The sequence below is a fragment of the Cryptomeria japonica genome, chromosome 2 (assembly GCF_030272615.1).
Source record: "Cryptomeria japonica chromosome 2, Sugi_1.0, whole genome shotgun sequence".
NCBI classification, from domain to species: domain Eukaryota; kingdom Viridiplantae; phylum Streptophyta; class Pinopsida; order Cupressales; family Cupressaceae; genus Cryptomeria; species Cryptomeria japonica.
Genome location: NC_081406.1, coordinates 554,621,326 through 554,765,504, shown reverse-complemented (window position 1 = coordinate 554,765,504; position 144,179 = coordinate 554,621,326). Strand labels below are relative to the sequence as shown.

The following is a 144,179-nucleotide window of genomic DNA, read 5'->3' as shown; positions in this document are numbered from 1 at the left end:
TTTAAAATAACTCATGATGGCCAAATAAGAGCATTTGATCACCTAGGTGCTCCTACACCAGAAGACCTCCCCTTCTCCTTGCAATGAAGCACAATCCAGGCCATACAATCGTTTGGACCATCAAGAGAGAGATAAAGCAAGAGTGACTCTACAGGGTTGTAATCAGGAGCAATGGCATAGTGTTGTTGTAGAACTGTAGTAAGTTGTTGTGGGATAGCGACAAATTTCTATAGAGGAACAACATCAGGAGAAGAGATGGTAGAAGTAGCTGCATCATGAATAGGTTCAGTAGAGTGGAACAACGTTGCAAATCATGAGTAACATCAACATTATCAACAATGGGCGACATCATTTGATTCAGTAGCATAGACAGTTAGGTGATCCAAAGTAGTATCCTTCCACCAAGTAGTTGTACCCTTGTGACGTGTGAGGGAGCAATCTGATGCTAAATTATCTGTAGTAAAGAATTTTTTGCAGCAGAAGGGGAGGCCCTCAATATCCAACAGTTGAGTCCAAGGCCAATTCCCGACCATAAGGACCACATACCTAGGGAGGGGCGAGGAGATGTTAATCTCCACCAGGATGTGAGAAAAGGTGGAGTGTCCCATGGAAGACGTGGCATCATCAACCATTAAGAATCAGCCAAAAGAGTTGGTGATGGCCTCATAACAAGAGTGCTCCCAAAAATAAAGAGGAAGATTCAGAAGACAAACCCAAACCATTTGCACATTGAGTGATTTAGTAAGGGGATTGAAAAAAGTTGTCCAGGGTTTAACAAAGAGAGAGTGAACTCCCCAAGCCCACATCTTGCCCAAGATCAGGTCACAATTAGATGAAGAAGTAAAAGAAGAAATGAAAAATCCTTTAGCATAGGGAAAGAGATCAATATTATGAGAAACCAAATTCTTTCATGAGTTACTCACCCAATAGTGAAGATCAGGTAAAGAAGGCCAAAGGTTAGAGAATCTGCACACTAGAGAACAACATTGGTAGAACTCAATGTTGTCCAAAACGTCCTATCCACAGACCACCATAAGGGAAGACTTGGCATAGGGAAGAGGACAAACTCCCTTAGAAGGTTGGGCAGTAGAACTTGCCACACAAGCAAAGCTATGCTTCCCAACAAAGGAAGGTCTAGGAAAAAGAATTAGCACCTGTAGGAGGGTCACCAACAACATCACCAATCCAAGGGGAGTCCCCATTAACCCGATCATCCCCATCAACAACAACCCTAGGAAGGGAATCCACACCCAAAATCAGAGCAGAGACACCTGCCATAGGGGAACCAACTGAGAAACGATCACCCAGCGCAAAGGATATGGGTACAGAAGGGACATTCGCATCCACGCAAATAATAGGGCATCTGAAAACCTGCAAAATAATGCACATAAGGAGGAGGAACAACGATGTGAGAGCCATTAGCACTAGAAAGGGGGTGTGGGGGGGGCATGACCCAGCAATGTCCACACCCAAAACAGCACCAGTGGCAGACGGAGACCCATTCAGAGCCCCAGAAACTGCCCAAGCCTAGATGTAGAAGATGTATGAGCAAGAGTAGGAGCCGTTAGAGCCATTTTGAACTAGAAGCCATATACCTGGGCATGTTATGTTCTTGTATATGTTGATTACTACCAATTTCACATCATTTATCCCTAGTCCTAGCATTCAAAACTTTTAAATGCATTTTCAACTCAATCAGAAAGAATTAGAATCCAATTAGTATTCACCCCTCTTCCTAATAGAATTATGGTTGAATCTATTGAGTTCATTCTCCTTTTAATATGATGTTTGTGAAATAGGTTATTTATATAAGCTAAACTCATGAACCCTATTTCCATCCATTATAGATAGACTTCCTTTGGTTACACGAACTTCTCACAAAAGCTCAAAACAAACAAATTTATAGGTAATCTTCTAAAGCTACTTTTTTTTATAACTAGTCGAAGACTTGAATTTTTAAAATTTAATTCATAGTTACAATTAAAAATAAAATAAAATTATAATGTATTTCTACAACATTCATCAAATGTATGTAGTTATCTTGAGACTTTGGTTTCAAATTCATAGTCAATGTCTAATTCATAAAGTATAATGTTATAATTTAAATTCACCACATAATAGTTGTTAGGTAACACTTATAGGAATTTTTTTACCTCTTCAAAGGAATGTATTCCTTATTGATTGAAAGTTCAATCAAAATGATCAACAATGAAAACCTACACTTACAAACACATTTCCAAGTATTGGGTACTACCAAGTTTGGGAATCGAACCAAGACAATAATTTGATACAAAATAAATCTCTACCCAAAGAATATTTAGAGATAGCTTTAGTATAGAGTTGAAGAAAGTCATCAAAAATCCAATTGACGCTTCATTTATAAAACTGTAGAGGTAACCCATCCACATCATATGCCTTATCATTCTTGAGGGTTCTAGTGGACTTTACAATTTCCTCCTTAGAGATAGTCTCATCAATCCACTCATAGTCTTCCCTCTTCATCTTCCTTGAAATAATTTTCTTACTAACATCTCTAGCTTTAATACACTCATCATTGATCCTTAGAAGAGTAGAGGTTCTAATAGAATGCAAAAAAATCCCTTAATTTGGTTAGGATCATTTAAAACACCTCATTAGCCCAAACAACGTCAACATTTTTCTTAATTCTTTTTTCTTTTATCAAAATGAAGAAATACTAGAATCTTTATCTCCATTATTGAGCCAATTCATCTTAGCCCTCATCTTTAACCTCATAACTTTCTTAGTTTGCAACTTTCCCAAGCTATTTTAACAAACACCATCTCTTCGTATTAATAATAATTGTATGAGATATATATTTACAAATGACATTTGCAAATAACTTATTTGATCCTCTAAAAGGTGAAGAATTTGTTTTTTTTAATCATTTCAATACGTACAAAGGAGAATCCATTGAAGGTTTGATTTAATCCTAGGGGTGTTTTATCCAAGAGGGTTTGATCTAGTCCTCATCAATTAGACCCTCTTTGATGGAACCTCACTAGGCTTAAAGGAATCATTCACCATAGTAATTCATTTTCTTAGCTAGTATTAGCTAGGATTCACTAGGATTTTTTAAAACTTTCTACTAATGTGCATAAATTCACTAGAAACTTTTTTTACAAAGAAAAGATTAGCCTTAAAATTAATGCACTTAGCTAGAATTTTCAAAAACAATAGGCGTCTTTTCTTAAAATTGGCATTGCTAGAATCAAATGTTACTATAGTTATTTTAGAATACAAGAAAGGTATGAAATTTATAGACAACCATTTGTGTTTAAGGATTCCTCCACCTTCGAAGCTTTAGTAAATCCATTTGAATATTGCCTCAAAATTTTGCAAAATATGTGTGACTCATGATAACATTGAAAAATCAAATAACAAATGGGGATACGTGTGACTTCCTTTTGTATTTAAGAGAGGTAACTTTCACATGTGATTGAATTTTTATAATTTTTATGCGTTTTTAGAAATCGTTAAATGAATAGAAAAATAAAAAACAAAATAATAATTTAAAAACAAAAGACAAACACCAGTGAAATATCTAGAGGAATAATTGAATATCTCAAACAAAACAAAAAACAAAAAAAAGAGCAAATTTAAAGCTCATTTATAACAATAATTAAAACATTTTTTTTACATAATAAATCAGCTATAATTTCAAAAAATACAAAATTTTCCCAAATAAAAAACTCCAATATTCAATTCCTACCATCACAAAATATTAAAAAATTACTAAATATTATTTACAATATACGATTAAATTTTATTCCACAAATTAAAAACCAAATTAAACTTCAGAAATAAATTAATAAAATTATTCATAAACAACATATTCCATCTTATTAAGAAATTATATTCCATCAATATTAATGAGAATTAAACAAAATTACATTACAATTTTTGGACACTAACTTCCAAAATCTAAATCTTCTTAAATAGACTCTTTAATCCCTAAGGAGTAATGAGTTGAATAAGCACTCTCTTGGAATTATTTTGAAACTTAAAAATCTTTTCAGTTTGTTAAATTGATTAATTAGCAGCGTTAACTAGGGTGCCAACCCTTTAACATAGTCAAAGACTATCAACAACACATTAACAACAAAAACATGTCTAACCATCAACAACCCAAACCCAACTCAAGGAAGGGTAGGGACACCCAAACCTTGACAAGGAGAGGTTTGGGAGGGTGGGGAGGACTTCCCCTTTCAGATTGTTATTCAAAGCTTCTTTTGAACTTAACCTAATTTTTCTAGCTTCTACTCTAAATTGTTCAGTGGTGAATATTGTATAAATTTTTTTTTTATTTTTTTCTCTCAACACAAACTTAATTACGAGTCACAATTTTTGTATGCTTTGGATTAGTCTAACGCAAAATTTATATGTACAATTTGAGAACTTATACATTTGAAAAAAAAAATTAGTATTGCTTCTACCAATGATAATTGACTCCTATCCTACTAGAAACCTTAATTGTCTTTGGCAAGTTTGGTTAATTTTGGCCTAGCTTGCCTGATGTTCATGCTTGGGTCTCTAAAAATTGAATCCCTACCTCTCAAAAGTTCTTGGGTCTCTAAAAATTGAATTTATGTCTCTCAAAAGTTATAGTTTCTATCCATGTGCTAAGTTATTTATCTCAAAAAAACAGATGATATGGAACTTATCATCTTTGGTTTGGGGGAGGGTGTGTTTTTGTGAAGCCTTACTATTTGGTTTTTATTCTTTTCATCAAATTTATTTAGATAATGTTACTTTCAATTAGGTTGTTGAACCTTCTACAATCTTGTTTTTTTATTTTATTTTGAGAGCATTACAAATGTTTTTGGCAATTTTATTCGTGTAGAAATGAAATGTGTCTTATTGTTTAATTATCATCTTCTCTATTGAATTATAAATGATAAATGATATTGAATTAGAGACAACATGATAAATAATATTCAATTATTATTGTAGTCTTTATTATCATTTATCAAGGTTCAAATCTTCATGAAAACCCTCAATTATTATATCACAAAATAAGTATAAATTTTAAAAATAGCTAAATAAAATCCATTATGTTTTAAGAAAAATATAACATAAAATGAATCATTTTAATAATGCAAAATATATAATAAGACTTTCCTAGACACACTTTATCAATTTAACATGACAATAGGATCATTGGACCATTTAACTATACATGAACACTTAGTAAATAGAATAGAATTTAATGGCATATTCACTAGAGGGGATTAATGAATGTTATATTAGATGATTTCTAGCTATTATGATATCAAATATAAGAACCACAACTAATATACAATGGAGTTTAATGTCTTATTCATTATGGGGATAAATAGAAATTATATACCATAAATTCTCACTATTGTGATATCAAATATAAGAACCACAACTAATATTGCATACCCTCCTCTCAAACAAGATCTCGTGAAGATGACTTAACCATCACAATGGATGAAGAGATTTTTTTCCTTTCAAAGCATATATACAATTAAACCATATACCCATCTATCTCTAAGTGCTTGATTTCAAAAAAATTAGACTCCAAATTCATTAAAAAAAACCTCTCATTAATATTAATCCCACTTATAGAAAATTTAGATAACAATGGACTCTATCTTGAAATTGGGTCACATAATTAGATTGCAAAGCAACCTTAGCAATCTCTTCAAATAACAAACATACCACAAGCTTTGTCTATTATTTGTGCCACAAAGTAAATCCAAAACGATTTCATCATAGAGATTGTAAATAGATATTTACAGTACTTCAAATGGGATGTAGAATGGAGCCAAGATGCAAAAGTAATAGAAAAAGGGGCACAAGAGGCTAACATGGAAAAGCTTGCTTGCCATAGAAAAGCAGGAGTATTCATTACATTGGTAAGGAAGTGTACAAAGTTTAGAGAAAAAACACATACACTATGTTCTTTAAGCCTTTTGGAAGGTGAAGGAATTGGACAAAAGGGCAAGCAAGTTGCCCCTGGTGTACTTTTCCTTATAAGCTCACAATTTTAGAGGGCTAGACAGTGTGTAGGGCACATAGAAACACTCAGTTTGTGCTCTTTTCTTTCAACATGGACACTGGTAAAAGGGTCAAATAGATAAACCTCGTATGCTTTAGCACCTTTTGAAATAGCACAAAGGAATATTAGAAAGGCACACATAGAGAATAAATGTAGTCTGGTTGCACATGAGGTATGCCAAATGTACTGAAAATGTGGGGACAAGTCACATAATACATACACAAGTGGGAAATTAGCAGATCTCCATTTGAAGAAACTTTTTATCTGTGAATATTTTATCTTTTAGGTCAAAGGATACCACTTGTTCTAAGATCCTTAGTGTTTGTTTCTCACTTATTCAGCATCATAAGCACAACATAGGTTGATTTCACTCTTACATTTGTAGATATGATCATTACATTATGTCTTGGATAGTAAGCATGAAGATTTGAATTTGTAATGGCATCAATGTCAGGTACGTTTGATATGCTTAATTCCTGCAATCTTTGTATCTTAGTCAATCTTACTCACTATTCATGATTCCAATGCAACTTTGTGCATCCTCTTTAGCAACATCATAATGCACTCAGTTTAACTCTCACATGTAATATGGTACTTGTGCATCCATGTGCAATATTATTCATAAATGTGTACAAATGTCACATAACTCCTTGTAGCATTATTTAGCAATTGTTCATCTAGCCTTCAAAATGCACATTTTATGTATTTGTTAATTAATTGAAGATGAAAGATCTGTTGTTTTCTGATTTTCAAATAATTATCAAATACTGTCAAATGTGCATTATGAGGGCTACATAGACATTTTCCACTATTCATATGCATCTTGTGACCTAACACATGGCCACACTTAATGTCTAGCCAAACCACACATATGTGACACATGGAACATCGACATTCATATGCTATACTTCCATATGCACACCCCACTTAGTGACCAATATGCCAAAAATATGATCATCCATTTGGCATCATACACATCTAACCCATGTCCCTAAGGAAAGTGCATGCTCACAAAGACTATCAAATATATCACCAAATTATTTCAAGATTCAGATATCATCACATCCTTCCACTTCCACCCATCCCTTAGACTTGGATCAACAAGTGTCACCTATTATTGATACATCTCAAAACAATAAGGCTATTGCTAAAAGAACAAAATTCCAAAATCCTTCTCCCATGAGAGATCAAAATTAAGTAAAAATGTGAAAAACAACAAAAAAATCCTCTAATCAATATCCAAATCAAACGCTATTGGAGTCTACAAAAAATAAAGTAAAAAATCAAAAGCTTATGAAGCGTAAAATGCATCAAAAGCATATCAATTCAATCTCAAATAATTCTCCAGTTTCTATAGTAACTAGGGGCATCTACATAAATCTTATATGTAGTATGTCAAACTACAAACTTGTTGGTCCTAAGTCTCCATCATCTATATCACTTCACAATCTCACAACCTTGCATGCATTACTCTATTAACAAATCATCATTTATTCATCTTTCCAATCCATTCCCATTGGCAATATATCATCTTGATAGACCTTTAAGAGAATTATCCCAAAGCACTTTAATACAATGATAGCCCAAACTACCTTACATGCAACACATGATAGTATCGACAATTCAAATATTAGGGGTTCTACCTTAGCTTACTTACATAATTCGGTCCAGCATCATCAACAATGTCCACATCAAGTTGCATCAATCTCAGCATCATTATATCCCAAAGTTTAAAATAAATAAAAAATTTAAAAAATCAATAAAAAATCCAAAAAATAGAAAAAAGGAAAAAAATATAGAAAAACATTAAAGAGAAATATCCATCCTATGGTGAAAACCACATCGGTGATGCCTTGGAAAAGTACCATGGTGAAAAAACAAGCTTCAAGTGTTATGTGTAGTAGCCTCTTTTCCATCATCTATTAGGATATTATCATCTTCCCTTCCTCCATCACCACTATTTGTTGGATTGTTGGGGAGATTGTTGATTTTGGTTTATCATTGTTGTTGCTAGGATATGTTGTTGTCATTGATGTCAACACATTCCTGTAGTTTATTCCAGTAAGTTTGGGAAGAGTTTCTGATCCGGTTTTGTAGTTTGGTCTTGATGATCACTATTTTGCAGAATCCAGTATTTCCTCCGGTATATTTCGATGTGATCAGATCTTGTGCTGAGACTTTGGATTATTGTTTGGGATGATCTTGTGTATCTTCATTTCAGATGGCTCGTGATTTGGTTCTCTGCAATTTATCTTTCCTCGTGACATTTGTTGATTGGTTGTGTTCTTAAGCTTTGAGATGTTGATCGATGAAGATTTGAAAAGAGGTGTTGGTGCAATTGTTCTGAATGATTCTAACTCACTTGTTGGTGTTTCCTAGTCATGTCCTATTTGTTTTGGTGATCCACATTGATCATTGTGCAATTTTTTGGTGATTTTCTATGAACCGGTGATGATTTTCGTGTTATGCGGTATTTCCGGTGGTGTATCGTGTTGCGGTTGATCTTGGCGTGATTTTCGGTGAATGTGATCATTTGGGAATTTGAATTAGGTCCATGCTATGTAATGTAAATCATAATACTGGTCTAGTGGTCGATCTTTGTATCGTGCAATGTATTTTTTGTAATTGTAAGATGAGGGTTGAGGGTTTAGCCGACCTTGTTATCAAGGTTGATGAATTGTATATATAGGTGAGATGCTTATGTAATTTAGGTGTCAGTATTGTGTTTGCATTATCAGACATAGGTTTTTGTGTGAACAAGAGACTTATCATTCGGTGAAGTGTTGAGGTGAGATTGGTGTAGTAGAGAAGACAATTATGCTTAATTGTAACTGTCATCAGGGATTTGTAGATGCTACCATTGCAGTTCATTTCTTCCGGATTGTAGTCCGAATCATATTGTAAGTTAGTGAGACTTCCCTGAGGGTTGTAGCCTTCTAGGAATACATCTTTTGAGCAGTGAGCTCTAGGAAGTGTGTTTGAATGCATGTGCATTCCCCATTGTAATATTCTCATATACTATTGCAGTGTATCATCTTACTGTGGGTAGGTTCCCATCGTGTTTTTTCCCTTAACTGGGTTTTCCATGTCAAAAATCTTGGTGTTGTGTGTTGTGCTATTAATTTGCTTATCTGTTATTGCTATAGTCTATCAGTTTATGTTTTGAAGTTTGATTTACCATGATCCGGTGAAGACTGATTCACCCCCCCGCCCTTTCAGTCTTCCTTCTTGATTGTTGCTAACACTATCTTCCCTCCCATAATAAAATCAAACAACCCTCCACCCATCCATAATAAACTTATCACGACTTGTATTGCTCACTAAATAATGTCACACATCACCCATCCATCATTATCCCAACCTTATCCACTTTCTTCCTTGGTCAAATACGGAAGTTGCACCTAAATATTATCATGGCTAGGTTCTTGTACATTTGTAGTATTTAATGCATTGGTGTTCAACCTCCCATTGATCTAATGCATATCACTTCCATATCCATTCCATCTTCATTCCATAATAGACAAACCCATCACTCCATCCCTATCATTACATTCCATCCCAACTATCATCCATAATAAACTTTTAAGCTTCTTAAACTTACACTTCAAGCAAATACAAGAATTGTGTGCAAAAACCACACCTTATCACAAAATCACACGTGAGGCTAGCTAGTGAACACTAAACAAATGTCATATCCTTTTTTCCATCACCTTTATCCAAATAGTAAATGATCCCTACATATAGGGATGCCTTAGTCCCGAGTTTGGCATAGTCATCATCATCACCACATTATCCTATCTTTGGTAAGCAATATTTTGGTTTCATGACATGTTTATTGGTAAATATTTTAATTTGATTTATATTTTTACCCACGTGTACACCTACTAGAGGCCACCTTGATCTTTCTATATCTTGGTATTTTCTTAGTCTAGCATATAGTGAGGCATCATTTTTTCTTGTCTTTTGTGTTTTCGGTATGTTCTTGTAATTAGCATATGTCATTATTTACCTTGTGTATGTTGAAATAGCTTCTAGCATGGATATTCATCCTTTTCATACTAGTTCATTCAGTACATTTTTGTGCACTAGAACTATCATGCTCTAAGCTTAATTTACTCACATATTCTAACATGGTTTCGTGGTCTCTTGTATGAACAAGGAAAACCTTTTTGTTTGAGTATCAAGTCCACTCAAAGGTTACCTTTTCACCCTAGTTCCTCATACCTTGGCACATAATTTCCTTTGCTATATCAAATCTTAGGATTTCTCACCACATACTAGCATAACCAGTATGTTGTTTCTTACATCATCTCTCAATCATTCATCTCACATTTCACCCCCTCTTCCATCCCATTCATCTTATATTTCATTTCCTTCTATCATTTTCCTCCATCTTTCCTTTTCATTTTAAGAGCACACCCATGTTAGACTCTTAACCTGCATGTCCTCTCGAGGAGGCATCATCTTGCTAACTCATTAGTAGCCTTCCTAATCTATTCTTGTAAGTGGGGCATAATTCTACTAGCCCTCATCCATTCCTACCACTATAATTTATTTTTCTTAGATACAATGCTAGTTCTCTTAGTCGCAACATCATTCAAAGAGTGGAAAAATGTAGACAACTAAAATTATCCCTATGTAGCCACATTCAATTTAACCTATCATAAGTTATTGGTTAAAAAAATATTTATTACTTATTTGAATAAATCCACCATTTACCCAATTCTATACTAATACCTAATTACATTAAAAAAAAAAATTATTTATTTAATTAATTCCATTACTTATCTTTATTCCTTTATCCTTGTCCATTTATTCATAGCTCTTCGACTTATCCATATGGATTATAATCTAAAATCGCCATCATGTGACAAGTGTCACCTTCACATGTCCAGCTAATACTTGTCTCTATCCATTGAACCTAGACACCTTCTCAAAAGTCAAACCAACTTTATATATCCTATCCATCCATCTTAAACTAAACCTCTCAATGCTAGCTATTCACATAAGGATGTTCCTCTAAACCTAATCTTAAACCTATATCATATCCCTCATGTGGCACTTGCAACATGACTACAAATTTGATCTAAACCCTAAACCTCAGTCAATCTTGGTTATCCATTCCTCAGCCTTTCCTATCCCTTGATTTTTCCTCTTGAGAATTCTATAACTAGAGGCCTCCAACCTAATCAAGCTATCTAAATCATCAATCAAGCTTATGTTATCATTTTCTCCTCATATTATCATTTCTATACCAAGGTTACGTTGGTTTTTTTATTGAAAAATCCACACCACCATCAAGAGCAAATCAAATAGAACTAGGGTGCATTCTATTTCAAACTCATCTAATAGGATGGAGATAGTTGAGCTATACATTTGATTTCTTGCATTTCTTATGTTATTTTTCTTTAATCTAATTTTCACATCTTCACTTCTAGAACAACGGTGTGGATAAATCCATTTCTAGTGGATTGTATATAGTTAACAACTTCAAGAAGATCCCTCTACATATTATTGGTGTAGAAGAACACCATGCGAAGATAGGTTTACTTTACATGTTCCATCATTTTTGGCCTAGATTTCTTGTGATTCATACTTGAGTGTCTAAAAATTGGAATTCCTACCTCTTAAAAGTTTTAGTTACTACCCATGTGCTATGTTATTATATGTGAAATAATAGAGGATATGGAGCTTATCCTTAAGGAAGGGCCCTATTTTTGGGAGAAGGTTTCTCTCTTTGTGAAGCCTTCTTATTAGGCTTTTAATCCTATCACCATATTTTTTTAGATGATGTCAATTTGATTTAGGTTGTTACATATCCTTTTTTATTTTTGACAATTATATTTTTGTTTTAGAAATAAAAAGCTTTGATATTAACGTCTTATTGTTTGATTATCATCTTATTATCTACCTTTTTCGTGCTACCTTGCATAAATGGATTGATTGGTCGGACAAATTATAGAGGTAGGGCTACTTGAAATCTATATTATGAAAATTTATTGTTATCTTGTTAGGTGTTAAGGAATTTTTCATTATTATTTGTGAAATGAAGGTATGGAGCTTATTTTTAAGGAGGAGCCTTGGTTTTTGGAGAAGGTTGTTCTTTTTGCAAAGCCTTACTATCTAAGTTTTAATCATTTTATTGAATCCCTCCCATTTATGTTAGCTTGGATTAGATTGGTAAACCTTCTTTGAATTTTCAAAAAAAAAATTCAAGATCATTAGAAATACTTTTGGTAATTTTATAGTTGGGATTGATGATCTAGTAATTGACCATAACTATTTTAGAAAAGTAATTGCCATGGACAGAAGTTCTTAGATTTATGATGAAAGAATAAATTAACCTTAAGAGGAAATTTTGGAATATGCTCTATTTAATGTCTAAAGTATAATATTTTTGCTAGAAGAATGTTTTAATTCAATGTGCGTCAATGCTCTATCTAGCATCAATTATAATGATTTGGAATAGAAATGCGATTGTGGACTCATCCTATGTCTCTAGATATGACCTTATGTAATTTGTACTACTTTTTTCACTCACTCAATAGGTATATGTCTGTAATGCCCCACCAGGAACCCTAAAGGAAAACAACACAACTAGGCAACTAAAGGGTGAAATAATTTATTTTTTTAAAGACTAAGTGCATTCATTATAACAATTGCATGTTTAATAACACAGCAGAAGTCTAACACATGATTTCCTAAGGGTTACCAACGATGATCAATTCACAAATTATATTAACACCATGGTTAATCCAATTGTCCATTTAATTAGATAAATTAAATGCTTAAGATTAAAACGACACATACATCTAAATACCATAATGAAAGAATCAAAGTATTCCAATGCATTTATTTATCCATAGATCATATATACAAAAAGATCAAAGCAACTGAATTAGCATACATTCCACTGACATAGTATTACAATATTTATAAATACATGGCTTCCAAAAATACCACAGAATCCAAAAGTTACAATATCAAGGTTACATAAAAGTTTGATTCAATGACCACAAGGTCTCAACTGAACAATGATCACGAACATGAGCTGGTACATGAACCATGAACCAAGAAACATCAACGAAGCCTTTCCTCGCCGGAAGATACAATCCAGAACATCTGATGGGAAGTGGCACTACCACCCGACCATGTGATCCCAAAATGGAACCACCCCACCATGCTAGGAGATAGAAGAAGACCCTCAAGCAAGCAAAATAAGACAGGTACAAAAGAACTACATGACTCCGCAAATATCCATGTGACTCAACTCACAAACACTAGTGACTCTAAGGAGAGAGTGTCATCGCATGTCTTATAGTGGTTACCATGGTAGGCCTCCATAGGTCCCGGCCCCCATCCTAGGTTATCCTGGTAACCTCTCCCAAACCTCCGGCTCCATCTAAGTCTCATGTGGACCCTACCAATCCTTTTGTGAAGACAAGGTGGTAAGTTTGCCATTCCAGGCCTTCTCGCAACATTATGAGCCCTGTACTAGCACTCACCTAAGCACGAGGTACATTATCTTAATTAATATTTATTCTACCCACCCCCTAGTCAATTATTAGGTTATCACTTTTTAACTTGCTTTCGAGGGGTTATCCTGTCATCCACTTCGGGTGTGGCCCCCACTCGAAAGTCACTCTCTCATAGGACACTAACAGGAAAGATCTCTCTATGAGAACTCTATGGCAAAACAGATAGCCATATCTAATCCTGACAAACTACAGGTGAAGGATACACAATCACTCACCCAAGATTGACCATTTGGACAAAACACACAATGGCTCACATCAACAGGGTTATACAACAACACCTGACTAAGGAGATATAATAACATATGACATAATGACAACTCAACCAGAATTGCAATGAAATTAAGCTTGACTGCAAATACCATTTACACAAGATCCTAATACAGGCAATCTTTTCTTAAAACAGCCAAAAGCATAAAAACTTGCAATTAAAGATTTTCCAGACAATAAGAAAATACAACTATTTTAATACAAAGAAATCAATCCGTCATTTGTCCAACAAGGTTAAATCAATCACATAAAAATTAACCCCCTAATTATATGCTCATGATTAATTTACAAATAAATCCGATTAGCTTATACCAATAATCTAAATTAAATTCCAAATTAAAAATATATATAATAATATAATAAAATTACATAAATATATATATACTCATCGAATATAATATCATATAATTATATCACATTAAAAATATATAATAAAATGAAGATTTAATTTTACAATAACTTTTATTTCTAAAATAACATAATAAAACCACAATACTACACACACACACACACACACACACACAAAATGGCTCACATCAACGGGGTTATACAACAACACCTGACTAAGGAGATATAATAACATATGACATAATGACAACTCAACCAAAATTGCAATGAAATTAAGCTGGACTGCAAATACCATTTACACAAGATCCTAATATAGGCAATCTTTTCCTTAAAACAGCCAAAAGCATAAAAACTTGCAATTAAAGATTTTCCAGACAATAAGAAAATACAACTATTTTAATACAAATAAATCAATCCGTCATTTGTCCAATAAGGTTAAATCAATCACATAAAAATTAACCCCCTAATTATATGCTCATGATTAATTTACAAATAAATCCGATTAGCTTATACCAATAATCTAAATTAAATTCCAAACTAAATATATATATAATAATATAATAAAATTACATAAATATATATACTCATCGAATATAATATCATATAATTATATCACATTAAAAATATATAATAAAATGAAGATTTAATTTTACAATAACTTTTATTTCCAAAATAACATAATAAAACCACAATACTATATATATTATTTTTAAAACATATAAAAATAAATAAAAGAAAAAAAAACCGAAACTATAATTTTCGGTGAGAAAATTTTAATGAGGACGGCGATGTTTGTTTTATGGCAGCCCCCCTTGCTACCTCACGGTGCAGGTTGCCACCTCCCCCAACACTCAAAACGAAAAACATTAAAAAGTTTCCCCCAGTTTAATTTTTTTTAAAACAATTTCCCAATAATAATTAACACATTAAGATTTTAATCCCCATAATTTAATTAATACAAGTTTCCCATAATATTTAATAAAAACAATAAATTTATCTCTATGGAAATTTCCATAAATTAACAGCTAAAACAGGGATACATAAAACTTAATTAACATCTAGAATAAATAACAAAGATACTTAAATCTCTGGCTAAATCTCAGTGATAGTATAGGGAATTCAATCACAGTCCAAAATTATCGAAACAAATACCAAATCAGAGGGAATGATTTCTCTAGTAAATCTCATACCTCCCAAATCTTGCAATTTCCATGCACAATAAAAAATCTTGGCAAAATTTGCCACATTAACTTTTCCCAATCTTCTCAAAATTTTAATCTAAAAACACCCAAGAAATAACTTCTTTCCATAAACTAGAAATTAAATTCAGTAATGGACTTTAGCCAAGATTCAGACAGGATTTTTAGATTTGACAAACATCTTAACACACACATCATTCAGAAAGAAAAAAGAAATAAAAGATTTTCTTTAAAACAAACAATCAAATGAAGCCACCCAACCAATCCTTCAACAAGCTTCCAAATAAATTTCTCTTCACCTAAATCCCTGACCTATTTCCTGTGTTCCCTAAAATAAAGACCTATTCCCCTTTTAAACTAAAATTCTAGGTTGAATATATTTTTTCCAAAAACCTAAATTTAGTAATAAAAGCAATTTTCTTTTCTTTTCTAATTTCCTAACAAAGGGATAAGTTAACATGCAATAATTAAAAATTCATTTTTCTTTCTTTTCTTTTCTCATGCAAATTAATTAATTTTCTAAATAAAGAACTTAAAGCAATACTTTAATTCAAATTAATTCTTTTATTCATTTATTTATTTATTTGTTATTTTATTCATTTATTTATTTAAAATTCTAGGAAACAATAAATGAAATTAATCCAATTTATTTTCCACTAAAATTTAAATAAAATATATTTCTAAAATCATGCAGCTTGCAACTTAATTTAATAATTTATTTTAATTAACTAAATTTATAATCTCAATGCATACATAATTCAACTATGAGATAACTCCATAAACTTAACTAATCAATTAAATCCACTAAAACACACAAACTGAACAAACCTCAAGCAAATACTCATAAAAAGATCAAACGACAAAACACGAAGGCCGAACAAACTGACAGGACGACCAACTGACGACACTCACACAAGTGTAACTGAGTAAAAATAGGGTCAACTACTATCTCATCCACTTCCATCGGAAAATATAAGGCACGCTCAAACCTGTGAAGCCAGGTGGAGACGATACCTCGTGCCTACCCGGTACTTATACCTGCAATATCTTGCATCACCGAACCACACATGCATATATACAATATAAAAAACACGGTATACACATCGATGAAAGAGAATCGCGACATTCCCTGTCTCACCGGAGTGAGTGAAGGAAAACCGTCTCCTTGCATCCAATACACTCGCAGACACGCAACATATAATTTCACATTACATAGATAAAGTAAAGTGTCAGTACATAGCAATAATCCATAAAATGCCATAAATCACAAGTACTGAAATACTGCAAATAAATTATGCATCTCATATCTAGATAAAGCATGAAATAATGTCATATAAGTCTGAATAACACATCATGGTAATGTATCCATTGAAAGTAAACAATAATAAAATATGAGTCTAATGAGTTCAAATGAGGAAGGGTACTACAATGTCTACTTTTCTCTTTTGGTTAGTATAAAGACTAGTAGTGTTCAAAATACCTTGGAAGGGTTGTTGATTTGTCACAATCAGACAAGTTCTCCTAAGTCAAGCCCTAGAAACATGTATAGATATTCAAGGACAACAAACAAATGCATAAGAGTAATGTATGTAGAGTCCTTACTATTTTTAAATCACCAAATCAAATGGTTCACTATTGATTGTTGCTTTAATGTTCTAAACTAAGAGAACGTGTATTTTATATATGATGTTATAATGAAAGTAATGGGCGCCTTTAAATACTAGCACATAACATCAAATTTCACAAAATGTGTGTTTAGTTGGTTTGAGAGAAGAAAATGAATGGACTAGTTGGCCAAATTTAAATTTATAAATTTAGAAGCTAAAGGGTTGAGCTTGCACTTGTATGGTCAACTCTACTATCATAAAAATGAACCTAATTAATAAAATGATTAGATTGAAATGGCTATTGACTATATGAAGATAGATGCATAGGTGAATGTAATAAAATGCAAACATAAGGTAAATGCAATAGAGTATCTATGTATGGGGATGAGGTGAAGGCTCAATGCATAGGGCTATATGTATATATAGATGAAATAAAGATTAAAAAAATAAACTCAAATCCATATAAAATCACAATATTAATCATACTTACATATATCAAAATGTTTCCTCAAAATAAATACAAAACTAAATAAAAAATACTATAAATATATAAATTTCACCTTACAAAGAAATTATTTATCGCACATTTGAACAATAATAAAAAAAATTTAAATTTTAAAAATAAAATACAAATAGCTTCAAATGTAATGCTATAAGAGTAGGGGGGAGCACCAATAGCCGTCATAGCTAACTTCGTGCACCCACAAATCTTAAATGGTACATTGAATTTTGACCAAAAAATTTGTTGTCTTCATATGCGAATTAGCTGCTTATAGCTATTGTTTTGGCTTCTGGGTAGTAACAAGGCATGCTAAAAGATCCATTATGCACGCAAGGGTCAAAAAGTACACATTTCAAAGTGTTACCTGATACCTATACTTAAAGATGCTCCAATAACCATGCACTTAAAATTGTCAATACTTATGCACAAATGATCTAGTAGTCGTGCACAAATACCTCAATAATCATGCACAAAAGAACCAATTATGCAAAAGTTATACATCAACGTGAAAAAGCTTGCTTTGACATAGAAAAGCAGAAGTATTCATTGCATTGGTAAGAAAGTGTGCACTATTCGGAGAAAAAGCACATACACTGTGTGTTTTAAGCCATTTGGAAGGTGAAGCAAATTGCACCTGGTCCTCTTTTCCTTATAACCTTACAGTTTTAGACGATTAGACATTGTGCAGAGCACACAAAAACCTCTTTTCTTTCAACTTGGGCACTGGCAAAAGGCTCAGATACATATACCTAGTATGGTTTGACACCTTTTGAAATAGTACAAAGGAATATTAGAAAGGCACGCACAGAGAATAAATGCATATGGGGCATCCCAAATGTTCAGAGAATTCATACACAAGTGGGCAATTAGCTGATCTCCATTTGAAGACACTTTTATATGTGAATATTCTGTCTTATAGGTCAAAAAACTGTGTGTCTTGTGAATGCTTCGAAGGATACCACTTGTTCTAAGACCCTTATTATTGTTTGTTCCGTGCTCCTAAAGGAGCATCACTTTCCCATTAACATGAGTTTTGGTGATCTTCCTTTGTTTGTCACTTGTTCAGCATCATAAGCACAACATGGGGGGGTTTCTCTCTCTCTCTTAGATTTCTAGACATGATCATTGCATTATACCTTCAATAGTAAACATAAAGATTTCAATTTGTAATATCCCCAATGTCAGGTACGTTTGATATGCTTTATTCCTGCAATCTTTGTATCTTAGTCAATCTTGCTATTCATGATTCCAGTGCTCAGATTCACTCTAACTCATGCAACATAGTACTTGTGCATCCATGTGCAATATTGTCCATAAATGTGTACAAATGTCACATATCATTCCGGAGCATTGTTTAATTAATTGAAGATGAAAGATCTGTTGTATTCTGATTTTCAATTAATTATTCAATGCAGTCAAATGTGTAATATGGGGGCTACATAAGCATAACCCATTATTCATGTGCATCTTGTGGTCAAGCATATGGCTATAAAAAGTGTCTATCCGAACCACAAATATGTGACACATGGAACATACACTTTCATATGTTATACGTTCATACGCAAACACCATTTGATGACCTTTATGTCACAAAATATGATCATCCAATTGACATCATACACATCTAACACATGACAACATCTTTACCACGTCCTTATAATACAACTAGCACCTATGGATTTGATATTTGTCATCACTCCTTCGACATAATAATTGTACCATACACATATGGGTGGAAGAAAAAAGCCACATCTCACTTGCATGCAATTTGAAAAGAATGAGTTTCACAAGGTTAAAAGATGGAACACTTTTAGATGACAGATTTTTGTTCATTAGGATGACCTTCATTCGATGGTTTTGATTGTGCCATGTGACAATAAATAATGTTTGATCAATAATGTTGCTTTTTAAAATTTAAAAAAAAAACTAATTAAGTGGGTGGGCCAACCTTATTTAGCATTTTGTGGATCTCTAAATAGAAAGCAATAGCATCTATGACCAAATGAGGGGAAATCATTTAATATTACCAAGCAAGTGATTTCAAACCCCCATTGTGCCCTATTTTAGTTCATTTCCCTTATTTTTACATTATTTTTTCAAGTTCATTGACTAACATGGGCATGCATATACATTTCTAAATTTGAATACAAAGCTTAGAAACCTACAAATTAAATCTATTTTTTAATTTTTATTGTATATACAAACCTTAGAAACTTAAAATCTAAATCTAGCTTTTAAGTTTTTCATTGTATATACAAATCTTCGAAATCTAAAATCTAAATCTAGTTTATAATTTTCTATATGTATTTCTACACTGAATACAAACCCTGGAAACCTAAAATCTAAATCTATTTCTTATTTTAATTTATTTTAATTTATTTGATATGAAATCTAAAATCTAAATCTAGTTTATAATTTTCTATATGTATTTCTATACTGAATACAAACCCTAGAAACCTAAAATCTAAATCTATTTCTTATTTTAATTTATTTTAATTTATTTAATATATATCTAAATTTAAATACAAACCTTAGAAACCATAATAACTTTCAAGCTCAAATAGACAAAAAACCAAATAGGTATTAACATGGGTATCTAAATTTCAATCTTTGTCTCCAAGTAGGAAAAAAACTAAATACAAATTGATATTGGTATGTGAATTTCATGCATTGGAGCTCAATATCAATTCCATGCAAAGGTTACCTTGTTACCCTGGTTCATCATACCTTAGTCCATAATTTCCTTTGCTATATCAAATCTTAGGATTACTCACCACATACTAGCATAATTGGTCTCACAATTATTACATCATCTCTCATCTTATACATCTCACATTGTACCCCCCTTCCATCCCATTAATCTTCCATTTCATTTCCTTCTATCCTTATGCCTCATCTTTTCTTTTCATTTCAATAGAAGATGTTCTCTTAACCCTCTTGTCCTCTTGAGGGGGCACCATCCCGCTAACTCGTCATCATCCTTCCTAATCAATTCTTGTAGCTTAGGAATCATAATACTACTCCTCATCCATTCCTACCAACTATATTTTATTCTTCTTTGAGGCAATGTTACTGAACTCTTAGTCACAACATCATCTCAAAGAGGGACAATGTAGAAACCTAAAATTGTTTTTGTCTACCCACATTCAACTTTAACATATCCTATGTTATTGTTTTAATAAATATTTATTATTTATTTAATTATTTTACCCTTATCCTATATCATTAATTAATTAAATATTTATTACTTAATTAATTAATACCACAGGTTATCTTTATTTTGTTATCCATGTTCATTTATTCCTAGCCCTTCAGCTTGTTCAAATGGATTATAGTCTAAAATTGTCATCATGTGACAAGTGTTACCTTCACATGTCTAACTAATCCTTGTCGTTGTTCATTGAACCAAGACAGCTTCCCAAAAGTCAAAGCAACTTTATATCCTATCCATCCATCTTAAACTAAACCTCTTAATCCTAGCCATTCACATAAGGATGTTGTCGTAAACCTCGATCCTATCTCTTGGGTGGCACTTGTTACATGAATACAACTTTGAGCTAAGCCCTAATCCTCAATCAATCTTAGCCATATATCCTCAACCTATCATATCCCATATTTTTTCCTCTTGAGAATTCTATAACTAGAAGCCTCTAGCCTAATCAATCTATCTAGCTCACTAATCAAACTTATGCTATCATTTTGTTATCATATTAGCATTGTTATACCAAGGTTTAGTTGTGAGAAATCCACATTAGTATCAAGAGAAATCTTATAGAACTAGGTTGAATTCTATTTCAAGCTCATTTAAGAGGATGGAGATAGTTGTGGTATACATTTGATTTCTTACATTTCTTATGTTGTTTGTCTTCAATCTATCTTTCATGTCTTCACTTCTGGAACAATAGTGTGGATAAATCTATTTCTAATGGGTTTATATGGTAAAAAAATTTGAGAAGAACCCTTTACATATTATGGGTGAACACCATACCAAGATAGGTTTATTTTACGAGTTCCATCATTTTTGTCCTAGCTTGCTTGATGTTCATGCTTGGGTGTCTAAAAAGTAAAATCGCTACCTCTCAAAAGTTTTAGTTACTACACGTGCTAAGTTATTATGTGTGAAATAACAGAGGATATGGAACTTATCCTTAAGGAGGAGTCCTAGTTTTAGGGGAAGGTTGCTCTCTTTTTGAAGCCTTCTTATTAGGCTTTTAATCCTCTCACCATAGTTTTTTAGATGATGTCAGTTTGGGTTAGGTTGTTACATCTCCTTTTTTATTTTTTACCTTACTTATCTTGAGAACATTGGAAATATTTTTGACAATTATATTTTTGTTTTAGAAATAAAAGGCTCTGATATAAATGTTTTATTGTTTGATTGTCATCTTATTATCTTGTTTGTTTGTGCTACCTTGCATTAGTGGAACGACTCAACTTAGACAAAATATATAGGTAGGAATACTTGAAATCTATATTTATGAAAAATTATAGCTATCTAGCTATGTGTTAAGGGTTTTTTCATTATCATATTTGAAATGAAAATATTGGGCTTATTTTTAAGGAGGGGCCTTGGTTTGTGGAGAAGGTGATTCTTTTTGTAAAGCCTTACTATATAAGCTTTAATCCTCTTATTGCATCCCTCTCAATGATGTTAGTTTGGATTAGGTTGGTAAACCTTCTTTAAATTTCTGGTTTTCTTTTTGTTTCAAGATCATTAGAAATACTTTTGTCAACTTTATTTATATGTTATTGACTAATCAATTTTCCCACCTTTATTTGGCTTCATTTTATAATGGTTTTTTCAAAGGGTCTCCTAGAAGACATTTAATTCAAACTGGAAAATCGAATTTGAAAATAACAATACGACTATGAGAAGATAACTTTTAATTGTCAAAGTCATTTTTGCCTTAATCATGTGGCATGTGTTTGTACAATATTTAAGCATAAGGTTATTGGATCATTGTATGGTAGACAGTTTTCTTTAAATGGTTTGTGGGGTTGCATTAAGACAACATGAAAAATGTTATTGAGTTAGTATAATAGATTTTATTATTAATTATCAAGGGTCAAATCTCCCATTGAACCCCTCAATTATTTGATCACACATAATAAGATTTTCCTAGACACACTTCATCAATTTAACATTAACATGACAGTAGGACCATTAGACCATTCAACAATACATGAAGAAATTTTGAAAAAATAAAATAAAATTTATTATCTTATTTATTTCATGAGAACTAATAAATATTATATACCATGAAGTCTCACTATTGTCATATCAAATATAAGAACCGCAACTAACGTCACATGCCCTCTCATAAAACAAGATCCCATAAAGATTACCTAACCATCACAATGAATATTAAGATATTTTTTTCTTAAGAACCACATATATTATTAAGCCATATACCCATGTGTCTCTAGATGTTTGATTTTAAAAAATAGACTCTAAAATTAGAAATGGCCTCTTATCAATGTTAATCCTACTTATAAAACTTGCCCCTGGTGCAATTTTCCTTTAAATTCATAGTTTTAGTGCATTTTTCTTTCAGCTTAGACACTGTTAAAAGGGTCAGAAGGGTACTCCTTGTATGCTTTGGCACTTTTTGAAATGGTACAAGGAATATTTAAAGGCACAGACAGAGAATAAATGCAGTCTGGTTTCACATGGGGCATGCCAAATGTACTATACACAGTCATAGGATTCATACCCAAGTGGGCATTTATTAGATCTCCATTTGAACACACTTTTATCTGAGAGTGTTCAACGTTACAAGTCAAAAAGAAATAGTGTCTTGTGAATGTTTCAAAGGATACCACTTGTTCTATGATCTTTAGTCTTTTTCTCTGTGTTCCTGAATGACAATCATTTTCCCATTAATGTGGTTCTTGGTACTCTTCCTTAATTCCTCACTTGTTCAGCGCCATGGTGATTTCTCTCTTATATTAATAGGCATATGATCATTATATATTGTCTTGGATGGTAAGCATGTAGATTCCAATGTCCTAGATGTCGAGTATGTTTGATATGTTTAATTCCTGAAATCCTTGTATCTTTCTCAATCTTCCTCATTCGCTAATCATCATTTGAGTGCAGCTTCGTGCATCCTCTTTAGGAACACATCTATGCACTTAGTTTCATTCAACATGGTACATGGATCTATGTGCAACACTTTCCTCACACAACTATGTATGTAGGTTTCACACATCACTATGCAGCATTATTCATTATTCATGTCCATCTAGTGGCTTAGCACATGGCTATACATGCTAGTGTCTAGCCAAACCACACATTTGTGACATATGGAGCACTTCCATCCATACACCATTTGGTGGCCTCTATGTCACAAAACATGATTGTTTAATTAACATCGCATACATTTAACATGTGGCCTTAGTTAACGCTACTTTATTAATCAAAAACATGTGGCAACATTTATGTTATATTCTTATACTACAACTAGGACCATATGGATTTGGCATCTCTTATCACTTTGTCCACATGATTAATGTATCATACATGTGTTGTTGGAAGAATAAAAGTCATATCTCACTTGTGCAATTTGGAAAGAATGAGTTTAAATATGTGTATGCTTCTGGATTCAATTCTGTGAGTTTTTTTGCATCAACGTTTCAGATCACACTCTGTGATCCATCATCGGGGTGATAGTAGAGAGTACAAGGAGAAAATGATGGAACACCTTTGAATGAAGGTTTTTGTTCATTTGAATCTTTTGATCATGTCACATGTCGACAACGTTTTAAAATTTAATCAATTTTTCCTTCCCTTCCAAAAAAAGTTAATAAACTCCTCATACATGATATGCCCTAACGATTTGACTTTTTTGCCTCCACAATTAGTGTTTGTAGCTTGTCATATCATTTCTTTAGTGATAATAGACCTAATTCCACCTACAACTACATTTCACTCCCTCTAAGGCTTGGCAAATTGGTGAGATAATACCAAGTCATATCTATTCATAGCGTAAAAATAAGGATAAATTCGTCCTCTTTGAAAAATGTTCCAAATATTATTCCCTTCATGTAACTCCACATAGGAGGGCTCTCCATGGACTCTATCACCACCCATAATTGCCGACTCTAGACACCAAATGTAATCAACCTTTGTTTCAAAATAATAGGGACAATTTGATGAGTTATGCCTCTAAAAGGGTAAATAACTATATGATAAGCATCATAAATGATAGAATTATAAATAAATCATTCATAACATCGATGCCCTATGCCATCAATCTTAAAGTAATCATTATTTGTACTCCCCAAATCACATCTCTCACTTAAAATGAATGGTGACATTATTACTCTTATTAAAATTTATATTCAGGAGAAGGATATTCTCATCCCCCCTTAAAGTTTTGATGCTTCGAAAATCCAATATTTATAGAGCAATGTTGAAAATCCCTTAACAAAAGTATGAATTTTCAATGTAAAATCATTGATCCTCTAGGGCAGAACTGACTTACGCAGAATCAAGTTCAATACAATTTTAAACTCTCCTATTTGAATTTTTGGGATTTTCTCTTGAATTTGTAAAATTATCTTCGTGTCAGGGCACCATGACCTCTACCTCATTATTAGGTTTAACATCAATACTAGAAGCATAAGCCTTAATCAATTCATGTTTATCATTTCTCAAGTTTTCTTTCACACCTAATAATACTGGATTTTCTTTTGAAATGCCATGAAATTTAAATTTGATCCAACCTTTTAAAGGACATCAAAATAGCATTTTTTAAGTTTGAGCCTTTCTCAAATCCATATTGAAAAGATCTCTTTTAACACCCCATCCTTTAACAATTCTAACTTTGTGTACTAAAAAAAGGTCCTTTAATTTTTTAATAGAACTACCAATAGAATGATACAACTCATTTACAATCCTCTTCTTGTGCCTAAATATTTGATTATTCCTCTCTTTTTAAATACCCCAATCCAAATTTCATTCATAATGTACTGAAAAAGCGGAACCCAACTATCAACAAAATTGTTCATAGTCTAGGATACAATCCAATTTACTGTAAATTTCTCATACAAATACTTTCCAAATGAGTGAAGAATACTCACAATGGAATAAAATATGATCCACATTTTCCTCCCAAGAATAACAAAGAAAACATACATCTGTTTGGGATCTGAAAGCATCTCTCCATTAGATTATTGTTAGTGAGTATTAGATTATGCATACCTGTCCACTAAGAGATGACTAAACCTATATTCCCATGTTAGTTTGTCCTACCAGTATTCAACCCATTCTGCATGTTTTATTTTGCTCAAAATATGAACTCTTTTTCAAGAATCAAAAGAACTTCCTTAGTATTTGAAAAACTTATCTGACGAAAAATACCACATTACCTACATTTGATGAAAATCAGATATTATTGATGCATGGCGTAGACACCTAAAATTGTCCTGTCTAATTAAATAAATATTTTTTATTTATTTTATTATTTTATCCTAATTCTTCTATTAATTAAATAAATCTTTATTTATTTAATTAATTCATTTATCCTCTTCTAGCCTTCTTTCTCATTTAAATAAATACTTTTATTTATTTAAATTATCCTTTTCTAAATTAAATAAATATCTTATTTATTTAATTGATCAAAACTTCTTCTATTAATTAAATAAATCTTTATTTATTTAATTAATTCATTAGCCTTTTCTACCCATGACACATGTCATTCATCTCTTAATTCCTACACTACCTACCCTCTCATTATTTTCTTATTTCCTCTACCTACCCTCTAATCTTAGCCAACCATTTATCTTTTACACTTCTTAATCTTATCCCTCCATTTCTTATAATGTCTTGTATATAAGAGGATGCTTCTCTCATTATCAATCTCCTAAGCATTCTAGCATTCGAACTTTCATATGTGATCAAGCTATCAACCACATTTTCGTTCTTTGTTGAGCTCTTGTTCACACATAAAATCTGAGAGTAAATATATCAAGCAAGATCAATGGAGATAGGAAGAATGAAGATTCAAACCCTATTGGACATGTGATGGTATAATCTTTGTGATTTCATTCGATTTGCATTGTCTTAGGTAATCTTCATATGTTATGGTGAATCTTTGTTGTTGTTAGGCTAGGGTTTTGTGGTTGAATCTATTCAGTCTTTCAATATTGTTGTTTCCATTTTTACCATAAACACATGGCATACACACATTACAAAGAAACAAAGGATGTTTCTTTTGTGTAACAAAGATCTAGCATAGTTGCAAGGAGGTAGTTTTCATGCAATAAAGACGTAAATAGGAGTAAAAGTAAAAGTAAAATGTATGTTTTGTGGCCTCGAGTGAAACTTTGATATTAGATGTGGCTTACTAATGGTATGGTAAATAGGGAAATGAACTTTCATCAGATATAGGGTAAAATGGAGGTACTAAATTGATTTAAAAAAATCATTTGGTTGCCATTTAAAACATGGTTCACCAATTTTCGAGTATTTGGAAATGTAGTAAAGAATTGACAATGTCTATAAACACATTTTAGGAACTTGCTAAGTGGAGTTCATGTTATTCTCATTCGAGTCTCATGGTAAACCACTTTAATGACTTGCAAACAAAAGATTGAAGACAACATCCAACCATGCAATATGCCTATGTCACTACAATAGACATTGATGTAATTCTTTTCAAATGATCTATCTTGAAGTATGCAATAACTGTCCAATGTTTCCTCAATCCTAAGAATATAAAAATAAATTAGTTTATTTCTTTTTATACACCACCCTATTGTTGAAGCCACGACAGGACTAAGAGGGGGGGTGAATCAGTTCGGAACTCTACACAAAATTGATCTAATAGATATTGAATAATTAACAACAATACTAAAAAACATCAATCATCAACACATGAACACCAAATTTACGTGGAAAACTCAACAACAAAATACCACAATGAGAATCATACTCACAATATAAATAAAATTGATTACAATGTTTTAGGCTCACTGCCAAGGAGCATTATGCACCTAATGGACTCGTAGGACTAAAACACATTACCTTAGGGCAAGATACATGGACTTGCACAATTGAGTCTCATTGTTTAAGGGAAAGGTACAAAGAGAGTTTCCAAGAGACCAACTATCTTTCGACAACAGTTTGAATAAAAGAATTGATATGAGAAGAATCTCCTAATCATGAAATTGTCCTTGAACCTCTGTGTCAAGCGACCAATATCATGGCAAACACATCTGACAACAACAATTGTCTTAGAACATTGTCACATTGAATATATCACCATCAAAGCTCTTCACAAACCGACTTTCGCACATCCACAATATCAAATCTACTTACACATTATTCACATTCACTTCACATCAATTCACGCTCTATCCCATGCACAACTCATGCAACTGCACTTCTTAAATACAAGTTAGATCATCAAAAAACCTAGTTGAGGGTAGGCCACAGACAAAGTAAACAATATTGCACAAAATAGGCCACCTAAACCAAAAATAACCAATGTGTTCCACTCTAGGAGAAAGAAAGGACCTAAAACCTTCACAATACACCCTTCCAAGTTGAATACAATGTGTCACACGCACTAACACCTTCTCCAAAGTCAGCACCAGAATGTAACATGTAGATACAGAATAAAACTAACTAGTCAGTCAAAACATCTTCTAATGAAAATTACTTCTGCAGATCTCCACACACCGTTGAGACCCATAACAATATTCTAACTCAACCTCACATGCATATCCAAACCAAAAAGTATGATCCAATCAAGTAATCCAATAGGGCACACTAAAAGGCATAACACAACTGAACATACCATGCACAAACCAACATAACTCACTTGTGGAACAGAAACACAACTAGAGAATTAAATTGAAATATTGCACGAACCAACTAAACATGTCCACCAAACTACATCACAAGATTTAACATATTCAGAGGCCACCAAGAACTTTTTGAACCAGTCTAACAGATGCTCTCACTATCAAAAAACAGCAATAACAAACTTCTACAATCCACGAACCAGAAAAACCAGATGGTGCAACATCCACAAAACACAAAATATATTTAGAAACATAAAACATAATCTTCACCATATGGAGAAATGCAAAACAATCTACCACTAGGGCATAGGTACTATTTATTGCATATTGAACTTGCCACAATTGTAGTTTTCCAAAGATACTTCACCAACGTAAACTCAACAACAACACCAAATAGATATGCATCAAACTCAACAGCAACACCAGACATATAAGCCTACAACAGTACAAGATCATATCCAGACCAAACTTCATCTAGAACAACAAGTTTGACATCAATGACAGCAAAACTTAGATTTTCTAACAATCTCTCCCTTTGTCATTGATGACAACACTAAAATAAGTATAATAACACTTCCATATGCATAATAAAATACTTCTCTCCCTTTGACATCAAAGACAAAGGGCACAACTCAACATGACATACTGATCTCTACAACAATCCTTCTGATACAACTCTCCAACAACCAAAATAAATTATGTTCTCCACTGCTCCCCCTGAGAGCGGCAACAACATCAATCTAGGAGACAAAGAATAAGCCTTGAATCTCCCCCTAGAAAGATGCACCACATTTATGCCTCTAGTTAGAGAAAGGAGGACCAATGACCCCTAGTTTCAACCTAAGATACTCAAGGTATCCTTCGCCCAATGCTTTAATAAAGATGTTTGCAACATGTTCTGTTGTAAAAATACATTTCAATATGACTTCCCTTTTTGCGACCATCTCTCTTAAGAAATGATATTGGACAGAGATATGTTTAGTTCTTGAATGAATTATCGAATTCTTTGACATATTTATAGCACTAGTATTATCACACATGATGGGAATAGATTCATCATACACCACTCTGATATCTTAAAGAGTTTGTTTCATCCACATAACTTGAGTATAGCAAGATCCTACTGCAACATATTTTGCTTCTGTAGTAGATAGAGATACCAAATCCTGCTTCTTACTTAACCAAGAGACTAGCCTGTCTCCCAAGAAGAATGCACCTCCACTTGTTATTTTCCTATCATTAGCACATCCAGCTCAATTATCATTTGTGTATGCTTTTAGCATGAAATCTCCATTCCTCTTATGCAAAAGACCAAAATTTGGGGTTCCCTTCAAGTACCTAAAAATTCTCTTTACTGGTTGATCATGTGATTGCTTCAAATTAGCCTTTAAATCTTGCAACTAAACAAAAATCCTGCATGATATATAGTCTAGAGATGGTTGAATATAACAATCCTCCAATTGTTGATATGTACTTCTTTTGATCAACTTCTGAAGATTTATCATCTTTGCGTAACTTACAACCAACAACCAAGAGGGTTGCAACCAGTTTACAGTTCTCAAATTCAAACATCTTTAGCACCTCTTTGACATACTTGGTTTGAGAAATGAAAATTTCATCTTCTAACTGTGTAACTTGCAAACCAATAAAGAATCGTAACTCACCAATCATTGATATTTCAAATTCCTTTTGCATCTCTTCTACAAACTCCTTGCATACATCATCATTTCCTCCAAATATAATATCATCAACATAAACAACAACAATCAGTAGCTCGTTACCTTCAACCTTAAAGTAAAGATTGTTGTCAGTGGTACCTTTTTTGAAGTTTTGCTATAACAAATATCTATCCAATCTAGCATACCAAGCCCTAGGTTCTTGTTTGAGTCGATATAATGTCTTCTTCGGATCTCCTGACAACTTGAACCCATTTGGCTATTCAACATATACCTCTTCTTCAAGTTCTCCATTTAAAAAGGTTGACTTAACATCCATTTGATAAACATTAAGCTCGTATAAGCAGAAAAGGTAGGAAACATTCTTATAGCTTCCATCCTAGCTAGTGGAGCAAAAGTTTCCTCAAAATCAATTCCTTCAACTTGTGAATAACCTTTACATACCAAATTTGCCTTGTTTCTTGTGACTTGTCCTTGTTCATTTATCTTATTCTAGAACACCCACTTAGTTCCTATCACATTTTTGTCCATCGGTCTGGGTACCAGTTCTCATGATTGATTTTTTTATATATGATTCAGTTCTTCTTCCATTGTCTTTATCAAACTATCTTCTTTGCTTGCTTCCTCGTAAGACTTTGGTTCTACCTATGAAAGAAAATAAAAATTTGCTTGCTCATTGGCTTTCTCAACTCTTCTTCTTGTCTGAACACATTTACTTTTATCTCCAATAATCTAATCTTCTGAGTGGTCCTTTCACACATATCTCATTGAGGTCTTAGATACTTGCTCAAGTTCTTCTTCTTCATTTGTCTCTTTTTCACTTTTTTCTTCCAAAGCAACCTTCTCTTCTATAGTAACAGGAATAATCTAAAATTCAATCTCTAGTTCAGGTTCAAAGGCAGTCGGACCCCATTCTTCATAGGCTTTTACATTTGTACTTTCTACTATCTTGTTTAGTCTCTTGTTGTAAATCGGTAGGCCTTGTTGTTTGTAGCATGTCCCAAAAATATCCCTTCATCTATTCAGGTATCAAACTTTCATAGATCATCTTCAGCTCTTCTAATGTAGCACTTACTTCCAAAGATTTTGAAATACTTCACAGTAGGAGATCTTCCATTGCAAAGCTCAGAAGGTGTCTTAGTATCATTTACTCTTATTTGTACATTGTTAAGAATATAGACAGCAGTACGCACAGCTTCTTTCCAATACACAGTAGCCAAGTTAGCATCTTTCAACATAGTTCTAGTCTTCTCAATAACAATCATATTCTTTCTTTCTACAACTCCATTCTGTTGAGGGGTTCTTGGGGCAGAAAAATATCTTCTAATTCCATGTTTTTCACAAAAACTATCAAATCCATTTGAAGTAAACTCTCCTTCTATATCAGATCTCAAACACTTGATTTAAGTATCTACTTTATTTTCAACCATTGACTTGGATACTTTAAATTTTTTAAAAGCTTCAGATTTTTCTTTTAGGAATGTGACCCATGTCATCGTAGTGTAATCATCAATAAGCAACATAAAGTATCTTTCTTCATCAAGTCCTTTTGTCCTAGTAGGTCCACAAAGATCTGTGTGAATCAACTCCAAAGGTTTTGAAGTAGAATGTCCCTTGTTCTTCAATATTCTCTTCGTCTATTTTCTTAGTTGGTATTCCTTACACACAACATCAGTAGGTTTGATAATTCTTGGTAAATCTCTCATAGCTTTAGTAGTGTTGATCTTGACAATGTTATCAAAATTGGCATGTCTCACCCTTTTATGCCATAACCAACATTCATTGCTCTGTGCCAACAAGCATCTGCTCCCACTCTTCTCCTTTATATAGTAGACATTTCCACTTGTTCTAACACCTTTTGCAACCAATTTCCCATATTTTTATTTTCTAATCATACATTTAGACTTATTGAATGTGGTTGCATAACCTTAATTGCACATTTGAGTAACACTTAATAAATTGTCTCTCAGATCTTCAACATAATAAACATCCTCATTTTTAAACTTACCATCAATTGTAATGCTTCCTATCCCACAAATAGGTGTAGCTTCCTCTCCTACAAATGTTATTTATCCTCCATCATACTTTTCAAGATTAATGAACTTTTCTTTATCACCGATCATATGATTTAAGCATTCAGAGTCAATGATCCAAGCCTTCGATTACACTTTGGCATGCAATGCAATCTTTCCACTTACTAATTTTCTATCGTTCTTCACTCCTTCGGGTCTTCTAGAAACTTCCTTATTCTTTTTTTCTATAGCTAGAAATAGATATTCTTCATTCAATTCATCGCCATCTTCATCCTCAGATGAATGTGTCTCCATAGAACATAGGCTTCTTTTTCCTTTATCTCTTTCATCTGTCATTTTCTTTGAGTCATATTTTTTTTGTCTACCCTTCTTCTCATCATCATCAGATCTCTTATAGTCTTCCTGCTACATACTTTTAGAAGTATAATGACAAATTCTTCCACAATTAAAGCATTTCAGAGGTAACTTACCTTTGTATTTTTCAGTTCCTCTCTTCAATCTTCTCACAAAGTTTGTTTCGATCTCATCCATATTTTCATTTCCTTTCAATTCATCTTTAGCTATCTTTGAAAGATTGAATGCGGCCTCTTTTCTTTCTCTTTTTGTATTCAGTATCATAGAAACACAAAGTTCATTTTTTTGCTCATTCAAGCATCCATGTTACAAACTTATTACAAATACCAGCTCCTTTCGAGCAAACTTATTACAAATACTAGCTCCTTTCGAGCACCAAACTAGAAACAACAATTGGAAGACCAAGGGTCACAACTTAGAAATCCACTTTAAACAACCAATGGAAGAACAAGAGTCACAACTTAGAATTCTACACAAAGGTGTCCCTCATGGGAGTTGAACTTGGGTCTCCACATTGAGAACTCAATGCTTTAACCAACTAAGCTCAACCCCTTGGACCTCTTTTCTTTCTCTTTTGATATATTCCATTTCAAATATTTCATAGGCAAATAGTGACCCAAAGAGTTGATCAATTGTATACTTATCTAAAGCATGACATTCTTCAATAGCACACTTCTTAGGCTTTTAGGGTTTAGGCAAAGTAAGCAAAATCTTTCTCACAACATCACCTTCTTCTATCTTTCCACCAACACCTCTGATAGTTCACAATCTCATTTATTCTGTGCATGTAACTTTCAACACCTTCATCATTGATCATCTTTAGACATTCATATTTTTGTTTTAGATTTATTAACTTAGCCTACTTCATCTTAGGATCTCCTTCATATGCTTGACTTAACTTGCTCTAGATTTCTTTGGCTTCCTTTAATCTGGTAACCTTGCCAAATATTATATCACTTAAACAACTGATAATTATAGTCCTAGCCTTTACATTATTATCATGATTCTTGATTTCATACGGAGTCTAAGGTCCATTCAATGAAGGCGTATAGCCAGATATGATAATTTTCCATATTCCACTTGGCAAAGTTTCCAAATAAGATTCCATCCTCTCCTTCCAATAAGAAAAAATTGTGTCATCAAGCCTCAGTACTTAAAAATTAAGTTCTTGTGTCGTTCTGGATCTACCTCAAGCGATTAAACTCTTCTAAGAGGAACCTTGCTTTGATACCAATTGTTGAACCCACAACACAACTGAGAAGGGGGAGTGAATCAGTCCAGGTTTCTACAAAATTGACTTGCACAATTGAAATTCACTGCTTTATGGCAAGATACAAAGAGAGCTACCAAGAGACCTATTGTTTTATGACAACAAAAAGAATAGAAAAACTAATCTGAGAAGAATCTCCTGGTCATGAAATTGTCCTTGAGCCTCTGTGTCAAGCGACCAATATCATGGCAAACACATCTAAAAACAACCACTATCTCATAACACTATCACATTGAATATATCACTAAAAGTGACTTCTGCACATCCGCAATATTAAATATGCTTGCATATTATTCACATTCACTTCACATCAATTCATGCTCTATCCCATGCACAACTCATGCATCTGCACTTCTTAAATACAAGTTATATCATCAAAAACCTAGTTGAGGGTCGACCATAGACAAAGTAAATAATTTTGCACAAAATAGGCCACCCAGACCAAAAATACCCAATGTGGTCCACTCCAGAAGAAAGAGGAGAGCTGAAACCTTCACAATACACCCTTCTAAGTTGAATCCAATGTTTCGCATGCACAAACACCTTCTCCAAATTTGACACCAAAACATAATGTGTAGATAAGCAATAAAACTCAATAACTAGTCGGCTAAAACATCTTCCAATGCAAATTACTTAACACAGATCTCCACACACCATAGTGAGACCCATACCAATATTCTAACTCAACCTCCAATGCATATCGGGACCAAAAAGTATGATCCAATCAAGATAATCCAATCAAACACACTGATAGAAATAACACAACTAAACATACCATGCACAAACCAACATAACTCAACACGGGGACTTCACTTAGTGAATCTAGGTTATATTGCATGCATTCATGGCATGCTAAAGAATCCCCCTATTTTCAAAAAATACTACCCTAAACTCCTTTTTTGTCACCCCCTCCTAATACACAACTCGAATTAAAAACCCCCCTATTTTCACCAAATATTGTATTTTGTCATAGCCCGAATTAAAGACCTCGTATTTTCACCAGATAGGCAATATATTGTTTTCGATTTTTGGGATATTGAACCCCCTAATATGAATGCATGTGATATAATATTATCTAGCCAGTGAAGCCCCCGTGTAACTCGCTTGCAGAATAAAAACACCACCAAAGAATTAAACTAAAATACTGAACAAACCAACTAAACATGTCCACCAAACCGCAACACAAAATTCAACATATTTGGAGGCCACCAAGCACTTTTCGGACCATTCTAACAAATGCTCTCACTATCATAAAATAGTAACAACAAACTTCTACAATCCGCGAACCAAAAAAAATAAATGATGCAACATCCACATAACACATAAAATATATTTAGAAACATAAAACATAATCTTCACCATCTAGATGAATGCAAAGCATTCTACCACTGGGGCATTATGTACTCTTTCCTGCATATTGAACTTGTCACAATTGTAACTTTCTAGAGATACTTCACCTACACAAATTCAACAACAATACCAAATACATCCGCATCAAATTCAACAGGAACACCAGACAAAATAACCTGAAATAGTACAAGATCATATATGGACCAGACTTCATCCAATTCATCAACCTTGACAACAAGGTTGGCTAAACCCTCAACTCACAATTACAAAATTATATCACATGATACAAACATTGACCACCAGACTAATATAATAATTTGCAATGGCTCATAGTTTTGCTCTTTGTTTTCAATGCACTTTGATTGGATTAGCCTTTAGACAATGAATAACACATAAGTGACATCAATGACAACAAAACTCAAATTTCCAAAACCTATAACACTTTTTGAAATATTTTGAACACTCAATTCAAGGAGTGACAGCTAGTAAGAAGATAAGAGAACATGCCCAATTTAAATGTGTAAGGAAGATTTTGCATAATGATTTTAAACCAAGGTGGAGCACGGGTAATCTGTAAGTTGCATCCAACTTCCTGGGGTTTGGAAAATTGGGACAGTCGAGTCTCATGTTTTTTATCAGCTTTTATGTAGAAACATGTCACTTATGTGTTATTCATTGTCTAAAGGCTAATCCAATCAAAGTGCATTGAAAACAAAGAGCAAAACTATGAGGCATGCAATTTTCAACATTACAATGTTTCATGAGAAAATAATCGAAGTTATAGCTCACTAAAAGTTGTACAATCCCTATAAAATGCCCTTTATGTAACCATAGTAAGTTCTAATGGCTTGAGATGAGCAAAGGCAATATCAAAATCCAAACAAATCCTAACAAAGAAATAATGTATATCATGTTTTGGAAGCAAAAGCATAACCAAGAATAATTAAATATTGCAACACAAACTAGTTAAAAAGAAGTAACAAAGAAATTAAAATGGAATAACAAAATAACAAAGTTTGCTTCGGACTACTCCATTTTGCGCCACAAAGGTGTTTCTACTTGGTGGAGGAATGCTACTGCTGATCACTTAACAGTCAATGCTCTGGACTCTACTCCTACTGACTCCTCCCATGAGGATGATATCCCCTCTCGGGATGAGGTCGTGCCCCTCACGGCTATTGTTGCTCGTGTGGCTCCTTTTGTGGCCTCATTTCTTGAGGTCCCCACTACAACTTCTCCTATTCTGTAGTCATCTCCTGCTATTGAACCTACTTCTGGAGTTGTTTCGTCGATGCCTGTTGTTGCTCTTCAGCAGCCTCCTGTTGTTCTGTTGTAGCACCTTGTTGACTCTTCTGATTGTAACCTTGCAGCGTCCCTTCCGATGGATCTCTCTTTTGATGGTCTCAGTGATAGCATCGCCTAGACTGTGGTTGCTCGCAGGCAAAAGGGGAAGTCTTCTCTCTTGCCCCAAAGGTTATTTTGGAAAAAAAAAAAAATTGATATTCTTGTCTGAACTGAACTTTAAATTTGTTTTGTGAAATGACCTTAGCTAGCAGTTCAAATCTAAAGAAGACGAAGAATAGCTTGAATTGCCTATGAATCTTATAAAGGTTTCTATTACAATGTTGCAGCTAAACTGGCTCCAAAAAGTCCTTGACTACATTGTCGTATACCATGAATAACCTTCGTGTTATACACAAGGGGGGGAGCGGCTGCAATGCTTCTATCGAGCCCTGCAACCATTCTGACCCTATTTTGCAATTTTCCTATGTACATAACACGAAGCTTTTGCATCATACGACATTGTCGTTTTAGAGCCAGTTTAGTCGCGTACCTACTACAAGGCAATAGAAAGAAAAAAAAAAAAAAAACTATTAAAAAAAGCACAAATGTCATCTTTGAAAATTTGGGTATCATCATCTTCACTATCAATGAAGACGTGTGATACAGTTGCACAAAAGAATTTGTGTCCAATTTTAAAGTTGTTCTTCATTCAAATATTGTGAGATTGATAAAAACTTTAGTGTTGATTAAAATGCTTTCTAAAACATTTTAGTCAAGGAAGAGGGGTGCTTGTTTGAAAAGACTAGTTCTTCATAAAAATTCCACTATTTGATATTTTACAATTGGTGGAACTTTTAACAACCTTCATCACTCTAGAAAATGGCATGCCATATTCCATCTCCATCAATCATTAGTGTTCAACCTCTATGTTCGGTATTATGTTTCCTCTCTAGGATATATCTGATTTCTAGATGCAATTTGGTGTTGGAGAACTAAAGAATACTACTAGGACTTGTCCTAGTGAAGCTTGGAATAATCTTCAATAACAACTGTAAATATGTATGTGTTGCTTGTGGATTTGATTTTGTAAATGTTTTTAGCATCAACGTTTCAGATCACACTCTGTGATCCATCATCAAGATGAGATAAAGATCAGAAGAAGAAAAGTGATCATGGAGTATGATCGAAAACATTGATGCAAAAAACACTTACACAATCAAATCCAAAAGCAACACACATACAGTTTCACGGATTGTGGAAATCTACTAGCATTAATTGTAAATGTCATGAAGTCTTTGAAAGCAAAGGATATCGTTAGAACTTGACCTAGTGGAGCTTGGAATTGTCTTCAATAACAACTATTCAAGTGTGTTACTAAGTCTTAAAAGGGTTCATCCCCCTCTTGTGACTTCGACTAAGTTGCCAGATTCTTCCAGAAATTCTCGAGGTCCTAGTTCAATTCTACAAAAATTCTAGTCCTTCACAAATTCTCTACAAATTCTTCCAAGGTCCCGAATTTGCCCTGTGGGTTCACTAAGAAGGACCTAACGAGAATTTGGAGGAATTTGCAACAAATTTCAAATTCAGCAACAAACCCGAACCGAATTTGGATGTTAAACATGTTTTTGTATTTTTTTTAAGTTGTTTTATTGCCTATTTTGATGATATTTGATCAGTGATGCCCGATTGTTAGTGTGGACATTATTATTTTTGAACTGAAACATTGATATGGTGGGTGTATTTTGGCATCTTGCTATGTTATTTACCATTTGGACTGAAACATTAATATATAATGGTGTATTTTGCTATGTTACTTTACAATTAGTCTATTAGCATAGTTGACACTTGACACTGGTGTATTATGAATTTATTTGCTGCTGCATATATGTATATATTTTTTATTTTTTACTTTTTTATTTTTATTTTTTATTTTTATATGTTTTTGTGCGGACGAACCCGAACCCACCCCAAAAAAAAAATTTGAACGAATTTGCAAACCTGAATCTCAAGGCAAAATCCAAATCCGAACCGGGACCGACAACTTAAGAGTTTGGTAGACATGAGTAGCAGTTCCTCTTATTTTCAACGTACTTAAACCTTGTATTTGGCAATAAGCAACGAAACGTAATAAGTAATAAAATGGAGTGTACAATTAAAAGTTCTTCGAGTCCTGAGTTGGGAGGAAGATCAATTACATATACGCCCAGGCACTTCCACAAGTCAGTCGACAGGGAGGAGCATAAATGGAAACTAATGACCCCATATGAGCATGAATTCTCTCAATTCAAAAGGTCACAAAAAATTTGTTGATCCCAAAGCCCAAGACCATTCTCATTTGGTGCAGCCTGATTCGGTGGTACTAATGTCTTTAGCCCTCATGAACATCTCCCCACAAGCATAATTTATTCCTCTACCATGCATGCATCAATCAGCTGATGAAACCATCCAACAGCTTATCCAACTGGGATTTCAACAAAGAGTCTGACAACTAAATTTGTATGAGCAAATCCCAAGGATCCTTCATGCAATGATGAAGGCTCAAATATGTCTATCTACAATTTATGAGCTATACTACCTAAATTTTGGAGAAGTCTTTCATTACCTGAAGGTACATCATAGTGCTGAACTAGAGCCAGTAGTCCAAAATGGTATGCCAATGGAGCAAAGCAACCAAAGTCATAATGAAAAATAAAAGCAAGAATGAAAACACCTTGATACCATTAGAGTTGCAAAAAACTGTAAATGATTGAATTTTTTCCTTCAATCCTTTGCAATATACTTGTGACTTACCAACAAACAACGAAGAATTCCACAACAATTATAGGAATATCACCTTGGACATAGTGACTTCCTTCTGCATAACAAACCTACCTGGGATTTCTCTTGTTATTTCCTCATTTTATTTTTATTTTTTCATTCCTTCCATTAGACAAAACACTCACCATACAAAAGTACTACACTCAGAAGGAAACTCACTCTATTCTAGATGATATTCCTGCATCTATCATGGCAAGTCACACATATTTTGCAACAAATTCAGGCAATAAATTCAAACATTAACTAACGCCAGATTAGGCTCACTAAAAGCAACAGTACAGATACACAATGTTACGTTTGCCAAGGATGGGAAAACAATAAGTGACTTACACAACTAACACCTAACTCCCTCAATCCACCATATTCTCCTAACATTTTAGCATCTTATATTGTATTTATCCACTGTAATGAAGGTGATTGAGATCCTCTTTCTGGCTCACTCATGTATATGTAAAACTCCAACATATATCGGTTCCTTTTAGATAGAGTTCCAACAAATTCTCGCAAAGTAGGTGTTCTGTATACAAGTCAATTTATTTCAGATTATGTGTACATGACAGTTTACTTTGGAGTTCTGTACTTTAGCAGTTTATTTCTGAGTTTAATAAAATTCCAACAATAGGATCATTTCAGACTGCACTCATTCTTCTGTGTTTTGTATTCAGGGCAGTTGCACAACACAGTCTAAATGAAACAGTTTTATAGTTCCACAGTAAAAACTACAAACATGATTACCCACTACAAACAATTCATAGCCATCGTAAGGTTGCAACTTTTTATTATGATGTTGAACAGTTTAAATTGAGGTAATTGTGCACAGAATAACAGATTTACCCACCCGTGATTTAAAGAATCATGCTCTATCAATTCATGTACATGATTAAAAACGTGTTAAGAGCAACAAAGACACTGAACCTTCTCAGTTTGCATTATCAAATATAGTCTGCGGCTGAAGAACAGATGGATATGCTAAATCATATCAGGCACCATTGTCTCTCAGAAATATAAAATTAACATACAGATCCCTGTGGTTTTCTGCCAGAACTCAAGCTCCGGGCCGACCAAATTTCCTGGTCTTCGACAAATGTGAGTTGCAATAACAAAAAACAAGATTCTTCAATGTGCAATTGTGGTTATCAATAAGATGACTTCTGCAAACATTAAGATAACATTGCTTCCTAATCAAACTCATCCTACAATTTCACAAATTTGGTACATGGTCCAACTTAAACATTTAAATGAAGTTTACTACACTTCAATAACAAAACTGTAAGGAAAACATAAAAGTGCAATCACTTGCATAGTAAATAAATAAGTAATTACTATATCATCTACCAGGATGCATTGCTCGAAAATATAACACGATGTGGACATTTACTATTTTAATGATAAGTATATGCTCTTAGTATTTGAATCTGTGTATCCTGCTCAGTTGCATTAATTGACCAAATAACACTAAAGGTAGATGTTGCTTTAAATATTAAAAATCCACAGAAGTCATGGTGTGTTTTTGGTAAAGTGTGAATTATTCAAATTATGTTTAAATATACCAATTCAATAAGCTTGAGAGTTACTTCACAGTTCTTTGAAATATTATACACAACATTCAATTTATTAATGCTGGGCAAGCAAAAATATCCTGTGGCTTAGTGTTTCAGTAGATGGCACCTTCGAAGTCAAAATATAGGACTCAAGAATTAATGCAAAGAAACATTGCACAAACAGAATTCAGCCAAGGGGAATCAAAGGATAAGTTGAACATTGAGAACCATGTGTCCTAAAGTTGATACCATCACTATTGAATTTATGAGAAATATTGTGAGAAAAAAACTAATTCCAAATTGTATTCAGTCAATGTGCCCTCGACCTCCACACAATATGTGACAAGCAAGTATAATGAATTTCCTTCCATTAAAGAATTTAGGAAATCGAATAAGATGCACCAGAAACAATACCAATTACTCATATCTTATGTTCAGCTCTTCGCAATCAGACACTCGTCAAAGAAATCCTGAGATTAAAGGGATCAATGAATGCTGTTGCCAGGACAACCCTGCATAGATGCATCTTAACATAGATTCTAGCAAAGAAAATTTTGTTTCTTTAATAGCAAAACTACCTAACACCAACTGACTCCATTAGATTTTCATATTCTGCATCTGTCTCTTGCTTGTCTTGTGCTTCAACTGTGCTCATCATCTGATCATTTTGTGGAGGCAATTGTTCAGCAGGTATTGATGTAGGAGAGAATGGGTCATAACTTTGATTGCTACCAACTTCTCTTGTTGCAGGCAATGTCTTGCCACCCTGTCCTCCATATCCAAAGTCATGCATTTGACCAGGAACAATTGACCTTACTTGAGGACTGGATGGAAGTTGTACCTGAGGACTGTTTATATGATTGTGTTTAACATTATTTGTCGGCACTGTTGATATATTGGGAAACACTGCAGGGCTGTTCTGTTGTTGTCCAAACGCAGATCCTCCAAACTGGTTAGGAACATTACGAGGGAGTGCAGCTAAGGGAGCCCCAGGTGGTGGGGCATTAGTTGGTCGGACAGAAATATTGGATGTGGGCAGGTTTTGGAAAGCTGTTGATGCATGAACCCCTTGGTGATGAAAGTCCGGAACACTACGCCCTGGAGGAAAAGGAAGGAATCCATCGGGGCCAGACTGTGGTCTTGGATGTGGTGGAAGGGGAGGGTTGGTGTGTGTTGCTGGTGAACCAAAGGATGGAATAGCTGCTGAGGACAACAACCCAGGAGGTCTTGCAGGCATCTGTTGTGATGCATTTAAGAAGCCAGGCTTTGGAGGTGAAATGCCAGTCGTTGGGGAGACAGACACATTCAATGGTACTGAAAAAGTGGGCTGCAATGTGTTACCGGGTGGCAGAGAAGGAACAGAAACTGCAGGCCTAAATGAAGGTGCTTGAGGTGGAAGGGGAGGCATTGGCGGCACCGATGGAGTAACAGATGCAGATGGTGTTGGAGGAAGTGGTGCACTTACTCTTATTTGACCAGGATGAGAAAGATTCGGAACAGCTGGTTGAAATCCAGGTCTTACGATGGGCACATGATTTTTTGGGTGCACATCAGCAAGTGGAGGCTGAGAAGGTGGAGGCCAAATAGATGGAGGTGGTGAAGGCGCCTGGGATCTAAGAGGTTGAAATGTGAAATCTCCTGAGCGCAAATGTTGAGGTTGCCAGGTGTTGGGAGAAGCTGACGATGGCACACTTGTACCTTGAGAACTCACAGATGCTATACTAGCAGATATTGGTGTTGGAACATTAGGCCTGTTTATAACACTAGACTGCATTGTAGCCACAGTGCTATGCATCATTCCAGATGCAATAGATGTTGGTGTTGGTGCAGTTGATACAACTGGTATTGCAACTGAAGCTAACCCTGCAGAAGAGCCTTGTGACATAAAATCCATTTTTGGTGGTTGGGTGTGGAGTATGTTACCCATAGGAGGAACGGGAGATGGAACTACAGGAGGAACTGCAACAGCTGTTGATTGAGTTTGTGGCACAGACAATCTAATAGACTGTACCGGAGAAGCATGCAAGGGTGGCAAGGCAACATGCACAGGTCGTGGTGTTGGTGGAGGCAATCCAGGAGATGGTAAGACAGCAGAGGTACCTACATGTGGGACTGTCATTTGTGCTCTTTGCGGTGCTGTTGGTGGCAACCTAGGAGATGGAACTGCAGGACGTACTGCCTGGGGTGCTGCTGGTGGCGGTCGAGGAGATAGCAAGATAGCAGATGGAATTGCAGAATTTACCACCCGGGGTGCTGCTGGTGACAATCCAGGAGATGGAAATACAGGAGCTGCAACTGCAGATACAGCTGAAGCATGTGATCCCTGGGGTGCACTAGGTGACAATCCAGAAGATGATAACATAGGAGATATAGCCGATGGCAGCATCACAGCAGGAGCTCCTTGAGATGTTGCTGAAGATAATCCCTGCATACTCACTTGTCCAACGGAACCTGCATGACTTGCTAAACTGGGTGGTCGTGAAAGCTGCATTTGTTGTTGTTGAAGACCGTAAGGTTGTGTAATAGGAACTTGAGATGGCACTGCATGAGGCATTACAGATGAAAATGTGGGAACAGGCAATGGTGCAGAAGCAGATACTCCTCCTTGACTTACATGAGGACCATATCCACCTCCAGCTATTGTGTTTGAAGACGGTGGTAATGGAGATGCATTTGTTCCACCACGATGTACAGCCTGGGAAGATTGAGATTGCAGATGTGGATTACCAAAAACTCCAGTTACAGGATTCATTACTGCCGAATGGTTTTGTGATGCCATTTCCACATAAGGACGCTGTTGAACAGGGAATGGCGGTCGAGGCCTATGAACAGGACCAAACACCGTGTTCCTTACATTTGAAGGTGTTGCATGTGGAGTAAACCCTGGTGGAGGAGGTCTTCCTCTAAAGACTGGGAATGGAGGGAATGAGTTAAAAGTTGGTTGTGGCATTCGAGGAATGAACATGTTTGCATTATTCATACCATAACTAGCAGCATTTGGTGCACCAGATGGGCCAGAATGGGATTGCATTGCATTGTTGTTTGCACCCATTGACTGCCAATGCCCTGGATGGGGCCAAAACTGACCACGTGGAGCTTCTGTGATGGATGCAGATGGTTGCCATGCAACATTAGCAGTAGCTCCTGTGGCAGATGATGGCCATGTATGATGCATTGGTTGCTGCCCAGGGAGGGGAACTGGTGTCGGTTGCCCATAATTTTGGGTCAAATCAGCATTCAGCATAGAATGGCTTGCATTTGCCACTTGTGCACCTTGCTTGTAAGTGTTTGAACCATCTGCAAACGATGATGCAACATCTGGACCAGCTGGTGGAATATTTCCCTGCACAGATAAGTGAGCATTTATTCATGCTCTTAGAAAAACAATACAAAGTATTTGCCGCATCAACAGGAACATTAACAGAAACTTTAACTATCTTCAAGATGGCCACATCATATTCGACAAATATGGGTGCTGCCACACAAGAAAACATTTTAAAAAACCAGTTTAAAAGGAATCTATAAACAAAATCAAATGGGATCCAATCCTATCCAAGGATATGTCAATATTTGCACTCTCCTCGCCCAAAATATCTTATAAGCAGGACCCGTGTTAAGTTTAATATTAGACTTACATCGACTGGAGTCATTAGCAATTCAAGCAGTGATACAGCAGCATCAACTTTTTCATAAGTATCAGCTGAAATATGCACATGCAAGTCTTCATTTATGCTCCCGATTTCCTTTCCATCAAAATCAGCACTATCTATCTGTGATAACAAAATAAATACTGCATGCTTGAAATGGTTTCATCAAGGCTATATTACAGGTATAATTTGATGTCTTTCTCTATCTATCTACCAATACCAAGCTCAACATTATTTACATGCGTTTTGCTTAATGAAATATTGACAATATAGTAGGAAGTGACATATCATGAAATAAAACAAAAAAATACTTTCAATCAATTAAAATTATCCAGACATTATTATCAATTGACTTTAGAGTGTATCCGATTTCTTTTATAAAATGAATAAATATGCTAAAAGAGCAGAAACAAAGTAATGTCAATGGTGACATTTTAACATGCTGAAGTATGCAATTAGTTCTAGAATGATAGATTCTTTAGATAGTAATTAAAATAGCAGCACAGATAAATTTTGATATGACTAAACATACCTCCATTCCTTCCTTAGCATCCCCTGCTCCACTCTTTATTGTAATTTTTGTTCCTGTTTCCTGATAGTCAGAAAGTGTTATTTAATAAATAATAGAGCATGTAAACAGAAATAGATGCATAGTATTATAAAATGTTTTCAAATATCACTTATCCATCAATTCAGATACAACTACCAAATATAAACATAAGAACCATGTGCTTTGTGAAAACACTAGGAACAGCACTTACTTCTTCTAGCCTTTTCTTGGTATTGCCTTGGGGCCCTAGAATCAAGCCAACAAAATTTTGTCCGAGAGACTCCTTCACCTGATGAGTTTATTGTCCAGCAAATCAAAATACCATACAGAGTAGCTGTAAATAGTAGTATAGCACCTCTTCACACCAACTCTTACCTATTTAGCATTTATATCACAATATAGCAGCAAACCCAATGCAACTCATTTGAAACAATACCAAATACAAACCATAAAAGAACAATAGCTTCAGCAACAAAATAATTTCAAACACATTTCCTCGTGCCATGTTATAATCTAGACAGCAAAGTGATTTCATGTAAAAAAAGGGAACTTGGGATACTAGCAAATTGTAAACATCTAACTCATTGCTCATGACTACTTCAGCACAAAACAGTTGTAATGATCCCAAGATAATCAGTTTATGCCAAGGAAAAGCTCCTAAGTTAAGTTCTTCATGTTTTTGCAATTTAAGCAAAAGTTATTCCAAAACAGAGCCTCAAACAGCGATTACATCAATATTTGCTTCAAACTGAATGTGACAAGATACAACATTGTGATTGATGTTAGTCATTCCATATACTGCTCACATGAGTAAGCATTTCAAAGAGAATGTTCATTATGGCACAATCAGTTGCCATCAAGAAGAGATGACATGAAACAAATAAAATTGAATTATTCCAATTGCAGCTGGGGCAAATATCTCTGTCACTGGAAATGATATCTCTCCCACCTAGAAAGCCAAAGTGGCAGACAAAGACTACACACTTGGCAGTTGATTCAGAAGACAATGAATTTCAATTGTACAAAAAAGACAATAAGTACCTATTTTCTAGTAGTACTATAGAGCATTTCAATACATTTAAAAGATTTGTTGTATGTTGAAAGATTCTGAATCAATTTTGCTACAGTATATTCTAACTAATTTGAATATATCAATGGATATTACATATGCACTTCCCAACTCAATCCTGCAATATCAGGTCCTCCCACTCAGAGTCAAAAACACATCTACATATCAATGAGGTTTTAAGACTTAAGATAAATTCGAAATATAGTTAGAGCAGATTACAAGGTTGAAGGGAAGATCAAACTTCCAAAAAAAGGAAATGCAGTGAGGCAGTTGGAATCAATGGAGCAAAGAGTTTAGGCCAAAATTTTGTGTGGTGGAAAGAGTTTCTCTTGGGAACGAAAAATTTTCTGATGCAACAGTCAGTAACAGCAAGGTTCTAACTATGGCCATTGCAAAATAAATAATAAGAAATTGCAATGTGGTATGTATTTGGGGAATCAGAAAGCAGTGGAAATTTTGGTAAATACAATATGTTTAAGGCTCAAGGAAAATAGGAAGTTTTCTACAGAAGGCTGTTGTGATGTTTTCACACATCGCCCCATTGCAAATGGGGACCCCTGTTTTTTTGCTTTTTTAGGGTTTGTTTTTTTAAGGTTTTTTAGGGTTTTGTCAGTTGGCCTTTGCATTTTGAGTGCTGTCGAGGAGATCAATAGGATAGCAGGTCCTGCTGGAGTGAAGTCCTGATCCTGAAAATTTGGCTAAGTCTGGAATGTCCTGATCCTGAAATTTGACTAAGTCTGGAAACTGAAAAACCTCAAAAAACTAGATTTTGCAATATAACTCCTGGAGGTCTAAAACCACTCTCAAACATCCTGAAAGTATATATGGAATCTTATACTTAAATGTTATATTCCATAAAAATTATCCTGATAGAGATTTCAAAAAGTCAAATTTCGCTCCTGTCCTTCACTGAGGATCCAGAGCGAATTTCGCTCCTGTCCCTCTCCAAGGGACCAAGGCAAAGCGCTCCTGTCCCTCACCAAGGGTCCAGGGCGAAAAGATTTATTTGAGTCATTCCTGACCTTGTTTGGTCAAATTGAAACATCAAAGGCATGGTGGAGGACGAAATGAACATGATAGAGCATCCAGACTTGATCAAAGACAATGAAATGATGGAGTTTTTGTCTACAAAGGTAAAAGCGCTCCTGTCCCTCACCAAGGGACCAGAGCGATTTTCTTTATATACACATTTTTAGACCTTTCTTAGACTTGAACTCTTATTCATGGCGTGTAACAAGATGATATCTTCCTTAGCCAAGACATTTCATGGTGAAAAGTGAAGCATTTTGGCCTAGAAGACAAAATTCGCTCCTGTCCCTCACTGAAGGACCGGAGCTTGAATTTCAAATTTGCACTGTTCTTGCAGGATCAAGACAATTTTATGATTTGAAGAGACCAAGGAAAACATGATTTATCCATTGAATATAATTTGGAAGGCTAACAAAGGATGGATAAGCTTGGATTTACAAAATTGCTCCTGTCCCTCTCCAAGGGACCAGGGCGAAAAGCCTAATATCCAGTCCTTCTCGCCAAGTTTGGACAAATCTAAGCCAAGGCGCGAATTTGAAATGATGTTTAAAATGCCTTGAGGTTGATATGATCAAGAATTTGCGCAATGGATGCAAAAGGCGCTCCTGTCCCTCTCCAAAGGACCAAGGCGATTTTTATAAAATCAACAATTTCCCTCCAAGATTATGCTAAGGCAAAGTTGAGCAAGATTGGAAAGGTCTTCTAAATCGTGATGAACAAAGGTTTGACTCCAAAAACTTGATGATCCTAGGCCAAATGCAAAAGGCGCTCCTGTCCCTCACTGAAGGACCAGGGCGAAAATCTCTAGAACATCAATTTTGCCTTGCAAAAAACGAGTTGAACATGCACTGAAGGGACGAAAGGGATCATTGCTAGCCCCACAACGTGAATTGGCAATTAAAAAATGAAGGATTGAGGACAAAAGTGAAAAGGCGCTCCTGTCCCTCTCCAAGGGACCAGAGCGAAGTTATTGGCATTCACTATTTTCTACTTGGGCGTTAATATCCTCCAAATTGCATGAAATGCCAAAATCATCAACTTCGAAATATTTGAAAAAATTAATTAAATTGGCATTTAATAAATTAATTTTGGGCCTCAAAAAAAATCGAATTTCTATTATAAAGGCATTTAAAATTAATTTTTGTGAAATTAAAATTGAAAATGGGGCGCTTGAGGTATCATGTTTTATTATTTTATTAGGTCGGCCTCTTGTTTTTGCAAATTTTTTTTTTTTTTTTGGCCTATTTTGCCAAGTCGGCCTATGGAGAGATGTAGAAGGTGAGCGCTCTATATATTGGAGGTGTTGTTTCACAATTCAAATCATTCAATCATCCTTTCAAGTGCGAAATTGGAGAGCAATTTGAGGAGCGAAATCCAGAGGAGTGGAGCGAATTTCTACTAAGTGTGGAGAAGCTAGTGGAGGGCGAAATTCATCTTGAAAGCTATTGGAGAGGCGAATTTCTAGCTAGATTGGAGGATAATTTCCAGATTTTTTGGAGACATTTGAAGGCGAATTTCCAGATTTTTGAAGAGGCTAGTGGAGTTTATTCTTTTTCAAACTAGAGGAGGCGTACTTCATCCAAGGAAGGACTATAAATCTTGCCCAACAAAATCCGGTCCTCTTCCTTCATTTTTCAAGGTTTTGTACTTAAATACTCAAAGGGAAGGTATGAAGAATCATTTTTTGAAGTTCTTATTCAAGACTTATTATGATCCCATTGCAATTTTGTAAAGTCTAAGTCTTGAAGATCCAAATTCCATTCATTATTAATTTGAAAATGTGTAGTTCTTGATTTATCATGACTTTTTTCAAATTAATATCTTAAGTTTTACCATTGAAAGATCTTAAATTTCATGCTTTGAGGTTTCATGCTCAAAAGACTAACTTTAATATTTTGTGTAGGCATCAAATGGAGATCCCGGAGTTGTAAAATCAAGCCAGATCAAGGACAGTCTCCTCCAAGGACGATCAAGCAAGGAGAAGGGCGACTTCCTCCAGTCTAGCATCGACAAGGACAACCTTCTTCGATCCAGCATCATCAAGACAAGGGCGACTTCTCCAATCCAGTATTCCAAGGCGAGGTACATCAATCATCCTGCACATCAAGGACACAAGAAGTTAGAACAAGGGTTCATTGAAGAAGCAGATAGTTCCAGATGAATTAATTAAAGCTAGCTTCCCAACAACATCAAGTTGAATATTTACCAAGTTACAAGTGTCAGACGAGGTGGCATCCTAGTCATCACTTCTCCAGTCCGTGTGGTCCACCTCAGCATTTCCAGATTCAATGTACCTAACTCATGGAAGGTGGCACAAACTCCGATGTACCTGCCCTAGCTATCCATTGGTGGAATTTTCTAGAGAGGACATGTGTCCAAGCAATACAATTTTATCATTGGTCAAGCATTAAATGTTATGTAATGGTTGTAACAAACCCTAATTAGGGTTTTCATTGTTGAATCTTGGCCATTGATCTCGAATTGATCTAAGCCATCGAATTGTATTGAGGGCACTATATAAGCCCTGGCATTTCATTTTGTAAAGGAGAAAAATAGAATAGAATAGGAGTTGGAAGCAGTTAGTTAGAATATAGATATAGAAGCAGTTAATAGAAGATAGATAGAGAGTAGTTAGAAGGTGATTAGCTAGTTGATAGAATAGCAATTAGAGTAGAGTAGAGTCGAGAGAGAAGGCAAAGATTGTTGCCAAGATGTTGTTGTAAAAGACTTGTAACTTCATTGAAGAAATGGTGAAATTTATGGGTCGATTCGACAATTTGCATGGTCTTTATACTTCTCATATTTGATTTCATGTTATTAGATGAGTGGAAGAAATGTGCTTGATTGATGGTGGAATTCGTATATCCATACTACTAGCAGTTTGTTGATTGCAGACTTGCCTTGTGTAGTCAACTTAAGCTTAACTTCAATTGTCGCTTCTTCATTGATATGCATCAACCTGATGGTGTCTATGCCTGCAGTGATGATTTGAACATCATAAAGCTTTCCTTCGAAGATCACACTAACCTTGTGGAGATGGTCCTGGGATGTCAAAACAAGACTTAGTTAGAATTTCATCAAAGATCAATCATTGCTCTTACATTCTTAGTGTTAAGATTAGATCTTTTCCTCGCCCTCATCTTTTTCCTTTTTTTCAAGTCAAAGCTAGTAAGAGCCTGTGTTCCAGCAATATTCAAAGCAAATCAGACGTTCAATCATCAAATGTAAGTCCCTTTGTGATTCCAGCAAATCACATCATACCACAGAGAGCTTATCCACACGTAGAGACCCTACGTACAAGAACCTTGAAGTCATCCCGATTGAACCTTTTCGCGACATCCTCAGCATTCGGAGGCTTTATTCAAGAGAGGATAAGGTACCCTTGGGTATTTTATTCTGTGTTAGGCTGTGTACAAAATACACGTCAACAAAGGCTCAGATACTGGTTCTTGGGGGAAAAGGCTGGGTTCGGGTCCTGTTTCTTGCCCGGTCTTGGTCTGAGCCTGGTTCTCCCTAGGTTCCACCTGGGTCCTGCCCAGGTGGCTGGTTCTTGCAGGACCCACAGAGAACCCAGCCACCTGGGCAGGACCCAGGTGGAATCCAAGGAGAACCCAGGCAGACTCGGGAGAACCAAGGCCCGTGGGTTCCCAAAAAAAGGGCCCACAGGTCATAAAAGTCAAAAAAGTATAAACAAACTTGAATCAGTTTGAAACTTGGAACTTGAATATTATCTTTTTTGCAAATTATGAATATAATATTACATTTACGATATATGAATATCAGATTATTTATTGGCATTGGCAATTATGGATTTATGATTTATGATTTATCTATTATCATTTATGCATCATTGTATGGGAAAGTTACATTGTATGTTTCATATTTGTATGTTTGAACTGTGAACATATATAATTTTGATGTTTGAACATATATATAATATTAATATATGACATATGTTAGCGGCATTATTGTACACGAACATAAGACTAGTTAACTATGTGTAATTGTTTTGGTTAGTTGGCAACCGAGGGGTGGTCATTGCGGAGCGACGGTTGGCGCTCGCACCCCCTCGGTATCTTTATATACTTCGGAATGTAACTTGTAACACACAATTATGAATGGAATAACATCTCTTATACTTGTCTGATATCTATGGCATTATCATTCTGCATTACGTGCTTTATGTTCTAAGTTATTCACCCGAGAGGGCAAACATTTGGCGCCGTTGCCTAGACGTACTCGGGAACGGAAGACGCGGATGGCGCAAGGACACGATGGGCCTACCTGTTGGTGAGATAAACCCAGAGGCCGACGACGCGCGAACAGAACTTTACACAAGAGAAGACATCGCAACGAGAGAATTTTCAATTCTGCTCCATGTAGCCATCCAGACCTACGTCCGACGAGAGGCGACGGAGGCGGAAATCCCACCAAGTGCCGTGTGGACAGCATTGGAGGTGAGCCCGGCAGTAAATCAGTTGATGAACCATCTTCCCCGATTGCTTGCACAAGCATCGCTGGCACAACAAGCTCGCCTGGAGGAGATTGCCCAGGAAGAGCGACGCCAACAAATCCTTCAACAATACGAAGATAACAGCCGACGGGAAGCGGAACGAGATGGCGCCAGGCTAGGAAGGAATTGAACCTTGAATCTTCTATATTCAAATAAAAGTGTCATTGACACGAGTTGTATTTGAGGAAATGAATTAATAAAGACGTGTTTTGATTTATGTATTGTGAGTTATGGAAATGTGCGGCAATTAATGCCCAACCTATTGAATAAAGATAGAAATAAAAAACCAGAAACGAACGAGTGGGAGGCCACACAGAGGGCCTTGATTCTGGAGCAACGAGTAGAACAGAGATGGAGGCTGAGGCAACTTGCCGAAGGACGACCTGTTGAAGGGTGGCCCGAAGGGAACCACGGAGGTGTCACGGAGGGTGCAGAAGCCAAGGGAAATTTCTACGCGTCGCCAGAACACCGTAGCGCGCGGAGCCACGAAGAGTTTCTGGAAGAAACAAGGTTACAGTGAAATCTAGTCGAGGAGACTCGGGATCAGTTTAGAAATTTATCCCTTACACCACGGAGTGAGGATCACCAAGGAGAGCAAGGAGTGAGCGCGGGTGAGAATGAGGGGGAGGGCAACCGTACGACTGTAGGTGCGATGCACGGCAGGCAGAACACTGTACCACCAGTCTCCCACGCAGGACACACCACGGGCGCTGGAGGGAGTGGTGCAGGGGCTCAGACACTGCAATAGCCACCACAGGGGAGACGACCCCCATCAATAGCAAGTAAACAGAAACTACCGAAGTTCAATGGCGATGGGAAGGAAGATCCCGTTCACCATTGTCGAATGTGCAAAACCATATGGTCAGCAAACAGTGTTACCGATCAAGATGAATGGGTAACACAATTCCCAGCAACCTTCAGAGGAGTGGCCATAGACTGGTACTCAGATATGGACAAGGCCAAAGTCGGCACATGGCCCGACCTGAAGGAGTTTGGGATAGAGTTCCGCCTCCTGAGATATGACAACGAAATAGTCGCCGAAATCTATGGAATGAAGCAGAATAAGAACGAGACAGTGTGAGCTTATAGTCGGCGGCTGAAGGAACTACTGGGAAAAATGGAGAGTCAACCAGCAGATGAGTTGAAAAAGCGATGGTTCGTGGAGGGACTAAAGCATTCCCTCCGAAAGAAGATGAAAATCGTTCCACCTACATCGTACGAAGACGCATACAATAGAGTGATGGATCTCGTGAGCGAGACCAAGACATCGAAGAAAAAGAAGGATAGCTCGTCCAAGGAGGATGACTCGTCACGAGAAAGCAGCAGCGACAGCGAGGCCGGCAAACGGGTGCAAGCGCTCCAGAAAGACATGGAGCGAATGAGGAGGGAATTCAAAACAATGAGAAGCACCAGTCGGACCGAAGGGGACATATGGTGCACTGAGTGCAAAGAGGAGGGGCACACAAAGGGTACTTGCCAGAAGAAGGCATTCTACGAGATTTGCCAAGTGATGGGACACTCCACCAAGGAGTGCCCATACAACATGAAAACCCGGAATACGCAAATGAACCAGGTATTGTTCACGGAGCAGGCCACAACGTCCGCACCAGCGGGTACGGGCCAACAAACAAACACAACAGCATCATCTGGAGGATACCGGGATAACAGACGCAACGGCGGAAGAAATAATAACAATAATAATAACAATAACAGAAACCAGATCCAGTATGACGCCAAAGGCCGGCCAATGATCCAATGTAGGGCCTGCAATCAGTGGGGACACTTCGCTTGCGATTGCACAAAGGAAGCCAACCCTCAGCACCTTTGCCGATGGTGCGGGCCAAGTGACCATGAGGACGCAAATTGCCCGAAGCCTAGTGTAAACCTTCTAAACATAGAACCCACGAAGGCGGAAGTATTGGCAATCACCAGGGCGCAGGCCAAAAAGAGTGCATACCCAAATCCCCACACGGAGACCGAGAGGGTGCGGGAAGCAAGAGACGAGATCACAAAGGAAATGGTCGCACAAAGGTAGCACAGCCACCAAACCGCAAGTCCGCTACGGACGAGGGGAGAAGAGGAAATCTTACGACAAATATTGCAGATGGAGGTACCCGTGAGAATTCAAGACCTCCTAGAGACCATGCCGCAGCTAAAAACCGCTATCTTAAACTCTGTACCTTCACAGGTGAAAATGAGGGAGGTCGTAATCCCCACAGCCAACTCTGCGTTAAGGGAGGTCCTAAGCCCCACAGTCGACCCCATGTTGTTGGTAGTCAACAGCAGACGCCAACCGGCGATAGTAGAAATGGGCATACTGGGGACTACCTTGACAAACACTATTGTGGACGGAGGGTCGGAAGTAAATGTGCTCCCAGAAGCGACATGGAAAAAACTGGGAAAGCCTACATTGTGGCCCCCCACGTTCAACCTACTAGGGGCAGATCAACATGGGATTAAACCCCTTGGTACCCTCATGGGCCAGCAAGTGATGATTGGCACGCAGCCCTTCGTGCTGGATTTTGTAGTAATTCCCCTGAAGCAGAAAGGGTATGACGCCATGCTCGGGCGTGGGTGGCTCATTGTAGCAAAAGCGAACCATAACTAGAAGCGTAATACTCTGTCCTTGGAAAACATGGGGAGGAAGTACGTGATTGATCTCCGTACACAAATGGTGAGTGAGGAGTTGGCATCCTCCTCCGACTCAAAATTTGAGGGAGATCAGTTGGCGAAGGGTGGAGACGGATGTCGCATGGAACCTAGTGACGAAGGGGTGTTAGAACTGGAGGCATGCTCAGGGGACGACGAGGACTCCTTGAATGGCCTCTTCCATTGGCAAAAGGGAGATTATTAATTATTTACACCCTCGTGCAATGTATTGAGCATCAAGGAAGAACCAAATATATTTCCCCCAAAATATGGCAAGTCCAAGGAAGGGGAGGCCTCGGTGAATGAGACGCCGGCACACCAATTCCCGAAGGGGGAGCCCATTAAATATCAGGAAGCCAATTTAAAGGAGACAAATCTCAGGGGGACGATTAACCCCAAGATCATCCTTGTCGGAGATGACTGGAATCCAGTGCTGAAGGCCGCAGCCTTCAAAATTTTCCTTGAATACAAGGATGTCTTTGCATGGACATACAAGGACTTGAAGGGCGTGCCCCCAGAGTTATGTGTACACCGAATAACATTGGTATCGGGAGCCCAGCCAGTGAGGAAGCGGCCTTACCGAATGAACAAAAATTATGCTGCATGGGTGAATGACGAAATTGAGCGGATGTTGGAAGCGGGCATAATCTTCAAAGTGCAGACAAGCGAATGGGTGTCTCCCATTGTGATCTCCCTCAAGAAAGAGGCCAATCAGATCCGGATCTGTGTAGACTTTCGGTGCCTGAACGCTGTCACTATTAAAGACCCGTTTCCCATACCCTTCACCGACAGCATCTTGGAGGAAGTAGCTGGACATGAAATCTATTCCTTCATGGATGGGTTCTCTGGGTACAACCAGATATCCATCGCGGAGGAAGACAAGTTGAAAACAACCTTCGTGGTGGAGGACGGTGTGTATGCATACAACCAAATGCCCTTTGGTCTATGCAATGCCCCTGCCACCTTTCAGCGCATCATCTTGCACATCTTCGACAAGATGTCGGTGGGGAACTTCAAAGCCTTCTTGGATGATTGGTCTATTTACAACGGACAGGACATCCACCTAAAAACCCTCGGGGAGTGCCTAGAGAGATGTCGGAGGGCATGGTTGGCCCTCAACCCGAAGAAATGTAGATTCATGGTACCACAAGGAAGATTGCTTGGACACATTGTGTGTAAAGAAGGATTGAAAACAGACCCAGACAAGATTCGGGTAATAGTAGAAATGGAACCTCCTAGGGACGTCACGGGGATAAAGTCCTTCCTTGGTCATGTGGGGTACTACAGGAGGTTCATCAAGAACTTCGCTGAGGTGTCCCACTCGTTGGATAAGTTGACACGGAAAGGGGAACCATACATCTGGACAGAGCCACAGAGCAAGGCCTTTGAAGAGCTGAAGACAAGGTTGATGGGAGCACCCATACTGGCATACCCGAATTGGGATAAGGAATTCCATGTTCACGTGGATGCCTCAAACTATGCCATCGGGGCTACATTAGCCCAAGTAGGACATGGGTTGGACCACCCCATTTATTTTGCCAGCAGGTTGCTCTCGAAGGCGGAAAAGAACTACAGTACCACAGAACGTGAAGCCCTCGGTATGGTCTATGCCGTACAGAAATTCCGCATTACCTCCTGGCCACACCATTCACATTTTACGTAGACCACCAAGCACTCATGTACTTGGTAAACAAGCCTATCATCCAGGGGAGGATAAGTCGTTGGCTATTGCTACTACAGGTGTTCACATTTTTTAATGTGGTAAGACCGGGGCGAAGCCATGTCATAGCCGACCAGCTGTCCCGAATTAAGTCGGGGGAACCTCCAGAGGGAGTAAATGATGATTTTCCGGATGCGCACTTGTTCCAAATAGCCGTACTCCCTTCGTGGTACAGGAAGATTGGAGAGTACCTGTCGACGTCCCGATTTCTGGAGGGTATGCCTCCAGGGGAACAGAGAAAGCTCATATTAAGGAGCAGGACTTTTTCGCTCATCAACGGGTTACTCTACAAAATGGGGCCGGACCAGGTATTAAGGCGTTGTGTCATGAAGGAAGAAGTCTCGAGTGTATTAAGGGAGGCACACGAAGGACCCGCATGTGGACATATGGGCCCAGACACTACAGCCCGCAAGGTGCTTCTGGCAGGACTGTGGTGGCCAACCGTACATCACGACGCCAGGGAGTGGGTCATGGGGTGTGACACTTGCCAACGGGCGGGCAAACCTCTGAAGCAGGACTTCATGCCCCTCAACCTGTCGCACGCACAAGAACTCTTTGAACAATGGGGACTCGACTTTGTAGGTCCTCTTAAGGCCAGCCACACACGACGGTGCTGGTACGTTGTGGTTGCGACAGAATACTTGACTAAGTGGGTGGAGGCGAGGGCTCTCCCGGACAATTCGGCAGTAAGCACGGCAAAATTTATTTACGAACAAATCATTACGCGATATGGTATACCTATTCAGTTGACAGGTGACTAGGGGGGCCACTTCGTGAACCATGTCATATGGCTGTTGACCTCAGAGTTCAAGATTTTTCACTCATTATCAAGCCCGTACTACCCACATGCCAATGGCCAGGCGGAGGCCACAAACAAAATATTGGTATCGGTAATTTACAAGTCCTGCAGGGTAGAAAAGGAAGATTGGGAGGAGAGGTTACCCTCTGTACTATGGGCCTACAAAACGACTTACAAAGTGACCACGGGTCAGACTCCGTTCCAACTCATGTACGGGTAGGAAGCGGTGGTGCCAGCAGAATTCATGGTGCCAAGCCTTCACATTGCAGTAGAGAAAAGACTCGGGGATATGGAGAGCCTGAGGAAGAGACTGTATGCCTTAAGTAAATTGGACGAAAAAAGAATGCTTGCACAATGGGCCACAGAGACAACCCAGCAAAGATGAAAGGTTTGGCACGACAAGCACCTTCAGCGAATGAAGTTTACTCCTGGCCAGCTAGTGTTGAAATTCAACGAGAAGAACGAAATCAAACCAGGAAAATTTAAAGTGCGATGGCTAGGGCCCTTCAAGGTACGCCAGGTCAACGCCAACGGGGCAATCAAGTTGTGGACGCTGGACGGGAAGGAGATACCAGACGCCGTCAATGGGTCAAAATTAAAGGTTTATCACAAACGGAGGGAACTTGGACCCTCCAGTCAAGATGTTTGACAGTCTGTCGTTAAAAAAAAAAAACCGTACGACGCAAAAAAAAAAAAAAAAAAAAGGGAGACGTGGGGCCACCGTACGATGACCACACCGAAGGTGGAACCACCGACGGTGGGGCCACAGCCGAAGGTGGAACCACTGCGCGGTAGTCACACCGACGGTGGGGCCACCGGCGGTGGATGCCACCGAAGGTGGAACCACCATGCAGTGGTCACACCGACAGTGGATGCCACCGTGCGGTGGACACCCACACACCGCATACATAAAACCCCGCGCAGCATTAAAACGCAACAAGAAATAAATAAAAAGAAAGACACGCCCGCACACACCGCACCAGCATAAAGAAAACCACGCAGCCCACGCCAAAAGTAAACCACGCAGCCACGCAAGGAAAAAAAAGGGAGAAGGAACGCAAGGGAAAAAGGAGAAGGTCGTTACGAAGGTGTCCAACGACCGTACGATTTTTAACCGGAATTCAGTTATACCAGAGATTAATGGATTCAGCAGGGAAACAAAGTTGGCAAAAACAACTGCAGGCTTCCTCCAGTAGCAGCCAGAGGGATAGCAATACCAAGGTTTTATCATCAAGCGTACGTGTTGCAAGCAGCACCATGGATGCCAACGCCCGACAGAAGCAAAAGCAGACAGCACCACAAGCTGCCCTACGTGCGAAAAATACATTAACACCCCAGAACATCACCTTTGAAGGGTTGAATGGGTCGGAATGCCGGAAATGGTGGCAGGACACTCCCGACGATGATCTGGTGAAGCAAAACCTCCGAAAGGCACAAGTGGAGTGGGCTATTCGGATGCCCGTATTTCCTATCCGCGAGTATGAGGGTGCTCTATAGTTCATGGTGGATACCTCGACAGGCACACATGCACCAGCACTTTTGAATACCTCGGGAGGGATGTTACCATATCCTACAAAGCGAGGGACTTCACGAGGGTATTCGGCATTCCGAGCAGCCAGGGCAAGAAAATAGAATTGAAGGCTAAAAAGATGAAGCGGGAGGAGAAGGAGCGATGGATCAAATTGATCTCCAGGAACTTGACGACAGCAGAGCTGGACAACATGGCTAATGCCACGAAGGGTCGGGGAATCCGTAAGACCTTTGTTGCAGAGGACCACTGGCGGTGCATTATGGATGTCATCAAGAGCAGATTGACAGGGTCGGGTAGGGCATCGGACATCGCCCTCCCTCAGATTATGCTTATGAACGGGTTGATGAATGGCATCGTGTATGATTGGGCCGCGTTACTCGCAGAGCGCATGTATGAGTTTTTGACGATGTAGCATCGCACATTCTATATGCCGCACTATGCTATAGGGTTGTTCCTGGAGGCCACACGGGAAGCAGTGCTGGAGGTACGGCCACAGGGACCGTTGGCAGCAGGTGAGCCTCCAATAATGTATTGGAGGCACTTGGACATTGGGCACTCTTCCGCGAAGCAGAAACGGGCGGTAGATAGTGCCTCGGCTTCAGGGGAGCCTGACAGCGAGAGGGATTCCAGTAGCACAGAAGAATCAGAAGCAGAAGAGGAGGATGATAGCAGCAGGGCAATGGAGGAGCGGGTCCTGTTTGCCCCACCCCTGCTACCGATGGGCACGCCGTTGCCATCATCTGGAGTAGGCGGCACCTTTATTCCAACCTTCGGACAGAGCCGCACGCTAGTTACACTTGGCCCCCTTCAGCAACAGGTACCATCACCGAGCCCAACCACGACGGCACTTACGGAGGACATGGCAGAGTCAGGGACGGAGGAGTCACCGCACCGGGTAGTAGTCGCCGAGGAGCAGGGGTTGAGGGAGGTAGTGGATACGGAGCCGCAGGTACGGTTGGACGTTGTGGGGACCGAGGTTGTGGTGACTGTTTCAGTGTCTTTGTTGGAGGAGCCGATGACAGCGGGCCATCCCCCGGTCATCGAGATGCGTGTCGATCCATCGGTCGTGGCCATGGAGAGCTGGCTCACACAAAGATTTCAAATGACTTTGGCACAACCGGAGGGAGCTGTTGTATTTTCACCGTGTCGGGAGACTAGAGCAGAGGTAGTCGACTTGGACGATTCCTTTGGCGAGACACATGTGCCAGCAGTCGGGCACGCGATAGGAGAGGTCGTCTCTGCCATCCAGACGCCAAGGGAGGGTACACCATTGGTGGCGGAGGAGGTACCTTCACAGCAGGATGCGGTTGTGTCAGCTCCGTCAGAGACTTCACAGCCTTCGGAGCAGGAGGGGGAGGATATTGAGGCCTATCTAGCAGACATGGTGACGAGGGGTAGGTGGGTAGTGGCCACTGCCCAGTCGCACGAATTGCGGCAGGTTGTGGTGGAGTTGGAGAGGGCCCTACGGTTTATGCAGGTGGGCTGTTCCGCAGCCTTTACTACATGCTTTGAGTCTCAGGGTTGGCCAACTACTGAGATGGAGGAGATGCTCCAGGCTTGGCGTGTGCGTCAACCCGTTGTGGAGAGTCGGGTGACGACAGTTGTCTGCGAGATGGAGCAGGTCTACCGGGACGCCTACTATGCCTTAAGGCGTGCCCAGCATGAGTCAGAGATCCGCGAGGCTGCTAGAGTCGCATTGGAGAGGTATGTGGCCACTCAGTAGGCCTCCTGGGCCGTAGAGAGGGCCCAGTTGTTGGCTCAGGTAGAGATGACCCGCACAGAGAAGGCGGAGGTAGAGACTCGCCTGTCGGTAGAGTAGAGTGAGAGGAGCCTCGTGCAGCAGGAGTTAGCGGCAGCCACTACCGAGAGGAGCCTGTTGCAGACTCGGTTGGTTGATATGACAGCGACAGCGGATACTAAAGAGGAGCTGTTGGAAGCTGCGCGTGTGGTGAAAACGGCTTTGGAGAAGGTCTTGGTGGCAGAGCAGGATGTGATTGCCCGTACTCAGCAGGTGTATGAGCTTCGCGCCCGCTTGGCGGCCCAGCCACCGGCGTCTCAGCCTTCTACTTCAGGGACGCTTCCCCAACCCCCTCCTTAGTTTTTTCTGATGTATATATTGTATAGGTTGCATTGTCTCCGTTTTTGTTGTTAGTCGCCTGGAGATGACTTTTCTTTTTGGGGGGGATGATATTAGCGGCATTATTGTACACGAACATAAGACTAGTTAATTATGTGTAATTGTTTTGGTTAGTTGGCAACCGAGGGGTGGTCGTTGCGGTGCGACGGCTGGCGCTCGCACCCCCTCGGTATCTTTATATACTTCGGAATGTAACTTGTAACACACAATTATGAATGGAATAACATCTCTTATACTTGTCTGATATCTATGGCGTTATCATTTTGCATTACGTGCTTTATGTTCTAAGTTATTCACCCGAGAGGGCAAACAACATATGTATATATATATATATATACGGACGTACCTGTAACCATCAATTTTTTTATTTTTTTTTGCCGAATCCATATCTGTATCCATACCTGAATCGGTAACTTAGACAGAAGGTATCATCATCCGGGTTTTAAAAGAAATCCCCATCATCAACATCAATCATAAAAAACTAAATTGGGCAACAAGAGCTTTGCGATGAAGCCCTAATATGTTCCTATGGCAAATGCCACTCAAAGGCAAAGGCAACTGATAAAGTAAATCTAATATTTGTAATTTCTCACATTTGTGTACCCATGAGCTAAGTTACCAAATCAGCCTGAAAACTGGTCATTTCCAGGTACGAGTCGTACCAGAATCGAGGACGGAGTTGAATCGACTGTCAATTTGAACAGGGTTCAATTTGCAGCTTCGTCATGTTTATTTGGCTCCTTAACAGGAAAGTTGGAAACCCTAAATGACTATTGCAGCAATGCTAAACTAAAACCTTATACCCGTAACTTTTAAAAGGTGTATTTTGTGTGGCATTCAAAGGATTTATAAATCACAAACATCTGATTGGAGGCATTTTGGGGTTGAAATGGGATCTGCCATTTTTGAGTTATTAGTAATGAGGGCACATGAGAGTAATGAGATGAGAATGAGAGAGATATGGGGCTACAACATGGAAGATCCCAAACCCACCTGCATCCAATTCATTTCTCACCTTCTCACCCAAACAATGAAAGTAAGAAATCACTTACTGAATCAATGCCCCTTGCTCATTGCTGCCCAAGGTTCAGCCTCCAGATCTGTCCCAGCCCAAACAAAAGCAGAATTTTGAGTCACCCAAAGGTTGAAATGGTGAATTAGAGGCCAGAGGTTTGGTGAATTAAAGTCATCCTGAACCAACCACCAGCTATATATATATTATATTTTAAATACATTACTGCAATATATTTCAATTATATGTTTTTGATACGGACATTCCCAAAACATACCCAACCCTCCCTCAAAATTTTGTTGTACCCCCATACCCATACCTGTCCCTAATTCTGATTCAGTAACTTAGAGTCTTAGACTATAAGCATATAACAAAAAGAATGCTGCTCAAGTCAACAATGGTTTTGAAGGGAGCATAATGATCACGTTTGGTTAGTCAAAGGTGACTTTAAACCTGAAAATATTAATAATTGAAAATAAAGTAAGCCTCTTGAAACTCCAAACCCTTCAATCTATATTAGATTTTGGGATTTCCACTAGAGACCAATCCTGGTAGACGTAGAAATAAAGAAACAACCGTTTCTCTGGAACAAAAGGAAAAGGGGTGCAGTCTGATTCTTGAAATAACAGGTTTGGTTTCTTGTAAGTGCTGAGTGACAAAAAAAATCACCTATGAAATGATCCCCTTCGCAGGTTCTGAAAATTGACCAGCAAGTCTGATTGCAGATGAAAACACTAGACCAAAAGGAAGTTTTCTTAAGATCCCCTTCAAATTTGAATTCAAGACCAGGCCTGATCCAAACCAATGAGGAAATGATCAAAGGAATGATGGAAGCTACCAATGAAAGGAAATTAATGTTTTAATCTATCAAATGAACTCAAATATTTTTTAAAAAGAGGCAAGAATACTAAACATTTTGAGAAAGTCCAATCCACCATAATGAACTTTAGTCTAAATGAAGAAAAGACAGAAAAAGAAAAGGGGTTTCTATCAGAAAAAGAATAGACAAGACTCGTTGGAAACAAAAATATATGGTAAAGCAGCTCCCAAAGGGAATTGAACTTCTTAACTTGTATGTTGCAGGCTTTGGTAGAAACCCCCCAACCATATGGGTCTAGTTTGGGGTCAGCTCAAGGTTTGGATCTGGGTCAGCCTAGGGTTGCCCAAGGTCCACCCTAAGAACCTAGGGTGCCTGGAGCAAACCCTAGGTGAACCCAAAGTGGACCCAAAAAAACTTGGGAACCCAAGAGCTGCCCAAAAGAATTTTTTTAAAAGAAGACTTCTTTTTAAAACATTTTATATAAACAAAAAAGTGTCAAATACCTAATATCGCCCTTAAGAGATAAAAGTTTTGTGTGGTTTCAAAGACCTCAAAAGCCTTAATTTGGGCATGGTGACAAGGACTTTGCCCCTTGACCCCACGCTATATTGTGACAAGGAATGTGCCAAGGGCACTGCCCCTCAACCCAACTGGGGGTGTTGCCCCCTAGACCCCCATGAGGGGCACTGCCCCTCAACGCAACTAGGGGTGTTGCCCCCAAGACCCCATGAGGGGCATTACCCCTCAAACCCATTGCAGCCTCCACTCCCAAACCCCCACTAGTTATTAGGATCTCCTGTCACATAATGATTAGATTAGGAAGTGACAAGGACTATGAATCTAAATCTTGAGTGTATTGACTTAGACGTTATTGTCGCACAACTTGCCAAAAATCTCTTTACATGAGGCAACTTCTACATATGACATGACTAATCAAAATAGCATTGTAACTCATTGTTCAAATGAAATTGAATCAAATGTTTGCTCTCAATAATAGTGTAGAGGTCAAAGATATGGCTGTTGATTTCTACACAAAGCTGTTAGCTGAGGATGCTGAGGATAGAACTCAATCAAAGAAAGATGTTGAATAATATTCAACAAATCACAACAGACAAAGACAACACCAAGCTAATAGCTCTTACTTATGAAGAGGAAATCAGTAAGTCGGTCTCCAGCCCAGAAGCAATGGATGAGTTTAGAAATTAGATGTCAATGCTATAAGGATGGAATACAACTTTATCAGCAATCATTTCAAAAAATGATGTTGAAAATTTCAAATCATACAGGCCCATTGCTTTATGAAGCCCAAATTATAAATATGTGACCAAAGTGTTGATAAACAGACTAGAGGACAAACTAATGAGTACTATTCCAATTATCAAGGGGCTTTGTGGCAGACAAACAAATCCTAGACTGTTGTAATAGTCCATAAGACACCACTCGATTAAAAATTTAAACATTAAAAGAGATCAAGCATGTTGGTGAAGCTAGGAATGAATTAAGCTTGTGATAAAGTAAAGTGGTAGTTCTTGATTGAAGTCACAAAAAAAGTTTGGGTTTTCAGATTAATGGAGATACATGAACACCTGCTGGTTTTTTATGTTCTCGATGGCTGAGACAAAGAGATCAGATCTCCTCCTATCTCTTTATTATACTCATTGAGGCACTAGGCAGAGTTGTAGGAAGGATGGGATCATTTCGGTGACCTGTAATTTAAATGCAGTCTCTCACTTAGAGTTTGCATATAGTACACTATTGGAATGAGAACCCAGTCTAGAGGAGGCAAGAAAGCTATATGATATGCAGTCAAAATATGAACAGGCTGCTAGCCAAAGAATTGATGCTTGGAGATCTAGAAGTTAATTCTTGAATGTAAATGAAAATCAGAAATCTCGTATTATCAAAATATTTGGATTTGAAATCATAAACCTTCTGATTTCATACATGGGTATGTCTCTAATCAGTGAAAGAGCATTTAGCGAAATGTAAAACCCAATTGTTTGACAAAATATAGTCCAAATTATCCCTTGCAAAGGTAAATGGCTTACTCTTGCTGGGAGAGCCTTGGAACTCCTAGGAAATTTTGGTCGATCTAAAATCCATTTAAAGGAACTTTATATGGGATGGCATTGAAGAAAAAAGAAAGATTTGCTTAGTTGCCACTTGCCAGGAACAAGTTGCACATACCTTATGCTACAACCTTGTGCAGAAACGACCAGCTGTTACAAATTTCTCAGTGCAAAGCTTCTTTAGAGAATACTCAGAAAAGAAGAGAATATGGTCTAGAATAATGCACAAGTATTTCAACACATCAAATGTAATAAGAATTTTTCATCAAGACCATTGGTTTCATCAACACACCAAGTTGAAGATGAGCTATGGCCTTTGCCCTTGGTGTACATGTAAAAGCATTTATCCTTTTGGATTCACAATCCATTATTCATATTTCTCCCTCAAGCCTCAGCCATAATAATAAATAAGGGAGCAAACAGATCCCTCCCCTGATACCCCTCGACTGGCTGAAGAAACCAGTAGGAATTCTCCCAGCCAGAACTAACAATACTTATATTACACAGTTCAGCACCTAATTAATTCACTTCCGGCATGCTAAAAATACATCCTTCAAAAACTTAAGAAACCATCTCACCTGTGTCATATGTTTGGCAATATCCAGCTTCATCATCATAGCATGTTCATTCAATCACTGCACATAGTGCAACACTTCATACGAGAAAATTATACAATCAAAGATCTATCTGCCTTAAACAAATCCTGCTTGTTCTTGAGATATTAATTTCTTCATTGAAGGCTTCATCTCAGATGCCATCACCTTGGATAACATTTTTTTCAGCGTATTACAAAATGCTATTGGCCTGTAATCTGCAAAAGAAAAGGCGTTGGTCATTTTAAGAATGATTGTTATATACATTTAAATTCTTTGAGAATACATTTTTTCATTTTGCATTTATTCAAGGCTTCAATACTCTCGTACCCCATAATGTCCCAAAATGCTTGAAAGAAACCCGACAGGAGAGCATCAAGCCCCAGAGCCATATCCTTTTTCAGCACCATGACCACTGCTTGAACTTCCTCCAATGAAAAATGAGCAGTCAAATCTTTATTTTCACATACTTGAATGATCTTATGAATTTTATAAAGAACTGTGGAGTCCACATCAGACAGATTTTCTTCTTCGATCAACAGTTTAGAAAAAATCAATAGCCTCATTTCTTATTTCTTATAAAGTTGACAGGCATCTACTAATCTGATCATTTATAATGTAATCCTTTTAGCTATCTTCTTTGCATAAGATATTGCATGAAAATATTTTGTACTTCATTCACCATATTTTATCCATCTACCCCTTGATTTTTGTTTCCAATACATTTCCTCTTGTTTAAGAATTGCCTCTTGCTGAAGTAAAAGATCATTTTCCTTGTCCATATATTCATCCTTCAGACATTCCATTTGAATATTTGCAGCATTTCCTTCCAAAGCTTTACGTCCCTTTTCTTTTTCCATGAAAATGTTCCCAAAAACTTCAATATTCCATCTTTTCATCTTGTTTTTAGCATTTTGTGCTTTTGATAGTCTATATGTCTCAGATTTGTGACTAGTTCTGCTTTCTTTCCACCATTCTACCACACTCTTATAAAATCCAGTTGCTCCAACCACATGAACTGAAATCTGAAGAAGGATAATTTATATTTCTCTCCTCCTCTTCTACCTCCATCCAAAATGGGAAGTGATCAGAGCCCGTGTAAAAGACTCAAAAGCCAAAATGCACACTAACATGCAAATTCCAAAACAATAAACAGAATTTCCAAACAGTTTTTGTATTTTTTTATTATTTCAATGGGATAAAAGGCAAGGAAAATCAAACAAATATAAACAATACCATAAACCGAAAGTAATGCACCTGGTATTTGCATCTGCTCAATGATTTATTGCAAAAGAAGAGCAGACTGCTCACAAACTTTCCCAAGCCAAACCATCCAAAAACTCCAATTAGGATACCTTTGAATGCACAAATACAAACTCTATATGAAACCACCCACCGAAATCAAAGAACTACACCCTCTAAATTTGAGCTTTGAAGGTTTTCGTTCTCAAATTTACAAGTTTCTGCTGTTACACAGCTGCCCCAAGAAGAATAGAATAGGATATTATTTCAAATTGCAATGATTATGTTTTTTTCTCAAAAAAAACCATTTCTATTAACTTGGTTGCCAACCTAGATTAAGATAATAATTTCTCTGGATACTTAAACCTTAGAAAGGTTTGTCTAGTGTATTAAAAGTGACACCCTTTAATATGAAATGTCATAACATTAGATATCAAAGCCTTTACAAGGGTCTTACAACAAAATTCTAACATATCCAAAATGACATCAAATTGACTTAAATTCTTTAAGTTTAGAAATACTAGACCTTTGCCCAAACGATCACATCATAAATTGAGATTGACATCTTGGATCCCTATAGTTTTGGAAACCCAAATCAGAAGACTCAAAGCCAAATCCAACAAGTATATGCATACCACAATCCAATGCATCCATCCCCCTCAAATGTAGCCTACAAAATAACTATACCTCTCAAACCCATAATTTAATCATAATTGCCCACTTAAATCTTTGATATGTCTCCAATTACACCACATGAAAGCCAAATAGGATTTAGAACACATATAGGGAGGTAGAATATAATGCATCCAGGGACATCAACTGAGCTCAAAACTTGGTCAGACCTCCTAAAAAGTAGGAAGATCTCCAAAATATAGGGATTTCCTTTTTACTCACTAAGAAAACAATAAAAAAAAATACGGATTTCCTTTTTACTCGCTAAGAAAACAATAAAAAATACGGATTTCCTTTATACTCACTAAGAAAATAAAAAATACATACATACAGTCACTCGTACTTATTCCTCCACACAAACATCCACTCACTATTGCATGTTTCACAAAATAGGTGAGTGGGGCCCATAGTCTGGTATCATCCAGAAAGGGGCATTACAAGTCCTCCCCTCCTAAACTTATGTGCCCTCAAGCAAGTTAATGTTGAATGATCCATGATAGCAATTGCCTGTCAAGTAGCATCTTCATGATGTAGAACCCTCCACCATATGAAATACTCACCCTAGATGCCTGCTAAGTTCTCCAGTTGCTCCTAAAGTAGAAGATGCCCCTCTATCACGATCAACAATAGAAATAGTCATGGTGAGAGAGCCCAAAATTTGAAATGCTTGAGTGATAAGGTAAATAAGCTATTATTGTCCCTCCTTCAAGGACTAAATAGTTTAAAGGAATTCCTATTATTTATCCTCACCCGACATCTTCACATGGTTATCTATATCCTGTTGTGGAAGGCAGGTTTGATTAAGTTTCTTTTGTTCTCTCTACTAATATACCTTGTTTCCCTTTCAAGTAATATTCAAGAACCAACACTCCTTATAACCTCTCAATCTGGCCAGATCGTGGCTTGATACCATTGTAAAAGACCTCAAGCTAAAATACACATTGACATGCAAATTCCAAAACAATAAACAGAATTTCCAACACAAAATTTCTTAACTGCAATATTTTTTTTTGTTTTTTATTATTTCCACAGGATACAATACAAGGAAAATCATAGTGAAAGGAACGCACCTATTATTCACATCTAGTAAATGATAATCTGTTACAAAAGAACATGCTACTTACAAACTTTCCCAAGATAAAACATCCAAATATTCCAATTAGAATCCTTCTAAAAGCACAACTACATATGTTGTATGACTCTCACCACCAAAACCAAGGAGCTACGGGTACAGGTACGGGTACAACTAAAAACAAAAAAAAAATTCCTTGGGTACGGGTATGGGTACAGGTACATCCATGTGTGTGTGTGTGCGTGTGAGTTAAATGTTAATATTAAAAAATAAAAACTATAAAAATAAAATAAGACTATTAAATTTTATTATACTAAATGTTAAATTCTTTAGTAACAATTTAATTTAACTAAAAATAATACCTCATAAAACAAAGATTTGGAAAAATGGCGAGCTAAGGTAGCGAATTCAGCAGAGGCAGCGGCAGCAGCAGGCTTCTTTCCGGCGAGCAGATTGAAGTGGCTCCTTTCAACGGCAAGAAAAGTCAAGGGAAGATCAGGTCATGGAGCGATGAAGCTGGCGAAGCCTTTCATATCGAAGCAATGAGGAACCATACTACCGGCAAGCGACCAGCTTTTAAATCGACAGCTTGGATTGATCAAACCCGAGGCCGGCCATGGAAGGTGGATGCACCTATTCCTGTGTGGAGAGGAATTAGGGATCTTAGACCACAGAAGAAACCAGATGCTAGTCACCCCTACACAAATAGTAACCTCGGGCCAATAAATTCGCAAGCATGGAAGAACGGCTTTTCATGGAGCAATGATGGTTGGTTTCGATCTGCGAAGCTACCTACTTCTGATTTGGCGCGCAATTGGAACTCAATCTTAAATCCTAATACCTCTGTATTGGAGACAAGGACATTTAATAAGTAGAATTTCAACCCTCCTCTGGTTAATGGCCCTAATTAGTTTCAGAATGGGTGGTTTAGGCAAGACAGGGCCTCGCGAGCTGATCGTGCAGAGGCTTGGCGCTCCACTGCCCCAACCAGAAATCAGCGACCTAATCTGGATCGAGTTGGGAAAAATGAACCCGGGCGAAGATATCAATCAGCGGTTTATCCAAACATCTGCAAACCGGTAAGGAAAATCTCGAGACCCACTGTTTTTTTGGATGATAACAAGATCAATTTGGCTAGGTCAAATCTTCAAGATTTCTGTTTTTTTACTGATGGGGTGGAGGCAAATGGTTAAGGGGAAATTTTGAGAAATGGTGTAGATCGCAATGGGGGGAGAATATTAACATTAATGCCCTTCTGAATGATTATTATCTGATTGAGTTTATGAAAAATGAGGACATGTTTAAAGCCAAAAATAAAGGTCCTTATACTTTGGACGGGATTCGGGTGCACATGATTGACTGGAAACCAAATTTTAATCCCCGGTTCCATTCCTTACCGGAAAACACAATCTGGTTAAGGTTATATAACTGCCCATCGAACTATTGGCACATTGAGATTATTAAAGATATCTACAAAGAGCTTGGCACCTTTGTATCTGTGGATGATATTTTGGAGGATAGGGTTTGGGGTAGCTTTATCAGGTTATACATCAATACCGGTCAAATTTCCAGTATCCCAGAAGAAGTCAAAATTATTGGTGCTGGTATGGTTTGGATTCAAAGGATTGACAGAGAAGATCAGTTGCACCTTTGTCCCAAATGCTTCTCAAGGGAGCACATAGGTCTTGACTGCGAAGTTTTGGCCTCCATCCTTAAAAGTTATGCTTGTGTGCAAACTAAGTCAACTGACAAGAAGTTACATAAGGAAAATACAAAAAATCGGGAAACAAATGATGTAGAACAATACTCGGTGGCCAGTATGAAGGTGGTGGATAAGAATAATTCTATTGTTAATTCTCCTCTTGTTGTGACTAGCCATCAACAGATCCTTACTGACAACAGTGAAAGTGCTCAAGCTCTAATATATCTCTTGGATGATGCTAAATCCCTTCAAAAGGATATTGCAACAAAGCTTGCAGCTTCTCTTTCCTCAGTACCCAATAAGGCCGAGGATTTTAGTGTGATGGAGGATAAGATTATTCCCCCTTTACCAGTTGATCCAAACGCCTCTGGTGAATTGGGCAAGAAAGGCTTCACCACTGACTTGGAAGAAGGAGAAATTGATTCCTCTGTCTCAGAATGGGAAGAAGATCTTGAACCTGTTGCCAACCTGATAATGGATAATTCTGCAAAAGGTTTTGCTAAGTCTGCACCACATATTATTGCACCAAATTTCAATCCAAAGGGCAAAAGGGGGCGCAAATCAAGGAAAACAATGCTAAAAATCGCAGGCGCGGCTAGTGGGCAGTCCAAACTTAATTTAGGGAAGGGGAACCCTCTTCCCTTGTAGCCATGAGACTACTATCCTGGAATGTCAGGGGCCTCAATGCCCCTGACAAATGGCGCTTAATTAAGCGCCAGATTGATGAGACTAAGGGAGATATTTGGGTAATGCAGGAGACTAAATGGAGTCAGTCTAAGATTATAATAAAAATGAAAGCATGGAAACAATGGAAAGGTCTATTGAGGCAATTTGAGGGGGCCTCTGGTGGCATGGGAATAATCTGGAACCCTCTGAATGTTCATGTCACTCTCCTTGGAGAAGATAAATATTGGCAACATAGTTTGGTCACTAGTTTATGCAAAAATGAGAGTTTCAACCTATTTAATGTCTACGGACCTTCTAATCCCACTGACAAACATGAACTTTGGGCACTCCTGTCAAACAGATTCCAACATATTCATTTGGGCACCTGTGTGTTTGCAGGCGACTTCAATGCTATCTTGGCAGGTAATGAAAAGAAGGGTGGTATTCAAAGGATTGGTATGGCTCAGAAAGATTTCCAGGATTTTGTTGATAAGAATCAGCTATTGGATATTGTTCCAAAGAATGGGACCTTTACATGGACAAATAGGCGTACCAGTTTCATTGAAATTGCAGAACGTCTAGACCGATTTCTGGTTGCCAGTGATTGGCTAGCACAAAATCTTATTCTTGAATCATCTATTCTACCCCTTGTAGGGTCAGATCATTTCCCTATCTGCCTAAATGTCTCTTTAGGACAATCTGAGGGTGGCAATCCTTTCCGGTTTGAGTTTATGTGGCTCAGAGTGCCGGACCTACATGATTTGGTAGCCGCATGGTGGAAGGAGCCAATTCTCGCAAATAACTCGAGGTTGTTCAAGCTAAATAAGAAGCTCAAGTATATTAAGATCAAAATCAAAGAGTGGAATTTGAGTCAGTTCCAAAACATCCATAAGGAGAAACTCAGGATTATGGCAGAGCTGGAGGTTTTAACCAATTCTATTATAAATTTAGGCATGAATGATGATCTTTTCAGAAGGGAGAACTCTCTCAAATCTGAACTAAACGAAATTCTTCGGCGCAAGAAAATTCATTGGAGGCAGAAATCTAGGGAACTTTGGCTCAAGGATGGGGATAGAAATACCAAGTTCTTCCACAGATCGGCTATTGCCAACTGTAGCAGGTCCAGAATATCGGAGGTTGTGTGACTGGATGGTAGTATTGCCAGAGCTTATGAGGACATTGCCCAGGAAGTAGTAAGACATTTTGAATCTTTGATGAAAGGCAATTGCCAGAGTGTTCAGGAAGCAAGAAACAAAATTCTAGACTCAATCCCCTCTATAATTACTGAAAGACACAATAAAGAGCTCTTCAAACCTATTGACTTAGAATAAGTCAGGAAAGTTACCTTCCACTTGAATCCTAATAAGACTCCAGGCCCTGATGGTTTTCCTACGGCCTTCTTTCAGCATTTTTGGGACATTATTGCCCAAGATTTGCACCTAGTGGTAGAAGAATCCAGGAAAAAAATGACTATGCTGGGAACCATCAACCACACCTTTCTAGCTTTAATACCGAAAAAGAAGAACCCTCAGCAAATGGGTGATTTCAAACCAATTTCTTTATGCAATTCAGTATACAAAATAGTAACAAAGATCATTGCTAACAGACTGAAACCTCTTCTAAAATATATTATTTCAAATGAGCAGAGTGGCTTTGCCCCTGGTCGCTCTATTGTTGAAGGCATCATTACTACTCATGAAACCCTCCACACTGCAAGGAAAACTAAAGCTTCTTGTATGATATTAAAGTTGGATATCATGAAAGCCTATGATATGGTGGACAGGGAATTTCTTGTAGAAGTATTGAGGAAGTTTGGCTTCTGCAATGAATGGATCACTTGGGTCAGGAATTGTATTTCAACCCCCAAATTCTCAGTTTTGATTAACGGTTCATCTCATGGTTTCTTCCCTTCAACAAGAGGTATTCGTCAAGGGGATCCTATGTCGCCATTTTTGTTTATAATTATGGCTGAAGCCTTAGGTCGACTAATTAAATCTCTTCACCATGATGGTCGCTGGCTGGGAGTCAATATGGCTACAGGAGTTCAACATTCAACCCACTTGCAATTTGTTGATGATACTATTCTTTTTGGAGCCTCTAGTAGAAGGAAGGCAAGGACCATAAATACATGCCTGGATGACTATTGCAAGGCATCAGGGCAAAAAATCAACTGGAACAAGTCAGAAGTTTTCTTTATCAATACGTTGCCAAAAATGCAAGGTGTCCTATCAAGGATTCTCAATTTAAGAGTGGCAAACTTTCCAGGTAAATTCCTTGGGACTCCTCTCTTCAGTGGCTGTAATAAGATTTGCTATTGGTCACATCTTATTGAGAAATGTAAAGCTAGGCTCGAAAATTGGAAAGGGAAGTGGTTATCATCTGCCAGTAAGCTCTCTATGATAAAATCAGTCCTCTCTACCATACCGGTTTTCTCCATGGCTTGCATGAAGCTACGGGTTGCTATAGAAGAGGACTTAATTACTCTAATGAGAAATTTCCTTTGGAATGGATCAGATGACAAAGGGAAATTTCCCTTGATTGGCTGGAAAAAAATAAGTCAACCAAAAAGTGCAGGGGGTGCTGGTATTCGGCAGATTTCTATTATGAATCTGGCTATGGGAGCTAAATTGGTGTGGGAAATTTGTAGAGGAGGTAATCAGAAGTGGGCAAGAATCCTAAAACACAAATATCTGGACTCACTTGAGCCTAAAAGGATTCTCACAGTTATCAACCCTCCCAGGGGCTCGGCCATTTGGAATTCTATTCTGGAGTGCAGAGAAATTATGAGCGATCAGGTCACTTGGGATGTCAGAAATGGGAGGAATGCATCCTTCTGGCTGGATTCTTGGAGTGGCGAAGAAGCCTTGTGTCATAACCCCACCCTCCAAACTATAATGAGCGAAACTTGCCGGCTTTGGGGACACAAGGTCTGTGATTATGGTCATTCAATTAAGGAGAATGGTATTGATAAATGGGTGTGGAATTCTCTGGACCCCTTGGTCTTATCCCAAAATCAAATAGATCTTTTTGCCAGTATACTAAAGGATCGAATCATTCATCCATCTCTGGATGAGGACATCATTAGATGGTGTGGCTCCTCTGATGGTAAGTATGAGGTATGTTTTGGCTATAAATTGAAAGAAGCTGCAGTAGACAAGAAGGATTGGTCGATTAGTCTGTTCTGGCACAGACATCTACTTCCTAAAGCAAGTTCCTTTGCGTGGATGGCTTTTCAGAAGAAAATCCTAACCAATGAAAGACCTAGTAGATGTGTATTATGTCAGAATCAAGAGGAAACAATTGATCACCTTTTGCTTCACTGCAAATTCTCCAACAACTGTTGGTGGCATTCAATGGAGAAGCTAAATCTGGTATGCCCTTTTCCAAATGGTTTGGATGATTGGTTTCTACTATGGCCTAAATCAAAATACAAGGCGTTACTTGGGGACTTATTTGTTATCCTACCCTCACTGATGATTTGGGAAATTTGGAAAGAAAGGAACCGTAGAATTTTCCAGGATAAAGAAATGGGCCAGATAGCCCCTGTGTGGAAAAATTGAGAACCACCTGGTTGAGCTCCTGAATGAATCAGCCAAATCCAAATCACTGAAAAAGAATCTATATACTGATTGGGATTGGAAGCTAAAGCTAGCATTCCCAAATTTGATCATCCCCTCGCTTTTCGGAAATGGCAATCCTGAAATATTGGCTAATCCAAGGTTGAGTTTTAAATGGGTAGTCCCAGATCCAGGGTGGTATAAGATTGACTTTGATGGTGCCTTTGCAGGTAATCTTGGGCGGAGTGGTATTGGTTGTGTAGGATTTTGCCAAGATCAAGGGCACAATGAAAAGCATAAAAGAGACAATTGAATGACAAGAACAAACTCTATTCTCATCAATATGCAAAATGATCAACTGGATTAACCAATACAATGAATAGAGGCCTGCTTATATAGGCAAGGCCATATGGATGTATGAGCACACAAATATGACATGTGGCTCAATGAGAAACAAGGGTAGGTAAGAAATACTAAGGGTAGGTAGGAGAAATAATATAATATTCCACAAGAGGTGGATGACCCACCGAATGTGGAGTGTAACAGCAAAATAAGACCACAAAAGGTGGAATTTCTCCTACAAGCTCTATCCCTAAGTGCACACTTCCCTAAGTGTCTCAAATCCAAACTACGAAGAGATGCATTATCCTAAGTTAACTTAAGTGTAATAATATCCAAAATGAATATTTATTTACACCAACACCCCCCCTTAAGTGCAACTTAGGGGAATGAAGACTCAAGTCAACAATGCAAGATGGGTCCCGACTACTAGGCCATGATAGGTACCCATGTACAACATGCAAATGCAAGCAAAACTATGCAATGCAATCTCTCACAAACGGAGAAAGGGAGAAAACCCTGTGGGAAAAAACTCCCCCCCAAAAGAGAGATGAATGTACAAAAGACTCTCAACGAAGAAGGACAAAACCTCAAAGAGGAAAAAGTCCCCCCATAAGAGAGGAAGGAGAAGTCAGCTGACCCCCCCTAATGACACATCTCGCACCCCCAAGAGAGCTCGCAACTGCTGGAACTTACTCTCGGTGAAAGGTTTGGTGAATATGTCAGCAACCTGCTCTGTTGTAGGACAATATTGCAAATCAATGACCTGCTCCTGGATGAGCTCTCGGATATAGTGCATATGAATCTCGATGTGTTTGGTCCGTTGGTGCTGGACCGGGTTCTTCAAGATCGCAATGGCACTCTGATTGTCACAATGTAGAACTGTCGGCCGTGGAGTGGTGAAACCGAACTCTGTGAGAATCTGCTGGAGCCAAATGGTCTCAGTCGCTGCATTAACAGCGCCTCGATACTCAGCCTTAGTCGAAGAGAGAGCAATAGCATGTTGCTTCTTGCTCTGCCAACAAATGGGGCCCGAACCAAGGTGAAAACTGTAACCAGAAGTAGACTTACGATCAACTAGATCGCCAGCCCAATCGGAGTCTGTGTAACCAACCAAGCGAAGTCCTGTGCCTGCTGCATAGTGAATCCCATAGTGATGTGTACCCTGGATGTAATGAAGGATGCGTTTGGCGGCTTTCCAATGAAGCTCATGTGGATCCTGCATGAAGCGGGAAACCATGCCAACTGCAAATGAAATATCAGGGCGTGTATGAGTCAAGTAGATGAGACTACCCACAAGCTGACGATACAAAGTGGCATCAACTGGTGGAGAAGAACACTGAGCCTCAAGCTTGACTCCTGAAAGAAAGGGAGTCGGGGCAGGCTTACAATCAGCCATATGAAAGCGTGCAAGTAGATCAAGAGCATACTTGGGCTGCGATAGTGTAATCCCGAAAGGTGACTGTGAAATCTCTATCCCGAGAAAGTAGTGCAAAAGACCCAAGTCAGTCATAGCAAATCTGTCATGCAAAGCAATTTTGACCCTACTAATGATGGATGAAGTACTCCCTGTAATGATCAAGTCATCAACATAGAGCACAAGTATCAAGTGAGAGTCATCCTGTCTCAAAATGTAGACATTCGGATCGGAATGACGCCTGGTGAACCCTGCGGAGAGAAGAAAGGAATCCATCTTGGCATACCAAGCCCTGGGGGCCTGCTTAAGGCCATAGAGAGATTTCCTTAGTCTGCAAACCAAGGAAGTATCCTCGATGAAACCCTGTGGCTGCTCCATATAAATCTCCTCATCAAGATCACCATGAAGAAAAGCACTCTTCACATCCATCTGATGTACAGCCCAACCATGAGCTGCAACAATAGCAAGTGTCAAGCGAATGGAGTTCATCTTGGCTACGGGGGCAAAGGTCTCAGTATAGTCAACACCTACAACCTGCGAGAAACCCTTTGCAACAAGCCGAGCCTTATACTTATCCACACTACCATCCGCTGCAAACTTGGTCCGATAGATCCACTTACATCAAACCATCTTTCTCCCCTTAGAGAGATGGACTAGATCCCATGTGTTGTTCCTCGTCAAGGAACAATACTCTTCCTCCATAGCTTGGTCCCACTCAGGAACCCCTGATGCTTCCCTAAATGTCTGTGGATCGGAAGCGGTAGCAATGAATGCATGTGGAAGATCCTGATGTTGTGATCGAGTTCTCCGTGTATCGGAAGGATCCCCAACAAGAGAACCCGCAGACTCAAGTGTCTGTCGAGCCCAACGAGGCCTAGGGGGAGGTGGAGAATGAGGCTCCTCAACTGCAAGTGGACCCTGCGGAGGTGGAACCCTGCGAGTCAAAGTTGAGGGAGTCTCATCATCTGAATCACTAACATCCCTATCCACAATGGAGGAAGGTGGAGGAGGTAGAGAGGCTAAGCTAGGAGAGCTTTCCTCAAAGTGAACACTCCTCTCAATGAATACCTCATGTGTCTCTGGATCCATCAATCTGTATGCCTTAACACCTTCAGGATATCCAACAAATATGCAAGGTCGACTCTGAGGTTCCAATGCCTTGCGTTTCTGTGGAGGTATGCGAGCCCATGCTGGACACCCAAAGACTCTGAAATGTCTCACAATCGGTTTCCTATCAGCCCAAGCTTCAGAAGGAGTAATACCTTGCAAAGCTTTGTGAGGAACCCGATTCTGGATGTGTGTGGCACAACTGATAGCCTCTGCCCAAAAGGCGTGATCAAGAGAACGTGCATGTATCATACAGCTAGCCATTTCTTTGAGAGTTCTATTCTTGCGTTCTGCAACCCCGTTCTGCTGTGGAGTGTATGCTACAGAATGTTGAAGATCAATCCCCTCAAATGTACAAAAATCCTCAAGTCTCTTGTTCACATATTCCCTTCCATTATCTGTGCGAAGAATCTTGACCACTTTCCCTGATTGCTTCTCCACACGAGTCTTGAAGTCCTGAAATCTGTCAAATACTTCACTCTTATGAATGAGAAAGTAGACCCAAGTGAAGCGGGAGTAGTCATCAATGAAGGTAAGAACATAGCGGGCCTTACTGAATGAAGGTGCTGGAAATGGACCTGCTACATCACTATGAACAAGTTGAAGAACTTCTAAAGCTCTCCAAGTTTTCCCTTTATCAAACTTCTCTTCGGGATGCTTGCCCATGGAACAACCTGAACATACACCCTCTAAAAAACTGATTCGAGGTAGACCTGTGACCATGTCTTTAGTGCTTAGCTGCTGAAGATAGCGGTAGTTGAGGTGACCAAACCGCTCATGCCATAGCTTACTTTCTGAATTTGAATGAGTAAGCAAGGCCCTAGAAGGTGAACTTGGCACAAAGTGGAAGAATGAATAAAGCCTTGAGTTGTCATTGACTTGTCCCACTGCTACCAAGGCATCATCATCAAGTTCCTTTACCACAGCTGAATCTGGTGTAAACTCAACCTTTTTCCCATTCCCATAGTGAGTGATTTGGTAGATGGAGAGAAGGTTGGTAGACAAGTTAGGAACATAGAGAACATTCTCAAATGTTCCATCATCCATGTCAACTGAACCTTTCCCTTCAACCTCTACTTGTGTGTCATCACCTATGTAAATGTGAGGTACCTTGGATGGCTCCAATGAAGAAAACTGCTCCTTTGTAGAACCCATGTGATATGAGGCACCCGAGTCAAGTATCCATTGCTGTGAAGAACCTATTGTAGCCACAAATGCTTGCCCTTTTCCCTTAGACTGTGAGGAAGAGGTAGGAGTTGAATACTTCTTTGTGTAGGCGGATGGCAAGTTGATGTTGTTTTTCTTGAGAAGATTGGTTAACTCATCAACTTGCTTTGCGTGACATCGATGCTCATCATGACCATACTTTTTGCAATATGCACAAGTTGGTTTATCCTTCTTAGGTGGTGTCCCCTTCTTGGAAGAGGATGAAAAATCGCCTTGTGATGGAGAGGATGATTGTCCTTTTTCCTGGTGTGGCTTAGACTTGGATTGCTTCTTCTTCTTGTTGGAATCTTTGCCTTGACTTCCTTAATTTCCTTGATTTGCTACCAAAGCCTTGGACTTTGAAGACTTGAGAAACCCCATGTTCAACAACTTAGATTGTTCCAATATCAACATTTCTGTGAAAGCATCAAATGAAGGCATAACATAAGAACTCCCCACTATCAAACGATGAGTTTGGAAGCTAGATACAAATGCTGCATATTCTGGTGCAAGCTTGTCCAACAAGTTGAATATCAATTGAGCATCTTTTTTGTCAATTCCACAATCCTTTAGCTTTGCTCTTAGCTTATTTGCTTTGGTAACATAATCTTGGATTGTATCAAAACTCTTGGGATCTAAGTTGGTGAGCTCATTGTCAATCTGATAGCCTCTGATTTCATCAACTTGTCCATACAATTTTTGAGACATATCCCAAGCCTCTTTAATTGTTTTACATTTCTTAATGTGGAAAATGAGGTCATCTGATACATACTTGCGTAAGGTTCCAAGAGCCATGCAATTCTTTGTGAGCCATTCTAATTGAGCAATTGGATCAGCTTTAGGATCAGGTGGTGCTGTTATTGTTCCATCTATGTAGTGTGTGAGACCCTTTTCCATTAGTTTACTCCATACTTTAATTTTCCATGATGCATAATTATGTGGAGTTAATGGTGGAAACTTATTAGGACTCATTGCAACAAGAATGGAAAGGGCACAAAGAGAGGCACAATCACACAAGACACCCCCCCAAATTCACTCAATCAAAGAACACCCCCAAATGTGATGATTTGGCACTTTATAAGTAGTGCGTATACAATGGGCCACTTGCAAAAAATGGCAAAGTGGACTTCTAATTTACAATTTTACAACTGCCTTACTAAGGTCAAACGAGTCTCAAACTGATAATGCAAGAGATCTAACTAAGATCCAAGCAATTTACAAGTACCTAATAGGCCAAATAAGACCAATATTTGAAAGTACAATTTTCACTCAAAATCTCTGAAATCTGATCATAGATTCTGAAAGTAGACGAAAAAATAAGCACTTTCAAAAAAAACGACACCTGAAAAGGAGGTCGTATGAGCTCAAACGAGGCCTTTGAAGTTGCAGAATTGAGGATTGGACAGGTACAGCTGAGAGAATCCGAAAATTCCGAAAAACCTGTGCACCAAAATCAAAAAATAACCACACCACTGCGAAGATCACGAAATTTTAGCCCATTTCAAAAAAAATTGCACCAAAAAAGGAGCAAAAATGAGCAAGATATGGCCTTCCAAAGTTGGACTACAAAACTGAAAAACCCAATGGAGGGTCAAAAAAATTTCAAAAAGTGCTGATGTGGCGCTGACGTCAGCAAGTCACTGTGTTAAATTTGACGACCGTATGACCGTCGCAAAAACTTCGCCTCCCTGCTGACTGGGCGTCCGTACTGTACGGACTGTTGACTGTGCAGGTCGTACGGATGACGTGGCACTGTACAGACGAGCTGTGTGGTGCAATGACGTGGCAGTTGACTGGGCTGCCGTACAGAGCTGACGTGGCGGAGCAATTGACTGTTTTCCCGCGGTCCAGTGGCCGCCTGCCACGTGGCGGACGCGGTTGCCGCCCGGGTTAGGTGGTCGCTAACGGTGGAGATGGCCGGAGCCGTGGGACCGGCGGCGGCTGGGAGCTGGGAGGACGGGAGCTGTCAGAGCCGATGGGCGGGGGAGGCATCAGGAACCTGCGGGCGCCGGCGGTGGCAAATCTCGGCACGGGCGGCGACGGGAGGACCAGAATAGCGGCGGCGCGGCGATTGGAGCGGCGTTGCAGCGGCAGGTACCTGCAACCTGCGCACAGCGGGTACGGCCGAGTACGGGGGGCTCTGCGGACCCCTCAAAAAAATCTTCCTTTTTTTTTTTTATGTTTTGTTTTTTTGAAATTTTTCGAAATCTTTTTTTTTTTTTTTTTAAATTTTGAAATCCGTACGACATTAGCCAAAATGGGGAAAAAAAATTCTCACCAAAATAGGTCGACTTTATAGTCGAAATTTATGGAAACGGCCTCCCGGATTCAACAATGATGTCCAAATCGCTGTATGACGCCCCCAAAAAATGAAGATCCCCAAATCCGAAAATAGAAGCCTTCCACAATGTCTCCAAAAACCGATCAATGAAGCCCCAATAGCTCTGATAGCATGTAGGATTTTGCCAAGATCAAAGGCACAATGAAAAGCATAAAAGAGACAATTGAATGACAAGAACAAACTCTATTCTCATCAATATGCAAAATGATCAACTGGATTAACCAATACAATGAATAGAGGTCTGCTTATATAGGCAAGGCCATATGGATGTATGAGCACACAAATATGACATGTGGCTCAATGAGAAACAAGGGTAGGTAAGAAATACTAAGGGTAGGTAGGAGAAATAATATAATATTCCACAAGAGGTGGATGACCCACCGAATGTGGAGTGTAACAGCAAAATAAGACCACAAAAGGTGGAATTTCTCCTACAAGCTCTATCCCTAAGTGCACACTTCCCTAAGTGTCTCAAATCCAAACTACGAAGAGATGCATTATCCTAAGTTAACTTAAGTAAGTGTAATAATATCCAAAATGAATATTTATTTACACCAACAGGTTGTATTATTAGGGATTTTGAAGGCATCTATATTAAGGAAATTTCTGAAGACATTGGTTTGGCCACTAACAATGAGGCTGAATTTCGAGCAGCATTAAGAGGTGTGTAGTTAGGGTCTGAGATGGGGTTAAAAAGAATTCATTTGGAGGGTGATTCATTAAATGTTGTCAATGTTGTTCATAGTAACCGTTCTCCCAATTGGTGTCTCAACCTATGGCTTCGACCTATAGTGGGGTTGCTTGAGACCTTTGAAGGTTTTCGGATTGGCCATATCTATAGAGAAGGCAACATGGAAGTAGACAGATTATCTAAGATGGCAATCGCAGATGGAGGCATGGATCCGGGTATTCGGCTAGGGCATAGATAAATTTGATTATAGCGATTATTATGGTTAAATGTTGCATCTTTTGGTAGATGAATGAACTGCTTTGGTCTCCCGATGTCGTGGTCCCTACCGGTTGGGTGTTCATACCGGGAATTGAGCTCTTACCGGGTATGGGTCTCTCTTTGATTGTGGTATTCTGGCCCCTAACGGTAAGAGTATCCATCCCGGCCTCGGCCTCTTCCGGTTGGCAATACTATCGCTCATAAAGGTCTATTGTACTTACCCCCAACCGGTATTTACTACGTTCTAGTATAGGATCTCATCGGGGTTACTACAATCCCTTTGCAGATGCTGCTAGAACGATATTCTAAGCGAATCTCTAATAAGTGGCAGCAATCGTTTCTTTCCTCAGATACCTTGTTTGGATTGAGGCACATCCTTATTCTGTTTATGATGGTTAATAAGGCTTAAGTGATGCAACCGATCTTGTTCTAAGCATGAAATGTTTGTTTCCGCGATGTATTGGCCCCTACCAGTGGTAGCACTTACCGGGAGACGTATTCTTACCAGGTCTCTTGCTTAGTCTCCTACCGGTTTTCTTTATGGTTTCGGTAATTTGATCTTACCGGGGTCATTAACTCTAGCTCCGGCCAAATTGCTGTCAGAAGATAATCTAACTTTCATCATTACTATTAGATATGGTAAAGCCGAATGGCGGCTGACATCAAAGAGGCAATTAATTGCGATTAAAGGTGGCATGCTTGAGATGTGCCTTGTTTGTGCGAAATAATTTGGCTCGGTTAGCTAAGTCCTCGAGCTCCTCAACCTTTATGAGATTGGCCCCTACCAGTGGTAGCACTTACCGGGAGACGTATTCTTACCAGGTCTCTTGCTTAGTCTCCTACTAGTTTTCTTTATGGTTTCGGTAATTTTTCTTTATAATGGAAACGCCGATTTTGCTGGAAGCAACTTACCGTCAAATGGCATTCCTAAGCAAAATCTCTGATAAGTGCCTGCAATCGGTTCTCTCCTCAAACCACCCTTTGATTCTGCACTGTGTTAAAAGAATTTTGGGGGAGGAATTCCTTTATGCATACCACAAATACAGAGCCAATGCAAACATCCCGGCCTTCTTCCTAGCTATGCTGCTCTATATGAGGATTAGCAAACAAAGGGCGAAGCTTATCACCCAAATGATGTTCGAGCACCGCTTTCTTGGGGAAATTGATGTAGTATTGGACAATGTGGACGGCAATCTCAGATTACCCTTCCCCCAGAATTATTACATGAGTTTGGTAAATGGTGTGGAGGTGCGGAAAATGGTGATTGTAAACTCTCTTGAGTTCAATGCCCTGGAGGCCTCCTGGCCTGTTATCGACAGAAATATTGAGTTCCTCTGCAAGATTGTTGGTATATTGTCAGGCTTCACGACTGCCGGGAGGAGCACCTTTATCCAGGAGGAAGGGCTTTCGGGTAGAGAAGACATTGGCATTATGGCCAATGGTGACATAGTTGAAGGCAACTCTTGGGGTCTTGGCCGCGGCGAAGAATGGATTCCGGATGATGTCCACCACCCCCGGGAAAAAGCAGAATCATTGGCTCATGCTGCTTGTGGGAATGATTGCCCGGTTATTCTGGATGCAGCCGCTGCTCCTGCCCCTGATGACGAGGACCCAGACTCAAATGATGAAGATTCCTGAATGCATCGTCCTCCTCGGCCCCGTGCTACGGTCCTCTTTGGTTTTCCACATCTCGTTTTCTTGCACTGTTTAGATAATTGTAGGTTTTTGGTTTCAACTCGCATTTGTTCTCCTCCGGTTTTTTTTCTAGCTTTTTAGGATCTTTGCCAGTTTGGCTGGCCCTTTACTGTTGGAGCAATGGTGGGGGATTTTCTTCCTGATTCTTTCCCCCCACGTCTCTTTCTGAACCAGATATGTATTTCTCAATTTTGATTAATACAAGGGTGCTGCCCCTCTGCAGCTATTAATCTATTAAAAAAAATAATAATACTTCATAATTTAATGTTACAAACATATATTATTAAAAATTTGTAATAGATCATTAAATTTTATAATTAAAAATAGACCTTGAAAAACAATAAGTACATTTAAGTTTTTAATAACAATTTTATATAAATCAAATAATATTTGACATCTTGGCGCTAGATGCTTGTGAGCCAAACAAAGAATTAAGACTATCCCATATTTGTTTTGAAGTTGCTGAAAGATCAATATGGTGTAATTATGCATCAAACAACCCGAAACCAATTAATGTTGTACCTTTATAATCTTTACAATTTACCTCTTCATCTACATCTTGTGGTATTTTAGTAGTTCCATTAACAATATCCCACAAATCTATCTCCATTAAAACTAGATGCACCTTAACTTGCCACGTATGAAAAATCATGTCCTTCAAATTTAGCAAGAACATATGATTTGTCCATAATCTTTATCACTCCAATTGCAAATTGTAAAGTTTTGGAACTATTACTAGCATATATCAACACCTCCTAACAATGTGAGTGCAACAAATATAAAAATATCTACTATCCATTCCATTCACTTATCATATATAATAATGCTTCCTACACTCATTCCACACTTACTGATTTTTATAGCTATACCTTTTATTTTCCAAAACTATATGTTCAAGCAAATAAACCTTCATGCTATTTGCTCATTTGAAAAACTCACCTCTATTCATTTGAATTGGTAGCTCACTCTACAAGTAATCTTCCCTATAGCTTTCAGCAAACACACATTTCAAACTTGCAATCACCTAGCATTCAAATGCCCAACAAATATCATTCACCTTCTGCTTCAAACCACTTACCAACTACTACAAATATCTTCGAACCATTTATGGGTTTTGTCCTCTTCATCAGCTTTCTGAAATAGTTTGAATTTTTAAATTTCATATATAAATGACAAAGTTGTTGCAATTTTACTGACTGAAATCTGCAACTTCAAAAATGCCTCAACAAATCTCCATTCATCACAGCCACAAGAAAGATGATCACTCTGATAACATTTTAAAATGGTAGAGCATACAAAATATTGCAAAGTTAAATCATTATTGCACAGAAATAAAGAGATGTATCGATTAAATTGGATGATAATTACATTGTTCGGCATTGGCTTCAATAGCCTTACATTTCCCATATCAAACCTACTTACAGGAATAACTCCCAAGAAACTAATTGTTATTTATTAATTTACTAACTAAATACTAACCTACATTATAATCTAATATTTATTATTTAAACTAAACTAAAAATGTAATAACTACAAGATGTGGGGCCCAAAGCCTACTATCAAAAAAAAGGGACATTACAAACTACCATTAAAAGAACCATAGAAGAAGACCATTGTTCCCTTATCATCCATTCAAATGACACTAGAAAACAATCCAATATTTTTGCCATATAATTGAAACCTTCTCTCCTATCATACCATGTAAACAAACTTGAATTCAGACATAATAGAGCAAACAAATTGCATTCTTGAACTAACACATTGAAATCCTTAGAAGATTTAATAACCACATGGGTACCTCTATATTTATCCTCTAAACATGGAATCCCATTGAAATATCCCACCAATTCAAAAGGTTGATCCGCCACACTAGATCTTAATTTTTACCTCATCCCATATCCTTTTCTTCTATACTGGCCAGTAAGGGCCACAAAAATTGAATATATAGCCTGTAATTTTTCCTGTAAACAATAGAAAGAGTAGCACATCCAGCACTTCCATTATCCAACAGATAAACTACAATAATGCAAGGATTCCATAGAATCCCAAGGCCATTTGACACTCCTTCAAAAGCAACTGTAGCACATTGTCATCTCCCCTAATTTTTAGCTAACAAAATGTCAGAAACTTCCTTCAAACATTTTGTCTCTTGAATCAATATAATGTCTGGGTTTCTATCCAAAACAAGGTTTCTGAACAGCCAATGCTTGTTAAGGGCATTAATGCCCATAGCATTCCATGATAGGATCTTCATTGCTCCAAATGTGGACCTCTTGTCCTTCTCAATGAACCAATTAGAAAATCATCAAGTGACCCTTGGGAATTTGCTCATATATCTTCATTGAGTTTTGCCTTCAATAATTTTGCTTCTGGTTTTCTTCCCCTCTTCTTATTTGATAATACTACTAATATAGTTTTCTCCAAATGTTTTCCAAATATTTCCCCAACTTCTACCATTTCAAAAAAGGTTTCCCCTCCCATCAGTTGAAGAGCATCTCTTTCCTCTGCTTTTCATTCACTATCATTTAAATTCTCTTTATACAAACTGTCCTCCCAAATACCCTAGATGCATTGCAAGGCAAACTAAGCTGAATTGTTGCTCTCATAAAATGATGCTCTTTAAACAAATGCTATTTGGAGGGCAAAGTTCCTTCGAAAAGAAACAGTCATGACGCCAAGCCTGCAAAAGAAAAATTACACATCTCAGATGTTTATTTGACTTGCCACTTTTAAAGCTAGATTGTTCCTTCTATCTCCTATATGCAAAACAAAGTTTTTCTCTATGGCCTATCTTATGGTATTTATACCATCTGAAAGGTATCCTTTAATAATCTGACTCCTAAAGATAGGCTTTCTCTCCTATAATTAAGCATATGCTCTTAGGAAGTGAGATCCATATCCTTGCATATTTTGATTCTAGCAAATACTGTTTTAGATTTGTTTATAGTTACTGGATCTAATTCAAGTAAATACAACAGAGCTTGAGTATTCTACCTCCCGTGGCAACACCTTAATAATCCAAATCTTAAACACCCATGTGTATTTTTCTAAGATCCATCCTTGGTTATCCTTTCAAGGTAGTAGCACTACAAAATAACCTTTCAGCAAAGTACAATATTTTGCTTCCAACAACCAATCCTTCATTCATCCCAAAACCTCCTCTTTATATAAACATTTATCTTTACAAGCTCATATGATCGCCATGATTGAAAGATTTTCGCTTCCTTTAATTACATTCCCCTATGCTACCAAGTTCTTGGGATCCATTCTGCATGCTCGCTCCCAGAGCATTTGGGTACAAAAGCATCCAAAGAGTGCCTTAGATGCCCCAAGATCCCTATGGGTACACGACAAGGAACCCAGGCATCTAAGGCGCTCCCTAGACACTCCCGAGCATTCCTAGGCACTCCCACATGCACCAATGCCTTGTGGATGCCATGAACTTTTTAAAAACACTTTGTTAACATGCCAAAAGTGGTTGAAAACCCTAAAACACCCCTTAAAGACAATTTTTGTCTCTAACAAGCTTCATTTCTCTCCTAAAAAACATTGCTTGGCGATTTTTCCTCATTTTTGCATTTTGAGGGGTAGCTAATTTTTTCGAAGGAGGTCGATCACAAAGTGCCAAAGGGGCGAAGATAACTTGCACAAAGGAGATCTAATCATCTAAGGTAAACATTTTAATTGATTGTTTAGTTTTTTAACGAAATTTGTCATGTTTTTGTAAAAAACTTTTTTTTGATGAATTTTTTCAAGTTCTTTTTCTTTAGAAAAAGAAAAAAAAAGTTTTGCTATTTGTTATAATTTTTTTGGTGTTTATTTTGAACTTTCATTAGTTTATGCATATTGAGGGTTGCATTTTATTTATTTTTAAATTTAAATTTTTATAGTTTCTTATAACAGCAAAATCAAATTGCAATCCATTTGGAATGGCCACTAGTCCACGCTTAGCAGGTATTGATGCAAACAAAATATGTAAAATTGATCAAACATCTCCATTATGGAATTATGTTACAATGCTTGAACAACACTAGGAGGTGGGGCATTCGTTTGGGTGTGGTGGTTGTGAAGTCCAATTTAAGATCTCATATAGTCGAGTGAATATGTTAAGGGAAAAATAAGAACAAGTTCCCAAAAGAAAAAAATTATGGCATTCATTAGAGGACAAGAAGAAGTTGATGCTATGAGTTTTCCTACAGATTCGATAATGGCCTCCCAACATCTTTTCTTGGAGACACACTCTATCCCAGTAGAAGATCCCACTTCTTCCCACAAAAGTTGCCCATTGGATAAGGCATTTTAGCAGGAAATGGTGGCAATTAATAGTGCACCTTTTGATTTCACAAGTCCTAGGTATGAAAAGTTGTGCACCACCTTATTGGCAAGAGAAAAAAAAAAATTGGTGAGATCACCATTTTAGCAGGAAATGGTGGCAATTAATAGTGCACCTTTTGATTTCACAAGTCCTAGGTATGAAAAGTTGTGCACCACCTTATTGGCAAGAGAAAAAAAAATTGTCAAGACATTACTCAAACCAATTAGGGATTATTTGATTGAAACGGGAGTGTCTATTGTCTTGGGGGGATGGAATGATTGTAAAAACCGACCTATAATAAATGTTAATGCAGTGTCCCCCAAAGGGACAATGTTTTTGAAGGTGATTGATTGTGAGAGGCAACTCAACGATACAGAATTCATTTCTAAAATTGTCATCGAGTCCATAGAGATGGTGGGTCCTGAAAATGTTGTCCAAATCATTACAAACAATGTGAAAAAAATTCAGGGCTGTAGCTGCTTTGGTTGAAGAAAGCTATGAACACATTTTTTAGACACCTTGCAGTGTAGATTCCCTTAACTTGGTGATGATATCTATTGGCACTCAAATAGAATGGACGAAAGCTATATGCCAAGAGGGTGAGGAGATCCAAGTGTTTGTGACAAACCACCATATGTCACAAGGAATTTTCAAGACTTTCTTGAATTTGGAATTGCTGAAGGTAAATTTAGTTTAATTCTGAGTTACCGGGTTCGGCCCCCAAGACCCTTGGTACTGGTCTAGTATGGTCCTGGTTCAGGGTTCAGGGTTCGGGTCCGGTTCGCCTGTGGTTCGGACAGGGTTCGTGGTTCACAGGCCTGGTTCGAACCACGGCGAACCCAAGAGGACCCAAGGTCGAACCCAAGAGAACCCAGGTCGAACCCAAGAGGACGCAAGTCGAACCCAGGGGTCTGACAGCCCAAAAATGGATTTTATTTTTGCAAAATTTAAATATTTTTGAATTCCACCACATAAAAAATTAAAATGACCCTAAAAGTGAGTTTTAAAACATTAACTTGGCTCATTTCACACAAGCAACATGACTACAAGCAAGGGGAAACGAAGATGTGGGATATGGAGCCAAAACATATTGATTTGGATAAATTCACTTCTCAGCTTGTTGCATTTGATGACTCAGATAGCGAGCAAACTTAAAGTGCAAGTGCAAGTGTCATTGGCATTGGCATTGATTCATCTTATGTCAATGTCAATGATGAGGAAGAGAATGAGGATGACGAATTAGAGAATCCATTTGATGATCAAACTTTAAATTGTTGAAAGTTGAAACAATGATACTTGAATATTTTATCATTTTGATATTAAACTTGATGTATATGATGTTATGGTATGATCATGATGCTATGATTACAATTTTATGTTGGTTTTGTTGTTTATATGATGCTATGTGACATGCTAATCTTAATCCATGCTTATAGGCTGCATATATATATAATTTACATGTTTTTGTACTAACGAACCCAAACCCCTTTTCAAAATTTTGCCGTACAAGCGTACCGGTTCTTCAAACCCGAACCGATGCCCGAACCCGAACCAGCAACCTAGGTTTAATTAATTTATTTATTTTTATTTTTTATTTATGCCATGTCTACTAATATAATATTTTTAATGTGTTATTAACTTACTTTCTACATGATCCTAGGTTGCTGAGACCCAATTTGCATCACACGTGATTGTTTTGAGACGACTTGTGAAGGTGTGAGAGGCATTGGGAGCCATGGTTATTAGCAACCAATGGAGTATTTGGAAGTTTTTAATTTTATTTATGCCATGTCTACTTATATAATATTTTTTAATGTGTTATTAACTTGTTTTATACATTATCAAGGGTTGTTGAGATCCGATTTGCATCACACACAATCGTTTTGAGACAACTTTTAAAGGTGCGAAAGGCATTGGGTGCTATGGTTATTAGCAACCAATGGAATATTTGAAAGCAATCAAATTCAAAGAGGTCCCAAAGGTCAAGTCATTGATCCTAGTTGACGATTGGTGGGCTCGTGTGGACTATGTCTTGAGTTTCACTGAGCCTATCATGAGAATAATCAAATTTGTTGATATAAATCAGCCATCTTTGGAGGAAATCTATGATGGCACTGACTCCATGATAGAACAAATAAAGGTCATAATAGCACAAAAAGAGAATGACCCCAAAAGAAACATTTTTCCGAAGTGTATAAGCTGAAGTGCACCACCTACCCAACATCATTCATTAATTGCCCAAACAGCAATAACCAAGTCATTCATCACCACTAGAACAAGATGAACACACCATTGCGTCTCCTTGCATATGCATTATCTCCCAAATACCATAGTGCACAAATACTTGCTTTGCCAAGGAGAACTCCACCATATAGAGATAGTGAAGTTGCTAATGGGTACAGCAGGCATTCAAAAGACTCTTCTCAGATCTAGAAGTAATTAACATATGTTAGAAAAGAGTTTGGCATGTTTGTCTTAGGACAAGTTCATAGTATTTGTGCTCTTCAAGACCAATATAATATAAATGCCCATACATGTTCGTACCTCCATGGACATGATTATTTGTTCCTCCAGCCTCTCTTAGAATCAAGATTCTATCACAATTTTATTTTTTTTTATTCTTTAACATTTGTATTGTAGACTTTAGCACTTACCATTCTTTAATTTATTTTGCATTTTTTATTTTTAAGTTGTATTGGTTTCCTCTCCAATTTCAACAGGTTGCAAGTTCTTCTTCGGCTGAATGGAATTGGAGTACACACTCGTTTGTCAACTCAATGAAGTGTAACCGATTGGCTGCAAAAAAAGAAGATGACTTGGTTTATGTCCATTCCAACTTGCATCTTCTATCACATAAGCAAGATCACTACAAGGAAGGGTCAACGAAGCATTAGGAATTTGGGACATACCCCTGAGTGTACCAACTTGGATGCATCTATTGCAAATCTTGCTTGAGTCACTATATATGATGATGATGAGACCCTTACCCATGATGCACCTAGTGGAAGTGGCAATGCATTTATTTGTGGTTCAAATGATGTTGAACTTGAACTAAACGATGACATTGATCTAGTCGGTTTTATGATTGATAAAGATTGAAGACAATTATAAAAAATTTTGATTGAATTAACTTCAATTTTGTAATTGTAATGATTTTTTGAATCGCGACCCTAGACATATATGATATATGACATAATATTGAAATTTGGAACTATCAATTGGATTTATCTTTATCACTACCATTGATCAATGATAAAGAATCATACTATCAAATGTATTTACAAATAACTTAAAAAATATAAGCAGAGACTTGGAGTGTCAAAACAGAGCAGAGACTTGGAGTGTCAAAACAGAGGCCTTCCTCTATATTGAGAAAGCAGATGCAGTAGCATGGTATCCTAGCAACCTTGGTAAAACTTAGGCAATTCACTCCATGAAATTCCCTCTTCTTTTCTTCTGTAATAAGCAAAGACTTGAATGGCATCATAACAGGGGCCCCCCTATATTGAGATTGAAAATTCTTATTTCTAATTCAATGGAGCTTTTCAGACTATTGTTTCATTAATCAAATTGGGAGAAGAGGCCTTCTCAGGGTAGAATGTGGGCCAGTTCTTTGGTCCAGCTATGACGATGATAATCAGTAACAATATGCCACCAGTAAAACAAATAGCAAAAATTACAGCAAACCAATAAAAAAAGTGGCAAATCATCCTTTCGATGCTAGCAACAACTGTAGATCTACATATGCAAATCAAAAAGAGCAGACAGCATATTTACAAGGCAAAATTGGTGGTGGAAGGGCATTTGACTCGAACAATAGAAATCTCCATTTAAGACATGGTGGATATTATATTATGTTTCCCAGAAATTAAGTCTGGAATAAAGGGACACACAAATGAGGATTCATCCTTAAAAGAAAAAAGTAACCGAACATATCCCCAGGGTCTGCTACAGGTTTGCCCTAGGAGATGCCAGTTGAACCAGGGGCCAATTGGCTGTCCCCTATCTGTACCCACAGCAAACCAGACTATGGACCTGGAAAAGAAACAAACTGGATCCAGATCCAGCCAAAATCTTGAGTGAATCAGTAACATAGATTAACATATATCATTGCACACCAATAGCAAAGTCTAGAATAGCTGAACAAACGATGAAATAAACAAAACAAAAAGGGTTTAAAACCTCATCTGACAGCATCATTTATGGAAGACCAAAAACTAGCTACATGAATTTCCATTCAAAGGTGCATATACTCATAACCAAGCAGGAAATCAAAACAAAAATAACATCAGCATCCCAATAAGACTTTCTACAAAATTTGAGCCAAATCTGAACCATTTATTTTCCTTCAATATTACCCAACACCTAATCTGAATCATTTATTTTTCTCTACAAAATTGTCATAAATAATCTTCAGCCATTCTTAACCATTTGCCAGTTGCCAACAAGATTTGCCATTGCTTGACACAGTTTTACAAAAATACCAACTTTGAAATATTGTGGCAATTTTGTGTAAAAGTGTTTGCATATAACTTACTGGAATGGAAATCTTTGCCTCTTTGCTAACAGAAATGTATCCTGCTGGAGGTTTATAATTAGGATTCAAGCGCAGGCATTCACCTACAAAAGCAACAGAATATTAATTTACAATGCCGAAATTGGCATAAAATGTTTTACAAAATACAACAAATTAGAGAACAAAATATAATTTATAAGCACCAATAGCTTCCCGTCTTTCCAAGTCCAACTGCTCCCGCTTCCTTGCCTGCATTTATTTCAGACCAAACAGTAAATAGGTAGCATATTGGAACCAATCATGTTAAGTCAAACAACCTTGTGATATTCCGTTTTATGTCTATAATTTATAAACAATTATGTTCACCTCTCTAGTGTTTGTTCGTTCCCCAGATTTATCATATATTGGTGGAGGAGATGGTGATCTCGTAGCTTCATCAGGGTCAATCTCCAAATTGCCTAACTCCAGCTGTGCAGCTATTTGCTCCACACGAGTCTGCTCAAAATTTGTACCACCACAAAGGCAGTAATATCACTTAATGCCACCTGGAATGGGAAGGCTTCCATGTGAGAAAATCACAGGGAAATACTCTATCTTATGGCCCACTAGAGAAATTAAGTTGGATGTAGCCTGGAGGAGAGTTTTTTTCCCTTTTATGGCTCGCAAGAAGGGGCGAAATATCAACGGTAATAAGGATATTTAGAATTAAGAAAGAAAAAACAGGTATTAAAAAATATAGAACAAATGCACAAAGAACACAACCAAAACCTCATATGTTACATATTTAACCATATAACACAGAACTTGGATAATCATTTAAGACATTTTAAATTTCAATCACCATATGCTCCTGTTCTGGCAATAATGTGTCTAAAGTAAAATTGTTAATCACCGGCAACATTCTAAAACATAGCCAAAGAATTTATAGTTTAATTTGCCACCTGATAGGCCAGTGCCCTTCCTCTTCTTACAGCAGCATCTTGTGTCAAATCAATGCCCCACTTTGTTTTCCTAAGGGGCTGTTTGACCTCCTCATCCTTCTTAGAATCATTCTTTTCAGCTTTAACACCACCACGAACTACTGGAACAAGAGCTCCTGACAACTTATTTTTAGGAATAACAAAACTAACTCCTGCTTTTACAGCCCGCATAGAAATTTTTGGACTATTTGCTGCTGCTACTTGTGTTGTGGCAGGTGATGCTGTAGATTGGTTACGGTGCCGTTCAAGAAGTGATGTCTGCTCAACCTTTGTAGCCATTGTCAAATCCTTCTTAGAGTGAGAATCACCAAGCAAATGAAATATTTTATCTGCTCAACTAGAATCTCAAAGACTGGCGCTCGACTAGAATCTCAAAGACTGGTAGAGGTGGTACAACATCCCATCCATTTTCTGTCCAGTGGCCTGAAACATGCTAAAATGACAATTGCCAATCAATTTAGATTTAAAAGTTCATTTTAAATGAGCTAGAGACTAGAGAGAGAGTTCCACAAAAACAAATAACGAACTGGAAAGCTTCAGCAATGAATAAATTTTTTAAGAGGGGTGAAAATGCAAAATATAAGGCACTAACAATTGCAGAGAAAAACTACAGATATCCCTACACATAACTTATAATAAAAGGCTAAAAGAAAATTTAAAAATCAGAAAGATGCAATAGAATGGTAGTAGCTTTTTATGATAAGAGTTCAACTATCAACTAAAGATTTGTACAGTGATCACTGTCCTCTACACTTCAACAGGATAGTATCAACACTGAAAGTTTTCTGCAATTCAGTCTTCATACGTTTGGAAACCAAAATAATCATTTGATTAAATTCACCATTCCTCTCCAATACGAAAAAATGCTTAAGAGTTGCTAGTGTGCTTTGTGGGTAATGTATTGTGATTATTAACTAATGCACATCATAAGCTTAAAGGATCATAGATTTTAATATTCACTTTAAATTTGGTAGAATCTGAGTTCCACAAAAACAAACAATGAACTAAAAAGCTTCAGCAATGAATACATTTTTAAAGAGGGACGAAAATGCAAAATATAAGGCACTATCAATTGCAGAGAAAAACTACAGTTATCCATATGCATAACTTAAAACAAAAAGAAGTAAATTTAAAAATAAGAAAGATGCACTAGAATGGTAGTAGCCTTTTATGATAGAGTACAACCATGAACCACCAACTAAAGATTTATACAATAATCACTATTCTCTACATTTCAACAGGATAGTATCAACACTGAAATTTTTCTGGCAATTGAAACCAAACTAATTATTTAATTATAAATTTATATTCACCATTCCTCCCTAATAGAATAAATATGTTGAATTGATAATTCCACATCAGTAATGATTGTGAGACAAGTAAAGCCCTCACTGAAAACCTTTGCCAATGGGGGCAGAGGCTAGAGGGTAAGAAGATCACAGCAACAAATTATATTCAACATTCCTCCCCTGTACTAACAAATATTTCAAGATGCTTGCGTGCTTCGTGAACCCCCTTGCTTTGTGATTATTAACCAATGGACATCATAAGCTACAAGGTCCTAGAGAAATGACTAATCCTCAAAAATAATCATTGCAGTGATGACTTAAGAAGTAAAGATACTTCGACGTAGTAAAATCTCACAGAAAGATAATGCTAAACCATTTAATTATTCCACAAAACATTGTTTGTTTCACTATACTTAGAATAGAATATGTTATACATGTTGATAGTATATTGATTTAGACAAGTTCTGCTCAAACATTTTGTAAGGCAAGAGCAGAAAGTTGATCTATAATTTTATTTGTTCTTCATCTTGTGTTCAAAGTTAAAAAATAGTAGAAATAATATAAAAATCTATGTTCTACAGGGATGCGTCCTTGGCCCTAAAACTAGCATTCCTATCACACATTGCATTTCTAAGACAGTAAGGGATGTCCCTTAGTCTCCCCAAGATGACTCAAAATGGAAGGAAATGTCTATTATATGGCAGGGGACATATATACATACTAAGGACAATTAGGAACATCTAAGATGTCCCTTGACCATCCCCAAGATGTCCAGGTATCCCAAATAGAAAAGGGCAAATTTGCATGTCTAAAATATTTCTTCTCCCACACCCTATATCTAACCCTAAGATGCTTGAAAACATTTGTATTCTTTTGTGTTTACCACCAATGAGGTTTCAATTTTTTTATTTTCTCATTCAACAGCTTGATCTTAACAAACTTTCTAATTTCAATAACAACCACTCGATGCTATTGAAGAGGAAAGAATGGACTACAAATCACGAGACATGTCTCGCCATTGAGGTAGGCTCTACACTGCTACAATCAATTTTACTTTTTCTTCATAAATGTTATGGAGCTTGTTTATGTTGTTTATGTATGCTCTCACACAAAAACCATTATTCTATAGCACTAGCAGCTTATGAAACAATTCTTTTATCTTTAATCTTTGACAATAAAAATGAGCGGTAGTGATGACAATGAGATGGATAATGAAGAAGTAAACCCAAGGGAAGTTGACTGAAGTGATAAGGATTCCCATATTTTATAAAAATCCAAAACACAAGTATTGTTGCATCGCCAACAAACCATTTTGCATGCCCTTCACCCTCTTTAAAAGGCCCTTTCAACTCCAAAAAGCCCTCGCTGACATTTGCCCCCATTTTGAGCAAAATAATAAGAATAAATATGCAAGGGACAGCAAGCATTAGTTGTAAAATATTTGTAAAACTGATTTTCATGGGAGCTATAGTATGTTTGGACACCACTTATTAGGTAAGAGTAGACACAAGATTAGAGTTTGTGGGGATATACCATTGGAACAACAGATCGAAATGGCAAAGTTGGTTGGAGAGAGTGAGACAAAAGCTCTTAGATTAGTAAAATTAAGAAAAGTGCATCCATACTATTGCCATCCATTGACAAGTATTCTAATATATCAACTGGAGAGTTGTGATAGCAGGGAGAATAAGGCCACTTTTATTACAAATGGCAAAAATGCAGTGGCAAGGTTGAACTTGCAACAACATGTGTAGATCAATGATTCAATGGCAAAACTTTTTTATGCCCATACCATCCCATTTCATGTGGCAAGGTCTCCTTATTTCAAATAGATGTTGATAAATATAACTACAATTGGACCCTTTTATGTACCCACTAGAGAACATAAATATTCAATGGTGAATATATGGGTGGAAGAGTTTAAACAAACATGGGTTAGAAGTGGTTGTTCTATTGTCATGAATAGTATTGTGACGTTCTCACACAGCGCCCCATTGCAAATGGGGACCCCCCCCTTTTTCTTTCTAGGGTTAGTTTTCTTGGCTTGGTTGTTTAGGTCTTTGCTATTAATCCTTGCATTGAAGAGTTGCCAAAGGGCTCATTAGGATAGGATGAGTTAGTGAGTGGCCCAGGTCGGGTACATTAGGGTTCTTTTCTGAAGGCCTCCTCTTGGTCACCCTAGGACTTGTTTTAGGTTTAAGCTTTGACTAAGAATATGAGAGAGTCCTGGCATCTTATCAGGAGTCTAGGTGGATAAGTCTTAGCAAGGTCTTGCCTGAGAGATTTGAATTGAAGTCAGTCATGGATATGAATCAAGGAATGAGCTTTTAGAGCAGAGGTCATCATGAGCCCCTTTAGGATTTGAATTTTTCATGGTTGATGAATGATGAAGCAAAGATCGACTGCAATCACGAAGCTTGAGGAAGAAAATGAAGGTAACAGAAGGCAATTTGAAGAAGAGAGAGAGAGATTCGCCTCTGTACCTCTTTAAAGGACATGAGCAAATTTTTCAAGTGAGAGATCTTTGCTCCAATTTGGATGGAATACTTCATTGCTAGGCTTGGAAATTTGACAAAGAGATGGGAATTTGAGCTAGAACATCAAATTCATTCCTGTCCCTCTCAAGGGTACAGGAGCGGATTCTTCTTAGACTCCCTTTTTGCTCATATTTTGGATGAAAATCTTACTCTAGGGCGTTGATTGGAGAAGGACTAACTTGAACTCACCTTGGGGGATGAATTTGAGCAAATTTGGACTTAAAACTTGAAGGAGATATTAAGAATTTGAGCACAAGAGCCAAATTCGCTCTTGTACCTCTCAAGAGGACAGGAGCAAATTTTCCTAGACTTCCCTTCTTGCTTCTTACTTGGGTCAAAATTATGTTCCTACGCCTTGATTAAAAGGGAATTGATTCATGTATGCCTTTGAAAGTAAGTTGAAATGAAGTTGATGATGAAAATGTAAAGAATTTGTGCAATTTTGTCAAATTCGCTCTTGTACCTCTCAGAGGGACAAGAGAGAATTTCACTAGGGGTCATGTACCTTCCAAAGGTACACAAGCGAATTTGTCAAGACTAGATGTTTGACCCCAAATTAAGCAAGCAAAGCTTAAGGTGACTTCTAAGCATGATTCAAGGTGATAGCAACATGAGAAAGGGTGAAAAGTGAGTGTTTGATTCAAATCCAAGCCTAATGCTCCTAATTCGCTCATGTCCCTTCCAAGGGTACAAGAGCGAAATTTCTTGAAGAGAGTGTTTTGCTAATGAAATTGTGTTGAGAGCCTCCTTAAAGGTGACCTAAGCTTTGCTACATTCTAAGCTTCATACAAATCTTAAGGATTAAGTGCGCTTTCATCAAAGAGTTGAAAAAACTAAGAACATCTCCTAGTTTGCTCATGTACCTTCCAAAGGTACAGGAGCGAATTTTACTAAAGCATGTGCCTTGCCCTTTGGTCGGATCAAATTCTTGATTTAAGGCTTTGTCTAACAAGGTATCATCTTGACCACACCTTTGAACATGCACAAACATGAAGATTGAGCCAGCAAATTTGAGGAAGTGATGGAAGTTTGAGTGCAAATGAGGATTTCGCTCATGTACCTTCCAAAGGTACAGGAGCAAATTCTACTAAAAAGCCCTATACCTTGCTATAGAACCTAAGCTAAACCCTTTTAAAGGTCAAATTGGTTAGGAGAGGGGTTGAAAATCAAGGAGCAAAGCAATGAGGATCAAGTTCAAGTATGAATTGAGCTAAGAAGGCCAATTCGTTCTTGTACCTTGCCAAAGGACACGAGCGAATTTCCTAGAGGCATGTACCTTCCAAAGGTACAAGAGCGCATTGTGTTGAGAGAAGGTACCTTGCATAAAGTCATAAGAGAAATGTCTTGGAAGCCTCTTTAAGGATAATTTAAACCTTGCAACATCATCAGTCTCCTAAAAATCATATGAATTGAGCAAGCCTTGATCAATTTCTGTCTAAACTTGATGCATTTCTTAGAATCGTTCATATCCCTTCCAAAGGTGCGGGAGCAAATTGCTCAAAAAGTGTGCCCTCTCCTCCCAACTTCAAGCAAAATTGATTGTGCCCTCTCCTCCCAACTTCAAGCAAAATTGATTTAAGTGTTTTCTTGTTGATAGTTTGGGGTGAGAAATGCCATGAATATATCACGTACTTGTTGTGACCATTTCACACATCGCCCCATTGCAAATGGGGACCCTTGCTTTTTTTTGCTTTTTAGGGTTTGTTTTTTGGTCTTTTAGGGTTTTGTTAGTTAGCCTTTGCATTTTGAGTGCTGTCGGGAAGATCAATAGGATAGCAGGTCCTGCTGGAGTAAAGTCCTGATCTTGAAATTTGGCTAAGTCTGGAATGTCCTGATCCTGAAATTTGACTAAGTCTGGAAACTGAAAAACCTCCAAAAACTAGATTTTGCAATATAACTCCTGGAGGTCTGAAACCACTCTCAAACATCCTGAAAGTATATATGGAATATAACTTAAAGTATAAGTCACTTATACTTAAATGTTATATTCCATTAAAATTGTCCTGATAGAGAGTTCGAAAAGTCAAATTTCGCTACTGTCCTTCACTGAGGATCCAAAGCGAAAAGCGCTCCTGTCCCTCTCCATGGGTCCAAGGCGAATCGCTCATGTCCCTCACCAAGGGTCCAGAGCGAAAAAGCTTAGTGGAGTCATTCCTGACCTCGTTTGGACAAATTGAGACATCAAAGGCATGATGGAGGACAAAATGAACGTGATAGAGCATCCAGACTTGATTAAGGACGATGAAATGATGGAGTATTTGTCTAGATAGGTAAATTCGCTCCTGTCCCTCACCAAGGGACCAGAGCGATTTTATTCATATACACATTTTTAGACCTTGTTTGGACTCGAACTTTTATTCATGGCGTGTAAAGAGATGATATTTTCCTCAGCGAAGGAAATTTGAAGTGAAAAGTAAAAAGGTTTGGCCCTGAGAGCAAAAATCGCTCCTATCCCTCACTGAAGGACCGGAGCTTGAATTCCAATTTCGCATTATCCTTGCAAGATTTAAGTGGTTTCGCGATTTGAGGAGGTCAAGGGAAGTATGTTTTGCCCGTTGAATATAACTTAAGTACGCCACAATGAAGAAAATTGGCCTAAGTAACAAGTTCGCCCCTGTCCCTCTCCAAGGGACCAAGGTGACTGGCTAGGGCGCTCCTGTCCCTCTCCAAGGGACCAGAGCGATTTTCCCTCAAGGCAAGTTTTTGGCAAAAGGAAAGCAAGTTTCGCGTTTGAGGTGGGTGGAGGAAGACACAATCGATCCGTTGAAGATAATTTTCGAAGCTAGCAAAGGACGAATTGGCTTGTAATTGCAAAAGTGCTCCCGTCCCTCACTGAAGGACCGGAGCTTGAATTTCAAATTTGCACTGTTCTTGCAGGATCAAGACAATTTTATGATTTGAAGAGACCAAGGAAAACATGATTTATCCATTGAATATAATTTGGAAGGCTAACAAAGGACGGATAAGCTTGGATTTGCAAAATAGCTCCTGTCCCTCTCCAAGGGACCAGGGCGAAAAAACTTAATATCCTGTCCTTCTCGCCAAGTTTGGACAAATTTAGGCCAAGGCGCGAATTTGAAATGATGTTTAAAGGGTTTCATGGAGGACCAAAGTTGCAAAGACCGCAAGACTGGACGAGTGATGGCCAAGGCGCTCCTATCCCTCACCAAGGGACCAAAGCGAAATAGTCAAGTATGCCTAATTTTTAAATGCCTCTTTCGTTTCAAACGTTCAAGATGGAGTAAGAAACAATGTTTTTCGCCTTGAAGAAAATTCGATGTTAATATGATTAAAGATTTGTGCCATAAATGCAAAATCGCTCCTGTCCTTCACTGGAAGACCAGGGCGATTTCTATAAAATCAAGCATCTCCCTCCAGAATCACGCCAAGGCAAGGTTTTACGAAATGAGAAACACCTTTTGGAAAGCGATGGACAAGGAAACATCCACAAGAATTGACAATTTTTGGCTCAAGTATAAAATTCGCTCCTGTCCTTCACTAGAAGACCAGGGCGATAATCCTTGGAGGAGCTCATTTGGTCTTGGAGAGACAAGTTTGGCATGCGTAGAACAAACAAGGATCATCAATTGCCCTCACAAGTTGATTTGACGATTTAAAAGACAAGGGCCAAGGAGGAAAAGCAAAAATCACTCCTGACCCTCACCAAGGGACCAGGGCGAAAATGGTTTAAAAGGCATTCATTCCAAAGATGGAATAGGTTAAACTCAAAATACCAAGCGAGAACCCCATTTTGGACGTAGAGGATGAAGTTTCAAACGTGAAGAATGAAAGATGGAGGACCAAAATGCATGGGCGCTCCTGTCCCTCTCCCAGGGACCAGAGCGAATTTGATCAAAGTCCCAAATTCCTCCCATGCCTAGGCACCAATAATTTTTTTCAAATACATTAAATGCTAAATTCGATAAAAACTTTGAAATATTTAATTAAATTGGCATTTAAAAAACACATTGGCATTTAATAAATTAATTTTGAGCCTTAGAAAATCGAAACTTTTATTACAAAGGCATTTAAAGTTAATTATTATTAAATTAAATTTAAAAATGGAGCGCTTGGGAATATTATTTTAATGTTTTTGCAAAGTCGGCCTCTTCTCTTATTTAATGTTGTTTATTTTTGGTTCTATTTTACCAAGTCGGCCTATGGATAATGAAATGGTGAGCGCCTATATAAGAGAGGTGTGTTGAGCGATTTTAATCCATCATTCACTCATCATTTCAAATGCGATTTGGAAGGGCAAAGAAGAAGTGCGAAATCTAGCTGGAGTGGAGCAAGTTTCTACAAAGTGTGGAAGCTAAGGAAGGCGAAATTCATCTTGAAGGCTATTGGAGAGGCGTATTTCTTGCTAGATTGGAGGATAATTTCCAGATTTTTGAAGACATTTGAAGGCGAATTTCCAGATCTTGAAGAAGCTAGTGGAAGATGGAGTTCTTTTCCAAGCTAAAGGGGGCGCATTTTGCTAAAGGGAGTCTTGATCTACATTTTGCCTAGCGAATTCTCCTATTTTTGCATCATTTTTTTAGAATTAATTCCCAAGTGGAGGTATGGCGTAATCACCTTGGCACCTTTTTTTTGAAGATTTAAATTTTGCTTTGAAAATCCTAAATTAGGAAATGATAACTCAAGATTTATCATGAAGTTTCCTAATTAAAATCTTGAATCTTACTTTTAAAGTTTAATTTTTAGATTTCAAGATATATTATTAATTGTGAAATGTTGTGTAGGTATCAAGATGGCGACTCCCAAGCTCGAAAGATCTACAAATCGAAGGATGGTCTCCTCCAAGGACGATCAAGCAAGGACAAGGGCGACCTCCTCCAGTCTAGCATCGACAAGGACGGCCTTCTTTGGACTAACGTCATCAAGGGCGACTTTTCCAATCCAGTATTCCAAGGCGAGGTACATCAATCATCCTGCAAATCAAGGACAAAAGGAGTTAGAACAAGGGTTCATTGAAGAAGCAGATAATTTCAGAAGAGTTAATTAAAGATAGCTTCTCAACAACATCAAATTGAATATCTACCAAGCTACAAGTGTCAGACGAGGTGGCATCCTAGTCATCACTTCTCCAGTCAGTGTGGTCCACCTCAGCACGTCCAGATTCAATGTACATAACTCATGGAAGGTGACACATACTTCGATGTACCTACCCCGGCTATTCATTGGTGGAATTTTCCAGAGAGGACATGTGTCCAAGCAATACAATTTTATCATTGGTCAAGCATTAAATGTTATGTAATGGTTGTAACAAACCCTAATTAGGGTTTTCATTGTAAAATCTTGGCCATTGATCTCGAATTGATCTCAGCCATCGAATTGTATTATGGGCACTATATAAGCCCTGGCATTTCATTTTGTAAAGGTGATAGTTAGAATTAGAAATAGTTAGAATAGTTAGTAAGCAGTTGGAAGTATTAGAATAGCAATTAGAGTAGAGTAGAGAGAGAAGGCAAAGATTGTTGCCAAGATGTTGTTGTAAAAGATTTGTAACTTCATTGAAGAAATGGTGAAATTTATGGGTCAATTTGACAATTTGCATGGTCTTTATACTTCTCATATTTGATTTCATGTTATTAGATGAGTGGAAGAAATGTGCATGATTGATGGTGAAATTCGTATATCCATACTACTAGCAGTTTGTTGATTGCAGACTTGCCTTGCGTAGTCAACTGGAATCGTTCAGCTTAAGCCTAACTTCAATTGTTGCTTCTTCATTGATATGCATCAACCTGATGGTGTCTATGCCTGTCGTGATGATTTGAACATCATAAAGCTTTCCTTCGAAGATCGCACTAACCTTGTGGAGATGGTCCTGCGATGTCAAAACAAGACTTAGTTAGAATTTCATCAAAGATCAATCATTGCTCCTACATTCTTAGTGTTAGGATTAGATCCTTTCCTCGCCCTCATTCTTTTTTCCTTTTTTTCAAATCTAAGCTAGTGAAAATCCTGTGTTCTAGCAATATTCAAAGCAAATCAGAAGTTCAGGCATCAAATGTAAGTCCCCTTGTGATTCCAGCAAATCACATCATACCACAAAGAGCTTATCCACACGTAGAGACCCTACATACAAGAACCTTGAAGTCATCCTGATTGATCCTTTTTCGCGATATCTTCAGCAATCAGAGGCTTTACTCAAGAGAGGATAAGGTACCTTTAGGTATTTTATTCTGTGTTTGATAGTGTACAAAATACACGTCAACAGTACTTAACACTATCTTTTGTTTGTTTTACAAATCAACAAGATCAAGTTGGAGGGAGATCAGGCAAGGACATAGAGGATCTCTTCAAGCTTCATCATCATCAAGGACACCTCAAATGCATGGAAGAAAGACTTAGCTACATCAATACTTCCCAACACCACTACTTTGAGCGAGCTAGATAATGTTGAGTATCAAGAAATATCCCTCGACATCCCTTCGTGGTGACAAGTCAACTCTACAAGTGCAAGTTGAAGCAGCGTCCTAGTCATCATCCCAGTCACCACTCACCAATCAAGGAAGGTCTACCTCTGCATGTCTTGATTCAATGTACCTGACTCATGAGGGATGGCACAAACTCCGATGTACCTACCCCTGACATCTATTAGTCCACATTCATGGAATGTAATTTTCTCATTGGCTAAGGAGAGTTTGATGTAACAAACCCTAATTAGGGTTTTCATTGTAAAATCTTGGCCATTGATCTCAAATTGATCTAAGTCGTTGAAATATAAAGAGCTCTCTATATAAAGCTCTGGCTCTTCATTTGTAAAGGATAATAGTCGATAGTCAATAGTTAATAGTCAATGGATAGTCTAAAGAGAATTGAATAGAAGTTAGAATAAAGTAGGAGGAGAAGGCAGAAATTGTTGCCTAAGTTGTAAATAAACTCTATTTTCATTGAAGTTATGGTGAAGTGAGTTGTTTCTTTACAATGTGCATGGTTTCTTGTTGGATCCTCATGTTAGATGATAAATGAATTAGATTGAATGGAAGAAGTTGTTGAATGTATTCATGTGGAATCCGCTTAGTCCATACCCACTAGCCTCTTGTTGCTTGTAAGTGCGCCTTGTGTGGTCAACTGGAACGATATAAGCTTAACTTCGAATCGTTCTACACTCATTGTTTATGCATTAACTTGAATGGTGATCAATGTTTGGCGATATCAGTTCAAACATCTTTGAAATGCCCTTAGAAGATTGCACTGAGCTTGTGTCAAATTGTTCAAGTTGATGGTGAGACCTCGCTTGGTAGGACTCCACCTAGTCGTTCATCTATTTTCTTACATTCTAGGGCTTAGAGTAGACTCTCTAAACCCTGTATCTTTTTGCCATTTCTTTATCTCCCGGCTAGTAGATAGGACTCGAGTTCCAGCAAATCAAGTATTCAGGCATTCAAATGTAAGTCTCCTTGTGATTCCAGCATAATCACATCATACCAACAGGGCTTATCGACACATAGAGACCCTACATACCAAAACCTTGGAGTTATTTCGATTGATCCTTAGGCAAATCTTCAGCATACGAATAACTTTGTTCAAGAGAGGATAAGATACTTTGGTATTTTATTTTGTGTTCGCATGTGCATAAAAAACACATCAACAAATAGGAGGACTGCTATTTGAACTTTCTAGTTCAAACCAGTTTGGCATTTTGAGAAAGGCCATAAAGGAGGCCGGTCTTCTAATGTTGTGCACGTTGTGACAAATACAGCTCTTGTTTGTAAATTAGTTGGTTTGATGGTTGAGAGTACTAACAAGCATTGTTTTGGGACTCCATATTGTGTACATACTTTGAACAAATGCTTCTTACTATAGCATCAAGATGTATATGAAGTAATGGACAAGTTAATGAAGAACCTTCACAAGATGTATAGCATCAAGAATGCAACCATACGTCGGTAGCAATGGCTTCAATTTTTTTATCTTTACAGTCTTACATTCAACAAACCTGAGGCTAGAACGAAAAAGGTGACTATTTCACCAAAAAATCTTTTGGATGGTAGAAACTTCATGGGAAGGGCACACTAGAGTTGAATCAACTTGCCATTACCCTACTCACAAAATCAGAGTTCCTCTTCTGCAGAGAGGAATTGATTCACCTGTGGCATCATCTACTTGAATACAAGGAGCAAACTTACCTCTAGACAAACAAAGAAGTTGATTGTAGTTCATTGTGCGTTAAAACTTCAGCAATGGTAGGGCAGCTCCTGCCACAGATTGGGATGTTGATCCTAAATATGTTAGGCAGATTAGCGAGGAGGAGGTGCAGCTGCGATTGTTCAGGATTCGATTAGATGAGCCGCAGCTTAAATCACCGAGTGACCCAGATTTGAAGAACTCTTTTAATATTGATAGCCCACTTAAGGCAAAGTTGTGTTAAGTAGTAATAATGTATTATTTGATGCTCCTGTTTATCATAACTTTGAGTTTTAAGTTTGAACAATGAATATTGAAATCAGAAGGTTGTCATAAGTTTTTATTGCTGCCATACTGCTGTCGATGTCAGTGATATAAGCTTTTTAATGAATATAAATCACAATATATTTATTGCTGTTATACTAGTTTTACTGCTGTCACTATCATAATTTTTAAACTTTTATTTATTGGGATCACTGTCTTAATGATCCATACAACTGTCAGTACATATGTAATATTTATTGCTGCTATACCGCTGTCACTATCTTAATTTTGATGTTGTGTATAGTCAAACTTGTAGAAATTTGGGTATCCCTATGAGTGTAAGTGTGTGTGTGTGTGTGTGCTTACTTATTAGAGACGCTGCATTGGAGCTTTTTCCCATCCTTGCCTGCACATACAGAAGGGTTGCTGGCTAGAGCTGCAGCCTGAGCTTGCTCTCTATGCCTTTTCTCTTTTTTGATGCTGGGTGTAGGTGGGTGCTCACCATGGCTGTGGTTGGATGCATTTTAGGGTTCTTTTGGGGTTCTCTGCTTGCAGGTTGCATGCGTGTGTGGGGTGTGGGGCTCTCTTAAGGCGTGTGGAGTCTTTTTGAGGGTCTGTTTGTCTGCAGGGTGCTGTGTTGGGGCTTTTTGTTGCAGATTTGATTGTGTGGGCTCTAAAGCTGTGAGGGGTGGTTGTCTATGGCTCCTTTGCCATTGGGCTTAGATCAATGGCTCTGTTAGATGGGTCTCTTTCTAAGGGGGGTCCTTTGTTCCGTGAAGTGTTATTAAGCTTTGATCAGGCCCCATTTTTGCATGGAGAGGGTTCTTTGAAGGCCGGAGGCCCTAAAATTCAAAAGACTTAATGGGTGTTTAGAACGGCACCAAGAGGGAGAGATTCTAGTGATTCAACCGGATTTGGTTGCAGATGATGTAAATTGTAAACTATCTGTGCAATCATGCCTTAATCTACAAGTTCATGGGGATTCGAGTCTCACTCCCATACTTGGAGTCATGGGTTTGTCAGACCTGGAATCCCAAAGGGAACATAGAGGTGATGCTGAGATATCCCGAACTAGGATATTGTTTCAAATCTGATTTGGATTTTGGATTTTGCCATGTTCTGCTTCATTCCATTGCAAAGTAACGACATGCAAACTATGCAATGTGTGGCTGCTGTTGTAGAGATGTGCCAACACCAACATGCAAGGAGGAATCAATATCAACCAAGCCTACAAATAATCGCTGCAATATGAAGAATGATTATTGTCCTAAATTGGAGAAGCTGCTACTACACAATCGCCCTAGCCAGAAAATCTCCTCCAAAACCTGATTAAAATGATGCCAATCTGCTCAATGATGAACCTTGAGTGAGCCAACCTATCAAGTAGTGTTAGGTTTCCGTCCAACCTACGAATATCCAAGGGTTTCCATCCTCAGATATGGCTGCTACTGTCAAACCAGCAACAATGGAGAAATTATCGAGTATCAAATCAACATATCATAATGCTTGGAGACGGAAGGAAACCCCTTAAATTGCTTTTCTAAACTGCTTTTGGACGTCAAAATCACAATGTGTGATTTTTAATAAAAAATTTCCCTCCTCCAAGAAGTTCATCCCACTTCTAGAAGGCTTAATAAATGTTATAAATTCATTTTGTAACTTTGCCTTCATGATAAAGTCACTTTATGATTTTATTCATAACTTAAATCACTTTATTTTTATAATTTAATTTGCCAGCCTCTCATCCCTTATATCTCCGAATTAGCCTACCTAAATACAAAGAATAGGCTAATCAACACCCAAATGATCACTGCGAAGGGGACATTACAGATGCTGACTGCCAATAGCTCTTTTATTGTAGTCTTCTCATGTTTGGCAGATCAAAACAATGTGTCTGAAGGCAGCCCTTACTTTTACAATCAAGTAGGCCTGTTCATCAAGCCTTGGCACGTTGCTTTTAATCCAACTGAGGAGCATCCATCTAGAGTTTGGTTTGGTTAAGACTTCCCTGGCTCCCTTTGAAATTCTAGAGAAATGATATCTTTCATATGATAGTATTGTTGTTGGGTAAGCCGGTGGGTCCTTCGCAGCAGACAACAGATAAAAAGGTGATTTCATATGTTCGAATTTGTATTGAAATTGATTTGAATAAACCTTTGCCAAATTCACTAAAAATTTGTATTGGCTCCAACTCATGGGTGCAAAAACTAGATCATGAAGCTCTTCCCTTCCAATGCCAGTTTTGCCATGAATATGGACACCTGCAACAAAAATTTCCTATGTTTAACCAAAGTTGCATGGACACGGATACAGTATCGGATATGGATACGGTATTGGATACGGATACAGCCATTTTTTAAGACCCCCAATATGGATACGGCTGGATACGTCATTCATAAAAAAGCAATATAGACACATAATTGCTACATAAATAATGATAAGTTGATTTAACATTTTACAATATGCAAAAATAGTAGAGTTGCATTGGAAGATAACCCAAAAAAGGGGTCACTCAAATAGAAAAACATTTCATTTGTCTTTCTCATTGGGTGTAGGTTTTGTTTATACCAATTTTTTTTTTTGGCAAAATGCATGAATGAAGTTTTATAAAACTGAATTTAGGAAGATTTCTGTCAATTTTTTAAAAAATCAAATCACGTAGTATCTAGCATGATTGGAAATCAAGGTTTTTTGGGCACATGTGGGTACATTATTCAATGTGTATCTGAGCTGTATAGGATACATATTTGTTTCGGATACGGGAACGGATACGGGGATACGCGTTCCCAAGGAAGGACAAAGGAGTTTCCGGCTACTCTGTGTTTAACACTACAAGGATCTCAACTAGGGGGAATCCATCCAATGCGATTCCTTGCTCAATGCCAATGAAGGACAACGGAAAGGCCCTAATGTCAGAAGGGAAGATGGATGAGGATGGTTTTATTCCAATGAAACCCCACAACAAGGGTAGAGAGCTGAAGAGGACATTCAAGGATAGACAGACTAAGTGGCTCTTTAATCACTTTGATGCTTTGAATGAGGTTGATCCAAAAGTGGTGAATCCAAAAGGTCCGCACACAAATATTGAGCTCTTGGCAATAGACCAAATGGATGTTGGAATGGATGAGAGTAAATGCAATTTGCAAGTGGGGATTGTTGAGCCTCAATCGGTCACTAATCATTGTCTAGGAGATCCTTGTGATTTAGATCCATCAAAGAAAAACGAGGAACTTAAGAATTCGCCCTTGGCTATACTAGCTCCAACTCCAAAGGTGGGTGATTCAAACTCTGGGAAAGGTCGTAAGAACTCACCTACTCTTGGTTTATAGCAAAAGAATATTAAAAAGAGTGGAACAAAGAATCTAGTAAGGTAGAAAGAAAGAAAGGTCAGGATAAAATGAAGTTGATGGGGGAGAATTTAGTGAAATCGGGCTCTTTCAAGACCATTTACTCTCACTTCTCTAATTCACAAAAATGATTGTTCTTTCCTAGAATGCAAGGGGGTTGAACAGCATCCTTAGACAAAAGGTTGTTCATGAATTGATTAAAGTTCATTCAACTAATATGATGTTTATTCAGAAGTCGAAGCTATCTGTGGAGGGCATGGCCAACATTGTTTCCAAACTATGGTGGAGGGACCAGTATCTGTATTGGAGCCCAAGGAAGTGTTGGAGGGATCGCTTGCTTATGGGACCCTTGGAAGCTCACTCCTCTCTGGTGGTTATCTAGTAGGTATTCTATTTAGATGGTTGCCTCTAGTTTTGATACTATTGAAATCGTCTTATTTACCAATGTTTATGCTTCATCTGACTTTGATAGAAAACTTAGCTTGTGAAGTCATATCAGATATGTTAGATCTCTAAACCCCCTTTATACTTGGATTTTGGCTGGGGATTCTAATGCTATCACTAGTCTGGATGAGAAAAGAGGACGTGTTGATAGACTTGAGCCCTCTTAGGTGATGTCGGTGTGGTAAAGATTCTATATATGAGAGATTGGGTAAATTCCTTGTTTCTAGTTTTTGGCTTGGCAACAAGAGGAGTATTCACTATGAGATCTTGGAATGAAGGAGATTAGATCATTGGCAAATTAAACTCTCAACTTCTGTTGTCGAGGCTACCAAGAATCCTTCCTTTAAATGCCAACTTATGTGGTTGCCAAAGCCATCACTGGAAGGCCTAATGGTGACTTTGTGGAGGAATGGCAGGCCAATGTGTGGCACAGCTATGTATACTTTTGTCAAGAAACTTCAGTATGTCAAGCATCAACTTAAGAGGTGGAATAGGCAATGGTTTGGAAATATTTCATGGCAAAATCAATGGCTCAAAATCAATTGGATTGCATCAACAGGCAAAATAGGGTGTGGGATTACTTACTATGGAATCCTTAAAGAAGAAACAAGGGCTATGAAAGAAATAGCTGAATGGAAGCCTCGTGAAGAATCTTTCGGAAAACAAATGTCTCGGATTGATTGGCTTTAGGAGGCAAAGAAAACATGGCTTTCTTCTTCAACTCTATCAAGGCCAAAAGGCATGGGATTTGATTTCTTCAATTACTTCATCTCATGGAACTCAACTATCTTCCTTGCAAGATATCTTCAAGGAGGCTATTCAATATTTCTCCTCCTTATTTTTTGAGGCCTCTCCCTCTACAATTGACAATGAAAATCCGATTCTGGAATGCATTCCCTCGCTGGTCACTTCACAGATGAATGAGAAGCTTAATAGTTCGATTCCTATTGATTAATTAGAGGGAATTGTCTTTCAAATAAATTAAGGAAAATCTTTTGGACTAGATGGATTCCCAATTGAATTCTTTCAAGAATTTGGGGAAATTTTTACAGATGATTTACTGGTTGTGGTACAAGAATGCAAAATAGCACAGATGTTGCATGCAATGAATTCCACCATACTTCCACTTATTCCTAAAAGATAAGGGGCTAGATCTCTAGATTTGTTGAGAACAATTGCTCTTTGCAATGTGGTGTACAGGATCATCTCCAAATTGATTACTGGGAGATTTAATAAAGTTCTTGATAAGCTTATTTCAGAAGAACGAGGTGGCTTTGAGTATGGAAGGCAAATTTTGGATGGGGTGGTTATTGAAGAGCACACAGGCAATACTGAGAGGGAGGGAGGGGGTGGGGGGCGGGGGGGCTGAATCAGTATTTCAGAAATTTAACTACTTAAATAATTGAAAGCATATAAAACATAGAATTAAATATATAGAGAACAATCAACAACACAAGAACACCATGTATCTCGTGGAAAACCCTTATGGGTAAAATACCATGGTATCAAACATCTTTCATTTAAAAAAAAGGCACCAACCCAATGGGCAACAACCCAGAATACAAAGTACACAACTATCAAGAGAGCACCAACTCAAACCAAAAAGAGCAGAAACTTCAATCCTCATGCAAGTGAGAGCACCAACTGTTGGCGGCAATATTGTACACGGAAAGAGAACTAGTTAATTAAGTTGTAATTGTGTTGGTTAGTTGGCAGCCGAGGGGTGGTAGTTGCGGTACAACGGTTGGCCCTCGCACCCCCTCGGCATCTTTATATACTTCCGAATGTAACTTGTGTAGGACACTTATGAATGGAATAACATCTGATATATTGCATCTGATATCTATGGCATTATTATTCTGCATTACATGTTTTATCTGTGTGCTTTAAGTTATTCACCCAAGAGGGTAAACATTTGGTGTCGTTGCCTAGACGTACTCGGGAACGGAAAACGCGGATGGCGCACGGACACGATGGGCCTACCCGTCGGTGAGATTAACCCAAAGGCCGACGACGCGCAAACGGAACAATCATCGTGGGGTGCAGAGCGTGATGGAAAGAGGCGACGAGGAAATTGAACCCTGTAATAATCCCGGCACAATGTTGAGATAAATTGTGGCCGAAAGGAAAAATAATAAAAGTTTTTTTTGTGTACATGGGGTGTGCTTGCTATGTACGGAAGTGATTTATGCCCAATATATTAAATAAAGATAGAAATAAAAAAGCAGAAACGGACGAGTGGGAGGCCGCGCAGAGGGCCTTGATTCTGGAGCAACAAGTAGAACGTAGACGGAGGCTGAAGCAACTTGCCGAAGGACGACCTGCCGAAGGGTGGCCTGAGGGGAACCAAGGAGGTGTCACGGAGGGTGCAAAAGCCGACGGAAATTTCTACGCGTCGCCAGAACACCGTAGGGTGCGGAGCCACTAAGAGTTTCTGGAGGAAACAAGGTTAAGGAGATATCTAGTCAAAGAGACCCGAGATCAATTCAGAAACTTATCCCCTACACCACAGAGTGAGGATCACCAAAGGGAGCCAGGAGTGGGCACGGGTGACAACGAAGGGGAGGATAACCGTACGGTAGGTGCCACACTCGGCAAGCAAAACACCGTACCTCCAGTCACCCATGTAGGACACACCACCAACACCGAAGGGACCGGAGGGGCACAGACACAACCACAGCCACCTCCAGGAAGACGACCCCCATCAATGGGGAGTAAACAGAAACTGCCGAAGTTCAATGGCGACGGGAAGGAAGATCCCGTCCGCCATTGTCGAACGTGCGAAACCATATGGTCAGCGAACGGTGTTACCGACCAAAACGAATGGGTAACACAGTTCCCAACAACTTTAAGGGGAGTGGCCATAGACTGGTACTCAGACATGGATAAGGCCAAAGTCGGCACATGGCCTGACCTGAAGAAGGAGTTTGGGATAGAGCTTCACCACCTGAGAGATGACAACGAAATAGTCGCCGAGATCTATGGAACGAAGCAAAACAAGAACGAGACTGTCCGAGCCTATAGTCGGCGGCTGAAGGAACTATTGGGAAAAATGGAGAGTCAACCAACAGATGGGTTGAAAAAGCGATGGTTCGTGGAGGGACTAGAGCATTCCCTCCGAAAGAAGATGAAAATCGTTCCACCTACATCGTACAAAGACGCATACAATAGAGTGATGGATCTCGAGAGCGACACCAAGACATCGAAGAAAAAGAAGAAGAAGGATAGCTCATCCGAGGAGGATGACTCGTCACAGGAAAGCAGCAGCGACAGCGAGGCTGGCAAACGGGTGCAAGCGCTCCAGAAAGACATGGAGCGAATGAGGAGGGAATTCAAAACAATGAGAAGCACCAATCGGACCGAAGGGGACATATGGTGCACTGAGTGCAAAGAGGAGGGGCACACAAAGGGTACTTGCCTGAAGAAGGCATTCTGCGAGATTTGCCAAGTGATGGGACACTCCACCAAGGAGTGCCCATACAATATGAAAACCCGGAATACGCAAATGAACCAGGTGTTGTTCACGGAGTAGGCCACAACGTCTGCACCAGCGGGTACAGGCCAACAAGCGAACAACAATGCAACCTCGGGAGGCTACCGAGATAACCGGTGGGGAGGACGAAACAACAATAACAACAATAACAACACAAGAAGCTGGATCCAATACGACTCCAAAGGTCGACTGATGGTACAATGCAGAGCGTGCAGCCAATGGGGGCACTTCGCTCGAGACTGCCCGAAGGGAGAGGCCACACAATATTTGTGCAAATGGTGCGGACCGGGAGACCACGAAGACACCACCTGCCCGAAGTTCGGCGTCAACTTACTCAATGTCGAGGAAACCAAAGAAGAGGAAGTGTTGGTCGTAACCCGCGCCCAAGCCAGACACGCAATGTGCCCAGACCTGGAGATGGAGAAGCAAAGGGCACGGGAAGCACGGGAAGAAATTGAGAAAGAGATACGAGAAAGGGCAAAGGCGAAGGGTACGGCGAGTACTTCCAGCCGACCGGAGGCAGAGGATGCTATACTAAATAAAATTTTAAAATTAAAACTGGAGGTGCCTGTGAAGGTAAACGACCTCCTCCAGACGATGCCTCAATTACGAACGACGTTGCTGAATAATCTCTCCCAACCACGCACCAATACCAACCACCGCACAGATGTTCCTAGGGGGTCTGCACTAGACCCCATGCTGCTGGCAGTTAACACTGGAAGGAACCCAGCCATTGTGGAGATGGGTATCCTTGGCACCATTCTAACCGATACCATCGTCGATGGTGGATCAGGAGTGAATGTTCTTCCAGAAGAAACCTAGCCGAAGCTGGGGAAGCCGACGCTGTGGCCATCTACATTCAATCTGCTTGGAGCAGATCAACATGGAATCAAACCCATCGGAACACTGATGGGCCAACAAGTTACCATCGGGACGCAACCCTTCATACTGGACTTCGTGGTAATCCCACAAAAGAAAAAAGGGTATGATGCGATTTTAGGGAGAGGGTGGCTGGTCGCAGCCAAGGCCACCCACAACTGGAAAAAGAACACTCTGTCTATGGAGAATGGAGGAAGGAAGTTTATCATAGACCTCGGGACACAGTTGATTAGTGAGGAACTGGCATCATATTCGGAATCAGAGGGTGAAAGAGAAGGCAACCTGAGGAACGAAGGACGAGGCTGCAGGGAGCCCAACGACGAAGGGATTCTCAAACTAGGAGAGTGCTCCGAGGATGAGACGAGGTCATTGAACGGGCTCTTCCACTGGCAGATGGAGGATTATGAAATGTTCCAAAGCTACAGGCTCGAAGTAGAGGAACCAGAGCAAGTAACAGAGGAGGTGTACCTGCCAGAATACATAGACTATTGGAAGGGAGACGCCCCAAACCTCGGTGACGTAGATAATCCGAAGATCAATTGTGTCGGCAATGATTGGAACCTTGTGTGGAAGGCCGCAGCTTTCAAAATCTTTATTATTCTTCTTCTTATGTACAAGAAGGAGACCGTGGTCCCTGTAGAATTTGTGGTTCCAGATCTTCGGATGGCAGTTGACCGTACGGCTGGAAAAAAATATATATATATTAAAAAAAAAACCCGTGCGGTCCGTACAACGACCATACGAGAGAAAAAAAAAAGAAGGCACACGATGGTGGGGGCCACCGTACGGTGGACCACCGAATAGTGGGCACCACCGTCGTGCGGTGGACACTGCCGCGGGTTAAAGTCGCGCAAACTAAAAGGAAGAAATAAAAACCCCACACAAAGAAAGACACGCAACCCACACCAAACAAAAAACGGATGAAGAGAAACAAAGGAGAGACGCGCACAGCAACACAGCCATAAACGCAGCACTGCACAAACAAACACAGCCGTACGGTGGAGGGGTGTTGACCGCACGGGAAGGTGGCAGTACGATTGGAGGTGTCAGTGTTGTTGACCATACGGGGAGAGGTTGTAGGGCCAGGGTGCCATCGAGGACATCACAGTGGAAAACAACACAAAAAAAAAACGACGACCAGATTTAAAATCATTCGATGGAGTCTGGAGCCAGGACACTGCAAATTTAGAGTGGAGAAGAAGGGTTTTTGTATCTTAAAATATCACTGAAATGATGTGCGCCATGGACTTTCGTGTGGTTCTGAGGGTTGTAAATTGGTGTTGGCGGCGAAGGCGCTGCCCCTCGACCCCGCCCTGTACTGCGACAGGGAGCGCACCTGGGGCACTGCCCCCAGACCCCGCGAGGGGCGCTGCCCCTCGACCCCGCTAGGGGCACTACCCCCAGACCCCAATTTATTTTTGAGCTACAATACACTTGTTGGAGTTAGGCGAAGGGCATTAGAGATGTCACGAGAAGTGTTGTGGTTGTCCGTACTGTGAGAAAGAAGCCTGCAGCTAAGCATTGGCGGGGAAGCCATAAGCCGTAGCGGGAGACGGATTCAGAGGTTGGGAACAAACAGAGTTTGAGGGAAGGCATTGTAGGTCCGCACAGTTGTATGACACCAGGGAGTTATTCAGTTCAGTTATTAGCCTTTGGGGAGTGTGATGGAGGATTTGAGGTGTCTCCTAGCCTTTATGCCAGCGGGTTGTGGCCACCTCCAAGCAGGAATGGTACGCTTTGAGGAACTTGGAGTATGTCTCGGCTGGACATGAGGTTGCCTTGGTGGATGCACAGAAGGATTGGGAGGAGCTAACCACCAGGTTGGAGGCAGTACTAGCGTGAGACTTAGCTCAGCGTACCAAGGAGTTGGATGCTGAGAGGGCAACGCCGGTGGCTATCGAGGACAAATTGGCTAGGGAGACAATATCATTTGAGTAGCAGTTGGTGGAGGCTGAGACTGAAAAGCATGTTTTGCAGACAAGTTTGGTTTAGGCACAGGAGAACTGTGATGTCAAAGAGGCACTTGAGCATCGGATGGTAGCAGCCAAGGGTTTTCAGGCGAGGACGCAGCAGGTGTATGGGTTCGAGGACGCAGCATGTGTGTGGGTTGTAGGCTCGACGGGCGTCAGCAGTTCTGTTTAATGTCATTTCTATTTTGTATTAAGTCGTCCGGAGACGACTTCTTTTCTTTTGGGGGGGATGATGTTGGCGGCAATATCGTACACGGAAATAGAACTAGTTAATTAAGTTGTAATTGTGTTGGTTAGTTGGCAGCCAAGGGGTGGTAGTTGCGGTGCGACGGTTGGCGCTCGCACCCCCTCGGCATCTTTATATACTTCCGAATGTAACTTGTGTAGGACACTTATGAATGGAATAACATCTGATATATTGCATCTGATATCTATGGCATTATTATTCTGCATTACGTGTTTTATCTGTGTGCTTTAAGTTATTCACCCATGAGGGTAAACACCAACTCTCTTCAATACAATTTCAAACCTAAACAGCCAGCATCTTCAGCAAATCCAATTCATAGCTTGGACATTTGACAAACTAGAGATATGATAAACATCCAGTGCCCTGCATATATTAGATTCACTTAGACAACAATATTAGAAGCACCTCCCATAGCAACATATTCTTACACATTCACCAACACAAATCTTCCTCTCTCATAAACAGAGACTGCATGTCTACACTCAGATATGTCTTAAGAAGCAGCATAGCTCACATGCATAAGCACAACTCAATATGCACTGAATGTACTCGAACTGAGTTCTCCATCCACACCCCAACTAAATATAACACAGCGTAGGTCAAATCACAAATATGAATCATCACACCCAAAAATATCTTTCATCTAGGCACACCTTTCACATCTTCACACCCTGAAGCACACAAGTATATACCCATAGCCAACGACTTCAAAAATCAGGAAAATTAATTCTCAAAAGAAATTTCCAGGCGTCGACCCTCTTTATACTTTAACGATAACCTTAACAGCAAGAAGAGTGTATTCGATGACCATTCAAAGCGATACACAAAAATTTAGGAAGCACGATATCCTCTTCTCATCAAACTATCCAAAGAAAAATTATATTTCTTTGATACCCTTGCAACCCTGGAGCAACATAATTAACAGCAAAAAATCAGTTCATATTATCTCACATCTTTTCATTCACAATCAAACTTACACCAGTAACCGTTTTTCAAAACAACACTTCAAAAAATATTTAATGTGTAACCGCAAATCATTATTTTTTGATTAAAAATAGCGACTTAAGCAACAAAAATAATATGTCCGTTTTTTTAACCTGTGAAAAAACAAAACTTCACCCCAAGCAAATTCGAAATATTTTTTTTTTTAAAATGAACCATATCCACCATCAGCATTAAATCGGCTCATATTGACACTTAAGCTAACTGGTATAATCAAAAAAGGTATCGATTCATCCAAAAAAAAAATATCTGCATCAAATCTTTGACAAGGAAAAACTGTATTCTCCAATCATTTCAGAATCTTGTACTCTATATATAATAAAGCACTTTGCCAGAAATTCAATGCCTAAATATTGTTTTGAAGAAGACTAACGAATTTCTATTTGAAGCCACCATGATAAAAAAAACATCTTCTTCAAGAAGTCTATTACTCTAACCTCCCACGATATTTATATATCTGCCACAAACGACCCCTGTAGAAGTAATTGCCCACGAACTTATAAAGCCAGCGCACACCAAGGATTAAAAACTCCACGACTTTTTAAAAAGGCTCAAAAAAAAAGGGAAACTTTTACCATTCACATATCCCAAAAAAATAATTAAGCATAGGCAACACATGCTACTATAGTTCACTTTGAAATCTCCATTTAATTTCAAGTGTGAAAGAAGAAGTCGGGTCCCACATAGACAATTGATGTGGCATGAGGAATATTCAACCCATGTCAAGACGAAAAATATCTGATTTGGCTACTGACAATATGACGAGCTAACAGGCAGCTGAAGTAGGCACACAGAGAACTTATGCATACAATCAAGCAGGTCAAGTTGGTCAAGCTCCTCAAGTAGGTCAAGCTGGTTAAGCAGCTCAAATAAACTTCAATAATAACCTTGACATCAATGACAAAAATTCTAACAAACTCCCCATTTGTCATTGATGGTAACTCCATCTCCAACTGCAACTGCCACCACCTGAAACCAACAAAACCAAATTGCTCCCCCTAAGATACTTCTCCCCCAAACTTACTTCTCCCCTTTAACATAAATGACAAAACCAACCTGCATAACAAAAATGGGGCTAAAATAATGTGAAAATGAAAGGACTCCCCCTGAGTCCAAGCAAGCAACTCAATGATTTTTTTATATCATCAAGAGCGTATAAATTGTTCGCAACCCTACTTGCATTTGCAATAAGTTTACCACCTTTTGTAACTTCACAACAATCTGTATTAAAACACAAAATATGTCCCTGATCACACAACTGGCTCACACTTAGTACATTTTGCTTCAGACCTTCCACATATTGAGCATTCTAAATTTTTGTCACACCATCATTCAAAACAAGTGTACTTGTACCTTTGATTTTTGCTGAAAAATCACCACCAAATCTTACCTTACCACCATTTGTTCTTCTAAGAGCAAGAAACTTGCTCTCTTCTCCAATCATATGCCTAGAACAGCCACTATCAATATACCATGTCTTTTTCATTTTGTGCATGAGGGGCTGTTTGCACAATTAGAGATTTTACTAACACTTTCTTCTCTTTCTTCTTCCAAACCTTAGCAACCTCCTTTGCCTTTTCCACATTCTCATCCTTCTTGCTCTATTTAGAAAAATCTGCCATTTCATTTTAACAAACCTTTGCAATGTGACCAGGAATATTGCATTTATAGCATATTACATTGTAATTCCATGGAAGAATAAAAGAATTCTTACTTCTAAAACTGACATCATAAACCTTCTACAATTGATGGCTTTGTGTCCAAAATAGTTCCAAGAAAAGCAATAACCATGGAAAAAGGAATTATTGAACCTGTTCATATGTCCTTGCCTTGAGATAGGAAGCCTCTTGAAAGCAGTGTTTCTTACTTTTGATGATGATTCCTTTGAACTCTCACCATTGAGAGTCCGCAGTTCTACCTTTGAGCTTTGACCTTCTTCAAGGCCAACTCCACCCTTGTCCGAGGACTGTTTTTGGGAAGCTAACAATTTGTCCAGTGAAAGCGAACCTTTCTGATTTATCTCTTCTTGGTTCAGCAGCATAGATGATTTCTCTATCCTCCTAAGAGAAGCAATCTCTGCTTCAAGTTTCTCACGGCTTTCAACTTTTACCTTAATCTGATTTCTCAATTCCTCTTCAAGTTTCTTAGCCTCAACAATCTGAATTTTCAGATCATTTATTTGATTCTCTATATATTCAAGAGCTTGTGATTTCACAGATTTTCCTTCACTTTCTCCTTTGAGCTGCATCTTCAAACTTAGATTTTTCTTCTTAAGACATTTGATCTCATTGGCAGCACTTATCAATTCTTGCTCCAAATCCCACTTCACCATCTTCTTCTCCAAGATCACTTTCATCTTCTTGATTCTCTATGTAAATTTCTTCCATAGCCATGAACCAAATCTCATCACCCTGAGATTCTTAATCACTTTCTTCAAATGAATCACTATCTTCTTATGAATATAGACTCTCTTTTTGGATTTCCATATCTTCTTATCTTTTCTTCTATATTTCTTTTTGTTAAACTTAGGCTTCTTTTCATAATTGCTAAGTTAATTATTCTCATATGGACATTTGGCTACAAAATATCCAGCTTTTCCACAATTAAAACACTTGAGAGGCATCTTCTTCTTGTTCTTCTTTGACTTTCTCATGACAGATGTTTATTCTAAATCAACATCATCCTCTAAACTATCACTTGAGGCTTGCTCCACTTGTTTCCCTTTCTTTGAAGCTTTGAAGGCGGTCTGTCTTTTTGAAGGTTCAAGATTTGTTCTCATCTCATATGCGGTCAGTATACCATGGAGCTTGTCAATGGTCATTTGATCAAGATCAGCCATCTCCTCAACTGCAGAAATCTTTGCATCAAACCTTAAAGGTAGAGACCTTAAAAACAATTGTACAGCTTTATCATCAACTAATTCTTCTAAACCTTTGAGAGAATTAACCACTTCATCAACTCTTAGAAAGTATGCTGCTACATTCTCATCTTCTTTCATTTTCAGACTTTAAAACTGCATTCTATGAGTTTGAAGCTTGGCCTTTTTCACTTTTTCATCCCTTTTGTAGGCATTTTTAAGCTTAACCCACATAGCTTGAGCACCGTCACAATGCATAACTTTCACAAACTCAGATTCTGACAATCCATACAAGATAGCATTCATAGCCTTTGCATTGCTTTCAAAGACTCTCTTTTCATCAGCAGTAGATGGACGATTCTGAGGAGATGTATAGCCAGTTGAAACAAAATTCCAGACATCAAAACCAAGTGACATTAAGTATGCTCGCATTCTAACATGTCAAAAGTCATAATTTGATCCATTGAATAATGGAGCTCTATTTGTTGCAAGACCTTCCAAAGCATTCATCTTCGTATGCCAATAGGATCAACCCTCAAGCCTTTAAGCCTTAATAGAAGGAACCCGCTCTGATACCAATTGAAGAGCACACAAGCAATATTGAAGAGGGGGGGAGGTGTGAATCAGTATTGCAGAAATTTAACTACTCAAATAACTGAAACCATATTGAACATAGAATGAAATATATGGAGAACAATCAACAACAAAAGAACACCATATATTCATGGAAAACCCCTACAGGTAAAAAACCATAGTATCAAACAGCTTTCATTTAAAAAGAAATGGGCAACAACCCAAAATACAGAGTACACAACTATCCACTTAGCACCAACTCAGACCAAAAGGAGTAGAAACTTCAATCCTCATGCAAGTGAGAGCACCAACTCTCTTCAATACAATTTCAAACCTAAACAGCCAACGTCTTTAGCAAATCCAATTCATAGCTTGGACATTTGACAAACCGGAGATATGATAAACATCCAATGCCCTGCATATATTAGATTCCCTTAGACAACAATATCAGAAGCACCTCCCATAGCAACGTATTCTTACACATTCACCAACACAAATCTTCCACTCTCATAAATAGAGACTACATTCAGATATGTCTTAAGAAGCAGCATAGCTCACATACATAAGCACAACTCAATATGCACTAAATGTACTCGAACTGAGTTCTCCACCCACACCCTGACTAAATATACCACAACATAGGTCAGATCACAAATATGAATCATCACGCCCAGAAAAAAATTTCATCACACTTCCATCCAGGCACACCTTTAACATCTTCACACCCTGAAGCACACAAGTATAAACCCACAACCAGCGACTTCAAAAATCGGAAAAATTACTTCTCAAAAGAACTTTCCAAGCGTCGACCCTCTTTATACTTTAATGATAACCTCAACAGCAAGAAGAGTGGATTTGATGACCATTCAAAGCGATACACAAAGATTTAGGAAGCACAATATCCTCTTCTCATCAAACTATCCAGAAAAAAATTATATTTCTTTGATACCCCCACAAACCTAGAGCAACATAATTAACAGCAAAAACTCAATTCATTTTATCTCACGTCTTTTCATTCACAATCGAACTTACGCCAGTAACCATTTTTCAGAACAATGCTTCAAAAAATATTTAACGTGTAACCACAAATCATTTTTTTTAAATTAAAAATAGCGACTTCAACAACATAAATAATATTTCCGTTATTTTTAACTTGTGAAAAACCATGACTTCACCCCAAGCAAATTCGAAATAATTTTTTTTTAAAAATGAACCATATCCACCATCGGCATTAAATCAGCTCATATTGACACTTAAGCTAACCGGTATAATCAAAAAAGGTATCAATTCATCCAGAAAAAAAATATCTGCATCAAATCTTTTACAAGAAAAAAACGTATTTTCCAATCGTTTCAGAATATCGTGCTTTGTATATAATAAAGCACTTCTACCAGAAATTCAATGCCTGAATACTGTTTTAAAGAAGAATGGCGAATTTCTATTTGAAGTCACCACGATAAAAAAGTCTTCTTCAAGAAGTCCATTACCCTAACCTCCCACGATATTTATATATCTGCCAAAAACGACCCCTGCAGAAGTAATTGCCCACGAACTTATAGGGCCAGCGCATACCAAGGATTAAAAACTCCACGACTTAAAAAAAAAAAGGGCTCAGAAAATAAAATCGAAACTTTTACCATTCACATATCCCAAAAAAATAATTAAGCATAGGCAATACATGCTGCCATAGTTCACTTTAAAATCTCCATTTAATTTCAAGTGTGAAAGAAGAAGTCGAGTCCCACATAGACAACTGATGTGACATGAGGAATATTCAACCCATGTCAAGACAAAAAAATATCTGATTTGGCTGCTGACAATATGACAAGTAAGCTAATAGGCAACTGAAGTAGGCACACAGACAACTGATGCAGACACTCAAGCAAGTCAAGCTCCTCAAGCTGGTCAAGCTCCTCAAGCAAGTCGAGCTCCTCAAGTCGAGCTCCTTAAGCAGCTCAAACAAACTTCAATAAAAAACCTTAACATCATGACAAAAACTCCAACAATTATTGTTGCTAAGGCCCTTCATTCGATAAAGACTTCCAAGGAGAAGGTTGTGTTTAACAAACTTGATATGGCCAAAGCTTATGATCGGGTCACCGTCAAATGGTCTTTTCTTCAAAAAATTCATGCTACCTTTAGATTTGATCAAGACTGGATCAGCTGAGTTATGAGTTGTGTTAACTTGGTCTCCTACTCTGCTCTTATTAAGAATGAGCCCACTCTCTGTTTGGCACTTCGAGGGGCCTTCAGCAAGGTGATCCTCTCTCACTTTATTCAATTTTCTGGCTGAAAGATTGGGTCAACTTTTAAAATTCCATGTGCAACAAGAGTTGATTTCTAGATGGAGTTGGGGTAATATCCTCCCCTCTCATTCCCACTGATAGTTTGTGGATGACACAGCTCTTTTGGGAGTGGCCAAAGTAAAAGAGGCATCTAATTTCAAACATGCTTTAGATATTTATCTTGTTGCTTCAAGACAACAAATTAATGAAGGTAAAGTCCACCATTTTCTTCTTCAATACTCCTCCTCTAATCCAAGCTAAGATTGTTTGTATTCTTAGGTTTCAAACTAGTACTCTTCCTTTGCTCTATTTAGATATACCCCTCTCCTAGCTCCTTGCCTAGAGGGACTTGGCACAACATGTTGAATAAGTTTCGGGGGAAAGCAAGTCATTGGACCTTCAGATGGCTTTCTTTTGCTAGAATAGTTTTGTCATTGAAATCAATGGTGCAAGCTTTACCCATTTACAGTTGTATGGTCCAAGTGGCTCCTATTACCTTCGTTGAGGAGTTAAATTCTCTTTCTCGGCAATTTTTATGGGGTAGCAACCTCTCTTTCTTGAAGTGGAATTTGGTTGAGTGGGAGACTGTTTGTAGACTGAAGCATGAAGGGGGGCGGGGATTGCATCAGACCTTACTATGGGACAAGCTTTGGTTGTTGCACCAATCAAGATCAGACTTGGGCAAAGATTCTCTCCAGGAAATACTTAAGGGGTGTGGATTTCGAGAATGTGCCAAGGATTGGTCTAATCGCAAAAGGGTCTATGATTTGGGACACTCTAAAAAGAGGTGCTAATTTAATTAAACAAGGTCTTTTTGGATTTGTGGCAAAGGATCTTAGGCCCTCTTTTGGGTTGACTCTTGGGATGGCTATCCCGCTATCTTAACTATGTATCCACATTTATAGGCTCTCTCCATCAAATTTATGGAGGCCAGGTGGGAAAGTGTTGAGGATTTTAAGTCAATTCAGAGACTAGGGAAGGTGGAGGTGTGCAAATGGAAGGACCCTTGCAAATGGCCGTTGGGAGGTTCTTTGGAGAGTTGTGTTGAGCTCTCCAAAAATCTTGCTGGAAGGATTTGTAGTTCTCTCAAGAGGAGTAATCTCCTAGCGTGGAGTCTAGATCCTTGGGGAACTTATTATAGACAGAAGTATGGAACAAATGAAGTCCCTTGGTGGAGGGTTGTATGAAATAAGTTTGTGTGGCCAAAATGCAGCTTTTTCCTTTGGCTTGCTACTCGCAATAGATGCCTCACTTGGGAGAATCTTCGAAAGTAGGGATTTCAAGGGTCGTCTGTCTGTGTCCTTTATAGGATGGATAAGGAGAGCTCTTGGCATTTTTTTCTCCAATGTCTTTTTTAAACATTCATTTGGCACCTTTGGTGCGGCATCTGGAAGAAGGCTTGTGTTCACATTGTCACATTGATTGACTTTTGGAAGGGCTTGGGGAGGCTGCTTGGAGGCTGTCTGTTAAGGCCTTCTTTCTTCGAGTGACTTGGAGTATAGGTCCAGCTTGCATCCTTTGGTAGATCTAGCTTGAAAGGAACCGTAGGATCTTTCAAGATAGGAAGTTAGTAGTGCATCAGGTTTGGCAAAGAGTTGTTAGCATGATTCAAGAAACTATCTAGGCTAAATGTAAGGTGGATGTTTCCTTGGAGCCACAGGAGATGGAGGTGATGACGGGGTTGGGTTTATTTGCAAGTGGTATGAGGGATTCCTCTTTGAAGAGGAAATGGGTCCTTAGCCAAAAGACTCAGAGAGTTGGTAGATGGCAACCACCTTCTATTGGAATTGTTAAGATTAATATAGATGGATCTTCCAGAGGAAATCCTAGACATGCTGGAGTGGGAGGCATTGGAAGAGAATGCTCTAGTTCTGCCCTCTTCTTTTTTCCATCTATAAGGGTTATCAGACCAACAACCTTATGGAAGCTTTGCCAATTCTTATTGCTTTAGAAAGGAGCTATGAGCTTGGTTGGCAAAGGGTGATTTGTGAAATGGATTCTCCAATTCTTATTAATATGTTGAATAAGCAAAACCTTGATGAGGTTGATTGGCATTTCAGCTCAGTGGCTAGTCAAATCCTTTGCTTGAGTAACTGTCTGAATTTTGTTTCTATTGTCCATATCCCAAGGGAATGGAATAGTGCTGCGGATTGTTTAGCCAAATGGGCTTCAGAGCACATGAGTGACTAGAGTGTTGATAATAGGGAGCATCTCCGTTTGGAGTGTTCCCAAAGGCTTGAATGGTTGATTCTTGAGGACATGCAGAGATAATGTGAGTGGCTTCCGCCTTGTGGTTGCTAGTTCTCTTCTGGGTTTGGTGGATCTCTCTGTCTAGTGTTTGGTTATTAGTTTTTCTTTTGGGCTCTCTGCTGTTTGATGGTTTTTGTTCCTTTGTACTGATGATTTTTTCTGATCAATAAATTTTTACCCTATTTTTCTGATTAAAAAAAGTGTGTGTGTGTGTGTGTGTGCTGCCATCCCAAAAAGCAAGGCCCCCAAAAAACCATGGAATATAGGATAAAATTGATATATGTTCACTAAAAGCAAATAGATTTGAAAAACATAAAAAAAAAACATAATAAATTTGTCTAACATTGTGTTTGATATGTAGAATTTAATTTAGAAGAAAAACGAACACAAATTCTAGAATATCGATCAGAATTGCACTGGGCCCACTGGAGCAGCAAATGAAATTGAAGCCCTAGAAGATAGTTTAACGTCACAATGCTTTACCAAAAACCAGCAGAGTTCACAATCAGATCCTTATGAGACTTTGGAAATATGTATGTAGAACAAGTACACAGACGAATTCAGAAATGATGTATCTCGAAGTAATTCTAGGTTCTTCGAGCATTTAAATGTCCAACATGAGGTAAAATGTCAATGGAACTTCGCAGGCACTCGTTATTTAATCATTACGATCAAAGAAGTTTCTAAAGAGCTCTGGTCTAACATTACTGAACAAGCAAGGCCCTGAACTTGGTAGAGTATAACCGACATTTGTATATAGCCCTTCTACTTATGTTTAGACTGCTGTTAATTTGTATCTTTTATTTCAAGCTTTAAGGAAAAGCATAAAGCTAACTTTTAAACCCCACCCTAGCCAACAAACATATTTGGCATATGCAAGCTCCATGGATGTGGAAGAGAACTTCACACTCACACGCAGATGCGTTTAATATCAAACTGTACCCATTACGTTTCAACTTCATGACCAAAAATCAAACGTTACATGGGCGTTGCCAATCTACCTACACCCTCAAGATAATGTATAGACCATCTAGATCCTATCGATATCTTCGGGACGAGCCCACATCCCTTGTTGGAGCTTAGGTAGCTAATAAGTGTGGGATTGCAATTAAGCCTGAAGCCTTGTGACTCATCAGCAGAACGTCAAAAAATCATGAACAAGTTAACAAAGGAGAAACTTCTAAAACGGCCGCAGCTGAAGTTTCATGAACTGCCAACCACCAAGAAACCTAAGCTTATTTCCCTAGCTTCAACGACTAAATCTTCATATACAATTAGTAGCTCGTACTCTTTATTATTTCACAATAAAAAACAGATCCACCTTTTCAAATATAAAGGAATGTTGTACAGATTGCTCTCTGCATTGTACTTATTAGTTCATTAATACGCAGGTTGCAGGTATTATGTTTCTCTAGCACTCCTAGTGAAGGTAGACCAACGTGGTTAAATTTTCTCTAAAGCTTTGATCATAAGATCGCAACTTACAAGTACAAAATTTGAACAATTTATAAAGCAAGCACAAAGAAATTTATATTAGATTAATGGGATTGAGATTCCCTTGGACGCTTGCAACGGGGATTCTCATATGCCAAATTAGCGTCTAGCTTAGCAGAGACTCAAAAAGAAAACAAAATAATTTAATTAGTATAAATGGAAGCCAGAACTAAACATGTTACTAAAAAACACAAAACAACATACCAAATCCCCGGCAGACATTAATCTCTTTGAAAGGAACTCAAGCACGGCAAATAACGACCATGAAACTATTAAACCTTAATATACACTTGAAATTACATTATGTACTTCTGCTTAAATATTATTTTCTGGTTATTAATGGACAAGAGCCGTGACTAAGGTTCGACTGCAAAACTCTCAAATAAGAATAAAAGTTGAATGTCATTACCTCATTAACTAGAAAAATTTTGTATGCCCACGGATCAGCAGGGTAAACCCCTTTTCCTGTGGATTTGGAAGACTGTAGTAGATGCCTGCAACTGCTATTTGGATTAAGATTTAAGCAACTCATAAAGAAAAGCCCTCGCCTGCAAAATAAATTGTTTCGCTAGACTACAAGGATAAAAATGGAGGAATGCGAGGAAGTCAGCACGCTACCTCATTAACAGTCTTTAGGTGCGCAATTTTTTTCATGACCTAGTAATGTAGTTTTTAATGTATTTTATCCCATCACATCGTCCTAAGATGTTTTGTGGCTATTGGTTTTTATTAAAATGGAGGGTTTTGTATAATTTACAAGTTGCAAAACATATGGGGGAATATAAGCTTATATTGATACTTTTTTCTGGTGAGGAGGAGTTTTTTTTTCTGGTAAGGAGGTAAAACTTGAAGGGTATTTAAAAGTTATATAAGATATAATCTAGATTTCATCTTTTATATCATATCTTTGAGGGTTTTCAATCTTGGTGAAAGGTGTAATCAAGAAACATGTTATCATCTTTATTGATTGTGTTCAACTAAGTAAACTACGAACTTTTAGTTTGTAGCTATTATTTGATTATAGTTTTTTTTCTCAAACATATAGCAATAGTAAAAAAATATGATAGAGAAAAAATGGCAATATGACTGTTTGGACTTGGCACGCTTAGACTCTTAGGGTATGCCTTTCTACCAGCCACCAATTTTTTTCTAAATAATGTATCATTGTCTTTTATATTAATAAAAAGTAATATGTCTATTATTCATTAAAAATAAATAAAAGTAAATGAGCACAAATGTAATGAAAAGGTATACCTTTGATGTGATAAAGGATTTAGTAGAAGTCGTTTAAACAAGAGACATATTGTGTCAAGTTCCTATCCATTGCATCGTAATTTTGATTAATTTAAAGATTTAATTAGTGGAAATAAAATTTAGATGATTATTGTTTAGTTATCAATAGGTAGAATAATTTAAACTTATAGACAATCCACTCTAAAATATGAACATAGTTAGTGTTTATTAAGTGCAAAATTACATAGTTTTCTTTCGAAATAGTCATGTTGCTACTACAATGTATGTTGCCATTTTTACAAACTCTGTAATGAATTCTAGCTCTCCAACCTTTCATATGTCAATTTGAATAACAATTCTAGAATGTTGAACTGCTTTAGATTTTCAAAGTGATGCAAATTATTCTACTTTGTATTGTAAGCTTTCCTGCATGCATATATACATATGTCGAGTACATAGGTAGTGGCATGTTTGTGCTTAATCACATGTTGTGTTTAATATCAAGGTTAATTTATTTTGACATTATAGGTTACCCTTAGATTTGGATACGAATGATTCAGATGATATGTATGAGGTTGTTGAGATTAATCATGAGTTAGCTTCGAGATTTTCAAAAGCCTTAACTCTAGCTCCTAGTGACACACATAGTGATTCATCATTAGAGCATGGTTCTTGTTTAGCACTAGTGATAAATCCATCTACCATACTAGTTGTGACTCCTCTAGAGCATCTTGTCCATCATTTCTAAATGATGTTGAGCAAGATTAGGAGGCTAATGATTTGCTAGATTAGCATCACTTGTGCAGTAGATAATTTTGTGTGTTTGCTTGCATGTAATGTGTTCCTCGTAATGTGATGCTTGGTGTGTCTTTGTGTTTTGTTAGGCTCTCTTTAGATGACCCTTGTTGTTTTGTCGGTGTAAAGCAATGAAGGGACCAACTTTGTTGTGGCATTCCTCTATTTGTATCTCACTTCTTCATGTTGTATGCATGTTGTGTCAAAAATGTGATCTTGTTATAAATGTGTTTTGTGTTGTCTACTTGGGGATAATGCAAAGCGTTGAGAACTTTTGGTCTCTTCCATGTTGACCCAAAAAGAATTGTGATATTCATCTTATTTCATCTTCTTTTGTCGTGCTCGTAGTTACACTTGGGGAATGAGGTCAATTCATTATAATCATAATTGATATTCATGGTTTATTTGATGCACATGATGACCCCAAATAATGGATCCCTTATGTGCTCTCTCTTTATGTCTTTTGAAACATTTCCTTTGATTTGTCTATGCTTGGGGGCATTTCATTATTGTGAAATGCTTGTCTTTTGGATGTATGTGTGCTACCTTAAAGCAATTGCTCTCGGTAAGGCATACATAATCAACTTACATGGGGGCATATGCTCTATTATTTATTACACTTTGTGTATACACCACGAGGTTTGATTTGTATACATTGATCACACACTGTGATATGTTGGTGTGCAGTGCAATACTCATTTTGCAGTCGATTTTTGTTCAAATTACTTTGCAAGATGCGGCTTTCTTTTGTAATCTTTGTGCTCAAGTTTCTATCAAATTATTTATAAAACTAAGGTTTTCCTTTATAATATTTCTTTGTGCTAACATGAATTGTAGCAAGCAACACCTTACTAGACCAAGAAGTTATGTCTTCTCTCTTCTCTCTCTCTTCTCATATGGCTCATAGTAAGCAGCTTCTTACTAGACCTAAAAGCCAAATTCTCTTCTTCTTTCTTACATTCTCCATGTGTTGATCATTTTTGCTCCTTTTTATCTTGATGTTTTAGACCGATAAGATCCAGATTCCTCAGGGGGTTTGTGTTTAGATTGGCAATTCAATGTCTTGGTGAAAGTATTTTGATGATGTACTTTACCAATAATATGAGCATAAGGTCGTACTCCCACTAAAGTGGGGGCTAAATGTAGTGTCATAAATTGTATCCTCCTATAAAGTCATGCTCATTTGAGTATTATCTTGTTGATTTTCCTTCTTTTTTCCTAATTATGTCTCATTCTGCTCAAACCAATATCAAATCTAAGGTCTACTTCTGCTTCCTAACCTTGTCCTAGTTCAGAAGGACTGGACAATGGCACTAGGTGTCATAGTCCAGCCAAAAGGGGCCCAAATTTGAACCCTCTAATGGCTGAAAAAAGTTGAGCAAGAAAAGATACCCAAGGTCAAACTTCGTAATTTTCAACACGTTTTTACAAGGTTGAGTAGAAAAACAAGTCTTGTCCCCTCATTTGAAACATCTCTCATCAAGGAATTCACTTCGTCTCAAGCAATTCAATTGAGCAAGCAATAAGAATCTTTAAAGTAATCAAGGAGAGGTCAAGTATTTAGATTTTTAAGCATTCAAGATGGAATTCATAATCAAATTTGTGTAAAGACATGCATAGAAACATCAACATTTTTATGAAGACTTCAAGGCAAAGGAGATTCATAAAGGAAGGTGTAGTCACACAAATCTATCCAGCTTAATTAAATAAATAAATGTTATTTATGTGATTAAAAATCTACTAGCCATCAATTAATTAAATTAATATTTAATTAATTCATCCCCAAACATTCTTCTATTAATTAAATAAATTATTCAATTTATTTTAATTAATTCATTAAATCAAATTTCAATCAATTAAATAAATAAAATCTATTTATTTAATTAAATCCCCCTATTCCTCTTTTAAATAAATTAAATAAAAACATTTATTTAAATCATTATCCCCCCCACTTGCATTTTCCTACAAATGCAACTTGCACTCATTTATTGAAATAAACTAATTTTATTTTAAATAAAAATCCTATTTTCCCTCACCCACCAAATCCAATTGCAAAATCTAATCCCCTTTCTAGATTCTTCTAACCCCTTCCTAATTAGCCTAATCCATCCCCTAATTATTGTCACATTCCTAAGCAAAATGGAGTCACTTCTCAAATACTTCAAAAGTCTTTGAAAAACATTTAATGCTTTGTGTGTTCAACAAATTAACCCCCAAAGTCTTCAAAAACCACTAATGGCTCTTACATGACCATTTATGGCTCTTACATAACCATTTATGGTTATTTCAAACTTGTCCCCCCAAGCATTTATTGTTTTGACCATATTTATCCTTCTTGCCTTTGCACAAGAGTTTATCCATTAGATAAAAGCTTTATTCTTTGAATAAAGAGTTTATTTATTCAACTAACCTTGACTTTAACTCCCAAAGTCATGTCAAGCATTTAATGCTTATTCCCTCTCCTCTCAACCTATCTCACATTGACACTTGTCATCTTGGGATTGGGTTGAAAGCCCTCACATGGATTTGAAATCATTCAATTCTGACCCTTGTTGAGATTACTCAATCTCAACCATCCATTGCTCCATTTTTTCTATAAATAGAGCCCATTTCTTCATAATCCAGATCCTGAAAACTTGTATGCATTTAACCTATAGGCATTTTAGAGAGCATTTAGCATAGCAAACTAAAATCTTGTTATTTTGGTTAAAATCAATCATTTTTAAATAGCATCTAGTATTTTAGCTTTTCATTTTACATTTTGAGCAAAATACCCAAATCTCAATCCTCCATAAGCATCCATAGTGCAAAAAGCTGCTGAGAGCTACACTATTTTGGAACTTGGAGAGGAGAGGAACAAGGGAGAAGGAGCTAAGAGCATGTTAGGAGGTATTTGGAGATGTCTCATCATATTTGCTTCTTTAGTTAAATATGTTTTCATGTTTTTAGTATCTCTTTTGATATGCCTGTTTAGATTAGTTTTTGATTGACTAACACTAACGGTTTCTTGTGTGTGTGTTATTTATCTCAGACTAACCTTGTCCATTTAACAGGGCATCAGAAGGTATAAACATTTTAATTTAGCATTTCATTTCAAATCCAACCTCTACCCTACAAGGGCATGCTTTCTTTTCTATCAATTCTTCATTATAAGATTAATTCCAAACTTGAGGTTCGACCTAGGAAAACCCCTATAAACCCAACACCATTTTGCCTCTTTCGTATATGTCGGTTTCAAGTTTAGCAAAGAAGGATTACAAATTCAAAAAGCGCAAATTGAGACAAAGAGATCCAGACTTTGAAGGAGCTAGAAAACCTTGGACAATGGCAACTATTGGCATAGTTCGACACTTTTCCAGCAAAATTAGGGAGATATTCTGAATGACATACTAATCTCAAATCTATTTTCAATATCTGCATCACACCTTCATGACTAGGATGCCTATTAATATAGTCTAACACTTTTAGGCATAAATTGCAGACACATGCTCCTTTGTGTTCCTTGTTTTTAGACGTGTACTCATAATTTACATTTCTATTATATAACTTGTTGTTTATGTTGATTACTCTTGATTTTGCATCATTAGCCCTAGTTCTTACATTTCATCATTCTATCTTATCCAATTGCATTTGCACTCATTAATGAATCCACCAATCATTATGCCCAACTCTCCTAAGGCTTTTTAGTTGGACCTATTAGTTGTTTCTAATGTTAGATTGATGTGAAAGGGTTTGATCCATAGTTTTCATGTGTTAGGCTATTGAATCCCATTACATTGCTCTACATACAAACTATTATAGCATGCAAACTATGAATAAAACCCAAACCCATCAACTACATTGGAGAGCAACTAATGGGCCCAACTACAAACCTTTGAGAGAGATAGGCACAATGGTTGATTGTTCTCTTTTTTATTTGATTGGTTGGATGAGATAGATACAAAGAATTAGGCTAAATGATTCAATATTGACAATAAACAAAATAAATAGGCAAATACAAATCTGAAAATCAATTTACATGTACAAAATTGGAAAGGGATGCAGAGAAGAACCTTTATCTAAAATTTGGGCTCAAAGTGGGTGGACATTGTAGCTAGGCACCCTAGTCCTAATTGTTGATCACTTGAGCATGGAAATCATATCTAGAACCTTGAGACTCTATATTATCTTCCTACCAAATTTTGGTCCAATAAAAGAGGACTATGGCTAGGTGCCCTGGTCCGAAGGATAGAGACATCTATTGTCAATGTCCAAGCCCTTTCTAATAAAATTTGTTGAGTTTTTTTGTCTCCAAATACTAAGTCTCATATCTTCAAACTCTAACAAAGACCTATTTTTGAACCCGCACATACACAAAAAGAGAGGAAAATGGTGTTGGGTTGTATAGGGGCTTGCCCAAGTCAATCCTCGGGTTGGAATAAACCCTACAACAACAATGATTAGGAAAGAAATATAAATCTAAAGCAATACATTGACCTAAAACAATATTACCTCAAGCTTAATGATATTGATGATGATGCAATGCTCTTAATATAAGTCCTCCATGTGGTGATGCAATAACATGATAAATCATCACAAAACCCAGCATGAAAATATAATTTTAGACAACTTGTTGCAGCTTGATGCTCCTTGAACTTAAATATTACTCTTGAAGGATAATAATTGCTCTTGAATGGTAAGAATTAGATGATGAAATTGTTAGATCTTAGGAAGGACAACTGAGAGGGGGGGGGGGGGGGGGGGGGGGGTGAATCAGTTGTGAACCAGTTATCAATAATTTATAATCCAAATGCAAGTTATTCCAATTTAACCTTAATGTCGGTAAACCAAACTTAAGTGTCGGTAAAATAGATTAGCAGATATAGCAGTATCGGTTTAACTTAATGCATAAAACAGAAAGAGAAACAACATCCACAACACATAACACAGAGATTTTGATGTGGAAACCCAATAAGGGAAAAACCACGGTGGGAAACCTTACCCACAATCAGACGATACTACTGCAGATAGTATGTGTATACAAATGGGGTCTGCACGTGCAGAAAGGCCAACCGCCTAGAGCTCACTGCTCAATCACAAAATAGGAGTCACGTTGACTACACAATTGGATGGTTAAATCCAATGATAATGTACTACACAAAATAGCATCTCCAATGCTCAGTTAAGCTCTGAACATGAGTGTCAAAACACCTTCATAACCTTCCTTCAACCTTTGAATAATGTCTACGTGATTCGCATAAGGATCTGCTTATTTTCGCTCTTCAATACACGCTCATACCATATCCCTATCTCGATCTTCAATAAGATCTTACAATCATATATACAAAACCTAAGACCAAATGTATAGGTTGGCTCACTAAAGATATTACAATTAAATTAATTACAAATAAGTCTTGGTGCGATACAACATGTCGACTCAATACATTTAGCAAGCTATCCAATCAATAAAACAATCTCCATAACATGTCGTGTTGATCTGGAGTATCAGTCCATAACCTAGACCTATCTGTCGGTAAAGGCAAATCTGTCAACCCGATTAGACCAATAAATAAAACACCAAATCCAAACTTCCAATCCATATCTTCGACATAACCAAATGATCTCCAAGTTATCATCGTTGTCGATGAACCATATAACCTACTGGTGAACACATACCAGTGATTGTGCATAAGTCACTACCATACTAGTGAACACAATGTAAACCTCCAAGAAGATAAGTGTTGACATCAATGACAAAACCAATGCAACACATGACAAAGTCATCCATAATACCAACAATCTCCCCCTTTGGCATTGATGGCAACACTAGATGGAAAAAAACATCTAAGTGCCAAAAACAGCATGCCAAAACTAGTAAACCAATCAATCTCCCAAAGATAGATCAATACAAAGTTTGTTACAAAACCAAAATACATTTCTCCAAAGAGTATATCTCTCCCCCAATGAATAATCTCTCCTTGAAGGAATAATGTTTTTCCATAGATATCTCTCCCCCTTTGACATCAAATGCCAAAGCAGTTATGAATTCAAAACTTAACATTCAGCCAACTACTCCCCCTAAGAAGTAGCTCTCCTCCATCAAAGCCGAAAAAAGATTCTTCTGTTAGTTCTTGTCGGTTTTATGCCAATCTTCAACATCTAAGTCTCTGTCGGTGGGGAAATTACCCCAAGCTGCTCTCTGAGATATTCAAATGTTTCCTTAGGCAAAGGCTTTGTAAAGATTTTTGCAATTTGCTCTTTAGTATTCACATAAACCAATTTCACTTCATTTGCTTCAACATTCTCTTTCAGGAAAATTATACTTAATAGAAACATGTTTTTTCTTAGAGTGAAATACCAGATTCTTTGATATATCAATTGTTGTTGAATTATCACAATAAATGATTATTGGTTCATTATATTTTACCTTTATATCCTTCAACATTTGCTTGATCCATAATACCTGAGTACAATTAGTTGCTATTGCAACATATTTTGATTCTGTTGTTGATAATGATGTACAAGTCTGCTTCTTACTTATCCATGAAATCAATCTGCTACCAAGAGAGAATGCACCGCCAATGGTACTCTTTTTGTCATCTATATCACCTGCCCAATTTGCATCAATGTATGCACATAAATCAAAATTTTCATCTTTAGGATACCATAAACCAAGATTTGTTGTGCCTTGTAGGTACCGAAAAATACTTTTAACTATTGATTCGTGATTTTCTTTAGGATTGCTTTGAAATCTTGAAACAATACATACTACATTCATTATATTAGGTCTTATTTATGTCAAATACAATAAACCTCCAATCATAGTTTTGTACCTTGTAGGATTAATAGGAGCCGAATCATCCTTCAATGTCAATTTATCAGTTGCAGTCATAGGAATACTTACCGGTTTGGAATTTTCCATACCAAATTTCTTCAAAAGTTCCTTCAAGTATTTTGTTTGACATATGAATATACCTTTATTATCTATTTATGAAATCTGCAAACCTAAAAAGAATTTTATCTTTCCAATCATGGACATTTCAAATTCTTTTTGCATATGATTAGCAAAGTCCTTACACAATCCATCTTCATCTCAAAAAATGATATCATCTACAATGACTTCAATAACCAAAATATCATCATTCGTGACTTTGTAATACAAATTGTTGTCAGCATTACCTTTTGTGTAACCAAGCTTCAAAAGATATTTATCTAATCTAGCATGCCAAGCTCTAGGAGTTTGCTTCAATCCATATAAAGTTTTCCTTGACCTGCAAACCATATCCTTATTATCTGTCAAAGAAAATCCATCAGGTTGTTCAATGTAAACTTCCTCCTCTAGATATCCATTCAGAAATGCACATTTTACATCCATTTGATAAACTTTATAGTTCTTATAAGCTACAAATGCAAGAAATAGTCTATCTGCCTCAATTCTGGCTATCGATGCAAAGGTTTCATTATAATCTACTCCTTCTTTATGTGAATAACCTTTACAAACTAATCTTGCTTTGTTCCTAATTACTTCTCCATCTTCATTAAGTTTATTCCTAAATACCCATTTAGTTCCAATTACATTTTTGTCTTTAGGTCGGGGAACCAATGTCCAAGTGTTGTTCTTTTCAATTTGTTCTAATTCATCTTCCATTGCTTTTATCCAATGGTCACCTTTACATGCTTCAATAACAGATGCTGGTTCAACTTGAGAAATTAAAAATACCTCTTCATTTGTCAGTCTTCCTCTAGTCATAACACCTTGATTCTTGTTTCCAATTATTTGATTCTCTGAATGATTCAATCTTACATACCTGGGTTTGTTCTGATTAACATTCACAGGCTACAGTTCTTCAGTCACAATTGAGTTTTCTAATGATGTCGGTGTGACTGGGTCTTCATTCTGTACTGATGCAATCTGTGTCAGTTGATCTATGATCATTTCAACCGCCGATTCAATAGATCTTGAATCTCCTCTAAAAGGTTCATCTATCTTCACATTAGTACTCTCAATGATTTTCTATAACCATTTATTATAACATCTATATGCCTTGCTTTTAGATGAATAACCAAAAAATATTCCTTCATCACTTCTAGGATCAAACTTGCCAATATACTCATCTCTTCTAATATAACATTTGCTTCCAAATATTCTGAAGTACTTAAGAGTAGGAATATGACCAAACCATAGTTCATAAGGGGTCTTACCGGTTTCACTTTTGATGTGAACTCTGTTGAAAGTATAAACCGTTGTATTCACTGCTTCTCTCTAGTACACATGAGGTAGATTTGCTTCCATTAACATTGTTCTTGCTGCATCTAGAATAGCTTTGTTCTTCCTTTCCACAACTCCATTTTGCTGGGGTGTCCGGGGTGCTAATAGTTGTCTTTTGATTCCATTCACTTCACAAAATGCATTAAATTCTCTAGATGTAAATTCTCCTCCTTGATCTGATCTCAAACATTTGATTTTCTTGTTGGTTTCATTCTCTACCATTGCCTTGAATATCTTGAATCTTCCAAAAGCTTCTGATTTCTCTTTGAGAAAAGTAACCCAACATATTCTAGAATAATCATCAATTATTAGCATAAAGTATCTATCTCCTTGTAGACTTCTTATTCTTGTTGGACCACACAAATCAGTATGAATTAAATCAAGAATATTATTTGATTTTTCAGTAATGCTCTTAAATGTAGTTCTAACTTGCTTTCCCATTTGACATTCCTTACATACCGGATTATGAGGTTTCACAATCTTAGGTAAATCCCTTACTGCCTTAGTTGAACTGATCTTTACAATACAATCAAAATTCACATGACAAAGTCTCTTATGCCATAACCAACTTTCATCAATGTGAGCAATCAAACATGTTTTATCACTGGTATTCAAGTGAAAGATATTACCTTTAGTCTGATTACCAGTTGCAATCTCCAATCCAATTTTGTTTATGATTTTGCATTTCCCATTCTTGAATTGTAACTAAAATCCTTTCTCAACTAACTGACCAACACTCAAAAGATTATGCTTTAAACCTTCTACATAATAAACATTGTCAGTATTGTGCTTACCATCCAAAGACATAGTGCCTTTTCCTTTGATTAAACAAGCTTTATCATCTCCAAACCTTACTAGACCTCCACGAATTTCTTGAAATGATAAGAATTTTCTTTTATCACTAGTCATATGATGCGAGAATCCACTATCTATAATCCATTCATCTTTTTCTTCATTTTTTGTTGCCAGTGCCTGCTTTATCGGTTTGATAATGGGTGTTGGATGATCTTCTTTTATTGCAACAAAAACCCATCTGCTATCTGTTGGATCTTCATATGAATCATCTGTAACACCTTCATCTGCATAGTAACATGACTTATCTCTGTTTTTCTTAAATCTGTATCTTTGATATTCAGGGTTAGGCTTATATGATATTTTTGCTTCCTCCCTTAATCTTGCATGTCTATCAGGACATCTAGATGCCATTTGACCAACTTTATTGCAGTTAAAATATTTGAAAGGTGTTTTACCTTCATACTTACTTCTTGTTGGACCTTTATGCATCTTCCTTACAAATAGTGCTTCAAGTTCTTCAATTTCTTCATTTTCTCTCCTCATATCTTCAAGTTCTTTTGCATAAAGTGATTTCCATTCAGTTTTGTCAGATGATGATGGTGACGATGATGCTGTGAAACCTAAATTAGTCTTTACAGTAGCAACATGACCAAACTCTTCAAGTTCAAATGCATAAAGTTTTCCAACCAAAGTATCTCTAGAAACTGAATTATTAGGCATTGTTCTCATTTCATTAATAACAGTCACTTTCATTTTGTAAGTCGGTGGCAAAGCTCTTAAAACTTTAGACACAATTTCATCTTCACTTAAGGATCCTCCACAACATTGTATTCCTAAAATAATTTCATTTTCTTTCCATAAATGCAAAAATTCTTTCATCTTCTTCCATTTTTAAGTTTTCATACTTGACCCGGTAACATTCTAGTTTTGCAATTTTGACAGTGGTATCTCCTTAGTTCAGTGTCTCCAGTTTATCCCAAATACCTTTGTAGCAGATCGGTCTGATAATCCCATGATTTGTTGATCTGATAATGCGCTTAGAAGTGCTTCTCTTGCTTTGCAATCATTGTCCATATCCTTAGCCAATGTTGGTGGATGAGGTTGATTTGAAATAGGAACAACATAGCCATTCTTTGTAACATCCCGTATATCTCTTCCAATGCAGTTCAAATGTGTTTCCATTATGATCTTCCATATGCCATAGTTAGTTCCATCAAACTTCGAACTGTCCTTCCTAAAAATATTTGTTGTCATAGGATCTCCTCAAGTTGTTAGGCTTTTGCAAAAAGAGGACTTAGCTCTAATACCAATTGTTAGGTCTCGAGAATGACAGCTGAGAGGGGGGGGGGGGTGAATCAGTTGTGAACCAGTTATCAATAATTTATAATCCAAATGTAAGGTATTCCAATTTAACCTTAATACCGGTAAACCAAACTTAAGTGTCGGTAAAACAGATTAGCAGATATAGCGGTACTGATTTAACTTAATGCATAAAATAGAAAGAGAAACAACATCCACAACACATAACATAGAGATTTTGACGTGGAAACCCGGTAAGGGAAAAACCACGGTGGAAAACCTTACCCATAATTAGACGATTCTACTGTAGATAGTATGTGTATACAAATGGGGTCTGCACATTCAGAAAGGCCAACCACCTAGAGCTTACTGCTCAATCACAAAATAGGAGTCACACTGAATACACAATTGGATGGTTAAATCCAATGATAATGTACTACATAAAATAGCATCTCCAATGTTGGATTCAGTACCGGTTAAGCTCTGAACATGAGTGTCAAAACATCTTCATAACCTTCCTTCAACCTTCAAATAATATCTGCGTGATTTGCATAAGGATCTGCTTATTTTCGCTCTTCAATACAAACTCATACCATATCCCTATCCTGATCTTCAATAAGATCTTACAATCATATATACAAAACCTAAGACCAAATGTATAGGTCGGCTCACTAAAGATATTACAATTCAATCAATTACAGATAAGTCTTGATGCAATACAACATGTCGGCTCAATACATTTACCAAGTTATTGTTAGGATTCCCAAAGATACTGAGAGGGGGGGGGGGTGAATCAGTATCTGACCGGTAATAATATTTTCTTAACTTATAACATGAAAAATATATTAAAACTTTGTACTGGTAAACCAGAAATAATGTAGCAAATAAGAATAACAACCACAGCATGAAAAACACACCATAACACAATATTTTAACGAGGAAACCCGGTATGGGAAAAACCTCGGTGGGATTTGTGACCCACAATATTCGCTTACTGGCCAATAAGGGAATATTACTGTTACAATAGGGGCCTGCACATGCAGGAAGGCCAAGTGCCTAGAGCTCACTGCTCAATTACAAAGGAAGTCACACTAACTCACAAAAATGGATTATACTAATCCAATGTCTTGTACTGCTTCAGATTAGCATCTGCTATGCCAGATTCAGTACCGATTTAAGCTCTGCTACATACATAAACCCTTATCCCATAATTTGCATATTAGGTCTGCTACCTTCTATTCATATTTCACATCATACATCTTACAAAATGATCTACAATGATCTCATACATATATGAGTCATGTTACAATCCACCATGTTGGCTTACAAAAGATTTTACAATTAATTACAAAATACATTAATACAAAATTGTTGTCAGCCAGGGTGCCGGTATTCTTCTTTTCGGTGCCGATGTTCTATATGCCGGTGTAGAGTCTGTCGGTGTCGGTGTTTGTGTCTGCCTACCAGTATCACATGATTGCAAGGTTGCCATCAATGACAATACCTTCAATCACCTACAATTTCTCATTGGAGTGTGCATTTGCCAACAATCTCCCCCTTTGGCATTGATGGCAACACTCATGAGAAAAAACCAAGAATGTATCCAAAAATTGAAGTCCATAAATCTTGCCAAAAACTATATGTCCAAAAATGTGTTATCAAAACTGTATGCCAAAAATGTATGCTCCCCCTGAGCAGATAATCTCTACTTTTGGATTTTCTCATCTCTACTACTCCCCCTTTGACATTAATGACAAAGGTTGTCATTCGCTTTCAGTGGAGTCCTACCTGGATTCTTGTAACTGGTGGGTTACAATCTGAAAAATATCTGTCAAAACCAAATTTAAACCATTACTGAATGATTTGTTGTCTTTTAGTGCCTCTTGAGTTCTCTACACTGTACCAGTGAGTATGTGCATTTGCTCTTCCGGTGTCTTCAGTCCGGGAACCAGAGCCTCAGATATTTCTTTTCTCAAAGAAATAAGGTAGTCTAGTTTAGGACCAAGTTGACATTTTAAGCTCTTTGCCTAGTCCTTTATTCTCTTTTTGTCCTTCTCAAACTTCTTGATTTTCTCTTCTAGCTCTACAATCTTCTTTTCTATCTCAAAAAATGAATCCGATGTACCTATCAGATTGTCAACAATATTGCTAATCTTATCTTGTGCTTTATCGATTTCCTTATCTAGATCTTCTGTTAAAATATTTGTTTTACAAGAATCTCTATACAATTTCTTGAAATCAAAAATTGTCTCTCCAAGTTCCGTAATAATGTGCCCATTTTCTCTTTGTTCTTCTTTACAATTTCCTCAAAGAATTTATCTTTTTCTTTAATCATTCTTTTCTTAAATGTATCCTCATTTATTTGATCAACCGTCAGAATGTTGCCAGTAATGAACTTAGACAATGTGTCTAGTTGACCTAAAGAATCCTTATTATTCACAATGCACTTTGGTGCTATCAATTTAAGAATAGTGATGGTGTCATCAATAGCCTTATAGGCTTGTGCATTACATTATGTGATCTTCTTTATTGAATCCAATAAGACCTCTATTACATTTGTAGGTCTGAATTCTGCTACAAAAGTACCAGGTGTTTGCCCAACTGTTCTTACAATATCTATACTACCGGTTGTAGTAATCTCCTTGCTTGATTCGACCTCTGGTAGGTCAATCTGTGTTTGCATTTCTACAAACAGAGGTTTAGGATTTTTAGTTTTGGCTGGTGGCACTGTTTTTGTTTGAACCTGTTTCTCAACCTGTTCCAGTTTTTCAATCTGTGTCTCTATACTATCCTTTGCCGGTTCTTCTGATGTTTTTTTAGTTGTATCTACCGGTTTCTCAGTGGTATCCTCTGTCGGTTGCTCTATCTATGTAGGTTTTTCTATGTTTATATTTACAGTTTCATTTACCTCAACCCCAACATCTGCAGTCGGTGACTCGGTAATCACATCTGTCTTCTTGTCCTCAATGGTTTCTCTATCAACCACAACATTTACTTCTTGAGTATCTATATTTACAGTGTACAAAATTTCAGACTCGGGATTTGAATCCTCTAATGGAGCCTCCATACTCTCAGTGGTCGGTTGACTGTCAGTAGTATCTACCGGTGGAGTATCTAAAGGAGGTGGGGGCACATTATCAGTTATTTTAAGGCTTGGAGGTCCACCTACCTTACCTTTCCCCTTATCCCTGTCCTTTTGGTATACTCTGATAGTCTTTGGTCTAAGTAATTCTTCATGTTTTTCTTTTTCCACAAAGAATATATCCCATGCATCTGTTGTTTCCTTAGAGACTTCTTTTATTCTTCCTGCCATCAATGCTACATGTCGGTGAGTAGTGGAGAATACTGTTCGATTTGCTTCATTGATTAGTTTATCTATTTCATCAGTTGAGTTGACTGGATGTACTGCAAGTAATTTTTCAATCTTAATTTTCTTGTCCAGCTCAACGATGGCTAACCTTCTAGCTTCTAATCTCCTATACAGATCATTTGGTATTTCATCAACAACTTCCATAAAAAAATTCTTGTATATATCTAAGTGTAAAATTACACTGTTCTCTATGCTTTCCTTGTCATCTGCAGATAGTGTGTTGTATATTTTGTTGATGTTTTTCAATTTCCCATCTTCAGTTATTTCGCTCGAGAGTTTATCCAATGGAGCAATATCTTGCTTTACCTTCTTTTTCTTTGGATTCAACTGTTTTGTTGGAGGGCTCACTGCCTGTTGTTTTTGCCTTGTTTTCCTAGGTGTAGGCGAGGGTACCGGTGAGGGTTTTCTTTTTCTATCTACCCTTTTGAATGATGTCGGTATGTCACTTTCAGAGGAGGTTCCAACCAGTGAAAGATGAGCTTTCGGTTGAAGTCCTTCCAACTCACTTTCCTTTATACCAGTTTGTTTCAAGACATCTTCTTTAATTGCTTTAGCCTGCCGGATTCCTTTTCTTACTATTTCTTCGACCTTCTTAACCCTTTTTCTAGACTGAATTCCACTTTCTATTATTTCAGCATTTCCAAATTCTTTCTCAGTAGGTTCCTTTGGTGCTTCAAGGAGGGCTTTTGCATAAGTTTCAATAATATTGTCATCTGTCTCATAGCTCATTTCAGTTACCCAGATAGTTCTAGGGACAACTGCCTCCATCCAGATTTCATCTTTCTTGATTACAAAATAAATTTATTTCTGATATTTGTCCATAATAGCTTGTGACAGTCTTACTCTAGTTTTCATTCAAGCATTACTTTAGTTTTCATTCGAGCCTTCAATGCTTGAAAATGTTCATTTAAGTTTTACTCCTGGTTTTCTCCCATATTGCTCAATAGATCCAACAATTGCTTTCCTACCGGTATATCAAAACCAAAATCCCTTCTACCAATACCGGGTACTTGTTTAGTTATGTACAACATTAGACAAACAAGCAAATTTCCAAATCTGAATGTTCCTTTCTTATCTCCTTTGATCTTCTTCAGATTATCTACTAGCTCATCTTTGAGCCATTCACATACATCTACTCTTGCATTATCATTAACCATGTCATACACACTTTTGATACATAGGCTAGAAACTGAGTTCAACCTATTTGCATGTGTAGCTTTATAACCTAAGATCATACTGATAAATCTGACATTGATGTTTTTTACATTGTTTACCCTTAGAGACCTTTTGTCGAATGTTGCACCGGTTAGGTTTATCGCTGTGTCATTTGAGACCTTCTTTGTTCTGTCAGGTCTGCTACCGGTGGAAGGTAACCCTATTACTGCTTTTACCACTTCTTTTGTGATTTTATGAATTGAATCCAACCAAAGGAATTCACCATGTACTCTGCTTAGAACAATTCTTATAATATCCTCAGGAAAATTAGGTATGCTAAGGATGTCCACAAAACCTAGGGTTTCTACTATCTTGTGTTCCGGCTTGACATTTCCATCTACATCACAAATCACAGTCTTGTACATGTTCTTGATCTCATCATTACCTAATTCCTCAATATGACAATGTATATATATCCTAGGGTCTTTAGCATATACAACTCCTTTAGGAATTTGAGAGAATGCACCTATGCTATCATCTTTCTTCGCTATTTCAGGAACCAGTTTGAATATGGGTCTAGGGTGCTTAACAACCTCAACAACAGTAGGGTTTGCAATAAATTTAGGAGTGGATGAAGAAGCCATAGTTATAAATACCTCAATCTGCCTTAAGGATGAATGCTTGGATGAATTGCTTCACTTCTTTCCTAAGAATGCCTTAGCTCGGGAATTTTCGTGCTCTCGAAGATTTGAATGCTCGGTGAATGAAAAAGGAGCCAAAACACTTGCTTCATAATGTTATTTTATTCAACTACCACATTTAATGCTTTGTCGGTTAAGCTACAACTTAACTTATCTGCCGGTATAGAAGTAATTTCAACTTCTCACCATCAACCGAGGGAATAATAGCATATTTTCGGTTTGTTGCTAAACCCCCAAAGAATTTTTCCTTCAGTTATATGAAGAGTCTCCTGACGGTGGAGTGTTACTCTGTTCTGCCGGCGGAGGAGTATTCCCATCAACATTTTGTTCCGACTTTCTGATCTATTGTTTTGAGAATTCTTGCTTTACCTCTTCAACCTTTTCTTTACCTTTCAAACTAGGACCTTTGTTATTTACTAGTGGGGACTTGCTTTTACAAAATTTTGCAATATGTCCAATTTTGTTACAAGCATAACAAGTCACATTGTTTTTATGAATATCTTTCCCATATCCTATGCCAGTATGTGTTTTGCATTGATTAGATAAGTGTCCAAATCTTCCACAAACATAACATCTTACATTCATTCTGCAATTTTCTGATTTATGACCAACTTTGTTGCATTTAGAACATTGACCAGTGGGTGTATTAGTGTTCTGATAATTTCTAGATCTACATTGATTTGCTCTATGACCATAATTGTTACAGTTAAAGCATTTCCCATTAAATTTATAAGCATTAGGTTGTCTTACCTGTTTGCTATGATCATGATTGTTTGCAGTACCGGAGCTCTCACTAATTTCAAAGCCAAGGCCATTTGTATCACCATTAGGTTTCCGATTCTTCAGCATGTCAACAAGTTCTTCTGAACTTTTCTTTAATTTCTCCTTGTGTTGATTTGCAGCAGTCAGTTCATTTTCCAAGATTCCTTTTTGTCTCATTAGTTCAGTTCTGTCATTTTGT

General features: G+C 37.9%; 1 protein-coding gene across 4 annotated transcripts; it reads right to left on the bottom strand.

Moving 5' to 3' along the window:
- Positions 1–40,873: 40,873 nt before the first annotated feature.
- On the bottom strand, positions 40,874–126,368 carry LOC131038080 (proline-rich extensin-like protein EPR1). 4 transcript variants are annotated; one of them, XM_057970385.2, is made up of 10 exons: positions 126,241–126,368; positions 126,032–126,122; positions 92,517–92,988; positions 91,942–92,070; positions 91,779–91,824; positions 91,597–91,679; positions 45,050–45,127; positions 44,821–44,880; positions 44,277–44,411; positions 40,874–43,984 (listed from the first exon to the last, which is right to left on the bottom strand). In XM_057970385.2, exons 3-10 carry the CDS (start codon positions 92,832–92,834, stop codon positions 41,216–41,218), a joined length of 3,618 nt encoding a protein of 1,205 aa, XP_057826368.2. In that variant the 5' UTR covers positions 92,835–92,988; positions 126,032–126,122; positions 126,241–126,368; the 3' UTR covers positions 40,874–41,215. The 4 variants fall into 4 exon arrangements, with proteins under 4 accessions (XP_057826368.2, XP_057826369.2, XP_057826366.2 ...); XM_057970386.2 differs by having other exon boundaries at positions 92,517–92,978; XM_057970383.2 differs by lacking the exon at positions 126,241–126,368 and having other exon boundaries at positions 126,032–126,234.
- Positions 126,369–144,179: the final 17,811 nt, after the last annotated feature.

Coding starts and splice junctions, on each gene's coding strand:
- LOC131038080 (XM_057970385.2), bottom strand. CDS start 92,834: ATGGCTACAAAGGTTGAGCAGACATCACTTCTTGAACGGCACCGTAAC. Junction 92,071..92,516: donor GAAGGGCACTGGCCTATCAG/GTGGCAAATTAA, acceptor AATTTTGAGCAG/ACTCGTGTGGAGCAAATAGC. Junction 45,128..91,596: donor AGGCAAAGATTTCCATTCCA/GTAAGTTATATG, acceptor TAAACTCATCAG/GTGAAGGAGTCTCTCGGACA.